This window comes from Ictalurus punctatus, chromosome 1 (genome assembly GCF_001660625.3).
Source record: "Ictalurus punctatus breed USDA103 chromosome 1, Coco_2.0, whole genome shotgun sequence".
NCBI lineage: Eukaryota > Metazoa > Chordata > Actinopteri > Siluriformes > Ictaluridae > Ictalurus > Ictalurus punctatus.
This window is the reverse complement of record NC_030416.2, coordinates 37,936,866-38,081,044: the sequence shown is the minus strand read 5'-3', so window position 1 is coordinate 38,081,044 and position 144,179 is coordinate 37,936,866. Positions and strand designations below refer to the sequence as shown.

General features: G+C 41.6%; 1 protein-coding gene, 2 long non-coding RNA genes and 1 pseudogene across 11 annotated transcripts; 3 read left to right on the top strand and 1 right to left on the bottom strand.

Annotated features, from left to right (window-relative positions):
- Positions 1–24,827: 24,827 nt before the first annotated feature.
- LOC108268894 (NACHT, LRR and PYD domains-containing protein 12) lies at positions 24,828–138,664 on the top strand. Of its 9 annotated transcripts, XM_053684603.1 has the most exons (19): positions 24,828–24,927; positions 25,589–25,670; positions 28,988–29,086; positions 29,466–29,520; positions 30,842–31,046; positions 31,259–33,023; positions 34,929–35,105; positions 37,245–37,418; positions 38,026–38,199; positions 41,441–41,614; positions 43,503–43,676; positions 47,438–47,611; positions 48,951–49,127; positions 88,875–89,048; positions 92,865–93,038; positions 131,012–131,185; positions 135,002–135,175; positions 135,283–135,459; positions 138,132–138,664. In XM_053684603.1, exons 2-19 carry the CDS (start codon positions 25,618–25,620, stop codon positions 138,145–138,147), a joined length of 4,290 nt encoding a protein of 1,429 aa, XP_053540578.1. In that variant the 5' UTR covers positions 24,828–24,927; positions 25,589–25,617; the 3' UTR covers positions 138,148–138,664. The 9 variants fall into 9 exon arrangements, with proteins under 9 accessions (XP_053540578.1, XP_053540583.1, XP_053540590.1 ...); XM_053684608.1 differs by lacking the exon at positions 41,441–41,614; XM_053684615.1 differs by lacking the exon at positions 43,503–43,676.
- On the top strand, positions 53,095–58,133 carry LOC108271179 (uncharacterized). Its single transcript, XR_008397630.1, has 3 exons — positions 53,095–53,185; positions 57,507–57,668; positions 58,016–58,133. It is a non-coding gene; the product is annotated as an uncharacterized LOC108271179 (long non-coding RNA).
- On the bottom strand, positions 58,370–62,074 carry LOC108271244 (uncharacterized). The gene is made up of 3 exons (XR_006983314.2): positions 60,417–62,074; positions 59,581–60,118; positions 58,370–58,992 (listed from the first exon to the last, which is right to left on the bottom strand). It is a non-coding gene; the product is annotated as an uncharacterized LOC108271244 (long non-coding RNA).
- Positions 70,635–130,554, top strand: LOC108270697 (NLR family CARD domain-containing protein 3-like; annotated as a pseudogene).
- Positions 138,665–144,179: the final 5,515 nt, after the last annotated feature.

Below are 144,179 nucleotides of genomic sequence, written 5' to 3'. Positions count from 1 at the left end.
GGATAAAGGACTTTCTGACCAACCGGTTCCAGACAGTGAGACTCGGGCCCCACCTCTCCTCCACTCGCACGTTGAGCACAGGTTCTCCACAGGGCTGTGTGTTGAGCCCCCTCCTGTACTGTCTCTACACATATGACTGTAGACCAGTCTACAACAATAATATTATCATCAAGTTTGCTGACGACACCACAGTGGTCGGACTCATCTCAAAAGGAGAGGAGGCAGCCTACAGAGAGGAAGTCCTAAACTTGGCAGCCTGGTGTTCAAAGAACAACCTGACTCTAAACACCAAGAAAACCAAGGAACTTATTGTAGACTTCAGAAAACACAACACGGAGCTGGCCCCCCTCTTCATCAATGGGGAGTGTGTAGAGAAGGTCCACACCGTCTGGTTTCTTGGCGTCCTTATCTCTGCTAACATCTCCTGGACGGACAACATCACAGCGGTCATCAAGAAGGCTCAAACGCGGCTACACTTCCTGAGGGTTCTCAGGAAGTACAATCTGGACTCCAATCTGCTGCTGATCTTCTACCGCTCGTCCGTCGAGAGCTTGCTGACATACTGTATCACGGTGTGGTATGGTAGCTGCACCGCAGCAGACAGGGAGAGGCTTCTGAGGGTAGTAAGAGCAGCACAGAAGATCATTGGCTGCCCTCTCCCCTCCCTGATGGATATTTATACTTCCCGTTGCCTCAGCAGAGGAAAAACTATCATTAAGGACAGTTCTCACCCTGGCTTCGATCTGTTCAATCTGTTGCCCTCAGGGAGACGTTACAGGTGCATCAAAACAAGGACTAGTAGATTTAAGAATAGTTTCTTCCCAAAAGCTATTACCATGATAAACAAACACATGTACTGAGTCCACAGCATATGTATATATTGTCTCAAACTGTGCATTTCATAGTACCTCCGCCATCCACCCTAATATCTATCTATCGTGCATATATCTTGCATATATTGTATATCTTGTTTATTTATTTTGTTTATTTATCTTATTTATCTATCTGTGTATTATCTGTTTATTCTTCTTGTGTATTGAATGTATATGTTTGCACGGAACAAAAAGGAGTGGCTCTTAATTTCATTGCACATATGTATAGTGACAATAAAAGGCATTCATTCATTCATTCATAGAAATGCCTGGGTTCTGATTTTATGTGTAAATTAAAACCCCTGGTTTCAATTCTATGTGTAAGTGAAATAGCCCTTTTTTGGAACATAAGAGTAAGGTAAATGAGCTCTTTTTTTTAACCCTATGGTAGTGAGATCATAGTCTTCTTGAAACATATGGGTTATTTAGTGTGTAAATACAGTATAAATACTGGAGCTTAAGCTCAGGGTAGGGGGATCACTTCTGAGAATTCTCATCGGTGTGGATCTCGTGTGGTGGAATGGAACAATAAAGCTGGACCCTTGCTTCTTCTCACTCACGGCTGGTGTATTTTTTCTATCTCCAACTGGGCTCAGAGGTAGATGTGAGTATTGGCTTCTAAGTTGAATTTTAGATGTTTTTGGGTAATAGGCTAAATTTGAGCCAACATTTGGCACCCCAGATGGGACTGGGCTAAGATCTATATGTCTGGAATCTCTCCCATGGGACTTCGCTCTCTAAGCAACAGACAGGCCGTGTAGGAAAAGGCATTGCAGACGCCTGATATTTCAAAGCTCTGTTTTAGTGGTCTGTTGCTATGACTGAGAAGCCCCGGGGTGGGAAGAAAGACCAAGTGGGTCTCCAAAAGGACCTTGAGTGAGTGAGAAGAGGTAAGAGAAGTGTAGATTGTAGAAGAATGTACTTATTGTAATTGTATAAGGTTCATAAGACTGTGTAAGGATATGGCATATGTGTTGTGTGAGTGAAAGTCCTGCAATACCGCTGGAGGAAGGTAGAAAAAAGGTAGAAGAAAAAAAGAGAAATACTCCAGGGCTGGGATGGAAAGCAGGTGGAAAATGAGGCCTCAGACCCCAGATACCGGCTACTAGACTAGCAGACTAGTGGCGGCTGCATTGGTGGGGACCCCTAATACCGCTGGAAAAAGATTAGATAAAAGATAGATAGATTAGATTCCAGGGCTGGATAGAGAGGGGAATAAATCCTGGGCCCAGGTCCGGGTCGTGCAATACAGCATGCCCGGTGTATGAATGGAATATGTACTAACAAATGTGTGTGCTTATAATATATGTGCTTTTAATATGAGTGCGGTGTGAGAGCGTGTAAGTTTTGGAGACGGGGAAAATGTATTTCTTAGTGCTCTGAACATGAGCTCCATACCTAAAGAGATATGTGTGTTGGATAAGATTTAGAGAAAAGAAAAAAAAAAATTTTTGGAGAAAGTTGGATATAATTTGTATGACTGTAAGCTTCATGCATACGGAGCTGGTATGGAGGTGCTTTATACGTTGAAAACTTGTGTGTTCCTATCTGTTCTTATCTGTGCAAGCAGGCCTGCCGTCTGTGTGGAAAGAAAAAAAGGAAAAGAAGAAAAATGTGTGTTTTTGTGCACTTCAGATTGAGCTGAGTAACATAGAACAGTGTGAGATTTTTTATTTTTTTTTTAAATTTGTTTTAATGTTTTGAATCTGGTACGGACTTTCTGTGAGTCGGGTGTGACTGTGTATTATAACTTTATCGGTATCAATAACTGCTGTTTTAAAAATTGGGGGAGCATGCAAGAACATTGTAAATATTTTAGGCATCTGTCAGACTGCCCATTGGGTGAATAAGAACTTCTAGACCAGTAATATATAACAAAATTGTTGAGAAATCAGTGAGTCAGTCCATTGGGACCTTTCATTTATATTCCATAAATTATGAAGGTGTTGTTCAGTTAAATGACAAATAATAATACAATTTAATTTTTGTTTAATTACCCAAAATTGGGTAATGTTGAATAGGTAAATATTATGTCTAAGAATATTGTAAACATGTAAGAATTGCCGGATTGGCTGTTGTGTGAGGCTGTGTGAATTACCTAAAGTTAAACTTAAGACTTATAAGAGTAATTGAATCATTTTACTTAATTAATTATTCGTCATAAGTAAATTGAATGTATGTACTCTGAGTGTATGTGAGTCCCTAGGGAGGCTGGCTGGGCCGAGTACGGACGGAAGGGAAAAGCGGGCATAAATCGGTACGAGATAGGCTAAGCAGGCTGGAACAGCAGGACAGGGTAGGAGGAAAACATTTGGCTGTGAGGGATAACTTAGTGGATTTAGGGGGCATGTACAACAGACTCTAAGGGCTGAGAGGTGTGAGACACGGCCAGAGTTATGGCTGAATGTAAGAAAAAGATGAGCCCGATAGAGAGGGTGATGAGCAAACACTGTACAGATGAGAAGGACATTAGGCATTATTGTAAAAAATGGAGTGAGAAGACTAGTGGTGAGTGGAAATGGCCCGAGGAAGGTACTTTTGATGAACAGCTATGCCAGATAATGAAAGGGAGATTAGCTGTATGGAATGAACAGAAAAAAGGCTTGAGAGTGAGGGAGAAATGTGTGAAGACGGAGAAGATAGTGGACTGGTTTGTGGAGGCAGGGAAAGAGGAGAAGGAGAAGGATAGACGGCAGAGAGAACGAGCAGAGGCGGTGATATGGAAGAAAGAAGAAAGGGAAGCAAGCCTAGGAAAAAAGATAAAAGAGGCCATTCAGGAGGAATGGGCCGAGGCCCTGCCCTCATATAATCCTCAGTACCGCCCTCCAGTGAGACCTGTCGGAAGTGCCCCACCTGCCGGGCTCTACATGATGCAAGACCTGGAGGACAGAGAAGATGAATGGAAGGAAACTGAGGTGGACATACAGGGAACATTCACCGGATACCAAAGAATGAGGCATCGCATGCGGGAGGATGGAGAACCTATCAAAATGGAAGAAGGAGCTGCCAAATACGAGGATAGAACCCCGGTCGAGAGCGAAAACCCACGGCTGGACCTCCCACAGGTAGGCAACAAGGAGAGGGACAGGGAACTACAGGAGTATATGAAAAACTGGACTCACACTCCGGGGTGGCCGGAGCACGGGGAGATTCCCCCCAGCACTAGCACCCCGAGGCCAGGGTCATGGCCGATGGTGCACAAGCAAAAAGACAAGAAACTGGGGGAAATACAGGAGCAGGAGGGGCATGGGACCAGGGGCAATCAAGAAGGTCGTAGGAGCGAGAGAGGGCACGAGGGTGGAAATGGAGCACGAGGGGCTCCACATACCACAGGAGGAGGAAAAAGTGAGCCGAGAGACAATGTGGGGTGGGTGGTCCGTATAGAGGGGGATGTGGTGCTCTCCCCATATGCCATCGAGGAGGATAAGCAATTGGAGGGCAGGATTCGACGACTAGAGGACGGAATATCATACGGCGTGGGTAAAATGGATGAATTGAAAAATCTCACAGGTCAAGCGTTCCAAATGGCGACTGCTGTGAAGAATAAGTATGCGCACAAGCCCCGTTTGGGAGAGTCAAAATCAGAGGTCGAGAAGAGCACTGAACCAGTCAGCAGGAAAACATGTGAAAAGCCTGAGTAAGGCCTCAAAAGTCCTAATATATCACCAGCAGAAGAAGAAGCAAGTAAGTTCAGACATTGATCTGGACGAACAAGTGGGGACTGAGAACGAGGGGACTGAAACAGACAACGAAGGAAAAGTTGAACAAGACATCAGTGAGGAGGAGGACTTGGAGGATTTGGAGCTTAGAGGAGCTAGATCACTACGGAGCAGGGCAAGCCTGAAGCCCCCAGTGAGATTTGAACCTGGTATCACAGCGTACTTGGCGCATGCCCGCTCCCAGTCGGAGCCCAGCCTTACTCAGGTTGGGGGGTCACCCCCAGGTCAGATGATGCCCCTCATGGTTAAAGGAAAAGCCCTACATTATGCACCCTGGAGTTTCATGGACCTAACGGGCCTGATCCAACGACTACCCAACATGTGTGTGTTGGCTCGAATTTAGCCTATTACCCAAAAACATTTAAAACTCAACTTAGAAGCCAATACTCACATCTACCTCTGAGCCCAGTTGGAGATAGAAAAAATACACCAGCCGTGAGTGAGAAGAAGCAAGGGTCCAGCTTTATTGTTCCATTCCACCACACGAGATCCACACCAATGAGAATTCTCAGAAGTGATCCCAATATCCTGAGCTTAAGCTCCAGTATTTATACTGTATTTACACACTAGATAACCCATAGGTTTCCAGAAAAGGCCTATTTCACTTACCCATAGAATTGAAACCAGGGGTTTTAATTTACACATAAAATCAGAACCCAGGCATCTCCCACAACCCAGGAAACAAAAACCCAGGGTTTCTAGTTACCTAGGTTGTCAAAAACCAGGATTCTCATTTACCCAGGTTGTCAAAAACCAGGATTTTCTTTTACCTAGGTAGCCAGAAACCAGGATTCTCAATTCCCTAGGTTAAAAAAATGACGTAAGCAAGATGACTAAACAACCGGGAGGGACCTTGGTCTTATCGTTATCTCGAGGGGGGGGGCAGCCACCCTTATAACTGGCTTTCTTCATGGTTCTCTAAAAATTAAGGCTTTCTTTGCGAGACGAGAATCTTCACCATCTGAATCATGAGTAAGTTATATTTTCCTTTTTTTCCTGTATTTCTCATTTATAATTTATTTTCATATTTGCACTATATTTCTTAGTTTATATATATTTATACTACTTGAAAAGCAGTTTACTGTACTTCCAAATTCTTAATATCATTACAGTTCTACTGTCCTGCATATCCTACAATTCTGCTTTTTATAGAGTTTCTCTATTACTATAAGATTCTATTAAAGTTATTCATGTGTGTGTATGAGGAAGAGAGTGTGTGTGTATGTATGTTGTGTCTACCTGCCCGCCCTTGACGGTACGAGTGTGTGTGTGTGTGTGTTTTTAGCACTCCTCAGCTCGTACACTTCTTTCGACTATTTCGACTAATAACCCATAAAGATCTTTAAAGTGTTTTACCAATTTATCCACTTCTGACTAAAACCGCTTCTGTATGTCTAGGTGCCGGTGCCCGTCGTCAGTCCCTTCTCTCACCGTTACTGGACCTGGATCTGGATCTGGACCTCCCTTATGTTTATTTTATGACATTTTTTATCCACAACATGTAAAAGGGGGCAGAAATGGATTACACAGTTTGAGGAAAAAACAGCAGGACAGCACCTGGCGATAGGCGATATCAAAGCCATTCTCTGCCAAACAGTGGGCAAGGGACGGGCTGAAGAAATTTTCGATGGGGCAGAACACAGGGATTTGATAGACGACCCCAAGGCTGATGCCATCCCGTTTGGCCTGTACCGACAAGAAATATGGGATGCTGTGAGGAGTATGTTTCCGGCTAAGATGGACCCTGGGAAGCTCGAAAATATAAAACTGAAAGACGAAGAAAACGTGATAACCTTCTGTGAGGGATTAGCCCAGGGAACGGCAGCGTACAGACCCACAGGAGGCAGAAGAATGTTCACAAACAGTGATTTATTGTTGCAAGGGTGAGGTGAGTGGGTTATAAGGGGATGAGTGCGGGGTTTTGTGGAGGCGTGACAGCCGGCGGAGTCTACTCGTGGCGGAGGCGGGATTCCCGAGACGGGGCGAGGGTTTTCCCGGGCCGGCGTCCTCTGTACGTGTGACTCTCACCACCCGGCTATCTCGTCCACGCTTGCACCTCGGAGTCCGTCTTGACGCTACGATATTCTCTCCTCCCATCCGGCCGGAAGCGCGCCCTTTTATCCTCTTCCGCTCTCGCCTGAGTGGTGGAATTTCCCCGTTGGGTCCGCCAATGGCTGGCCGGTGTCGCGTCAGTCCCGCCCTGCCGTGGCGGTCCTTCCGGCTGGCGGAAAGTTCGGCAGGAAGCTGCCCACGTCGTGCCGGTGCGGCAGTTGGAGAAGGAGCGATTTCCTTCTTGTGTGCGCCGGCTCTCTGCTGATGAAACGGGTGCCAAATGGGACTATTCATTGGCAAGTGTGGGACTGTTCAAACTGCTATTGAAGAAGGCTCTCCCTGGGGAGGTACAGAAGAAGTTAGAGGAAGTGGTGGGGCTCAACGCAATGGAATGGGCTTCATTTCTGGCACATGTGACCCATCACGTGGAGCAACACAGAAAGCTGAAAAAAGAAGCTAAAGATGCCACTGAAACCCTAATGAGCCAACTCTGTAAGGCACAGCTCGGCGAAATGACCAGGACTAAACAGGAAGAGAAGGAACGGAGGAGGGAGCACATTAAAGTAATGGTGCCCCATCCACAAGCGTCAGCCCCAGCACAGGCTGACCCTATGCTGTTGGCCAGTGGATACCAGGCCCACCCACAACAGCAAGTCCCACACATAACTACTATGCTGCACCCTGCCCAGATGGATTACATATATCATATGAGGGCCCCCACGCACCCGGGCATGCCACCTGCCTGGGGGAGGGGACGAGGATACGGATGGGGTCGAGTTTTGCCAAGACCAGATATGGCAACTGAAGGGTGTTGGGGATGCGGTGATCCTAGACACTTCAGGAGAAATTGTCCACGTGTCCCACGACCAACTTGGGGAGACCGCGTGGATAGGGCTGAAAGAAGAGGTCAGGTGCTTGGACCGAGAGCGCCGGAGAGCTATGGTATGCCACCTCGGTGTCAACCGCTACCCCCAGTACCCCAAGGTGGCCCCATGTATGGCCCCTATGGGGAGCCGGGACCCAGCCAGAGTTGATGAGGCCTAGAGAAGCCTGGGGGGAGCTCATGCAGTCCGTCACCACACAGTACCCAGAACAAGAGCCAACTGTTACAGTGACGATCGGAAACACCTTGCAAGCGCCGTTTATGATAGAGACTGGGGCTACATATTCAAGTATAGGGAAAGAAGGTTCACAGCTCCCCCTCACCTGTAAGGCTATTCAAACTATGGGCTTCTCAGGAAAAATACAGACCTTACGATTCACCGAGCCTCAAGAACTAACTCTGGATGGCGTAACAATACAAGCACCCCTGTTATATTCGCCAGGAGCGCCTGTTAACCTACTGGGACGTGATGCCCTGTGTAAGTTGGGAGCTCAGATACAGTGCGAGGCGACTGGTATTTGGGTGACGTTCCCCAAATCAATATCCACACAATTCCTACTGTTGCACGAGCCACCTAGCACCGCCCGTAATGTGAGGATGGTATACTGGCTAGAGATGTCCGATCCAGCTAACTCGGAACTCTGGCACAGATACGCAGAATGGAAACCATGGTTACAGTGCATGCAGCCCGATTGCACAGAAGTGGAGGCCCCTTTTATATTGCACTATTAAAAATGATGACGGTGGACGAGACCAGGAATATGCTCAGCTTTGGGAGGACATGGAACAGGGACAAGTAATGGACATTAAAACCATGGAAATAATAAGCGGCCCACAGGGAGTGGCGGCTATGATAAAGCTCCCAGATAGAATCACTAACTGGTATCAGCTGGAAGGGACAGCGCCCCATGTCACACTCATGGTCACCAAAGGCCTGGAACAGGAAGATGTAGAGCCAATGATAGGGCAGGCAAAAGAAGTAAAAGAGTGGAAGCCAACTACCAATCCATCGTTGCACAAGTCGCCTGATGGAAAGTTTGTGTGAATCTCAGTAACAGCAGTTGATACTGCCGTGGCCACTAGTGTCTGCATATGCACGAGCACGGACCGGAGTGGTTTACAAATGACAGTTAAGGCAGCAAAAGATCAGGACAATGAGAAAATACTGAAAACTATTCCAGAACAGCTATGGACAAAACATCCGACCGACGTAGCATTGGTTAAATCCGCGGAACTAGCTCAGATTAAGGTAAAAGAGAATGCAAGGTTGCCCAACCAGAAACAGTATCCGTTGTTAGTGCAAGCTAGAGAAGGCATACGGCCCACAATACACGGATTGGTAGAGGCCGGAGTACTAATCTCCACGCGAAGTCAGTGCAATACCCCCATTTTTCCAGTTAGAAAACCTGACTCAGAGAAGTGGAGGCTAGTACATGATTTGCGTGCTATTAACCAAATTGTGATACCGGAAACACCAGTAGTGCCAGACCCACACACCCTATTGTCGAACATTCCAGAAGGGACCAAATGGTATACTGTCATAGATTTATGCTCAGCATTTTTTAGCGTGCCACTGCACCCAGACTCACAGCATTTGTTTGCTTTCACATACGAAGGGCAGCAGTACACATACACTAGACTTCCGCAGGGATACTGTGAAAGCCCATCCATATTTAATCAGGTACTGGCTCAAGACCTCTCAGCCCTGGAGTGCCGTAGCACCATCTTGCAATATGTCAACAACCTTTTGATTTGTAGTGCGTCCAAAGAGCAATGCCAGCATGACTCTCTAAAGGTTCTAAGAATGTTGTCCAAAAATGGCCACAAAGTAATTAAAGAAAAGTTGCAATTTTGTAGACAAAAAGTGGAATACCTAGGTCGTGTGCTAGAGGGAGAAAGCCGTACTATAGCGCCAAAGCATGTAGAGGCCATATGCAAGGCCCCACAGCCAACCACCGTGCAACAGATGTTGGCGTTTCTAGGAATGGCGGGGTTCAGTCGCCCATGGATATGAGTTCGCGCTAAGGGTCCAACCATTACGGGATATGATTAAGGCAGCAGACCAATCACAGCCAAATGCCCCCCTCGTCTGGACTCCTGAAGCTCTAGCTGCACTCGCAGATATTAAAATGGCCTTAATGACCGCTCCTGCATTGGCTAACCCAGATTATAGCAAACCCTTTCACCTCTATGTATCCGAAAGAAAGGGGTACGCATCAGCCGTCCTAACTCGGCAGCAACAAGGGATGGGAAAACAGGCCATCGCCTATTACAGCACAGCTCTCGATAACATGGAAAAAGGGATGCCCCCCTGTTATCGGTCTTTGGCAGCGGCCGCATTTGCATATCAGAAAGCGTCCTCAATCACCATGGGGCACCCAGTTACATTATATACGACCCATGCACTGCATGCGCTCCTTATGAGTCAGACCTTTGTGATAACGAACTCCCGTCGAACAGGATATGACTCCATTCTGTCAGTCCCGGAGCTCACCATAGAACGGTGCACCACGGTGAATCCGGCCGATAAACTGGTAACCCCGATAGATGGTGTACCCCATGAGTGCGTAGCGGTATCAGAGATATTTTTGAAAGCGCGTTCAGATTTGGAGAACTGCCCTATTGATAATGCTAAGCATACGTATTTTGTGGACGGTTCCTGTTATCGTACTGATACGGGCAATAAGGCTGGGTTGGCAGTAGTAGAAGCACGACGAAACCCGGCAATGTTTGAGGTAGTGATGAGTGTTCCGCTCCCCCAACCCTGCTCGGCCCAGCTAGCTGAACTACGGGCGTTGACAGCTGCATGTAATTTGGGCCGTAATGAGAGTTGCACTATATATACGGACTCAGCCTATGCTCATGGAGTCTGCCATGTGTTTGGACCAATCTGGGCTCAAAGGGGATTCCAGCGGGCAGATGGGTCCGCTGTGACCCACGGGGAAGCGATTTCAGATTTACTATATGCTATGACATTGCCCACAAAATTAGCTGTAGTGAAATGCAGGGCACATAGGACCGATGACTCCTTTATCACTAAAGGGAACTCACTGGCGGATGAGGCAGCTAAGAAAGCTGCCGTAGGGCCGGGGCAGATGATGACCCTAACTCAGCCTGGGGAAAGTCCGATGCGGCATCCACAGGTAGACAATGTGGCCCACTTGGTGGAGCTGCAGAACACCGCAGGTGTGGCTGAAGTATCGGCGTGGATAAAACGGGGGGCGAGAAAAGAGGCGGGTACTGGATTGTGGCGCAGCATAGAAGGATTGTGTATAGCCCCAGCCTGTTACCTCCCGCTCTTGATCAAAGAAGCCCATGGCTTGGATCATGCCCATAGGACCAAAACTATCCGAAAAATCCGTCAGGAATGGTGGTCCCCAGTATGGCCAGGTGGCCAGTATGGTGGACTATGCGTTGAATAGATGTGAAGTGTGTATCAAGAACAATGTGCGAAAGAACTTCACTGCTCCTTTAGGACATATTCCCCCGCCGACGGGGCCGTTCCGGCATATAATGATGGATTATGTAGACATGGGAGCAGACAACCAGAAAGAAGGGAAGCGCTACATTCTAGTAATAGTAGACCGCTTCAGCAGGTGGGTGGAGGCAGCTGCAACTTCCAAGGAAGATGCGAGGGCCGCGGCTAAATTTTTATGTCGCGAGATCATTCCCCGGTTCGGTATTCCAGATTTTCTGAGTTCGGACAACGGTACCCACTTTGTGAATAACGTCATTGACAATGTGGCATCTGCCTTGGGGATTGATCATAAGCTAGGCTGTGTATATCATCCTCAATCCCAGGGCATGATAGAACGAGTGAACGGTACCCTAGTTAATAAACTGGCAAAAATATGCGAGAGCTCTCGCCTGAACTGGGTACAGGCCTTACCACTGGCATTGATGAAGATGCGTTCTCAGACCAATCGTATGACGCACTTGACTCCTCATGAAATGCTTACTGGGCGCCCAATGCCTATGGCGTTCACCCGAGGTCCATACACAGGGCTGTCTTTGGCACAATTGGAGGACGAAACGCAGGATTATGTGCGAACCCTCACCAAAATCCATAGACATTTGTATTCACAGGTTCGTGAGGCAGTCCATGGAGAGAACGAGGTATGGGAGGACGTGCGCCTAGTGGCACTGGGGGACCAGGTACAACCGTGGTCGCTGCAACCCCCACGGCTGTGAAAGTAGAGGGGAGGAATTACTGGTATCACTTGAACCACTGCAGCAGCGCCAAACCAGGTAAGGGTTTGCAAGACACTACCGACGAACAACCATCGACCTCAAGACTAGTCAGTACAAGGAAGCCCATTGGGGCAGTGGTGTTCACTGATAGTGACAGTGATTCGGGTGATTCAGGACCTTGATGACCCCGCTTTGCCTCTGAGCCTAATCAACTCAGATACGCTACAGTCTCTAGCAGCGCAGTTGAACTTACCTGAGCTTACTCCTGAACTTCAGTCTCCGCATGAATCCTTGCGCACTCCCCTACCACCGATTCCGGAGGGGACCGGTGGGACGAGCTCCACAGAATAGTAGCACGTATGTGAATAGAGTGATTTTTACAGCAGGGCTAATAGCACTCTTTTTACCCAATGTTTAAAAGGAATGCCCTGGATTCCTATCATACGTTACACCCACTAGTGGCTGCTACTTCCCACACAGCCCCCTATCCCCGTATTAGGTATGTTCGATCCTGGACGGCCCCTGGCTCAACTATAGGTTCCTGTAGCTCGATGTGCGCGTTAGCTCTCCTTAGACTCGCCCATGAAGAGTCCCTGATTGGGAGAAGTCCCTATTTGGCCTCATTCACTTTCTCCCCAGCTCGGTCTGTGGAGATTCGCGTAGGACATCTTAGAATTACTGGTAGGGCACGGACGAGTAGGTGCTCCTTCGAGCTGCCCACGATTGGCCCCCTGTGGCTACCGTTCCTTTGCTCGGCTACGGCATGTCCTTACCATGATAGTACAGTGTCACCCTTCACATCCCGGGCTCTCCACCCCCTCCTCATTGCCCCGATGTCAACTCCGATCGCACATAAATTAATGAAATTACAATACTATTCAATCTCTACCGCTAACACCTCGCTCACGGAGGAGCAGAGTAACATGTATATGGCATGGATGGTCCATACTGCTCGATCTGTGACGGATCGCTCGTGTCTCGTATGTCATGATCGTAGCCTCACCCCCCATTTTATGCTGCCTATGGGGAACCTCACGGAATGCCTCACCAACCCCTATTCTGTTGATTTTTTGTGTCCTACTGTGTGCCTCCTTGGGGCCCTTTCTGCTGATTTTGGCCCATCGTGGATGCACAATGCAAGCTCCTCATGCCTGTTTTACCCTGTAACCACCCAAGTGTTGACTTTTGTCCGCGTCCAACCGTCTCTGCCCTCGTTCTTTCCCATCTGCCTCTGCTCCTCTGTTGGCGTATATCCTGTGGGAAGTGTCTGCCCGATGTAATGTCTCCCTGTTCGCTAATGATTTGCAAATTGAGACCCCCTCTGTTTGTGATTCACCCCATGCACCCCCAACGTGACAATTCCCCTACCTGATCTTAGTGGTGGTACTGTTCCCCTTGCGGATGTTTTCTGGTTTTGCGGGGGCCAAGGTGTACGCCAGACTTTGCCTACGGAATGGCAGGGATGCTGCGCCCCAGTTAGGTTGGACGGTAAGACGAGTGTTTTGTTGGTGGCTGACCGACCGTCATCTGGCCGGTCCCGTTCACGCCGCGACGTGGCCCTATGGACTCAGTATGTCCGTGACGCTGGTGCAGCGAACTATTCTGACTGGGCTGCTGATGAGACCATCCATCTTGACTTTGGGGGTACCCCTGTTGGCGTTCCTGCTCGCTACAGAGCCATGGAGGCCGTTGGCAGTGGTGTAGCGTCTATTTTGCTCCCGGCCGTGCAGATCAACCGCAACGTGGCATAGATTAATTACATGTGGTACAATGAGCAACGCTTCATTAACTACTCGCTGAGTGCTCTCGGACTGGTCCATGATCAGCTCCATGCCACTTCCCTCATGGCTGCTCAGAACCGTTTTGTCCTGGACCAGATGCGGGCCCCGGAGGAAGGTGTCTGTACAATGATTGGTCCCGAGTGCTGTACTGCAATCCCTTTGCACACTGGTTCTGAGGGAGCTCTCTCCAAGGTCCTGGGCCAACTCCTTCTCCTTGTGGCTCTGGTGGTCTGCTGTGTGATCCCCTGCACACGGCGGATGGTGATGTCCTCAGCCTCCTTTTCTGGCCAGTATGTTGTTAAGGGTGAGGCGTTACCGCCTCAACGGGGGGTGGTGATTGAGACCATGCGACGGGAGACAATGAGCAGCGACAGACAGGGGTCAATGAGCAGTGACAGCAGCGACACCAGCGAGACCGTCTACGAGAACATGAGACGGGACATGAGCCAGGACTGATGGGAAAGGGGGCGCAAGGACCCGTTTGTACAAGGTAGTGGCAAGGTAATGGGCCTATCCGAGACAAACGGGACCTATTGGTGTTTTCTATGTGTTCATTTGTGTTGCAGATCTACTGAACCCTGAGGGGTGAGAAGAAGATGTGATGATCCATACCCTGGGTGTAAGTGCTAGCCTAACCTCTCCCCAAAGGGTGGTTCTCTGCAGTACGTAAAGTGCTTGAGCCGAAGACAACTGGAATACAGAGGGATACTGCCGATAGAGACTGTTATGTTGCGTGTTATAAAATGCTGTGATATGTGACATGACATGTAATGTGATGTGCAACAAAGTGTGACGCAATCAGGCACAGCAAAGTATAATGGTGCTGCCGAGCACATAGTGCTGGCAGGGTGGGAATTTTTCCTCGTAGGAGGTTTTTTCGCCCACCCCTGACTGCGAAAGACTGGGGTTTGGTTTTTGAGGGGAAGCGAGAATCTGCAGGTCCCGACAAATACAAAACTGTGGGCTGACAGGCCTAGTTGAGAAAGATAGGGAAGTGTAAATCCAATCAAGTAGTTAGTTACTGTAGTGGCCACTCATACGTACGGCAGTAGTAGTAGTAATGAATGATTAGGGGAACTCAGTTAATCACACTTATAATAAATGTAGGCAAACAAACGTATAATCAAGGTAGTTAGATTCAAAATAAGATGTGTATATATAGTTGAAAGGAGAAGTAAGTTAAGGGTTAAGAGTTATGGATAGGTACATCTACACATGTCCGGCGCAAAGTGGATGTAGGGGGGTCCTAAGGCCCATTCTCCAGCTGCCAATCTACTATGAGACCCTGGGGCGCACAACGCTAGCACGTCTCCCACCAGGTCTACAAAACCTCCTCAGCTCCTATTTGGATCAGTGTTGCGTAGAAGTGGTTAATGTAAGGGACCCATTTGAGAACGGGGACGGGCGCAGGGATTATGGCTTCGTTAGAGTAATCCTCCGACAGCCAGCGGGGGACAGCCATGGGGTGCGGCAGAACCAGTTCCTCCACAGATACCCGCTTAATTAAGGTAGTGTATGAGGCTTTATAGCCTCAGAGGGGGGAAATGTTGTGGATAAAAAATGTCATAAAATAAACATAAGGGAGACCTAGCATCCAGCAAAGGGGAGAAGAAGAAAAGACGGGCACCTAGACACATAGAAGCGGGATTAGGCGGACATTGACAAATTGGAATTACACTTTAAAGATCTTTAAGAGCAGTAATAGTCAAAAAAGTCAAAAAGAGGTATACGAGCTGAGCTGAGGATGGTTAATACACACACACACACACACACACACACACACACACACACACACACACACACACGCTCGTACAGTCAAGGGTGGGCAAGTAGACACAACATACACACACACGTGAGTAACTTTAATAATATCTTATAGTAATAGAGAAACTCTATAAAAAAACAGGATAGTAGGATATGCAGGACAGTAGAACTGTAATGATATTAAGAAGTTGGAAGTACAGTAAACCGCTTTTCAAGTAGTATAAATATATATAAATAAGAAATATAGTGCAAATATGAAAATAAATTATAAACTAGAAATACAGGAAAATGTAAACTTACTCATGACTCAAATGGTGAGGGTTCTTGGCTCGCAAGGAAGGCCTTAATTTTAAGAGAACCATGAAGAGAGCCAGTTATAAGGGTGGCTGGGTCAAACTGCCCCCCCCCCCCCTCGAGATAACGATAAGACCAAGGTCCCATTAGATTGTTTAGTCTTCTCCACTTTCTATTCTCTGGGTAAATGAAGAACGAAGTTTCTGATGCCCTGGGTAACTGAAAATTCTGGTTTCTGATCCTCTGAGTAACTAGAAACTCAGGGTTTTTATTTTCTGGGTTATTAGAAATGCCTGGGTTCTGATTTTATGTGTAAATTAAAACCCCTGGTTTCAATTCTATGTGTAAGTGAAATAGCCCTTTTCTGGAACATAAGAGTAAGGTAAATGAGCTCTTTTTTAACCCTATTGGTAGTGAGATCATAGTCTTCTTGAAACATATGGGTTATTTAGTGTGTAAATACAGTATAAATACGGGAGCTTAAGCTCAGGGTATGGGGATCACTTCTGAGAATTCTCATCGGTGTGGATCTCGTGTGGTGGAATGGAACAATAAAGCTGGACCCTTGCTTCTTCTCACTCACGGCTGGTGTATTTTTTCTATCTCCAACTGGTCTCAGAGGTAGATGTGAGTATTGGCTTCTAAGTTGAATTTTAAATGTTTTTGGGTAATAGGCTAAATTTGAGCCAACACTCTCTAAGCGGAGCAAACCACTCTAAACATTGATCTGATATTGCTACATTGTCATGTAATGGGTTTGTTACAGTACTGTCCGGTTTTAATTTAATGGCCTGTATTTCACGTCTAATATTTTCAACCTTATCAATGAAAAATTTCATGAAATCTTCACTGCTATGTAATGATTGAGTGTTTCTCTCTGTAGTGGTTTTATTCCTAGTTAATTTTGCTACTGTGTTGAAAAGGAATCTAGAATTGTTTTTGTTGTCTCCTATTAAGGTGGAGAAATAGATTTTTCTAGCATCGCCAAGAGATTTCCTATATTTCAGTAGGAATGCACCTAAACTCACCTAAACTCATCTGTTGCATCAATTCCCTTCTTGCTTCATCTTCTACCTTCCTGAGATGGTCTCTCGGAGCAATCACATTTTTGGTGAGGGGAATGTCATCTTGTTTGTTCCGGCTTTTTCCCTGTATGATTTGTTGAGTGGTGATAGAAACACTGTTGTTCCAGTTTTTCTCCAGAAGTTCAGAGCTTTTTTGCTTTCTTCTCTGCCACAGCATCTATAAGAGTCTGTCCAATCAGAACCTCCGCAGCTCCTTTAAGATAGAATTGACTGCTGTTGAAGGTTTTCCATATTCATTTTTGCCTGGAATAAACTGTGTAAGACACTTGGAAACATTGACAACAAGCTGAAATTTGAATCTTCAAGATAATTGACAATCTTGTCCATATCTTTAGCTACTAACATGAATCGGCCAAGCTCCCTCATTGTTTGTGCAATGTACTGGTGCTTGGACTTCACATGACCATGTTTTGTAAAAGTGATTCGCCGTATTTCCAAATCAAAGAATCACTCCTGATGTGAAAGGACACATAATCTTGTCTCATGATGTTGATGCTCTGACATCTGAGGAAGCTACTATTGGAAACAGGCATGCAGAATGACTTTGTACTCTCCCTTGTCTAGTTTTTATTTTTTCATCGGTCATACATGACTAATTTGCATGAGGACTGATGTCTCCACAGGTCATTTTTCCTGAACATTCCAAAAGAATATGGGCAAGGCAAATAGTCCTTAACAGAAGCTTTCAGACAGCTGCTTCCATGTCTCTATTTGTCCTCTGCCTTTTTCCAGAACTTTGGTATTGTGTTTAAAATCTCCTTTATTGCGCAGCTGTTCCAAAAGAACGTTTCTTTCATTTTGAACTTAATGGTTACCTGAAGGCATATGCCACATCTTTGACCTCCATATGCATTCTCTCCAAATGCCTCAGTATCTTTAATTGTGATTTGCCACAATAGAGGCAATAATGTCTGTTGCCCCATGCTTGTTTATGGTCTTCCCTTTTTGTACAAGTTTCTAGGGTCATAGTTGATTTTTTGCCTTTTTGTTTTATTTATCTTGAGTTATTTATTTTGTCTTTAAAGAAAAAAACAATAGAAACTAAGAACTTGTTTAAAGATTCTTAGCTGATTTTCATAGTCACTCAAATTTGTCTCTGGACCTTCATGATCGTCACTGGTCAGTTTCTTATGTGATGAACCTTTTTGTCTGGGCTCAAATCTTCCACGTCACTGGATGATGCACTGTGATCTGGATTGTAATCTGGGTCCAATTCTACGCAGCTGGATACATTTCATTTATTCATTTAGCGGACGCTTTTATCCAAAGTGACTTACAAATGAGGAAATACAAGCAAAGTGATATCGAGCGGAGAACAATACAAGTAGTGCTACTGTACAAGATTTATAATTGAGTTATAGAGAAGCAAAGTGCGCAGAATAGAGTTGTAAGAGCCAGAGAAGGTTTTAAAATTTTTATTTTTAAATAATGTGGGGTTGGTATTTTAGGGGTTAGTTAAGTGCTCACTGAAGAGATGGGTCTTGAGCTGTTATTTGAAGATGGTGAGAGATTCTGCGGTCTGGATTGAGGTTGGAAGTTCATTCCACCACTGAGGAACAGTTAGTGTGAAGGTTCTGGAAAGGGACCTTGAAGCATGATGAGTAGGTACTACTAAGCATTGGTCATTAACCGATCGCAGATTGCGCGAGGGAACGTAAGCCTTAACAAGAGTGTTGGGCTAAGGGCGTGCTGTTCCAGACAAGGTCTTGTAGGTGAGCATCAAGGCCTTGAATTTGATAAGGGCGCCTACAGGAAGCCAGTGGAAGGAGATGAAGAGGGGTGTGACATGGGTTCTTTTGGGCTGGTTGAAGACGAGGTGTGCTGCTGCATTTTGAATCATTTGAAGGAGCTTGATGGAGCTGTTGGGAGGCCCGAGAGTAGTGAGTTGCAATAGTCTCGTTTTGAGATCACAAGAACCTGGACTAGTAGCTGTGTAGCCTGTTCAGTGAGATAGTCTCTGATTCTCTTGATGTTATACACAGTGAACCTACAGGACCGTGCAGTTGTTGAGATGTGGTCTGTGAAGGTCAAGCTGTCATCAAAAGTCACCCCAAGGTTCCTGGCTGTCCTGGTTGGCTTGAGTGTGGTTGATTGAGGGATGAGCTGGGATCACGTGAAGCTTAGATTTTGTCAAGTTGAGCGTAAGGTGGTGTTCCCTCGTCGAGACCGAGATGTCCGACAAGCAAGCAGAGATTCGTGCAGAGAAAGATGGATCTTCAGGCTGGAAGGACAAATAGAGCTGAGTGCCATAAGCATAGCAGTGGTATGTGAAGCCATGAGATTCAATCACCTGCCCAAGAGACGTAGTGTAGATAGAAAAGAGCAGTGGACCCAGAACTGATCCCTGGGGAATGCCAGTTGTGAGTTTTTGGGTTTCAGAAATACCTCCCCTCCACAATACCTTGAAGGATCTGTCTGAGAGATAGGATTCCACCCAGCGCAGCACCGTTCCGGTGATGCCCAGGCTGGAGAGAGTTGACAGGAGGATCTGATGATTCACTGTCAAAAGCAGCACAGAGGTGGAATAGGATGAGGACAGATGATGTTGAGGTTGATCTTGCTAGTTGTAAGGCTTCAATAATGGAAACCAGAGCAGTCTCTGTGGAGTGATTGCTCTTGAAGGCAGACTGCTTGGTGTCCAGGAGTTTGTTCTGTGTGAGAAAAGTTGAGACTTGATTTAAAAATAGCTCTTTCAAAGGTTTTGGAAAGAAAGGGGAGGATGGAAACAGGTCTGTAGTTATCATCCGCAGCAGGGTTTAGTGTTTAAGCAATGGGGTAACCCTGGCCTGCTTAAATGAGGTGGGGTATGTGCCAGTAGAGAGGGATGTGTTAAAGATGTGTGGGAGAGATGGACTGAAGAAGGTGAGAAGAGATAGGGTCAAGAGGACAGGTTGCGTGAGACAAGGACAAGAGCGTGATGTGCGAGCAGGTCTGGAGGTTAGGGGTCTGATGCTGTCAAGTGAATATGTTAGAGTGGAACATAGCATGTCAGTTGCGATGTTTAAATCCAGTGAGGAGAGGTGGCTATCAGAGGGAAGTGAGGTGACAAGGGAGGAGAAGTGTGAGGGGGGAAAGGGAGTGAAGATTGTGATGAAAGCAGATAATAGGCTGGAGACAGTGAAGGGGGTGAGGGGAGGGAAATCTGATAATTTTCTTTATCCAGAAAAGTGGATAAAGAAATGGTCAGAGGTATGGAGAGGAGTAATGAGAAGATTGTGTGAGGATGAGGTCAAGCTGTTTGCAGGCTTTGTGGGTTGCTGGTCTGGTGAACTGCTTGAGGTCAAATGTGGGAAGGAGAGCAAGAAAGTCAGCTGCATGTGGCTTGTCTAGATGAATGTTGAAGCCACCAAGGACTACAAGAGATGTTCCATCATCTGGGATGGTGGACTGTAGCGTGTCAAATTCATCGTTGAACTTCCCCAGTTGACCTGGAGGACAGTAAACAACAAATTGCATTTTGGCAGGGTCAGTGACTGTAACAGCATGAAATTTAAAGAAGGTGTAGGAGCAAGAGGGAGAAAGACATGTCAATATCCATGTTTTGGAGAGAAGCAAACCTGTACCACCCCCTCGTCTGTTGGGGCGTAAGGTATGGAAGAAGTTGAAGTTGGAGGCTAGGACAGCGGGTGTGGCAGTGTTCTCAGTATGGATCCAGGTCTCAGTCAGAGCCAGCACATTGATGTTTGAGTGGTTTGCAAAGGCAGGCATGAAATATGCCTTGTTGATTGCAGATTGGCAGTTCCAAAGTCCGATAGAGAATGAGAGGGAATCTGCAGAGGCCACATTCAGAGAGCATAGGTTGTCCAAGTTTCGTACTTTTCTGGGCGTGTGCCATGGAGTGTGCCTGTGGCAAACAACAGGGATAAACTGATGACACATGTTAGTGTGTAAACAGGTAAACAGCTAAAGGAATAAAGGAAGGGAAAAAAGTATACTTGTTAAAAACTCGTAGGTCTTTACACAAGCTCGTCTTCACATGGCAAGGGCTTCACCTGAGTAACTTACCAGTTACTGTTCGCCTGGGTAAATAATTGCTTTTATTCACCCAGGTGACATTTATCTAGATGTAATAAAATACCCTCCAACTGTTCCTGATATCAGTATACCAAAATCTAATCAGTTTATCTTTTAGTCCATATGAACATTTGTGCCAAATGTGTAGAAATTCCCTGAAGCCATTGAGATATTGCATTGAATATATATGGGTGCAGTGAACGTGGAATGGCACTAGGGGCAATGGAGAGCAAAACATGTGTATGCATGGGACATGCACACTGATTAATTTTTTTTTCTCGTTTTAATATTATCTGAGGACCTCTCTAAAACTTGAAGTGAAGCCTATAAATAGCCACTGGAGGCCATTACAGTGTAAACAAAGTGAGGACTGGCCTAAATGTCCTCACTTTATAAAAGCGAAGACATTTTAGCACACACACACATTCCTTTAGTCTCTTAGTCACTATATTTTTCAGGTATTTACAAGTCATTACTATTCATCCAGTCATTCATTCGGCCACTTTTTCAGTCACTCAGTTGTGCTTTGTGTCCAGAGTTCAGTTTTTGGACAGACTGCAAGGCTTGTTAAAGTAATGTATTTATTATTATTTATATGGCTGAAATTTGTTTATTTACCCAATGAACTTTGGGGATTATTTCACCAGTTACTTTCAAATTTTATACAAAGGGTTTTTAAGTTCATTTATTCACATGATTTAACCACTGTTTTTGATATTTTGTGTTTATTTCGGGTTTTTTTTTTTTTTTGTTTGTTTGTTGTTTTTTTTTTTTTTTAAGGCTAAGATTGTATTTTTTGCCCTAATGCCCTAAAAAATGATCATGCTGGAATACTGCATACTGATCATGCTCTGCTTCAGTATGTCACAGTACATGTTGGCGTTCAAGGTTCCCTCAATGAACTGTAGCTCCCCAGTGCTGGCAACACTCATGCAGCCCCAGACCATGACACTCCCACCACCATGCTTGACTGTAGGCAAGACACGCTTGCCTCACCTGGTTGCCGCCACACACGCTTGACACAATCTGAACCAAATAAGTTTATCTTGGTCTCATCAGACCACAGGACATGGTTCCAGTAATCCATGTCCTTAGTCTGCTTGTCTTCAGCAAACTGTTTGCGGGCTTTCTTGTGCATCATCTTTAGAAGAGGTTTCCTTCTGGGACGACAGCCATGCAGACCAATTTGATGCAGTGTGCGGCATATGGTCTGAGCACTGACAGGCTGACCCCCCCACCCCTTCAACCTCTGCAGCAATGCTGACAGCACTCATACGTCTATTTCCCAAGCACAACCCCTGGATATGACGCTGAGCACGTGCACTCAACTTCTTTGGTCGACCATGGCGAGGCCTGTTCTGAGTGGAACCTGTCCTGTTAAACCGCTGTATGGTCTTGGCCACCGTGCTGCAACTCAGTGTCAGGGTCTTGGCAATCTTCTTATAGCCTAGTCCATCTTTATGTAGAGCAACAATTCTTTTTTTCAGATCCTCAGAGAGTTCTTTGCCATGAGATGCCATGTTGAACTTCCAGTGACCAGTATGAGGGAGTGTGAGAGCAATGACACTAAATTTAACACACCTGCTCCCCATTCACACCTGAGACCTTGTAACACTAACAAGTCACATGACACTGGGAAGGTAAAATAGCTATTTGGGTCCAATTTGGACATTTTCACTTAGGGGTGTACTCACTTTAGTTGCCAGCGGTTTAGACATTAATAGCTGTGTGAGTTATTTTGAGGAAACAGCAAATTTTCACTGACAGCATTTTCACACCCCTCTTCTCCTATATCAACCTATAAGAAAAGGCATAAAGTACTATAAGACATGAGAGTATATTTGACAAAATACATGACATTATAAGGTAAAATCATAATATTATTTAACAAAGTAAACCTGTCTCTCTCTCTCTCTCACACACACACACACACACGCACACAGTGATTTAACTGAGCAGAAAATAAATGTTTGTAATGTACATGTGTGTTTAGTTTTAATAGTTTATTGCATGTATTTGTCACACACTGTTGCTGCTGAACGTTTACTGTTCCATGATAAATGTTTGTTTGTGGAATTTAGTCTGATTTTTCTTGTATGGAGTCTAATGTCTGATTCTAATAAACATGTAATCAAGTCTGATAATTCTGCCCTATTCTCCCTCTTTACATGTTTGAGATGTACTACTGATTGGTTCTGAGTATCACACACAGAGGATTATGAGGATAACCTGTTAAATTACAGCGTGTTTAATGGACAATTATAAGAGCTAAAACATTGATATCTTTCTTTCCTCATTTAGTGACAGTTTTCTTTTATTGAGGTTTTTTTTATATACAGTAGGATTTTACTAGAAAAAGTAAAAACTTTATTGTGCATGTAATGTGTGATTCAATAAATAGGATTTGTTTATATGTTCAGGGTTTTTCTGTTTGTTTAATAAAGAATGTTTCACCAATGTGAAGCTGCTGAGATCTCCTTCTACACGGGAAAACTGGACGTCTCTACACATGATCTTCACAACTTCTGCAACATCTTTTCTTCACGGTGCATCCTCCTTCTCCCGCCTCCTTGAAGGCCAGTCCTTCTCTCCTACCTTTATTCCTACACAACATGTTCAGTCTTCCCCTCTTCTGTTTTTCACACGTTTTTCTCCTCTATCATCAGAAGAGATCTTTCAGATCTTGTCATGCAATCCCACCACCTGTCTGCTGGATCCCTTCCACAATGCTCCAGACCACTTCACAGGGCCTCCTGTTCATCTCTTCTATCATTCTGTATTCTACATTCTATATTTTCTATATTCCCATCCAAAAGAAACTCACTCTGGATACCGTAGACATCAGCATCTACCCATCTGTATTTCCTCATTTGTAAGTCTCTTTGGATAAAAGCATCTGATAAATGAATTAATGTAACTGTAAATGTATCATTTCTCTCTTTTATTTTCCACAAATTTACAAATATTCAAAACTGTGTTTGCTTTGTCATTGTGGAGTGTTGTGTGTAGACTGATGAGGAAAAAGAGTTGAATCTATTTTAAGACGAGTCTCAAACATACCAAAATGTGGAAAACCTGAAAGGGTGTGAAAACTTCCCCTATGCACTGTATAATTAACATCTACCCCTTGTCCACTAAGGAAACCCAAGCCATGAACAAATACATTGAGGAGGCTCTGAAGAGGGGGAACATTCTCCCCTCAACATCACCTGCATTAGCCAACTTATTCTTTGTCAAGAAGAAAGAGGAAGGATTACGTCTATGCATAGACTATTGAGGTTTAACAGTTACTCATTCGGAATGGAACGCCAGTGTACTGTGAGAAAGGGTTAATGTTCCCACTCTGATAGTAAATGTTGTTGACGTTATTTGGTATTTCCTCAAAAGGTAAGCGATTCTGTAAAAATAATAATAATAATAGTGTCCAGTTAATAATGTGCAGGACAGTAAGTGATTTATGGGAATTTTGAAGAATGGCAGTGTGTGCGGTGTTGCAGTGCTCGAATGATAGATCAGCTATTTTGGAGGTGTTAACTGAGAGCCCTGTACTGTTGCAGGTTCTGACAACTACAGCATCCTGTGGAGAGAAAGCCACAAGAACACAGTCATCAGTGTACTGTAGATCTAGGATTTGCTCTCTGGACAGCTTTGTGGTCAGTTGAAACCTCCTGGTGTTGAACAGACTCCCATTCATAGTGAAGCTCCTTGTGGAGGAGATGGATGACACACAAGCATAAGATGTTGAAGAGGACGGGTGCCAGGACATACCACTGTTTCACTCATGAGCTGACAGAAAAGAATCACATGACCTCCTGTGATCATGTGATTTATCAAATTTAAACAGAACATTCCAGAAGAACTTCCTGGTAACAGTGTTGATTGATCTGGAGAGGTTGATACCGGCTGTAATGATAGTTGGTGTTGTTCCCAGCACTTTTCTTGAAGTTGCCATGCAGAATTCTTTATTATTCTTAATATATCCTCTAGCTGCTGATATCTGTCCCCACTCCAACACACACACACACACACACACACACACACACAAACCAGTTTTGTTTTAGACATGATAAAAAAAACAGAAAATTCACTCATATGTTAAAACCAAAAACATTGTGTTGTGTTCATGCGTCTGTGTTGTGTGTGTGTGTGTTTATTTACTCCACCTCCTGCTCTAAAAATTATTTTGACTAAACCAGTCAATCCAGTTGGAGTAAAAGTGAAACTCCATTTAGTGACGATTGGACTGTAAAAGGTTCTCAGGAGAAGAACACAGTAAGTATCTAAATCTAAAGCTATAATATGTGAATGTTATGAATCTACACTAGATGAAGAACAGTTCAGTTGATTTTTACTGAAGTTGTAACTTACACAGTTTACTGTAGGACTTGATTTTACTGTAAGTGAACCGTGTGATGATACAGAGTTAGATTTAACACACACATGTTGGACTGGAGTAAATATGTGTCCTGCAGTGTTTCTCTGAATGTTGCACAAAAAAAAGGCAATGACTACAATTGGCACGAACAGTTTTACACTTAAGTCTCCATCAGTGAACAGTGGAGAAGTTCAACAAAAGTAGATTTAATGTTAAAACTGTATGAATTTCCTGGTTACACAACTGCAGTATTTGACCATGTAGTACACAGTTATAGAAGGGTTATAAAGGTTATATTGACACCCAGATGAGGACGGATTCCTTCTGAGTCTGATTCCTCTCAAGGTTTCTTCCTCATATCGTCGCAGGGAGTTTTTCCTCACCACCGTCGCCTCTGGCTGCTCATTAGGGATAAATTCATACATTTAAAATTTATATACTAAATTTATAGATTTCTTTAAAGCTGCTTTTGGACAATGTCCATTGTTAAAAGCGCTATACAAATAAAATTTAATTGAATGTGTGTGTGTGTGTGTGTGTGTGTGTGTGTGTGTGCAGGTCTATAGGTATAATCTGTTGGAGGAGACATGGCCTCCAAAATGAGTGTGTCTGGGGAGCAAGACACAGAGAAAGGCGAGAGGTGAGTGAAGTGTGTGTGTTGTGTCCGTTGCTATTCTGTTAGCTTCAAAAACTACAGAACTTGTAGCTCAGTGACGAAGATTTGAAGATTACTGCACACCACTCACAGTCCTGTATGGTAGACTTGTTCAGCAACATTCCACTGACACAGCCTACTGTCAAGCTTGTGTTTTTCTCTAAAACACACATTCCTAATCAGCAAAAGTTTCTCTTCATGTCTGATCTGCTCCACGTACCTTCGTCATTGTGGACAAAGGGATTCCTTTGCTGGGAGGAGACCTAATGTCTTTGCTACTTATAAATATTGCCAAGAACAGAGTACTGCCTCCTAATACCTCTGTCTCTTCTCCTTCTTCTCCTGTGTATGAATGTACTGCTGCATTCACCTTTGGGTAAAAAACTGTGTGCACCCTGTGAAAATATATACCGCTGTCACACTTGTACATCAGACACTCAACCTAAAGTATGTGCTCACTACTGGTGTGATTGAGTGCACTGATACCTCTGCTTGGGTTTCCCTCATAGTCATAACACAGAAGAACTCTGGCAAAGAGTGTGCATGTGTGTTGATCTACATTAGCCTAAGAAAGCAGTCATCAAAGATGCCTTTCCTCTGCCTCATATGGATGAACTACTGTCCAGATTAAGGGTGTCCTCTCTAACATTGTCTTGACCAACTTCCAAGTGCATGAAATTCACACACATGCCAAAGTCCTTAAACCATCCTACTGTGCTTGAATGCGGCCAGGGTACAGTTTGTTCATTCCAGCAGCACAATCTGCCTTTCTTAGGTCACATTGGTTCATCTGAGGGCCTACTTCCAGAAAAAGAACACATACAGGTCATCGCCAATGACCTGCACCCACTGATTCTATTACATTCTGCTCCTTCTTCTGGCTGCTTTCCAGGTACTCTAAATTCCTGCCACACCATGCTACCGTGGTACAGCCAATCCTCGCATGTCTGAGGCAGATAGAGATGCATTCCAGTGGACTGTCAAAGCACATGCAAGTTTAAAGGCTGTTAAGAAAATGCTTGTGAATAGCCAGAGTCTAGCCTTGTTTGACCACACACTGCACACCATTATATCTACAAGTGCATCTGACTATGTACTGGGTGCCATCAAGTCTCAAGTGGGACCAGATAATGGCAAAAGATCTGTGGCATTCAGTTCCTGTACTCACTCTGCTGTTGAGCACATTTATACTACTATGGCAGACAAAGCCCTTGCGTGCATTTGGGCCATTGAAAAGTGGTGTACATACCTGTGGTCTACATCACCCTTAGGACAGATCACCAGACACTGTCGATGTTGCTGTCCACAAAGGGTGTCAGCCGTGCTGGTCTGTGTGTCAGCAGATGGTCTGTTTGCCTTATGTACTTCAACTATGACATCATCTACTGCCCAGGCTCTTAAAATGCTCCAGCTGATTGCATGTTCTGCTTGCCCCTGCCTGCTACTCTGTCAGCTGACAGTACTGTTGCTCCTGTTCAGGCAGATGATGACAAATCAGAGTATATTGCCCTCCTCTCTACTGCTCATAAGACCTTGTCAGCTATTTGACCTATTACCCTCTTCTATTCTCTGATCTCCATCGCTTACAAATCCCACCACGGGTTGATAAGGACAAAGCAGCAACTCTGTGATCCCAAAGATGGAGGCTCAGGTCCTAAGTAAAATCTGTGCCTGCCAATGGTGCCAGTTGAACATCATCCAGTGCCACTACAACCTGTGTCGCTTCCAGATGGCCCATGGAAGAAGGCTCTCAGGGACATTTTCGGACTCTTTTAAATTTCTACACCAGACTGCAGGTATGCAATAACGATGACTGACTACTCTAACAAATGGCCTGAGGTTGCTTTTACTCAGTACATTACTACTGACTTCAGTCGCCATGGAAACCCTCTGAGAATCGTGACTGATAATAAAGTACAGTTTACTTCTCCACCATTCACCCCTTTCCTGGAGGAAAGACAGATCTGCCACAACTGCTCTTCCCTCAACTACCCAGCTGCCGATGGAGCAGTAGAGCGATTAAACCGAGTGCTTAAGGAAAACATATAATTAACAATACAGCAATGACATTCATGGAAATCAGCTGTGATTGACTTTATTGTAAGTCTACCATGCCACTGTACATGCCACAACTAGTGTCCCCCCCCCACACACACTGCTCCACGGCTGACCTACGTGCACAAAACTAACACTGTTTCCACCTGTCACTAAATCACTGCCAGTGAAGATCACTGAGCAAGCCAACAACATAAAATAAAAGCTTATTCTGATGCCAAAAGTAGTGCTCATCCTCCTTCTTTTCAAAAAGGGAATAAAGTGCGGATGTGAAACCTATTACATTTTCCAAAAGGACACAGGAAGTTCAGTGATCCATTCACAATCAGTCAAAAGTTGGTGAAGGCACATACAAGCTGAGTAATAGTACAACATGGAATACCTTCCACCTCACTGCATTCCCAAATACCTCAACTACACACACTACACATACAACACATACAACTGAGGATAGTGTAACCTCTGACCCTGCTCATTCACCTAGACCAACACAAGATATACACTAGTCTACCTGGCTCAGTGACTATGTTATGTGAACCTCACATGCACTTCCGTTAACTCCACTGCTGTTCACTTGTGATTTTCTGTTGCACTTATTACTTCAGTAAAAAGTCATTGCAAGTATATTGAGTGTGAATGTGTAGGATGATATTGTGTTTTTAATCAGTCAACATTATAGTTTCAGTACTACTTGCATATGTCATGATATTCTGCTGAGACTGTGTAAATGCTTCTTTCAACAAATGGGGAAAGTGTCCTAAATGTTCTCTACTTCCGGGACTCTCTACTCTGCCACACATTGAAGTTGTGTGTTTATTCTTGGAAATAAATATTTACATTTTATTTTTATTTTTTATTTTATGTATTTTGTAACAAAGCCTTTCTCCACCGAACATATAACAGTGTGACTGTGCAAAACATAAATGTTCTCACATTCACCAACACTAAACAGATCAGACTCTGTGAAACCTGATGTGTATCTGTGAAAAGTGAGGACTGAATAGTTCAATAGAGCAGTTTTCTATCAAGACATTTAAAACCAGATGATGATTAGTGACTTTAAGCTGAGGAACATGTCTAAACATGTCTAAGTTGTCCCTGTAGCTGGTTAAAGTTTGTTTCTTCCTTCAAAAAGATTGTATCAGTGTTAACATTGAGTATTGAGTTAACAAGTTTTATATTAGACATTTTAAAATCTACTGATTGTCCACTTCATGTTTTGTGTTTATAAACATCTATATCTTCAGATCAGACTCACCTGAACCCAGTTGTGTGTCCATGAGGAGTGACGGGTCAATAACCCGTCTAATACACTTCAAAGACAGAGACAGTACTACTGATCTGAGGTCAGTGGACTTTAATATTAGTTCAGTGTGTAATCACTCACACTCTCACGTGCTCAAACTCTGGTTTAGAGAATTACATCAGTTCATCACATCTGCTTTCTCAGAGCTGGAGAGTGTGATATTACAGACGTGAAATTAGATAATGACATTTTTACAGCCGTTGATTTCAGTGAGATGAAATGTGATGTGATTATGTAAATTACTCATACTGTGTTTTCATAAATACATTTTTTCAATAAGCAGTAATAATCATTTAGTGAATCTTGAACTGATTATTAGTATGGATAATTAGAAAATATGTCTATTTATTAGTTTGTGTTTTACAGATATGAATATGATTTATAGTCTTTGTTAAATGTAATGTTTTGTATGTTCACAGGCTGCAAAAGGATTCAGATACCACACACAGCAACCTACTGGAGTCTATATTTAAGGTTTGTGGGTATATTTGTGCGTGTTTTTAATATAAAACATGTTACTGTAGTGGTGCAGTTTGAAACGGTCAGGCAGTGAAGATGAGAATTCAGCAAGAGCAGGTCCCAGAGCCTGTAACTAGCTGCTATGTGTTGCTGAGTAAATAAATAAATACATGTATCTCATCTTCTGCCAAATTATTACATTTTGTTATGACTCGTGTCGGTAGGCTGTCCTACCCTGAGGTCCAAATCAAGTCTCGCGTCCCTGAGTTCACGTTCAGGCCTACTGAGCCAAATTACCAAATGCCGCTCACGCCCAGCCAAGCTCTGCTCACGCCACAGTCCACCGACACGCACCGCCCAGCTCCACTCACGCCACGGTCCGCTGACACGCACCGCCCAGCTCCGCTCACGCCACAGTCCGCCGACACGCACCGCCAAGCTCCGCTCACGCCACAGTCCGCCGACACGCACCGCCAAGCTCCGCTCACGCCACAGTCCGTCGACACGCACAGCCAAGCCCTGCTCACGCCACAGTTTGCTGACACGCACAGCCAAGCTCCGCCCATGCCCCAGTCCGCCGACACGGCCAGCCAAGCTCTGCCCATGCCCAAGGTTCACATAGTGACCTCAGAGCCTCAGCCTCCCCGTTCAGCTGAGGTCGTCGCTCAGCCCGCCTGCTCCATGGCAACTAGCGTTCCCCCCTTCTGCTTCGAGGAGACCCACGCTCCTCTCCCTGGCCGCACGGGGGACTTCTCTCGGCCTTCCAGTTCAGCTGGGGACGTCGCGCCGCTTTCATGCTCTGCCGAGGAAATATCTCAGCCTCCCTGTGCCATTGTAGAAGCCGCCCGGCCTCCTGATTTTGCGGGGGACATTTTCTCCAGGGGGCCAGGACCACCAAATGGAGGACGTATAATTTTGGGCGCTCCGGGAGTAGCGCCCTTGGGGGAGGGTTCTGTCACATATCAGGAAGCTCTGGACTCCACTTCCCATCAGCCACTGCACTGCATTACATGTCACATGACCACCTGCACCTGATTCACGTTTTGGTTAATGAGCACTCATGTGTATATATAGCCATTGTCTGCACTGATTCAGTCTTTTGTTGTATTAGACGACCATGTTCCATGTTTTGTTTCATGCCACAGTATTTTGCCTAGTTGTCGTAGTGTCTGTTTTGTTGTTTGTTCATATAATAATTGTTATATATCTGCGATTGCTTCTGAACCCATCCTTGATTCGTGACACACACACTGAACCACAAATCATATTATATCATAGAAAATAGAGAGTAACATTATGAATTCATAATTTTCTCTTATTTTTTATTTCTCATCAGGAGCTGGAGCACAAAGTCATCAGTCTGTTAAAGAATGAGCTGAAGAGATTTAAGAAGCTCCTGAGTCCAGATTACCCAGCATGCTCTGAGAGGGAGGTGGAGGATGAGGAGGATCAGAGCAGTGTCAGAGAGGGAGTGCTGAAGATCACACTGCACTTCCTGAAGAACATGAACCTCACAGATCTCGCTAACACACTGCAGAACAGTAAGAGCTCATGGGGTTATAACATCACTTTAACTTTAGAGGAAGGAAACTGCTCGAAATTTATTAAATACGTCTCATCATAATGATGTGCTTTTATCAACACAATATAATAACAGATCAGCACTGACATTACATATGATACACAGCTATGAAAATATCAATAGTCAACAGAGATGATCATAGAGTTTACATGTTATTCTTCTTTTTATCAGAACTCGTCTCTGTGCACCAGCGAGAACTCAAATCCACACTGAGAGAGAAATGTAAAAGAATTAATGAAGGAATCTCACAGCCTGGAAGTTCAGCACTTCTGAATGAGATCTACACAGATCTCTACATCACAGAGGGGTGGAGTGGAGACGTCAATAATGAACATGAGGTGAGACAGATTGAGACAGCGTCCAGGAGACCAGCAGCACAGGAGACACCCATCAAATGTAATGATCTCTTTAAAGACAAGTCCATCAGAAGAGTGCTGACTAAAGGAGTTGCTGGAATTGGAAAAACAGTCTCTGTGCAGAAGTTCATTCTGGACTGGACTGAAGGAAAAGCAAATCAGGACGTCTTCTTCATGTTTCCACTTCCCTTTAGAGAGCTGAATCTGATGAAGCAGGAACATCTCAGTCTGATGGATCTTCTTCATCACTTTTTCCCAGAAATAAAAGAATTGCGATTAATAGACTGTGAGATCAACAAAGTCCTGTTCATCTTTGATGGTCTGGATGAGTGTCGACTTCCTCTAAATTTCCAGAAGAATGAGAGACTGTGTGATGTGACAGAGTCAGCCTCAGTGGATGTGCTGCTGACGAACCTCATCAAGGGGAATCTGCTTCCCTCTGCTCTCCTCTGGATAACCTCTCGACCAGGAGCAGCCAATCAGATCCCTCCTGAGTGTGTAGACCAGGTAACAGTGGTACGAGGGTTCAGTGATCTTCAGAAAGAGGAGTACTTCAGGAAGAGGATTAGTGATCAGAGCCTGGCCAATAAAATCATCTCACACATGAAGTCTTCAAGAAGCCTCTACATCATGTGCCACATCCCAGTCTTCTGCTGGATCTCAGCCACTGTTCTAGAGAGAATGTTGGGTGAAGCAGAGCGTGGAGAGATCCCCAAGACTCTGACTCAAATGTTCACACACTTCCTGATCTTTCAGATCAAACACAAGGACCAAATGTACCATCAGAAATGTTGCCCTGATCCTCAGCAGACCAGAGCGAGTATCCTGGCACTGGGAAAACTGGCTTTCCAACAGCTGGAGAAAGGAAACCTGATCTTCTATGAGGAAGACCTGAGAGAGTGTGGCATTGATGTGAGAGAAGTGTCAGTGTACTCAGGAGTGTGTACACAAATCTTCAGAGAGGAGTTTGAGCTTCACCTGGGGAAGGTGTTCAGCTTTGTACATCTGAGTGTTCAGGAGTTTCTGGCTGCTTTATACGCATTTCTCTCCTTCATCAACAAAAAGACTGCAAAACAACAAACCTGGTCTGATCTTTTCACCAAGTCAGACATGTCTGATTTCCTGAGGAGTGCAGTGGACAAGGCCTTACAGAGTGAGAATGGACACCTGGACCTGTTCCTCCGCTTCGTTCTGGGTCTCTCACTGGAGTCCAATCAGACTCTCTTAAGAGACCTACTGCCCCAGACTGGAAGCAGCTCTCACAGCAAACAGGAAACAGTCGAGTACATCAAGAAGAAGATCAGGGAGAATCCATCTCCAGAGAACTCCATCAATCTGTTCCACTGTCTGAATGAACTGAATGATCATTCTCTAGTGCAGGAAGTCCAACATTACCTGAACAGAAGAGATTCCTGGTGTGTCGGTGAAGACAGACTCTCTCCTGCTCAGTGGTCAGCTCTGGTGTTTGTGTTGCTGACCTCAGAAGAGGATCTGGATGAGTTTGTTTTGAGGAATTATCAGATATCAGATGAATGTGTTTTGGGAATGATGCCAGTATTGAAAGCAGCAAGAAAGGCAGAGTGAGTAATTTTTATTCATAAATGTATTACAGGTTTTGCTGAAATAAATGATACTTCAATAATTAGAATAAAGCTCATCAATAATTACTCTAATTATCTCACTATCATTCTGTATGTAAGGAGAATGAAGGAGAACAACTTTATATAAGCAGCAAATTTCCCCATAATTTAAAAAATAAATTTTCTTTGCTTTAAGGAATGAAATACCTAATATTATGAGGGAAATTAAGTTTGTATCGAGACCAGTCTTGAGACCACACGCCAATGGTCTCTGTCTTTTTTGTTATATTTTCGTTTAAAGGTTTTTATTTTCTAAACGAGTAAACTCTGTTATTTCCCTCACACATCTTCCCTAACCCCTAATGTAATGATATAAAGTAGGCTCATAGTGCAGCACTTGCTAGAAGAATGGGCAATGCTTATTATGTCCTATGTACTTATTTGTACACATTGATAATACTAAAGTCGATGGGATATTTTAGTTACTTCAAGAGAAATTTCATGTCCGGTTAGGAAGATACTACAACAACCAAATTAACACATCTGATTGTCTGGTCTCGGTCCTGACATAGACTCGTTTGGCTCTGGTCCTGGTCTTAAAGGGAAGTTGTTTACAGTATATGATGAATGTGGCCATGCGTGAGCACATCAGTTGAGAATGTGTGGTATTCATCAACGCCCATTGTGTACAGCTGTATGTACACGTGATAAATACAAATATTCTTGTGCGTACAGGCCGCTCTTATGCACAGTTTAGAACTTGTACTTGTACACACTTTGATAAATGAGACCCTTAGTCTCTAATGGTTATTAACAGCCTTTATAAAAACCCACCACCTTTTACATGTGTACTGCTATGTGCCACATTACCACCTTCTATGATTGTCAGAAAATTATACAGTGTGCCATCATATGTCTCGTTTTTTTAAAAATGAGAATGTTTGCAGAATGTTTCTAGGTATTTTTGGGCCATCTTGCATGCACAGTGTGTTTGCACCGGCTGTCCCAACCCCAGAACATAACATAATCACCCCAGGCTGAACAGTTTCCAGTCAAATGCTGCTCATTTTTTCTCCAAACATACCTTTAGTGATTGTGGCCACACAGTTCCATTTTTACTTCATCAGTCCACAGCAACATGTTTCCAAAATGTCACTGGCTTCTCTCAATAGTTTTACACACACCAGACATTCATGTTTGAGGTTGCAGGTACGGTTTCATTCTGCTTCCTCCATGCAGATCATATTTATAGAAGAAATTCTCAAGAGAGCAACCCTGGAGAGTAGATCAGTGCAGCACCACTCCTTTCTCAGCTTCTTCTTCCTGCAGGTCCTTAGTCTTATTTGTGGGTTTTATTTTAGTTCCTTTCTGTAGCATACAGGGAGCTCACAGATCTTCTTATCTGCCATTTCTTAATAACATTTTGGATATCATTTTATAAACTTCTTTTGACATCAATTACATTTATTTTGAGATCCTCATTGGATCAGAGGAGTCCGTGGTTGTTGAGTGTTAGCAGAATGTTTGAACAGTCAGAGAATTTCTTACACGCTGAAATTGTTATATTCTTGACCTGCCTAGGGATAGGGTCAGGGTCAGTTAAGGCCCATTGAGTTAATTAAGTTCTGAAACTTTACAACTGGAAGGGTATCTAAACTTTTGCTCATTTGCATTGCTAAATATATTAAATATAAAGCAACTGTTTATTATCATTTGTTGATAAATGTCTTTTTTTAATGTTGACTTTGTTGCATTGTTATGAATATTTCTTTTCACTTCAAAAATGAACAAAATATGTAAATTGCTAACTTTAGAATTCTAATTAAAATTATTTTAAGTATTAAGTTAAAGAAAACAAAAATATTTTTGTGATTAAGAAGTGCTCTGATATAATTTCTCTCCCAGTCTGTCTCCGTGTAATCTCAAAGAGGATGCCTGTAGACCTCTGTCCTCAGTTCTCAGCTCACCCTCCTCCAGTCTGAGAGAACTGGACCTGAAATGTAATTATACCCTGCGGGATTCAGGATTGAAGCTGCTCTCTCCTGGACTGGAGAGTCCACACTGTACACTGGAGATACTGAAGTAAGATCACTTTAAATGTAATTTTTTAAGCTCCAGTACCAAACTTTGTTTTGTTTAAAACTGAATAAAAGTCAATGATTGCGCAAGTACATTAAAAAATCAGTGTTTAATACTGTCTGCTTACATCACTGCGATTCTCAAAGGAAATCTTATAATAATGATTTATAGTTTGAGCTGTCAGGTCAGATTTCCCAGGAAACGGCGGTTTGATGTTATTCCTATTTGCCTGGTTACGTCACATCCATAAACGGAAAGAAGAATAGCTGGCCACTATTTTGTGTGTGTGGGTGCTAAGGATGATGGAGTGTCTGTAGCTTGGTATTACAACACTTGCTTAGGATTTAAAATTGTCATCTAGATGGCTGCTTTAATCTGGACATTTCTAAACGTCAATCATCGTTGACAATAAAAAAAAGAAGTTCTTGTTGAGACGTCAGCTTCTGTGCAAGTCTCCCTGTGTCTGTGTGGGTTTTCTCCAGGTTCTCTGGTTGGATTTGATAAGATAAATGGCCCTTATGTGTGAATGGGTGTGTGAATGTATGTGAATGGTGCAGTGTGATGGACTGGCATCTCCTTCAGGTTACATTCCCACACCTTGGGTTAGGCTCCAGATCCACCACGACTCTATTCAGAGTAAAGTAATTACTGAAAGAAACTGAGCGAATATGCAGAATCTCACCAGCCAAGATACTGAATCTGTGGAGAAGATAAAAAATTCAACTAGAAAACAATAAAGAAAACAAACTTACAGCCAAATTACCTCCACAAGGACCCTTGTTACGATTTGAGAATAGAGGGTTGCAATTCATAAGAAGAGAGAAAGTGAAAGTACACCAGAAAGATTGCGCCCACGGCATGACTATAAATAGGCATGATGTTACTCAAGCTTCAGATACTGGTAATCTGCGAGGACGCTTCCCACAGTGTTTACCTCACGCAATGTGGAGTTCCCTTTGAAAGGGAACAAACTTACAGCCAAATTAACTCCAGAAGTTCTTGGCAATCTGCTGACATGAATCCAACTGAAAACCTATGGATGGTTTTGAAATTGCAAGTCCATCAGCAGGACTGTTGTGACCTGGAGGAATTAATGACTGCACTAATCTAATTGCTTACTGTATAACCCCTGGCAAACATGAGTCACCACACTTTTTTTTACTTCGTAGCAAATAAATAAATCACAGATATGACACACAACCATTTTGTTTAATAACTGAACATACTAGCTTTGTGAGACATACCTCAAACAAGTTAAATGAAATAATTTTAATTATTGGCATATTTTTTTCAAGTACAAGAAAAAATTGTGGAGTCATCAACAAACAAAATTACAGTTAGTATTTTGTTGCTCCGCCTCGGCTTTTATGTCGACCTGAATTCTGAGGTGTGGACTTCACTAATGAAAAACAATATTCTTCATCAAGCTGGTTCCAATTTTTTCTAATAGTGGTTGACAGATCAGCTTTGCAGGGTGGAGTCTTGTAATTTTTTTTAAATCTCCACCATAAATTTTCAATTGGATTGAGATCTGGACTGTCTGCTGATTGAGTTGACCTGCCTTTCCTGAAGAAAAGCCTGAACTCTCTCTGCTCTGTGGCAAGATGCATTATCATTCTGAAAAATGACTTCTTCATCACCAAACCTATTTTCTATCGATGGAATGAGAAATGTTTGAGGTATGTCTTGTGAAGCCCGAATGTAGAGCTATTAAACAAAAATCTTAGATTTTTTTTTTTTTTTTTTTTTTTAGATCATATCTGTGATTTATTTATTTGCTAGGAAGTAAAAACCCAGGTGAACATCCTCTAAGTGAGGTGATTCCGTCATTTTTGCCAGGGCTTGTAGATGTTTTAAAGCTGTAATTGCCAACAACAACTTTGTAGCAAAGTACTAATGCTGTTCATTTGTGGTGTCTTTTTTGCCTATCAGTTATCATCTTATTAATGCTTACTATTTGTTCCTATTTATAAGTACAAAGTTAAGACATCTTGTGTATAAGTGGATATATCCACTGGAATTATATTAAATAACAAAACCAAAAGTGCTGAATACTTATTTCCCTGCAATGTAAATACACAGAAAATTGCTGTACACACATTCAGGCATCAGTGTTCTGATATATCATCATTTCTCTCCCAGTCTGCGTGAGTGTATGCTCACAGAGGAAAGCTGTAGAGTTCTGTCCTCAGTTCTCAGATCAAACTCCTCCAGACTGAGAGAACTGGACCTGAGTGAGAATAAACTGCAGGATTCAGGAGTGACGCTGCTCTCTGCTGGACTGGAGAATCCACACTGTACACTGGAGATACTGAGGTCAGATCATCACTCTCACATTGTGTTTATTTTATTGTCACTATTATAGTATAAACCTAATAATATTAAAATGTAGTTCAACAAGTCTGATGTATAACAAGGGGCTGACAGATATGGGGAGACAAATGTAAAATATTCCGCTCTGACTTTTTTGAACATTTGTGCTGTTTTACACTGACACTGAAAACTGTTATTTGACATGAGTCACTACTTAAATGTAACAGAAAGGCCTCAACTGTTCAAAAAAAGTCAGAGAGAAAAGAATAATCAACTTTTTACATTTGTGCCCCATAGACACAATATTATATAACATTTTTAACATTTAACATTTTAAAAATGTAACATTGTAATTGGGGGGAAAAACTGGTATTGAACTGTGGGTCCGAGTGTAAATGTTCTCCAAAAACAGTTTCCCCAAAGCTGCTAAAACACACTGAATAAAAGTCTGTGCTATAAATAAAGATACCTGCTGCTTCAGACTGGATTATTACCTTCTTCCTCTTATCTTTCTTACGAACATGTAGACATGTGATATCTGTCTGTATGTGTGTGTAACACACACACACACACATGTCAGTGTTCTGATGTATCATCATTTCTCTCCCAGGCTGTGTCGGTGTGACCTCACAGAGGAAAGCTGTAGAGTTCTGTCCTCAGTTCTCAGATCAAACTCCTCCAGACTGAGAGAACTGGACCTGAGTTACAATAACCTGCAGGATTCAGGAGTGACGCTGCTCTCTGCTGGACTGGAGAATCCACACTGTACACTGGAGACACTGAGGTACACACACACACACACACACACACACACACACACACTCACACACACTCACACACACACACACACACACACTGTACACTGGAGACACTGAGGTCAGATCATCACTTTCACATTGTGTTTATTTTATTGTCACTATTATAGTATAAACCTAATAATATTAAAATGTAAATCAACAAGTCTGATGTATAACAAGGGGCTGACAGATATGGGGAGACAAATGTAAAATATTCTTTTCTCTGTGACTTTTTTGAACATTTGAGGCTGTTCTGTTACATTTAGATAGTGACTCGTATCAAATACATTTCAGTTTAAATGTTCAATATAAAGCTAATTATTTACTCAAAATATATAATCTAAATATGAAAGTTTAAATCTTAAATCTAACCATAAATGTTAAACTAAATAGTAAGTATAAATGTTAAATGTTAATGAAATGAAAATTTGGTAGTCTGAGAGTAATCACTGTCACGCGGCAATGCCTACGTGCTCTGAGAATGTGGAAATGTCCCTGGTTTGTAGCCTTGGGTCACACTTATGGGGTGTCTCCTTATTGCAAGACAGTAATGACAGACACCTCTTTCCTGGGCTGGGGTGCGGTCTTAGACTGCTGTCCAGCTCATGGTCTCTGGAGTGGCCCTCCTCTTGAGTGGCATATAAATCGCCTAGAAATGTGGATCGTGTTTCTAGCACTGAGATTCTTTCTTCCTCAATTGAGATGTCACCATGTATTTACAGACAACACAGTGGTGGTCTCATATATCAACCACCATGGTGGACTATGTTCATGCCCCCTCTTCAGGCAGGCACAACCAATTCTTATCTGGGCAGAGGGAAAGTTTTTGTCACTGATTGCAATGTACATTCTGTGCAAATGGAATGTGGGGGCAGACATCCTGTTGAGGCAGGGGCTGAGGCCCAGGGATTGGTGACTCCATCCACAAGTGGTGGAGTCCATATGGCGGAGGTTTGGCCAAGCAGAAGTGAATGTGTTTGCCTCCAAGGAGACAACACACTGCCCACTGTGGTTTGCACTCACTTCTCCGACACCATTAGGGCTGGATGCCATGGCGCACATGAGGCCAAGGTCATATCCATATGCTTTTCCCCCAATTGCTCTGCTCCCACAAGTTCTAGCGAGAGTTCGCCAAAATTGTCTACGTCTGCTTTTAATTAGCACCTTATTAGCCAGCTCGAATATGGTTCTCAGAGACAATATCCCTGCTAAACAGCAATCCTTCAGAGATTCCCATCTTCAGGGATCTACTGTCTCAAGCCTGAGGGCTGATTTATCACCCTTGGTCAGAACTATGGAAACTGGCTCTGGCCCCTGAGGGGCACCAGATCATAGATTCTGATCTCACAACTGAGGTTGTAGAGACCATGTTGAATGCCAGAATGCCATCCATGATGATGATATTGTATGGGCTCAAGTGGCAACTTTTTGTCTCGTGGTGTGAGGAACGTCAGCTAGACCCAGCAAACTGTGCAATAGCTGGAGTTCTTACAAAGACGTTTCTCAGTAGGGTTGGCTCCTCCTACAATCAGGGTCTATGTGGCTGCCATTTCAGCCAGCCATGCCCCTATTGATGGAGCCTATGTGGGGCAACCTCCTCTAACTTTAATTTTTATGCGTAGTGTCAGATGGCTGAGGCCCATCTGCAGGCCATGCATACCTTCCTGGAACCTTTCTGTGCTCCTGGAAAGTCTGTCAGGTGCTGCATTTGAGCCCTTAGAGTCAGCCTCTGAGAAGCTTCTGACTCTGAAGGTAGCTCTTCTGCTGGCCCTGACATCTATCAAGCGAGTAGGAGATCTACAAACTCTCTGTTGCCCCTTCCTGCCTTGACTTTACCCCTGGATTAGCCAAGGCCTTCCTGTACCCAGTCGGATTATGTTCCTAAAGTGCCTACACCTGCCTCCCAGCCAGTAGTGTTGCAGACTTTCTGCCCTCCTCCATCCCTCATACCGGAACAAGAGAAATTGCACCAACTGCGTCCAGTAAGGGCTCTCTGTACTTAGGTCCACAGCTCTGGCCATTGGCATAAGTCAGAGCAGCTGCTGGTCTGCTTTGGAGGCCACAGTAGAATTGATGCTGTGTTGAAGCAGTGCATCTTTAATTGAATAGTGGAAGCAATCTCTATCTCTTATGAGGTGCGCAGTCTCGCTACGCCTCTGGGCATAAGGGCTCATTCCACTAGGGAGGTCACCTCTTCGAAAGCTTTGTCCAAAGGGGTATCCTTACAGGATGTGTGTGCTGTGGCAGGGTGGTCTACGCCGCACACATCCATTCGATTATACAGCCTGGATATACATTCCGACCCAGGCTCGAGTGTCTTGCAGTGACCCTCGGGCTCAGATCTTTTTGAACAGGCCATAGCCTCGGAAAGATGGAGTGGATATTCTTGTTCCCATAGTGTTATGTATGTTAGGGGCAGTGGAGGCTTGGTGGTTAAGGCTCTGGGTTACTGATCGGAAGGTCGGGGGTTCAAGCCCCAGCACTGCCAAGCTTCCACTGTTGGGCCCTTGAGCAAGGCCATTAACCCTCTCTGCTTCAAGGGGTACTGTATCATGGCTGACCCTGCGCTCTGACCCAAACTTCCTAACAAGCTGGGGTATGCGAAGAAAATAATTTCACTGTGCATATGTATATGTGACCAATAAAGACTCATTATAATTATCCTTATCATTATGCTAAATGCAACATCGAAGTTCCTTTTGAAAGGGAATGTCTGGGTTACGCATGTAACCCTGTTCCCTGAGAAGGTAACAAGACATTGCATAGCTTTGTCATACTGGGGCAGGCCTGTGATTTGCGTCTTCGCGTCAGGTAATAGAGGCTGACAGTGCGGATCACAGGCATCATTTATATATCACGCAAAGTGCTAAATTGCCATGTCATCTGATCATGGCAGGCCTATAAATAGGCATGATTTTACACTAGCTTTAGATACTGGTTATGCGTGAGGGCGCTTCCCACAGCATTCAGCTAACGCAACGTGGAGTCCCCTTCTCAGGGAACAGGGTTACATGCGTAACCAAGCTGATTTTAAATCTGTTATTCACATCCCTAATTAATTATCACTAAGTTTATATTTAACATTTACATTTAACCATTTCATTTAATATTTAGGTTTAACATTTAGATTTATATTTAAATTTATTTACACTGAAACTGAAAACTAACACTGGAAACAAAGACATACACACATGTCACTTTTCTGATAGATCATCATTTCTCTCTCAGGCTGCGTGGGTGTAATCTCACAGAGGAAAGCTGTAGAGTTCTGTCCTCAGTTCTCAGATCAAACTCCTCCAGACTGAGAGAACTGGACCTGAGTTACAATAACCTGCTCGATTCAGGAGTGACGCTGCTCTCTGCTGGACTGGAGAATCCACACTGTACACTGGAGATACTGAGGTCAGATCATCACTTTCACATTTTGTTCATTTTATTGTCACTATTATAGTATAAACCTAATAATATTAAAATGTAAATCAACAAGTCTGATGTATAACAAGGGTCTGACAGATATGGGGAGACAAATGTAAAAATATTCTTTTCTCTCTGACTTTTTTGAACATTTGAGATCGTTCTGTTACATTTAGATAGAGACTCGTATCAAATACATTTCAGTGTAAATGTTCAATATAAAGACAATTGTTAAATCTAAATATTATGCTAATTGCCCCCGTGTCTCAGAGTGTGATTCATTGGGAGATCATGGTGCAGTAGGGTTGCCAGGTTTACACTATACTGTGTTGGGTTTGGAACAAGGCAGTCGGTGTAAAGAGCAAGTCCACAGGTGGCAGGGTTTTTTGTTTGGGTTCAGGAGACTTGTTTGGAACCTGAAAATCCTCTCTGTTCTGAAGTTACAGATGTACAGATGTAGAAAAGTAGGTACACAGCACATTAGCGGTAGCTACACTGCCTACCTGACTAGCTACTGCTACAGCTGCTACTTTTACATTGACCTACTTCTGTATTTCTGTATGTCTGTAATTTCATAGCAGAGACTAATTTCAGGATTTCCTGTTTTGTGATGACATCATGGTCCCAAATAAGTATCCTGAATCAATAGTTGCAGTAAAACATAAATGAGCAGCTGTTCAGGATCACTGTAGTATCCACCACAGTATAGTTGTAGATCTCTGGGTCAACTTCTCAAGTGATAGGGATTTACACCACTTGAAACATGTGTAGCACTAGCACAGCTAGATAAATATATAAATGTCCTCTCACATTCAACTGCTTTTATTTCCAGAAAATTTCTTAACATGTGTAAATATTTGTATTAACATAAAAACATTCAACAACTGAGACATAAACTGAAGAAGTTTCACAGATGTTTGAGGAACAGAAATGGAATAATGAGTCCCTGAATAAAGTGGAGGTCGATATCAGAAGGAACAGTCAGTATCTGATGTTCTCCAGCTGCTTTAAGTTATACAGAGCATCTCATCCTCATGGACTGCACCAGATCGGTCAGTTCTTGCTGTGAGATGTTCCTCCACTCTTCCACCAAGGCATCTGCAAGTTCTCCATCACGTCTGGGGGACACATGCTTACATGTAATTTTCCACTGCGAGGATGATCATCTGTCCTTCCTGTCTCCCTGTAGCACCATCTCAGGTGTCTTACATTACAGACATTAGAGTGTATTGATCTGAACACATCTGCAGTCCTCATGTCTCCTAGCAGCAGGTCTATGGCATGTTCATGCAGGAGAGCAGGAACCCTAGACATCTTTCTTCTGTGTTTTTCACAGTCAGTAGAAAGGTCTCTTTAGTGTCCTAATTATCACCAAGTTTAAATTTAACCATTTCATTTAATATTTAGGTTTAACATTTATATTTATATTTAAATTGAAACTGAAAACTGTGTCACTACTTTGACATGAGTCACTACTTAAATGTAACAGAACGGCCTCAATTGTTTTTACATTTGTTCCCAATAGACACAATATTATATAACATTTTGTTTACCATTTAACATTTTAAAAATGTAACATTGTAATTGGGGGGAAAAATCGGTATTGAACTGTGGGTCCGAGTGTAAATGTTCTCCAAAAACACTTTCCCCCAAAGCTGCTAAAACACACTGAATAAAAGTCTGTGCTATAAATAAAGATACCTGCTGCTTCAGACTGGATTATTACCTTCTTCCTCTTATCTTTCTTACGAACATGTAGACATGTGATATCTGTCTGTATGTGTGTGTAAGGCGTACACACACACACACACACACACACACACACACACACACACACACACATCAGTGTTCTGATATATCATCATTTCTCTCTCAGGCTGTGTCGGTGTAATCTCACAGAGGAAAGCTGTAGAGTTCTGTCCTCAGTTCTCAGATCAAACTCCTCCAGACTGAGAGAACTGGACCTGAGTTACAATAACCTGCAGGATTCAGGAGTGAAGCTGCTCTCTGCTGGACTAGAGAATCCACACTGTACACTGGAGACACTGAGGTACACACACACACACACACACACACACACACACACACACACACACACACACACACACACACACACACACACACACACACACACACACACACACACTGTACACTGGAGATACTGAGGTCAGACCATCACTCTCACATTGTGTTTATTTTATTGTCACTATTATAGTACAAACCTAATAATATTAAAATGTAGATCAACAAGTCTGATGTATAACAAGGGTCTGACAGATATGGGGAGACAAATGTAAAAATATTCTTTTCTCTCTGACTTTTTTGAACATTTGAGGCAGTTCTGTTACATTTAGATAGAGACTCGTATCAAATACACTTCAGTGTAAATGTTAAATATAAATTTAAATTTTGAATCTAAATATATAATCTAAAATATTAAATATAAAGCTTAACTATAAATGTTAAAACTAAATAGTAAATATCAATGTTAATCTCATGTAATGGAGTTGAGGATGGATGCAAATGCAGATAAAAGCTTTATTAAAGAGAAGCAGGCAGACAAATCCAAATCATGAATCAAAAGCATGGTCCAAAAACAGGCAGAAGGTCAGGCAATCGGCAAACGGACATAAACTAGGCAAGGCAACACACAAAATGAGAAACTAGAAGCAAAATCAAAAACCATGAACCAGAACAGGTTGAACAAAGGCTTGGCATGGTGAATACACTCAATACTGCACAAAGACTAGTGTGAGATTGGATGCAGGTGTGCGTGATTAGAATAAAAGTGAGTGTTCTGGGAATTGCGGTCCATGGCGACCATGTTTGCAGGCCGCAGTGCAGGATGGAAAATGTAGTCACTGGTTTGCTGTGATATGACAGTTAAATGTTAATGAAATTAATCTCTCGTTCATATACTAATTGTAATGAGCTCATCTCTAGGTGGGGTTTAACCCTTTCTTCCTAAAAACAAACCAATCTCCTTCCCCACAATTAATTATTTATGTCTATATGAGACCTTAGATTTGTGCTGCATGTGCAGTTAGTTGATTTTTTTTTTTTTAAAGGTTTTATGAGGACAGAATTTTTACTCTGTACAAAGTTTCACTTTCTACCTTAATGACTTTCTGGCTTTCATCCCAGCTCGATACTCAAAAGTGTTGTCCAAGCCTCAGTGTTGCCTTAATTAGAAGAGCGGTTTCGGCCGTACAGAAAAATGTCTAAATGCTGATTTACTGCTGCGCAGAGATACAGAAAAACACAAGACTCTTTTAACTCAGTACACACCTAGAATGTAGTCTGATTTACGGCTTTAGATTATGCTTCTAAGTATTGATTACACATCTTGATCATGCTTGATATCTCATATTGATTATTAGATTGCGCTTTATTAATATATTCTATAACATTTACAAATTTCATTTAATATTTAGGTTTAACATTTATATTAATATTTAAATTTAAATTGACACTGAAACTGAAAACTGTAATTTGACACGAGTCACTACTTAAATGTAACAGAACGGCCTTGATTATTCAAAAAAGTCAGAGAGAAAAGAAAAATCAACTTTTTACATTTGTGCCCCATAGACACAATATTATATAACATTTTTTACCATTTAACATTTTAAAAATGTAACATTGTAATTGGGGGAAAATTTGGTGTTGAACTGTGGGTCCGAGTGTAAATGTTCTCCAAAAACACTTTCCCCATGTTACAAACCCGGTCTAGGTCGGGCCGCAACATACAATAAGATGAAAAAAAAAAGAAAAGGGTTGGCGTGACCAAAATTCTGTTTACTTTGGTTTTTATTCTCCAAACGAAGCACCATATATATATATATATATATATATACACACACATATACATACATATATATATATATATATATATACACACAGTATCTCACAAAAGTGAGTACACCCCTCACATGTTTGTAAATATTTGATGATATCTTTTCATGTGACAACACTGAAGAAATGACACTGTGCTACAGTGTAAAGTAGTGAGTGTACAGCTTGTGTAACAGTGTAAATTTGCTGTCCCCTCAAAATAACTCAACACACAGCCATTAATGTCTAAACCGCTGGCAACAAAAGTGAGTACACCCCTAAGTGAAAATGTCCAAATTGGGCCCAATTAGCCATTTTCCCTCCCCGGTGTCATGTGACTTGTTAGTGTTACAAGGTCTCAGGTGTAAATGGGGAGCAGGTGTGTTAAACTTGGTGTCATCGCTCTCTCACTCCCTCATACTGGTCACTGGAAGTTCAACATGGCACCTCATGGCAAAGAACTCTCTGAGGATCTGAAATAAAGAATTGTTGTATTGTATATGAAAAACACAAGAAATAAACACCAGGGAGACCAAGGATAAGTAGTAAGTAACTTTATTGGGAATTCACTGGATTCTATATTTGAGAGCTGGGGGGAACCCGCATCTCCAGAGGGGGTGCGAAGAACCTCGGGTAGCATAGTGATGTCCGCAGTGAGATGCGCAAGCTGATAGCGAGTGTTCAGATCTGAATCCAGCCCCTCCAGTAAAGGAGATAAGGTAAAGTGACGGGCACTTAGAACACATAGAAGAGAATGAAATGTATTAGGCGGTGATATTGATGAGTTGGACTCATACTTAAAGATTAAGATTAACTTTAAGATTAATTCATTATTCACAATGAAATCTAGGAACTGGGGAGTACAGACAGAGAGGCACGTGCAGACACACACACACACAGAGGCCTATGCAGCCACACACACACGGAAGGAATGCAGAATATTATACGGATAATAAAAGGAGTATAAGGATTATAAGGATATTATAAGGATAATAAAAGGAGTATAAGGATATTATAAGGGTAGTATAAGGTATAGAGTATAGTAAAGGGGGTAAACTATTGGCAAGCATTATAAACAGAAAATGTAGAACAAAATATGAAAGAAACCACATTAGAAAACAGAAAATGCAGAACAAAATATGAAAGAAACTTACTCATATTGTGTGTGAAGGTGTGGAGAATCCTCTGCTGACGGTAGACCAGTCAGGACTGACACTGACAGGTTATTTTCTAAGGACAAAATGTGACAGGTCCATTATATTATATGGTTATTGGAGCTGGGCTACACCTACTAGATAACTGTCCTTGGAACGGCGAAGGCCTCAAGATAACTGTCTATGAGATCAGCAGACTCAGTGGGAACAAGGTTTCTCAAAATTGTTGATTCGCGTACGTAATGGTATTCTGGGAATGCTATGTCTAAACATATTGATGTTTGGGTTTAGAAAACTGTATAAATAAGGGAGTGTTAGATCGCAAATAGTCATACACAGGCGAAAAGCACTTCTCTCTATACACAACGCAATGGCACTGATCTGCCCTGGGATGGAGACTGACGAGGCTTAAGTACACTTCCGGAAACGTGCAGGCAACCAGTCCTGTCTCACAAGGCGGAGCAGGCGTGGACAAGACATGATCATCGAGTAGCAAGCAAACCGGAACGTACGCATGCAGTAGGTGGGGCCTAGAGAAGGGGGAGGAGACAAAAGAAACCCATCCCACCACCGACATAGACACACAAATAGCACATAGAGCAAACAGAAATACATTGTATAACGTTACACCCAAAGCTGCTAAAACACACTGAATAAAAGTCTGTGCTATAAATAAAGATATCTGCTGCTTCAGACTGGATTATTACCTTCTTCCTCTTATCTTTCTTACGAACATGTAGACATGTCATATCTGTCTGTATGTGTGTAAGGTGTGTATACACACACATGTCACTGTTCTGATATATCATCATTTCTCTCCCAGGCTGTATGGGTGTAATCTCACAGAGGAAAGCTGTAGAGTTCTGTCCTCAGTTCTCAGATCAAACTCCTCCAGACTGAGAGAACTGGACCTGAGTGAGAATAAACTGCAGGATTCAGGAGTGATGCTGCTCTCTGCTGGACTGGAGAATCCACACTGTACACTGGAGATACTGAGGTCAGATCATCACACACACACACTGTACACTGGAGATACTGAGGTCAGATCATCACACACACACTGTGTTTATTTTATTGTCACTTAGGCATGGGCCGGTATGAGATTTTGACGGTATGATAACCTTAAGTAAATATATCACTGCTTCACAGTATTGTGGTATTATGATTAGAGCTCTAAATGTATTATTTTTAAATGACTGGGTATAAAACTAAATCTTTTTTCCACTGAACACAATATATTTTGTTTTTAAGCAACATATGGAATATTTGGAACAGTAGTAAACATGTACAGCTGCAATTAAAATTATTCACCCCCCAGTGCAAATCAGGTTTATTGTAAAAATGTACAGACTTTAAGCTGTTTGCGATGAACAAATCAAACAAGAGTAATTGAAATAGTTCAACACAACAAATGCTTTAAGTGGTTTCCCCAAATTCAACTGAAAATGCAACTTATAATGACTTCTTCAGAAATTATTCAACCCCTTCATGGCGACTATCATTAGTACTTAGTAGAGCACCTGTTATGACCTGCTGCATAGGAGACGCAGAGCTTCAGGCAGCATTCCTGAGGAATCTTCTCCCATTCCTCCAACAATGGCCTCCAGTTCAGTAATATTCTTAGGTTTGTGTGCTGCATCCTCCTTCTTCAAATCCCACCAGAGATCGTCTATGGGATTCAAGTCAAGTGACTGTGACGTCCCTGTAGAATCTTCCAGGACTTCTTCTGCAACCAAGCCTTGGTGGAATTTGAGGTATGCTTGGGATCATTGTCCTCAGCGCCTGTTACACCAAGTCTTGCTGCAGGTCTTTTGCAGTCACTCGAGGGTTTGTCACAACCTGCCTTCTCACAAATCTGCTTGCAGCTGTTGATAGCTTCCTTTTTCTGCCCCGCCCAGGTTTTTCATAATTTTCTGCCCCAAGCCAGTTCAGGTATTTCATGTGTTCCAGCTCAAGCACACCTGGTGCAGCTAATGAAGCCCTTGATTAGTTTATATCAGGTGTGTTTGAGACAACACCTGTTTTGCATATTTGTGCTGTTGTGAGGGATTCTCTTCAGGGGGTGAATAATTTTGAGACTGGAGAAATCATTATAAGTTGCATTTTTAGTTGAATTTGGGGAAACCGCTTGAAGTATCCATTGTGTTGAACCATTTCAGTCGCTTTTGTGTGATTTGTTCATTACAAACAGCTGAAAGTCTGTAATTTTGACAATAAACCTGATTTGCACTGGGAGTTGAATAGTTCTGTATGCGAGTATGCGTGCGCGTGTGTGTGTGTTCGTGTGTGTGTGTGTTAGTGTGTAGGTTGATCTATAATTGTTGATCTCTCTACAGGCTGGAACACTGCAGTATTACAGGTGAAGGTTGTGCTGCTCTGGTTTCTGCTCTGAGGTCAAACCCCTCATCACACGTGAGAGAACTGAATCTGAAATACAATAATCCAGGAGAATCAGGAGTGAAGCTGCTCTCTGATCTACTGAAGGATCCACACTGTACACTGGAGACACTACAGTGAGTTACTGACAGAAACACACACACACACACACACACACACACACACACACACACACACACACACACACATACTAGTAATGTAATGTGACTTAGTGTGTTTAGACAGATAGGACAGACTTTTGACATTTTATTTGAATAGAACTTTTATCATGGACACTGTCACAAAGCCGCTTTACAGAAATCCGGATCTAGCTTTAGATTTAAATCTCTAATGAGCAAGTCAGAGGTGACAGTGGAGAGGAAACACTTCCTGAGACCATATGAGGAGAAGAACCCTTGAGAGGAACCAGACTCAAAAGGGAACTCTTCCTGTTCTGGGTGACACGGGATAGTGTGATTATAAATCATTCCTCTTCTACAGTTATAGAGTCGAGCAGTTCTGATTTCAGTAGAGTTTTAGCTTTAAGTCTATAGTATCAAAGTGAAGTTCTCCACTGTATGATGAATGAGCGCTGAGTGTAAACTGTCTTTAGTAAGTCTAATCATTAGGATGTCCAAGTGAGAACATCCACAGTCAGCTTTAGGATGTCCATGTGGCACCGTCCATAGCAATCTCACGCCAAACTTTAGGCTAGTCATGTGGGCCGACCTCAACAGCAGCAAGTGATTCTCAGCTGAAGGAATCAGTTTAATATCCTTTCTGAAATATTTCCATCAGGATTTATAATAAATAAATCACAGGATTTTATTTACTTTTACTGTTTGTATCGTTCAAATCCTTCAAATCAGATTGTCTTGGTTCTACACACACACACACACACACACACACACACACACACACACACACACACACACACACACACACACACACACACTCACTCATTCTCTCTCTCTCTCTCTTTCTCTCTCTCTCTTTCACACACACACTCACACACACACGCACTCACTCACACACACACAGTGTTTACACTGATTTTTCTTTTGAGGAGTCTGATAATTGATTCTGATAAATCTGATGAATATCTGATCATTTTACTCTTTTCCACTTCTTCACAGGTTCTGGACATTTTCATTCTGATCTCCAATTCTCAACCTCAGATGATTATGGATTACATTAACCTGTACAAATAAACATTACTAAGTGTTGTGAAGAACATGCACTCACCGTCCACTTTATTAGGAACACCTGTACACCTGCACATTCATGCAGTTATCTAATCAGCCAATCATGTGGCAGCAGCACAATGCATAAACCCATGCAGATGCAGGTCAAGACCTTCAGTTAATGTTCACATCAAACATCAGAATGGAGGAAAAGTCTGATCTCTGTGACTTTAACCATGGCATGGTTGATGGTACCAGATGGGTTGGTTTGAGTATTTCAGAAACTGCTGATCTCCTGGGATTTTCACACTGAACACCCGCTCACAGGATGTTTTTTTCACCATTCTGTATAGAGACTGTTGTGTGTATTTGGCTGATTGGATAATTGCATAAATGAGCAGGTGTACAGGTGTTCCTATTAAAGTGGACGGTGACTGTATGTGACTATTACTATTTTAAAAGGATAATGATAATGGGTAAGATTTTGCTTGTACAATGCTTTGTTGTGGTTCATTAGATGATGAAATGTCAGGACTGTAAATATGAAGCAGCTGAGATAAATAAACTAAACCTACATATTAGATTGTTTATGAGTAATCCAGTATAATGTAGCTTAAACACACAAACTGAACAGTAATGACACTTCTACTATTACATTTGTTTATCAGCAATAAATAAACTCTTGTTGTACCTGCAGTATAGTGTGTAATTAAATCAAACACACACTTTGTTTATGTTCATGTTGTGATTAAAACACATTTGACTTGTACTATCTTATATGTTACAAAATGTATGTAATATTTGATCTTTTTCCTCAATAAATAAATGACTATGACTAATAAATAATATTTTTGTTTCCTTTGGTTCTCTTTATCTATTTTTAGCACTTCTGAAAATCAGATGGTATTTTAGGTCATATTTATAAAGAAATATAGAAAACTCTCACAAACTTTCTAGCACCACTGTATATAACTGATGATAGTATCACCAGTAGATTTGGTGGTGTGTGCGCTGCTGAGGAGGGACATTCATACAGTCAGACATACAGTACGTCACAATCACTGTACACACATTACTTTATTACAGAGGAAAAATACCTGAAGCTGGAAATCTAAATTCCGTCTAAATGAGTCAAATCATTTGGCTCATCTCACCAGTAAGAGTCGACTCTTTCGGCTCCCTTAACAGTTTTTTGTTAAACTGTGGAGAAGATCTGATGTATGTAACGAAAGCAACAATGAATGTCACTGTGACCCTTACTAGGATAAAGTACTTACAGAAGATGATTAATGAACTGAACAGATGTCAAAATGAGGTTTCTATGGTAACATTTTGATTAAATGACACTGCAAGAGTAACAGTCTTACCCAAATCTACCAACAAGTAGAAGTCAATGGCACCACAGAGCCACCACAGAGCCGATCCCACCAAAGAGCCGACTCCACCAAAGAGCCGACTCCACCAAGGAGTCGACCCCACCAAGGAGCCGACCCCACCAAAGAGCCGACCCCACCAAGGAGCCGACCCCACCAAAGAGCCGAGTCGACCAAAGAGCCGACTCAATTAAAGAGCTAACTATCTAATTACAGCTTAATCAAAAAGCTGACTCATTTAGTGAGTCAATTTCAGACTGTGTGTGTGTGTGTGTGTGTGTGTGTGTGTGTGTGTGTGTGTGTGCGTGTGTGTGTGTGTGTGTTAGTTACATACGTGTTGGTTCTGTCTGAACAGCGAGCGTGCCTCCTGTGTGATGTACTTCCTCTCGTTCTCTGTATAATGTGAGAGGGTTGACTGAGCCTGCCAGCTGCGAGCGATCCGGAGAACACGCCGGTACAGGGCCAGAACCTCCACACGCCTCAACGCCATCACCATCAGCTTCTACAGAGAGGAGAGAGATAAACACACACACACACACACACACACACACACACACACACACACACACACACACACAGACACAGACATAACTCTAGAAAAGGGAATAAAACAGGAGACAATGATATAGGATTTTTTTCTACCAAAGCCAGCTGGCTTCTAGAAGTAGAATAATGCCAAGCCTTTCATGCCATGGTTACTGCACTCTTCATTGTGATGATATAGAATATAAAATCAAGGAGAACGACATGTTCTATGAACACAGCACCATCTTCAGGCTACAGACGGAAACTACACTGATTCGTATGGACCAGTGAAATTTTTGCCTATCTAGTGCTATTAACTTTGTAAAGCACAGCCCTAAAATATACAAGAGCTCCATGTCTCCATCTTTGGTTGGGTTTTTTTCTCTCAAAATTTCACACTGAAACACAGTGATTATCTCGATTCATTGTATTTGTGTAGCGCTTTTAACAACAGACATAATCACAAACTGTCCTTACAGAAATCCAGACATAGATTTATATCCATAATGAACAACTCACAGGCAACAAATCTGGGTCTTTTATCCCAGCAAGGTTGGGTTATTATATACATATATGCACGATTTTATTTTATTGTTAAGTGCTTTTTCTGTACATTAATTAGTTTATTACAAATTTAAAATAAAAATTTTAAACAACTTAAAAATAATTACAACACTATTTATGTTTTATTTAATTCAAAATCTATTTGATTGATACAATTATGCATGAAATGTATATATATATATATATATATATATATATATATATATATATATATATATATATATATATATATATATATATATATATATATATATATATATATATTACAGCGTAACATCCAGCCCATACATTTCCCCTCCAGACCACCAGAGGGCACAATTCAGAATTCCCGAGTTTCCCTAAAATTCTGACACGCTGCTTAATTTACTCTACTAACTTCCTGTTTGGTCTGCATAAAAAGCACATGGACCTTTATCTCAGTGTGAAGATTTACAGTTTGTGAGTCGGTTTGTGTATATAAAAATACTAACACAGTTTCTTCTGCTGTACTTCATCATCTGCTCGCTTCAATGCTGCTCTTCTACCTGCAAGTTTCAGAACATATCACAGGTGATTATATTCACAAAACCATCTTCCACTACATCATCCACACACAGGTTTAGAAGAAAGGTGCTGATATAGAAGAATCAAAGTGCTCTCACCCAGGCCTATCCATCAGTTTCCTTCTTCTCTGAGAATTTATTAGGGAATACACATTTCTGAAAAACGAGACTGTTGTTGATTTAAGACAGTGCATACTCTGGATTGTATTGTAAGAGGGGTTAAGGAGAACTTGTCGAGATCCAATCTCTAAACGGGTTTGAATAATGCAGGCGTACACACTTAATCTCACAGTATGAATGAAGACTAATTAAGATGCCCTCATTCCCTGTGCTGTGTGCACACTGCTGTACTGCTACCGGTCATTTGTCAGGACACATCAGATTTAATCATCATGACAGAAACCTATCCCTCCACCATACATTACTAAACACAAGCAGGTTTAGGAGATACAGTAGATTAATGATGTCCACATTTTAACAAAATGCCAAGAACTTATAGAAATCTCCCCAAATACACACCTGGAACAGAAATGTACTGACATTCAAATGTTTGTAGATGCACCAGGTCTTACACAGATGGAGTTGTCATGAGGTAAACCTGCTTCTTGTCTTCTGATCTTTTTGTTCTCTCAGGTAAAAGAGTGGGTAGTTTTCTCTTTAGAGAAATAAGGGTTTCATATATGCTCCTGTTCACTGGGTTTCTGTGAGCATTCTGCTGTGATTCTAATGTTAACTGCAAAGACTTGCCTTCATGTCATTTACTGAACACCGTGACCTGTACAAAAATCCTCTGTTTGCTTCATCCTCTACCTTTTGGAGGTGCTCTTATGAGTTTATTTCTGTTCTTTCTAATATATTTGCATTTTGGTTGTCATCATGAGTATTTCTGAATGCCTGATCATCGTGTGATAATGGCTTTTATTCAAGGTCGATACGGTGAACTATGGTTCTGTATTACTGCTGGACTCCTCACAAATGGAGACGACCTCAAGTCATCCACAGTCCATATAAATCTGTAATAGTGTTTGTTTCTAATGACATTCTAAATAATTAGCTTTTTATTAATTATATATTTTTATTGCATATGGAAGTTGTGTATAATATTGTAAATGTAATTCTATAACCTCAGCGTTTCCTTCCTGTGAAATCTGTCGTCTGGGTGCAGAGGTAGAGACTGCAGGTCTGCAGTGATCGCCAGGTCCATAGATTGGTATTCACTCACTCATTGGACTAAATAGTCTCTCTTTCAACAATTAAAATTTGGGAAGGAGAGGACAGACTGCAGCAATGGATCCGTTCCTAAAATGGATTTAAGCCAGCTGCCTCTCTGCATGCTCTGTGCTTCACCTCGTTCCAGAATTCCATGATGTCTGTCACCTCAAGAACTGGATAGTTCTCCACCACTGAATAATTTTGTCAGTTGTGGCAGGGCAGTGTCCCATAAAGCTTGTAAGTTTTGACATGTCTACATAGCGCTTGTTCTACAGTATTTTCTACACAGTGAACAGAGACATGCTGCAACATGATATCTGGCTCTCAACTCATTTGTGAAGGATTAGATCCTGTTTACCTCAGAGAAGAGACTCAACTCTGTAGCTTTAGCCTCAAATAAGTAGCCTAGGTATGTGTGGCTTGGGGCTGAGTGTGGACTTGATGATTCACTGAACATGGAATAGTTTGTTCTGCATGGAATATGGAATATTTGCCATATAATAGTTCACTTGTTTTGGTGAAGTCCTCCAGTTGGTCCAGGTTCTGTAGACAATATGTGCCACACACATTGGTGATGTGCAAATGCAAATGCCTCATAGACAGTCTTGTATGCATTTTGGAGAGCTAGTGAACCTGTAGTAGGCTTCTCTCACAAGGTTCTCAACTCAATGTGGAATTGTCTTTGGAAAGAGAACTCCCTGTTAGCTTTAGGGAATGACACTGCATGTGGACAAGACTATTTAATCCATGATGTACATGCCATTCTGAACCCCTGGCAAGACAGAGGCATTATCCTCCACAGTGCTTACTAGATTATCTTTTAAAAAAGCCAATCAGTCTAGGAAATCCAGATCTGCTCTGGCTATTAAACGTGCATTCCCATATTCCAACTCAATCAGGCTTAGAAATATATTCAATATATTCCTCCTATCTGTCATGAAGCTTCATGACAAACTGGAAATCAGTAGTGGAATCAATGTGGATATTGGGCTACACGGAAACCTTTTTTTAGTATCAGAAGGATCCAGGCAACCACCAAGCACTTAGCAGGGCAGATTTGAGTTGTAATATGTTGATTATTTCAGAGGAACTGCAAACCATCCTTGCCATGGCAGTGAAGGCCTACAGCAGACTGGGCTTGTCAGTCAACACTACCAAGCCTGAGGTGATATGCCAATGTAGGTCCGGCACCGCATCCACTTCACCATAGAACATCAGCCACTGACAATATTTTCATCTTTTAAAAACCTGTGCAGCATGCTATCTGAGAGCTGCAACTTCAACCAGGAAATCCTGAACCAGATAAAACAAGGCTGTGCAGCTTTTGGCAAACTCTGACAAAAGTTCTTTTCAAAACAAGCACCTCCATCTGCACACAAATTTACATCTATAAATCCACCTGTATCACCACTTTCCTATACATCTGTGACGCCTGGGACACCTACAGCTGCCACCTAAGGATGCTGAAATTCTTCCATATAAGATGCCTTTCAGCAAATCTTGGGGATCACAATCTTGGTGTGATTTGTGTACCACATTCTGAAGTGGTTGAGGACAAACTGCAAGTGCATGAAGGCCACCATCACTGAACAACGACTGCGATGGCTTGGGCATGGTGTTAGGTTGCCTCCAGATCGCTTGCAATGGCAAGTCTTGTATGGACAACTTCATCTGGGCCACCAGTCTGCAGGGAGTCAAAGAAGTGGTACAAAGACCAGCTAAAAACATCACTGAGGAAATGGCTGTTTTATTTTGAGAACAAGGATCTTCACAACATGTTTGCTGGAAGTGTATCATGGCAATCAGATTTCTGAGGACCCCAGAAAGAGTTGTTGATGCTCATCAGGGTGGAAGAGGTTACAAAACCATCTCTAAAGAGTTTGGACTCCACCAATCCACAGTCAGATAGATTGTGTACAAATGGAGGAAATTTAAGACAGTTATTAGACAGTTATTTAAGACGGGAGTGGTGAACCAACAAAGATCACTCCAAGAGCAAGATGTGTAATTAGTACACAAGGTCACAAAGGAGCCAGGGTAACATCTAAGCAATTAATGGCCTCTCTCACATTTGCTAATGTTAATGTTCTTGAGTCCATCATCAGGAACACTGAACAATGGTGTGCAAGGCAGGATTGTAAGGAGAAACCACTGCTCTCCAAAAAGAACATTTCTGCCTGTCTGCAGTTTGCTAAAGATCATGTGGACACGACAGAAGGCTACTGGAACAATATTTTGTGGATGGATGAGACCGCAATTTTGTTGTTTAAATGAAAAGGGATATAGTTGGAGAAATGATGGAATGCATTGTTTTCCTAAGAACCTTATCCCATCTGTGAAACATGGTGGTGTAGTATCATGGTTTGGGCCAAAGGAAAATATCAGGACATCTGTCCATGATCTGAGACTGAAGAGAAAGTGGGTCATGCAGCAAGACCACGATCCTAAACACGAGTCGTTCTACCAAAGAACAGTTAAAGAAGAATAAAGTTAATGTTTTGGAATGGCCGCGTCAAAGTCCTGACCTTAATCCAATAGAAATGTTGTGGAAGAACCTGAAGCAAGCAGTTCATGTGAGGAAACCCACCAACATCCCAGTGTTGAAGCCGTTCTGTACTGAGGAACGGGATAAAACTCCTCCAAGCCGATGTGCAGGACTGATCAACAGTTACTCCAAACGTTTATCTGCAGTTATTACTGCACAAGGAGTCACACCACATACTGAAAGCACAGGTGCACATACTTTTACCATTGTGACTGTGTCCTAGGCATCTGCCACAGCAGCTGATGTAGAAAGGGCATTCACACTACCTGCAACTCCTCAGCTGATACTCCTTGGTATGTATGGAAGCATATATTTTTTCTTTTTATGATTATATAAGACACCAGGGTGTTTTTCTGGATTACAGTAGAAGTGCTAAGTGATTCTTTGCAACAATATTGAGAGAAAAGTTCATGATCAACATATTAAAATGCATTTCTTGTGTCAAAAGAACAGGGCTCATCTTTAGATGAGTAAAATGATTTCAGTTTCCTTTGCATTTATTTGCAGTGTGGCAAAGGCATATTAATGCATTTTTTTATGTCACTGCTGACATGGTGTTTACTTTGTAAAGTTTCAGGTGAAACACCAGGAAGTGTATTCACCACTGGATGATCAGCCTTGTTGGCACATCATTTGTGAGATCATCCAGCCAACTTCTCTGTCTGGGCTTTTCTACATCCTACATTTTCAATCTTCAGTACCAGGATGCATGTGCACTGGAATTCATTCAAAGGTTAGACGCGTACATCCTTCAGCTGTTACTATGTGATGTGAGCATTTGAGGACATTGTGTTGCTCACGTTTAATTTTACTGGTCACGTACCAACTGTCCAAAAGATCTGATGGCTGGAGCTTGTTAAAGATCTCCTGACACTAATCAGGGCAGAGCAAACTACCACTTTCTCTGAACCATGTTTCTATATGGATTTACAGGAGACAGTGTGTAACTCCTAAAAAGATGCTAAAATGTAATATAACCTACACCTAACATAGTAAAGGGCAGTGTTCTTGATACAAGAATAGACTTTGCCGTTTATATTATCTCAGTGAATAAACTTTCCTTCCACACTAATTTTTCAGGCTGTTCATCGGGATAAATCCAGAGATAGGCACCACGGCTGGACGAGGCAAGAAAAAGATCACGTCCGTAAACGCTTGTGTCTCCAGACTACTGAAGAAACTGATGGACATTGACTGGGACTTTTATATAAATCAGTGAACCCAGTCATTCACACAGGTGCACGCACACATTCCTGTACATCTATCAAGGTGAGGACAGAGTAATTTCCCTTCAAAGTGAGGACCACCATTTCTGCTTCAATTTCAGTGTCCATGGCTCCAGTTTTTACCTCAGTTTCTTAAAAAAACAAGGGAAAGAGGAAGCATTTTATCAGCAGAGTGAGGGCATTTTCATGTGGGCGCTATTGTGTTAATTTCTCACTGGATTATTTTAACTACCTTTTTTTTTTTTTTTTTAATATTATTTTTTGCTTGCATTTATTCTTTGCTATCTTTTTATTTTAGTGTGGACAAATAATGCAAGTTACAGTTTGAGCTTCATAAACAGATTACCTAAACATTTATGACCATCAGACTACTGTATTGAAGTACATGTAGTGTTCTGTGCAATTATTGATCTAATTAGAAGATCAATATAGCAATATACACCATTGTCCAGCAACTTCTAACAAAGCTGCAAAAGATGCCACTTTCAGTGACCAGTTCTACATTTATTTTAGTTTGAGAACCGAGACACCTTCGGCTTCAAAGAATTGTTTTAGGTGCTTGTCAGCTCTTATCTTATAGACCAGGAAAATAATAGATTGTTAATAATGTCAGATTAATAGGTCAAATTGATGAAAATAAATGCTCAGTTACAACTAAAAAGAGGTGTGTGTGTGTGTGTGTGTGTGTGTGTGTGTGTGTACACCTCTAAATATATTAAACAATATCAGTAAATATTAAAACTTGAATTGCCATGTACTTCCCCGAGTGTTTGTGTACTGCACTCCTCCCCGCTTCACTCCATGGTCTCCTCACATTCACCTTGGCAGTGTCTACAAATGACAATGTAGATTGTGTAACATTGAAAATATAGACCAAAAAGTAGATTTCTTAAACAGCTGTTGTGTGTCCACAGACTGTATCTAAATGTAGGACTGCGATATTTCAAGTCATTTCATGTTTGTGCCAAAGATATTCAGTATGCACCAGAGTTAATTCATTAATTATTAATCACTGTGATAATCCCTGAATAGTAGGGATGTAAGAATGTATTCTCTATCATGGTTCAAAAATACACTGTACTGGATCGTGTGATGAGTGTATCGTTACACCCCTACTGAATCAAATAACTGTTCCAATAATCATTACAACCATCAGTTATCAAAATAATTTAGTTTCAGTTCTATTGCTGAGTGACCGCTGGTTTCCCCCTCGGGATTTACTTTCTCCACTACTCACAATCCTGTAGTTTTGGCTTGCTTACTCAGAGCTGTCTCTGATTCATAAGTGTAATTCATGCCGTTTTAGAGATTTTCATATTACTTTCAAGTCAGTTTTATTTGTATAGCACTTTATTTACTTATGATAAGAAATTCATTGGTGCTACTCACTGCTCTTTTGTATAGATTTATGGAACTTACCCTTATGGAGCGTTCCCACTCCTGGTCTGTTTTCCTCTTTTTTTTTCGGTGTGGACCTCTTAACCAGGCTTGCTCCTGGGCAGTGATCTGGAACAGACGAGCATTACTAACTGTTAGTTAATGAATTATACCGCTGTATACTTTCCAAAGAAAGGACCTTTCTATAGATATAATGCAACGTGGAAGTAAGCTATTTTCTGAATGTGTGAGATTTCCAAATCATTAGCCACTATAGGTAAAAAACTAGGCTAGAATAATAATAAATTGTAGTAAATGGTAAAACTATTCGCACTATAAACCAGTGTTTATGATTTAGAATAATACATTAAATACTATGATGGTAAACACCAGTTTGCAATATCAAGCAGCATAAAGGTCTGTTTTTGTGAAACTAAAACAGCTGGAAGTGAATGACACCAGAAGCCTCGCACACTCACGTTTTATGCCACGCCACTCATACGTTAAAAATAATGTGAAGAGTAAAGTAAGTCTTGCCTTTTTAGTCTTTTTTTGTGGTTGAAGAGCTCAGAACATCCATCTGTAGAACAAGAACAAATGAAAAGTGACTCCTCTTCCTCCTAATCAATTCTATGTTGTAGTATTGAGGTCATGGTAGTAGTTTTATATTGGACTCAATTTTACTGAGACGTGATTTTTAATAGGCCACAGTGTTTTAAATGTAAAATGTATATCTTTAAACCCTTATCCACCTCTCTTTTCTTGTTTTGTGTCTATGGGACACTCACAGACCCAGTGACTAATCCACCGGCAATTTCAAACAAAGATATGACTACACAAGACAACTGCATTGGTGATAATACAGAGTGCACACATACCACAGACAGAAGGATCAAGAGTGCTGAGGTTCTTCCCCCTTAAGGTCTCCGTGCCTCGCTCCATTGCAAACAGAAGCTTACTTATCTTGGCGATTTGAAAGGTTTTGTCGGTCTGTCTGTAAAAGTCACAGTGAACTGATGTCGTGCCCCATAAACCTTGCAACTTGCTCCAGGTCTTGTTCACTAAGGTCCAAGAGTTGGCAGAGTGTGAAAACCTGTTTTCTTCATTTAGTTGACCTTAGGAGATCAGCGTTTTCTGCTTTGCTTTCTTCTGCATATTTTCTCAGACGGTCACATCCACGTATGTTCGTCATCACACCAGGTCTTGCAAAGAGAGATATTATCAGCAGGTAAATCAGTTTCTTCTCTTCTTTGAACCAACAAATCAATTGACTCCTTCATTCTCTCAGTCAAGAAAACTGGAACCTTCTTTCCTCGTTTCCCCCCTGATTTCTATGCAGGTTAATAGCTTGCTTAGCTCCTTTTCTAATGGTGACAAGGTTTCATAAACGTCCTCATTAATGTCACTTGTGCTTGCTTTCCTGTAGGTCTCAAGAGTCAAGCGTGATGCTTCCCCTTCACGCCGCTTGTTGAAGATAATGCCCTGTGCCAGAACAGTCTCGTTTATTGTCTTGTATGCACCTAAACTCATCTGTTGCATCAGTTCCCTTCTTGCTTCATCTTCTACCTTCCTGAGATGGTCTCTCAGAGCAGTCACACTTTTGGTGAGGGGAATGTCATCTTTGTTCCAGCTTTTTTCCTGTATGATTTGGTGAGTGGTGATAGAAACACTGTTGTTCCAGTTTTTCTCCAGAAGTTCAGAGCTTTTTTGCTTTCTTCTCTGCCACATCATTTATAAGAGTCTGTCCAATCAGAACTTCCACAGCCCCGTTAAGACAGAATCCAATTTTGACTGCTGTTGAAGGTTTTCCATATTCATTTTTGCCTGGACTAAACTGTGTAAGACACTTGGCAACATTGACAACAAGCTGAAATTTTAATCTTCAAGATAATTGACAATCTTGTCCATATCTTTAGCTACTAACATGAATCAGCCAAGCTCCCTCATTGTTTGTGCAATGTACTGGTGCTTGGACTTCACATGACCATGTTTTGTAAAAGTGATTCGCTGTATTTCCAAATCAAGGAATCACTCCTGATGTGAAAGGACACATAATCTTGTCTCATGATGTTGATCCTCTGACATCTGAGGAAGCTACTATTGGAAGCAGGCATGCAGCAGCACGACTTTGTACTCTCCCTTATCTAGTTTTTATTTTTTCATCGGGCACACATGACTTCTTAGATTTGCACGAGGACTGATGTCTCCACAGGTCATTTTTCCTGAACATTCCAAAAGAATATGGGCAAGGCAAGTAATCCTTAACAGAAGCTTTATCAGATGGCTGCTTCCATGTCACTATTTGTCCTCTGACTTTTTCCAGAACTTTGGTATTGTGTTTAAAATCTTCTTTATTGCACAGCTGTTCTAAAAGAACCTTTCTTTCATTTTGAACTTAATGGTTACCTGAAGGCATATGCCACATCTTTGACCTCCATATGCTTTCTCTCCAAATGCTTCAATATCTTTAATTGTGATTTGCCACAATAGAGGCAATAATGTCTTTTGTCCCATGCTCGTTTATGGTCTTCCCTTTTTGTACAAATTTCTACGGTCACAGTTGATTTTTTTTTTTTTTTTTTTTTTTTTTTTTTTTTTGCCTTTTTGTTTTATTTATCTTGAGTTATTTATTGTGTCTTTTAAACAAGTTCTTACTTTCTTTCCTTTCTTTTTTAAAAAAAAAAAAAAAAAAAAAAAGATTCTTAGCTGATTTTCATAGTCACTCAAATTTGTCTCTGGACCTTCAAGATCTTCACTGGTCAGTTTCTTATGCGATGAACCTTTTTGTCTGGGCTCAAATCTTCCACGTCACTGGATGATGCACTGTGATCTGGATTGTAATCTGGGTCCAATTCTACGCAGCTGGATACATTTACATTTATTCATTTAGCATACGCTTTTATCCAAAGTGACTTACAAATGAGGAAATATAAGAAAAGTGATATCGAGGGGAGAACAATACAAATAGTGCTACTGTACAAGATTTATAATTGAGTTATAGAGAAGCAAAGTGTAGAGTTGTAAGAGCCAGAGAAGGTTTTAAAATGTTTATTTTTAAATAATGTGGGGTTGGTATTTTAGGGGTTAGTTAAGTGCTCACTGAAAAGGTGGGTCTTGAGCTGTTTTTTGAAGATGGTGAGAGATTCTGAGAGATGGTGGATTGAGGTTGGAAGTTCATTCCACCACTGCAGAACAGTTAGTGTGAAGGTTCTGGAAAGGGACCTTGAACCATGCTGAGTAGGTACTACTAAGCATCGGTCATAAACCGATCGCAGATTGCGTGAGGGAATGTAAGCCTTAAGAAGAGTGTTGAGGTAAGGGCGTGCTGTTCCAGGCAAGGTCTTATAGGTGAGCATCAAGGCCTTGAATTTGATAAGGGCGCCTACAGGAAGCCAGTGGAAGGAGATGAAGAGGGGTGTGACATAGGTTCTTTTGGGCTGGTTGAAGACGAGGTGTGCTGCTGCATTCTGAATCATTTGAAGGGGCTTGATGGAGCTGTTGGGACGCCTGAGAGTAGTGAGTTGCAATAGTCTCATTTTGAGATCACAAGAACCTGGACTAGTAGCTGTGTAGCCTGTTCAGTGAGAGTGTCTGATTCTCTTGATGTTATACACAATGAACCTACAGGACCGTGCAGTTGTTGAGATGTGGTCTGTGAAGGTCAAGCTGTCATCAAAAGTAACCCAAGGTTCCTGGCCGTCCTGGTTGGCTTGAGTGTGGTTGATTGAGGGATGAGCTGGGATCACGTGAAGCTCAGATTTTGTCAAGTTGAGCGTAAGGTGGTGTTCCCTCGTCCAGACCGAGATGTCCGACAAGCAAGCAGAGATTCGTGCAGAGACGGTTGGATCATCAGGCTGGAAGGACAAATAGAGCTGAGTGCCATAAGCATAGCAGTGGTATGTGAAGCCATGAGATTCAATCACCTGCCCAAGAGATGTAGTGTAGACAGAAAAGAGCAGTGGACCCAGAACTGATCCCTGGGGAATGCCAGTTGTGAGTTTTTGGGTTTCAGAAATACCTCCCCTCCACAATACCTTGAAGGATCTGTCTGAGAGATAGGATTCCACCCAGCGCAGCACCGTTCTGGTGATGCCCAGGCTGGAGAGAGTTGACAGGAGGATCTGATGATTCAGTGTCGAAAGCAGCACAGAGGTGGAATAGGATGAGGACAGATGATCTTGAGGTTGATCTTGCTAGTTGTAAGGCTTCAGTGACGGAAACCAGAGCAGTCTCTGTGGAGTGATTGCTCTTGAAGGCAGACTGCTTGGTGTCCAGGAGGTTGTTCTGTGTGAGAAAAGTTGAGAGTTGATTAAAAACAGCTCTTTCAAAGGTTTTGGAAAGAAAAAGGAGGATGGAAACAGGTCTGTAGTTATCAACCGCAGCAAGGTTTAGTGTTTAAGCAGTGGGGTAACCTGGGTCTGCTTAAATGAGGTGGGGTATGTGCCAGTAGAGAGGGATGTGTTAAAGATGTGTGGGAGAGATGGACTGAAGAAGGTGAGAAGGGATAGGGTCAAGAGGCCAGGTTGTGGGATGGCTAGAGAGGAGGAGTCAGTCTCTGAGAGAAGAAAGAAGGAGTTACATGGAGGAGGAGTGGGTCTATGCATGTCTGGGGTTGAGAACTGGTTCCTGATTGATGTAACCTTGTTGGAAAAGAAAGTGGCAAAGTCATGTGCAGTGAGAGAGGTAGAGGAAGGGGGAGGAGGGGGACAGAGAAAAGAAAGTTTTGAAGAGAGTGCAGGTGTTTGGAGAACTGCCAATCTTCTCTTGGTGGAATTTGGCTTTAGCAGTGGAGATGCTGTGGGGAAAAAGAGGCGAGAAGTGTTTGGTAATTGGTTAGGTCAGTCAGATCGTTAGATTTACGCCATTTCCTTTCAGATGCTCTTAGTTTGGCCCGGTTGTTACACAGAGCTTCTGAGAGCCAAGGACAAGAGCGTGATGTGCGAGCAGGTCTGGAGGTTAGGGGTCCGATTCTGTCAAGTGAATATGTTAGAGTGGAACATAGCATGTCAGTTGCGATGTTTAAATCCAGTGAGGAGAGGTGGCTATCAGAGGGAAGTGAGGTGACAAGGGAGGAGAAGTGTGAGGGGGGAAAGGGAGTGAAGATTGTGATGAAAGCAGATAGTAGGGTGGAGACAGTGAAGGGGGTGAGGGGAGATAAATAGAAAACTGGATAAAGAAATGGTCAGAGGTGTGGAGAGGAGTAAGGAGAAGATTGTGAGTGGATGAGGTCAAGCTGTTTGCAGGCTTTGTGGGTTGCTGGTGTGGTGAATTGTTTGAGGTCAAATGTGGGAAGGAGAGCAAGAAAGTCAGCTGCATTTGGCTTGTCTAAATGAATGTTGAAGTCACCAAGGACTACAAGAGGAGTTCCATCATCCAGGATGGTGGACAGTAGCATGTCAAATTCATCGTTGAACTTCCCCAGTTGACCTGGAGGACAGTAAACAACAAATTGCATTTTGGCAGGGTCAGTGACTGTAACAGCATGAAATTTAAAGAAGGTGTAGGAGCAAGAGGGAGAAAGACATGTCAATATCCATGTTTTGGAGAGAAGCAAACCTGTACCACCCCCTCGTCTGTTGGGGCATGAGGTATGGGAAGTTGAAGTTGGAGGCTAGGGCAGCGGGTGTGGCAGTGTTCTCAGTATGGATCCAGGTCTCAGTCAGAGCCAGCACATTGATGTTTGAGTGGTTTGCAAAGGCAGGCATGAAATATGCGTTGCTGATTGCAGATTGGCAGTTCCAAAGTCCGATAGAGAATGAGAGGGAATCTGCAGAGGCCACATTCAGAGAGCATAGGTTGTCCAAGTTTCGTAATTTTCTGGGAGTGTGCCACAGAGTGTGCCTGTGGCAAACAACAGGGATAAACTGATGACACATGTTAGTGTGTAAACAGGTAAACAGCAAAAGGAATAAAGGAAGGGAAAAAAAGTATACTTGTTAAAAACTCGCAGGTCTTTACACAAGCTTGTCTTCACGTGGCAAGGGCTTCACGTGAGTAACTTACCAGTTACTGTTCGCCTGGGTAAATAATTGCTTTTATTCACCCAGGTGACATTTGTCTAGATGTAATAAAATTCCCTCCAACTGTTCCTGATATCAATATACCAAAATCTAATCAGTTTATCTTTTAGTCCATGTGAACATTTGTGCCAAATGTGAAAAAATTCCCTGAAGACATTGAGATATTGCATTGAATATATATGGGTGCAGTGAACATGGAATGGCACTAGGGGCAATGGAGAGCAAAACATGTGTATGCATGGACATGCACACTGATTAATTTTTTTTTCTCGTTTTAATATTATCTGAGGACCTCTCTAAAACTTGGAGATTAGCCTATAAATAGTCACTGGAGGCCATTACAGTGTAAACAAAGTGAGGACTGGCCTAAATGTCCTCACTTTATAAAAAAGCGAGGACATTTTAGCACACACACATTCCTTTAGTCTCTTAGTCACTATATTTTTCAGGTATTTACAAGTCATTACTATTCATCCAGTCATTCATTCGGCCACTTTTTCAGTCAGTCACTCAGTTGTTCTTTGTGTCCAGAGTTGAGATTTTGGACAGACTGCAAGGCTTGTTAAAGTAATGTATTTATTATTATTTACATGGCTGAAATTTGTTTATTTACCACAATGAACTTTGGGGATTATTTCACCAGTTACTTTCAAATTTTGTACAAAGGGTTTTTAAGTTCATTTATTCACATGATTTAACCACTGTTTTTGATATTTTGTGTTTATTTCGGGGTTTTTTTTTTGTTGTTGTTTTTTTTTTTAAGGCTAAGATTGCATTTTTTGCCCTAATGCCCTAAAAAAAATTATCATGCTGGAATACTGCATACTGATCATGCTCTGCTTCAGTATGTCACAGTACATGTTGGCATTCATGGTTCCCTCAGTGAACTGTAGCTCCCCAGTGCCGGCAGCACTCATGCAGCCCCAGACCATGACACTCCCACCACCATGCTTGACTGTAGGCAAGACACACTTGTCTTTGTACTCCTCACCTGGTTGCTGCCACACACGCTTGACACCATCTGAACCAAATAAGTTTATCTTGGTCTCATCAGACCACAGGACATGGTTCCAGTAATCCATGTCCTTAGTCCGCTTGTCTTCAGCAAAGTGTTTGTGGGCTTCCTTGTGCATCATCTTTAGAAGAGGCTTCCTTCTGGGACGACAGCCATGCAGACCAGTTTGATGCGGTGTGCGATGTATGGTCTGAGCACTGACAGGCTGACCCCCCCACACCTTCAACCTCTGCAGCAATGCTGGCAGCACTCATACGTCTATTTCCCAAGGACAACCTCTGGATATGACGCTGAGCACGTGCACTCAACTTCTTTGGTGGACCATGGCGAGGCCTGTTCTGAGTGGAACCTGTCCTGTTAAACCGCTGTATGGTCTTGGCCACCGTGCTGCAGCTCAGTGTCAGGGTCTTGGCAATCTTCTTATAGCCTAGGCCATCTTTATGTAGAGCAAAAATTCTTTTTTTCAGATCCTCAGAGAGTTCTTTGCTATGAGGTGCCATGTTGAACTTCCAGTGACCAGTATGAGGGAGTGTGAGAGCAATGACACTAAATTTAACACACCTGCTCCCCATTCACTCCTGAGACCTTGTAACACTAACAAGTCGCCAGCGGTTTAGACATTAATAGCTGTGTGAGTTATTTTGAGGAGACAGCAAATTTACACTGACAGCATTTTCACACTTCGATTCAATTCAACTTTATTTGTATAGCGCTTTTTACAATAGACATTGTCTCAAAGCAGCTTTACAGAAATATCAACATGGTAAACAGATATTAAAGGTGCGAATTTATCCCAACTGAGCGAGCCGCTGAGTGGCGACGGTGGCGAGGAAAAACTCCCTAAGATGTTTTAAGAGGAAGAAACCTTGAGAGGAACCCGACTCAGAAGGGAACCCATCCTCATCTGGGGAACAACAGATATTGTGAAAAAGTTCATTATGGATTTATATGAAGTCTGTATGGCGTTAGGAGCAGCCGTAGTCCCAGCAATCTGGAATTAGAGAAGATTTGAGCTCCATCCAGAGGCAGAAAGGATCTGGATCTCTAGTATCTCCATAAATTCGTGTGGGGCTCGGCGAAGGGAGAGAGGGAGAAAAAAGATTATTATGACTGCGAAGTAGTAGAACAGAATCTAGTCAGGGTAGGCTTGAGTAAACAAATACGTTTTAAGCCTAGACTTAAACACTGAGACTGTGTCTGAGTCCCGAACACTAACAGGAAGACTGTTCCATAACTGTGGGGCTCTATAAGAGAAAGCTCTTCCCCCTGCTGTAGCCTTCACTATTCCAGGTACCGTCAAATAGCCTGCATCTTTTGACCTAAGTAGGCGTGGCGGATCATATAAAACCAAAAGGTCGCTTAGATATTGTGGCGCGAGACCATTTAGTGCTTTATAGGTTAATAAAAGTATTTTATAATTAATGCGAGATTTTACTGGGAGCCAATGGAGTATTGATAATATCGGTGTGATATGGTCGTATCTTCTAGTTCTAGTTAGGACTCTAGCAGCTGCATTCTGGACTAACTGGAGCTTATTTATATTCCTTATATATTATTTATATTCCTTACACACCCCTCTTCTCCTATGTCAACCTATAAGAAAAGGCATAAAGTACTATAAGACATATAAGAGTATATTTTACAAAATACAAGACATTATAAGGTAAAATCATAATATTTAACAAAGTAAACCTGTCTCTCACTCACTCACACACACACACACACACACACACACACACACACACACACACACACACACACACAGACGCACACAGTGATTTAATTGAGCAGAAAATAAATGTTTGTAATGTACATGTGTGTTCAGTTTTAATAGTTTATTGCATGTATTTGTCACACACTGTTGCTGCTGAACGTTTACTGTTCCATGATAAAGGTTTGATTGTTGAATTTAGTCTGATATTTCTTGTATGGAGTCTGATGTCTGATTCTAATAAACATGTAATCAAGTCTGATAATTCTGCCCTATTCTCCCTCTTTACAGGTTTGAGATGTACTACTGATTGGTTCTGAGTATCACACACAGAGGATTATGAGGATAATCTGTTAGATTACAGCGTGCTTAATGGACAATTATAAGAGCTAAAACATTATCTTTTCTCATTTAGTGACAGTTTTCTTTTATAGATTTTTTTTATATACAGTAGGATTTTACTAGAAAAAGTAAAAACTTTATTGTGTATGTAATGTGTGATTCAATAAATAGGATTTGTTTATATGTTCAGCGTTTTTTCTGTTTATGTGTAATAAAGAATGTTTCACCAATGTGAAGCTGCTGAGATCTCCTCCTACACGGGAAAACTGGATGTCTCTACACATGATCTTCACAACTTCTGCAACATCTTTTCTTCACGGTGCATCCTCCTTCTCCCGCCTCCTTGAAGGTCCTTCTCTCCTACCTTTATTCCTACACAACATGTTCAGTCTTCCCCTCTTCTGTCTTTCACACGTTTTTCTCCTCTATCAACAGAAGAGATCTTTCAGATCTTGTCATGCAATCCCACCACCTGTCTGCTGGATCCATTCCACAATGCTCCAGACCACTTCACAGGGCCTCCTCCTGTTCATCTCTTCTATCATTCTGTATTCTACATTCTATATTTTCTATATTCCCAACCAAAAGAAACCCACTCTGGATACCTTAGACATCAGCATCTACCCATCTGTATTTCCTCATTTGTAAGTCTCTTTGGATAAAAGCATCTGATAAATGAATTAATGTAACTGTAAATGTATCATTTCTCTCTTTTATTTTCCACAAATTTACAAATATTCAAAACTGTGTTTGCTTTGTCATTGTGGAGTGTTGTGTGTAGACTGATGAGGAAAAAGAGTTTAATCTATTTTAAGACGAGTCTCAAACATACCAAAATTTGGAAAACCTGAAAGGGTGTGAAAACTTTCCCTATGCACTGTATAATTAACATCTACCCCTTGTCCACTAAGGAAACCCAAGCCATGAACAAATACATTGAGGAGGCTCTGAAATGGGGGAACATTCTCCCCTCAACATCACCTGCATTAGCCAACTTATTCTTTGTCAAGAAGAAAGAGGGAGGATTACGGCTATGCAAAGACTATTGAGGTTTAACAGTTACTCATTCGGAATGGAACGCCAGTGTACTGTGAGAAAGGGTTAATGTTCCCACTCTGATAGTAAACGTAGTTGACGTTACTTGGTATTTCCTCAAAAGGTAAGCGATTCTGTAAAAATAATAATAATAATAGTGTCCAGTTAATAATGTGCAGGACAGTAAGTGATTTATGGGTAATTTTGAAGAATGGCAGTGTGTGTGGTGTTCCAGTGCTCGAATGATAGATCAGCTATTTTGGAGGTGGTAACCGAGAGCCCTGTACTGTTGCAGGTTCTGATAACTACAGCATCCTGTGGAGAGAAAGCCACAAGAACACAGTCATCAGTGTACTGTAGATCTAGGATTTGCTCTCTGGACAGCTTTGTGGTCAGTTGAAACCTCCTGGTGTTGAACAGACTCCCATTCATAGTGAAGCTCCTTGTGGAGGAGATGGATGACACACAAGCATAAGATGTTGAAGAGGACGGGTGCCAGGACATACCACTGTTTCACTCATGAGCTGACAGAAAAGAGTCACATGACCTCCTGTGATCATGTGATTTATCAAATTTAAACAGAACATTCCAAAAGAACTTCCTGGTAACAGTGTTGATTGATCTGGAGAGGTTGATACCGGCTGTAATGATAGTTGGTGTTGTTCCCAGCACTTTTCCTGAAGTTGCCATGCAGAATTCTTTATTATTGTTAATATATCCTCTAGCTGCTGATATCTGTCCCCACTCCAACACACACACACACAAACACACAAACCAGTTTTGTTTTAGACATGATAAAAAAAAACAGAAAATTCACTCATATGTTAAAACCAAAAACATTGTGTTGTGTTCATGCGTGTGTGTGTGTGTGTGTGTGTGTGTGTGTGTGTGTGTGTGTGTGTGTGTGTGTTTATTTACTCCACCTCCTGCTTTAAAAATTATTTTGACTAAACCAGTCAATCCAGTTTAAGTAAAAGTGAAACTGCATTTAGTGACGATTGGACTGTAAAAGGTTCTCAGGAGAAGAACACAGTAAGTATCTAAATCTAAAGCTATAATATGTGAATGTTATGAATCTACACTAGATGAAGAACAGTTCAGTTGATTTGTACTGAAGTTGTAACTTACACAGTTTACTGTAGGACTTGATTTTACTGTAAGTGAACCGTGTGAAGATACAGAGTTAGATTTAACACACACATGTTGGACTGGAGTAAATATGTGTCCTGCAGTGTTTCTCTGAATGTTGCACAAAAAAAAAGGCAATGACTACAATTGGCACGAACAGTTTTACACTTAAGTCTCCATCAGTGAACAGTGGAGAAGTTCAACAAAAGTAGATTTAATGTTAAAACTGTATGAATTTCCTGGTTACACAACTGCAGTATTTGACCATGTAGTACACAGTTATAGAAGGGTTATAAGGTTATATTGACACCCAGATGAGGACGGGTTCCTTCTGAGTCTGATTCCTCTCAAGGTTTCTTCCTCATATCGTCTCAGGGAGTTTTTCCTCACCACCGTCGCCTCTGGCTGCTCATTAGGGATAAATTCATACATTTAACATCTATATCCTGAATTTATAGATTTCTTTAAAGCTGCTTTTGGACAATGTCCATTGTTAAAAGCACTATAAAATAAAATTTAATTGAATGTGTGTGTGTGTGTGTGTGTGTGTGTGTGTGTGTGTGTGTGCAGGTCTATAGGTATAATCTGTTGGAGGAGACATGGCCTCCAAAATGAGTGTGTCTGGGGAGCAAGACACAGAGAAAGGCGAGAGGTGAGTGAAGTGTGTGTGTTGTGTCCGTTGCTATTCTGTTAGCTTCAAAAACTACAGAACTTGTAGCTTAGTGACGAAGATTTGAAGATTACTGCACACCACTCACAGTCCTGTATGGTAGACTTGTTCAGCAACATTCCACTGACACAGTCTACTGTCAAGCTTGTGTCTTTCTCTAAAACACACATTCCTAATCAGCAAAAGTTTCTCTTCATGTCTGATCTGCTCCACGTACCTTCGTCATTGTGGACAAAGGGATTCCTTTGCTGGGAGGAGACCTAATGTCTTTGCTACTTATAAATATTGCCAAGAACAGAGTACTGCCTCCTAATACCTCTGTCTCTTCTCCTTCTTCTCCTGTGTATGAATGTACTGCTGCATTCACCTTTGGGTAAAAAACTGTGTGCACCCTGTGAAAATGTATACCGCTGTCACACTTGTACATCAGACACCCAACCTAAAGTATGTGCTCACTACTGGTGTGATTGAGTGCACTGATACCTCTGCTTGGGTTTCCCTCATAGTCATAACACAGAAGAACTCTGGCAAAGAGTGTGCATGTGTGTTGATCTACATTAGCCTAAGAAAGCAGTCATCAAAGATGCCTTTCCTCTGCCTCATATGGATGAACTACTGTCCAGATTAAGGGTGTCCTCTCTAACATTGTCTTGACCAACTTCCAAGTGCATGAAATTCACACACATGCCAAAGTCCTTAAACCATCCTACTGTGCTTGAATGCGGCCAGGGTACAGTTTGTTCATTCCAGCAGCACAATCTGCCTTTCTTAGGTCACATTGGTTCATCTGAGGGCCTACTTCCAGAAAAAGAACACATACAGGTCATCGCCAATGACCTGCACCCACTGATTCTATTACATTCTGCTCCTTCTTCTGGCTGCTTTCCAGGTACTCTAAATTCCTGCCACACCATGCTACCGTGGTACAGCCAATCCTCGCATGTCTGAGGCAGATAGAGATGCATTCCAGTGGACTGTCAAAGCACATGCAAGTTTAAAGGCTGTTAAGAAAATGCTTGTGAATAGCCAGAGTCTAGCCTTGTTTGACCACACACTGCACACCATTATATCTACAAGTGCATCTGACTATGTACTGGGTGCCATCAAGTCTCAAGTGGGACCAGATAATGGCAAAAGATCTGTGGCATTCAGTTCCTGTACTCACTCTGCTGTTGAGCACATTTATACTACTATGGCAGACAAAGCCCTTGCGTGCATTTGGGCCATTGAAAAGTGGTGTACATACCTGTGGTCTACATCACCCTTAGGACAGATCACCAGACACTGTCGATGTTGCTGTCCACAAAGGGTGTCAGCCGTGCTGGTCTGTGTGTCAGCAGATGGTCTGTTTGCCTTATGTACTTCAACTATGACATCATCTACTGCCCAGGCTCTTAAAATGCTCCAGCTGATTGCATGTTCTGCTTGCCCCTGCCTGCTACTCTGTCAGCTGACAGTACTGTTGCTCCTGTTCAGGCAGATGATGACAAATCAGAGTATATTGCCCTCCTCTCTACTGCTCATAAGACCTTGTCAGCTATTTGACCTATTACCCTCTTCTATTCTCTGATCTCCATCGCTTACAAATCCCACCACGGGTTGATAAGGACAAAGCAGCAACTCTGTGATCCCAAAGATGGAGGCTCAGGTCCTAAGTAAAATCTGTGCCTGCCAATGGTGCCAGTTGAACATCATCCAGTGCCACTACAACCTGTGTCGCTTCCAGATGGCCCATGGAAGAAGGCTCTCAGGGACATTTTCGGACTACTACACCAGACCGCAGGTATGCAATAACGATGACTGACTACTCTAACAAATGGCCTGAGGTTGCTTTTACTCAGTACATTACTACTGACTTCAGTCGCCATGGAAACCCTCTGAGAATCGTGACTGATAATAAAGTACAGTTTACTTCTCCACCATTCACCCCTTTCCTGGAGGAAAGACAGATCTGCCACAACTGCTCTTCCCTCAACTACCTTGCTGCCAGTGGAGCAGTAGAGCGATTAAACCGAGTGCTTAAGGAAAACATATAATTAACAATACAGCAATGACAGTCATGGAAATCAGCTGTGATTGACTTTATTGTAAGTCTACCATGCCACTGTACATGCCACAACTAGTGCCCCCCCCCCCCCCCCCCCCCCCCCATTACATTTTCCAAAAGGACACAGGAAGTTCAGTGATCCATTCACAATCAGTCAAAAGTTGGTGAAGACACATACAAGCTGAGTAATGGTACAACATGGAATACCTTCCACCTCACTGGATTCCCAAATACCTCAACTACACACACTACACATACAACACATACAGCTGAGGATAGTGTAACCTCTGACCCTGCTCATTCACCTAGACCAACACAAGATATACACTAGTCTACCTGGCTCAGTGACTACGTTATGTGAACCTTACATGCACTACCGTTAACTCCACTGCTGTTCACTTGTGATTTTCTATTGCACTTATTACTTCAGTATAAAGTTATTGCAAGTATACTGAGTGTGAATGTGTAGGATGATATTGTGTTTTTAATCAGTCAACATTATAGTTTCAGTACTACTTGCATATGTCATGATATTCTGCTGAGACCATATAAATGCTTCTTTCAACAAATGGGGAAAGTGTCCTAAATGTTCTGTACTTCTGGGGCTCTCTACTCTGCCACAGAGTTAAGTTGTGTGTTTATTCTTGGAAATAAATATTTACATTTTATTTTTATTTTTTATTTTATGTATTTTGTAACAAAGCCTTTCTCCACTGAACATATAACAGTGTGACTCTGTGCAAAACATAAATGTTCTCACATTCTCCAACACTAAACAGATCAGACTCTGTGAAACCTGATGTGTATCTGTGAAAAGTGAGGACTGAATAGTTCAATAGAGCAGTTTTCTATCAAGACATTTAAAACCAGCTGATGATTAGTGACTTTAAGCTGAGGAACATGTCTAAGTTGTCCCTGTAGCTGGTTAAAGTTTGTTTCTTCCTTCAAAATGATTGTATCAGTGTTAACATTGAGTATTGAATTAACAAGTTTTACATTAGACATTTTAAAATCTACTGATTGTCCACTTCATGTTTTGTGTTTATAAACATCTATATCTTCAGATCAGACTCACCTGAACCCAGTTGTGTGTCCATGAGGAGTGACAGGTCAATGGACCATCCAAGAGAATTCAGAGACAGAGACAGTACTACTGATCTGAGGTCAGTGGAGTTTAATATTGGTTCAGTGTGTAATCACTCACACTCTCACGTGCTCAAACTCTGGTTTAGAGAATTACATCAGTTCATCACATCTGCTTTCTCAGAGCTGGAGAGTGTGATATTACAGACGTGAAATGAAATAATGACATTTTTACAGCCGTAGATTTCAGTGAGATGAAATGTGATGTGATTATGTAAATTACTGATACTGTATTTTCATAAATACATTTTTTCAATAAGCAGTAATAATCATTTAGTGAATCTTGAACTGATGATTAGTATGGATAATTAGAAAATATGTCTATTTAATAGTTTGTGTTTTACAGATATGAATATGATTTATAGTCTTTGTTAAATGTAATGTTTTGTATGTTCACAGGCTGCAAAAGGATTCAGATACCACACACAGCAACCTACTGGAGTCTATATTTAAGGTTTGTGGGTATATTTGTGTGTGTTTTTAATATAAAACATGTTACTTTAGTGGTGCAGTTTGAAACGGTCAGGCAGTGAAGATGAGAATTCAGCAAGAGCAGGTCCCAGAGTCTGTAACTAGCTGCTATGTGTTGCTGAGTAAATAAATAAATACATGTATCTCATCTTCTGCCAAATTATTACATTTTGTTATGACTCGTGTCGGTAGGCTGTCCTACCCTGAGGTCCAAATCAAGTCTCGCGTCCCTGAGTTCACGTTCAGGCCTACTGACCCAAATGACCAAATACCGCTCACGCCCAGCCAAGCTCTGCTCACGCCACAGTCCACCGACACGCACAGCCAAGCCCCGCTCACGCCACAGTTTGCTGACACGCACAGCCAAGCTCTGCCCATGCCCCAGTCCGCCGACACAGCCAGCCAAGTTCTGCCCATGCCCAAGGTTCACATAGTGACCTCAGAGCCTCAGCCTCCCCGTTCAGCTGAGGTCGTCGCTCAGCCCGCCTGCTCCATGGCAACTAGCGTTCCCCCCTTCTGCTTCGAGGAGACCCACGCTCCTCTCCCTGGCCGCACGGGGGACTTCTCTCGGCCTTCCAGTTCAGCTGGGGACGTCGCGCCGCTTTCATGCTCTGCCGAGGAAATATCTCAGCCTCCCTGTGCCATTGTAGAAGCCGCCCGGCCTCCTGATTTTGCGGGGGACATTTTCTCCAGGGGGCCAGGACCACCAGATGGAGGACGTATAATTTTGGGCGCTCCGGGAGTAGCGCCCTTGGGGGAGGGTTCTGTCACATATCAGGAAGCTCTGGACTCCACTTCCCATCAGCCACTGCACTGCATTACATGTCACATGACCACCTGCACCTGATTCACGTTTTGGTTAATGAGCACTCATGTGTATATATAGCCATTGTCTGCACTGATTCACTGTCTTTCGTTGTATTAGACGACCATGTTCCATGTTTTGTTTCATGCCACAGTATTTTGCCTAGTTGTCGTAGTGTCTGTTTTGTTGTTTGTTCATATAATAATTGTTATATATCTGCGATTGCTTCCGAACCCATCCTTGATTCGTGACACACACACTGAACCACAAATCATATTATATCATAGAAAATAGAGAGTAACATTATGAATTCACAATTTTCTCTTATTTTTTATTTCTCATCAGGAGCTGGAGCACAAAGTCATCAGTCTGTTAAAGAATGAGCTGAAGAGATTTAAGAAGCTCCTGAGTCCAGATTACCCAGCATGCTCTGAGAGGGAGGTGGAGGAGGAGGAGGATCAGAGCAGTGTCAGAGAGGGAGTGCTGAAGATCACACTGCACTTCCTGAAGAACATGAACCTCACAGATCTCGCTAACACGCTGCAGAACAGTAAGAGCTCATGGGGTTATAACATCACTTTAACTTTAGAGGAAGGAAACTGCTCGAAATTTATTAAACACGTCTCATCATAATGATGTGCTTTTATCAGCACAATATAATAACAGATCAGTACTGACATTACATATGATACACAGCTATGAAAATATCAATAGTCAACAGAGATGATCATAGAGTTTACATTTTATTCTTCTTTTTATCAGAACTCGTCTCTGTGCACCAGCGAAAACTCAAATCCACACTGAGAGAGAAATGTAAAAGAATTAATGAAGGAATCTCACAGCCTGGAAGTTCAACACTTCTGAATGAGATCTACACAGATCTCTACATCACAGAGGGGTGGAGTGGAGACGTCAATAATGAACATGAGGTGAGACAGATTGAGACAGCGTCCAGGAGACCAGCAGCACAGGAGACACCCATCAAATGTAATGATCTCTTTAAAGACAAGTCCATCAGAAGAGTGCTGACTAAAGGAGTTGCTGGAATTGGAAAAACAGTCTCTGTGCAGAAGTTCATTCTGGACTGGACTGAAGGAAAAGCAAATCAGGACGTCTTCTTCATGTTTCCACTTCCCTTTAGAGAGCTGAATCTGATGAAGCAGGAACATCTCAGTCTGATGGATCTTCTTCATCACTTTTTCCCAGAAATAAAAGAATTGCGATTAATAGACTGTGAGATCAACAAAGTCCTGTTCATCTTTGATGGTCTGGATGAGTGTCGACTTCCTCTAAATTTCCAGAAGAATGAGAGACTGTGTGATGTGACAGAGTCAGCCTCAGTGGATGTGCTGCTGACGAACCTCATCAAGGGGAATCTGCTTCCCTCTGCTCTCCTCTGGATAACCTCTCGACCAGGAGCAGCCAATCAGATCCCTCCTGAGTGTGTAGACCAGGTAACAGTGGTACGAGGGTTCAGTGATCCTCAGAAAGAGGAGTACTTCAGGAAGAAGATCAGTGATCAGAGCCTGGCCAATAAAATCATCTCACACATGAAGTCTTCAAGAAGCCTCCACATCATGTGCCACATCCCAGTCTTCTGCTGGATCTCAGCCACTGTTCTAGAGAGAATGTTGGGTGAAGCAGAGCGTGGAGAGATTCCCAAGACTCTGACTCAAATGTTCACACACTTCCTGATCTTTCAGATCAAACACAAGGACCAAATGTACCATCAGAAATGTGGCCCTGATCCTCAGCAGACCAGAGAGAGTATCCTGGCACTGGGAAAACTGGCTTTCCAACAGCTGGAGAAAGGAAACTTGATCTTCTATGAGGAAGACCTGAGAGAGTGTGGCATTGATGTGAGAGAAGTGTCAGTGTACTCAGGAGTGTGTACCCAAATCTTCAGAGAGGAGTTTGGGCTTCACCTGGGGAAGGTGTTCAGCTTTGTACATCTGAGTGTTCAGGAGTTTCTGGCTGCTTTATACGCATTTCTCTCCTTCATCAACAAAAAGATTACAAAACAACAAACCTGGTCTGATCTTTTCACCAAGTCAAACATGTCTGATTTCCTGAGGAGTGCAGTGGACAAGGCCTTACAGAGTGAGAACGGACACCTGGACCTGTTCCTCCGCTTCCTTCTGGGTCTCTCACTGGAGTCCAATCAGACTCTCTTACAAGACCTACTGCCCCAGACAGGAAGCAGCTCTCACAGCAAACAGGAAACAGTCGAGTACATCAAGAAGAAGATCAGGGAGAATCCATCTCCAGAGAACTCCATCAATCTGTTCCACTGTCTGAATGAACTGAATGATCATTCTCTAGTGCAGGAAGTCCAACATTACCTGAACAGAGGAGATTCCTGGTGTGTCGGTGAAGACAGACTCTCTCCTGCTCAGTGGTCAGCTCTGGTGTTTGTGTTGCTGACCTCAGAAGAGGATCTGGATGTGTTTGTTTTGAGGAATTATCAGATATCAGATGAATGTGTTCTGGGAATGATGCCAGTATTGAAAGCAGCAAGAAAGGCAGAGTGAGTAATTTTTATTCATAAATGTATTACAGGTTTTGCTGAAACAAATGATACTACGATGATTAGAATAAAGCTCATCAATAATTACTCTAATTATCTCACTATCATTCTGTATGTAAGGAGAATGAAGGAGAACAACTTTATATAAGCAGCAAATTTCCCCATAATTTAAAAAATAAATTTTCTTTGCTTTAAGGAATGAAATACCTAATATTATGAGGGAAATTAAGTTTGTATCGAGACCAGTCTTGAGACCACACGCCAATGGTCTCTGTCTTTTTTGTTATATTTTCGTTTAAAGGTTGTTGTTTTTTTCTAAACGAGTAAACTCTGTTATTTACTGTTATTTATTTACTCACACATCCTCCCTAACCCCTAATGTAATGATATTTAGTAAGATTGTAGTGCAACACTTGTTAGAAGAATGGGCAATGCTTATCATGTCCTATGTTGTTATCTGTACACATTGATAATACTAAAGTCGATGGGATATTTTAGTTACTTCAAGAGAAATTTCATGTCCGGTTAGGAAGATACTACAACCACCAAATTAACACATCTGATTGTCTGGTCTCGGTCCTGACATAAACTCATTTGGCTCTGGTCCTGGTCTTAAAGGGAAGTTGTTTACAGTATATGATGACTGTGGCCCTGCATGAGCACATCAGTTGAGAATGTGTGGTATTCATCAACGCCCGTTGTGTACAGCTGTATGTACACGTGATAAATAAAAATATTCTTGTGCGTACAGGCCGATCTTATGCACAGTTTAGAACTTGTATTTGTACACACTTTGATAAATGAGATCTTTGGTCTCTAATTGTTAATTACAGCCTTTATAAAAACCCACCACTTTTTACATTTGTACTGCTATGTGCCACATTACCACCTTCAACGATTGTCAGAAAATTATACAGTGTGCCATCATATGTCTCGTTTCTTTAAAAATGAGAATGTTTACAGAATGTTTCTAGGTATTTTTGGGCCATCTTGCATGCACAGTGTGTTTGCACCGGCTGTCCCAACCCCAGAACATAACATAATCACCCCAGGCTGAACAGTTGCCAGTCAAATGCTGCTCATTTTTTCTCCAAACATACCTTTAGTGATTGTGGCCACACAGTTCCATTTTTACTTCATCAGTCCACAGCAACATGTTTCCAAAATGTCACTGGCTTCTCTCAATAGTTTTACACACACCAGACATTCATGTTTGAGGTTGCAGGTACAGTTTCATTCTGCTTCCTCCATGCAGATCATATTTATAGAAGCAACTCTCAAGAGAGCAACCCTGGAGAGTAGATCAGTGCAGCACCACTCCTTTCTCAGCTTCTTCTTCCTGCAGGTCCTTAGTCTTATTTGTGGGTTTTATTTTAGTTCCTTTCTGTAGCATACAGGGAGCTCACAGATCTTCTTATCTGCCATTTCTTAATAACATTTTGGATATCATTTTATAAACTTCTTTTGACATCAATTACATTTATTTTGAGATCCTCATTGGATCAGAGGAGTCCGTGGTTGTTGAGTGTTAGCAGAATGTTTGAACAGTCAGGGAATTTCTTACCCTCTGAAACGGTTATATTCTTGACCTGCCTAGGGATAGGGTCAGGGTCAGTTAAGGCCCATTGAGTTAATTAAGTTCTGAAACTTTACAACTGGAAGGGTATCTAAACTTTTGCTCATTTGCATTGCTAAATATATTAAATATAAAGCAACTGTTTATTATCATTTGTTGATAACTGTCTTTTTTTAATGTTGACTTTGTTGCATTGTTATGAATATTTCTTTTCACTTCAAAAATGAACAAAATATGTAAATTGCTAACTTTAGAATTCTAATTAAAATTATTTTAAGTATTAAGTTAAAGAAAACAAAAATATTTTTGTGATTAAGAAGTGCTCTGATATAATTTCTCTCCCAGTCTGTCTCCGTGTAATCTCAAAGAGGATGCCTGTAGACCTCTGTCCTCAGTTCTCAGCTCACCCTCCTCCAGTCTGAGAGAACTGGACCTGAAATGTAATTATACCCTGCGGGATTCAGGATTGAAGCTGCTCTCTCCTGGACTGGAGAGTCCACACTGTACACTGGAGATACTGAAGTAAGATCACTTTAAATGTAATTTTTTAAGCTCCAGTACCAAACTTTGTTTTGTTTAAAACTGAATAAAAGTCAATGATTGCGCAAGTACATTAAAAAATCAGTGTTTAATACTGTCTGCTTACATCACTGCGATTCTCAAAGATAAGCTTATAATAATGATTTATAGTTTGAGCTGTCAGGTCGGATTTCACAGTAAATGGTGGTTTGATGTTATTCCTATTTGCCTGGTTACGTCACATCCATAAACGGAAAGAAGAATAGCTGGCCACTATTTTGTGTGTGTGGGTGCTAAGGATGATGGAGTGTCTGTAGCTTGGTATTACAACACTTGCTTAGGATTTAAAATTGTCATCTAGATGGCTGCTTTAATCTGGACATTTCTAAACGTCAATCATCGTTGACAATAAAAAAAAGAAGTTCTTGTTGAGACGTCAGCTTCTGTGCAAGTCTCCCTGTGTCTGTGTGGGTTTTCTCCAGGTTCTCTGGTTGGATTTGATAAGATAAATGGCCCTTATGTGTGAATGGGTGTGTGAATGTATGTGAATGGTGCAGTGTGATGGACTGGCATCTCCTTCAGGTTACATTCCCACACCTTGGGTTAGGCTCCAGATCCACCACGACTCTATTCAGAGTAAAGTAGTTACTGAAAGAAACTGAGGGAGTGACAGTGCAGACTCTCACCAGCCAAGATAGTGAATCTGTGGAGAAGATTAAAATTTCAACTAGAAAACAATAAAGAAAACAAACTCACAGCCAAATTACCTCCACAAGGACCCTTGTTACGATTTGAGAATAGAGGGTTGCAATTCATAAGAAGAGAGAAAGTGAAAGTACACCAGAAAGATTGCGCCCACGGCATGACTATAAATAGGCATGATGTTACTCAAGCTTCAGATACTGGTAATCCGCGAGTACGCTTCCCACAGTGTTTACCTCACGCAATGTGGAACAAACTTACAGCCAAATTAACTGCAGAAGTTCTTGGCGATCTCCTGACATGAATCCAACTGAAAACCTATGGATGGTTTTGAAATTGCAAGTCCATCAGCAGGACTGTTGTGACCTGGAGGAATTAATGACTGCACTAATCTAATTGCTTACTGTATAACCCCTGGCAAACATGAGTCACCACACTTTTTTTTACTTCGTAGCAAATAAATAAATCACAGATATGACACACAACCTTTTTGTTTAATAGCTGAACTACTAGTTTTGTGAGACATACCTCAAACAAGTTAAATGAAATAATTTTAATTATTGGCATATTTTTTTCAAGTTCAAGTACAAGAAAAAATTGTGGAGTCATCAACAAACAAAATTACAGTTAGTATTTTGTTGCTCCGCCTCGGCTTTTATGTCGACCTGAATTCTGAGGTGTGGACTTCACTAATGAAAAACAATATTCTTCATCAAGCTGGTTCAAAATGTTTCTAATAGCAGTTGACAGACCAGCTTTGCAGGATGGAGCCTTGTAATTTTTTTTAAATCTCCACCATAAATTTTCAATTGGATTGAGATCTGGACTGTCTGCTGATTGAGTTGACCTGCCTTTCCTGAAGAAAAGCCTGAACTCTCTCTGCTCAGTGGCAAGATGCATTATCATTCTGAAAAATGACTTCTTCATCACCAATCCTATTTTCTATCGATGGAATGAGAAATGTTTGAGGTATGTCTTGTGAAGCCCGAATGTAGAGCTATTAAACAAAAATCTTAGATTTTTTTTTTTTTTTTTTTAGATCATATCTGTGATTTATTTATTTGCTAGGAAGTAAAAACCCAGGTGAACATCCTCTAAGTGAGGTGATTCCGTCATTTTTGCCAGGGCTTGTAGATGTTTTAAAGCTGTAATTGCCAACAATAACTTTGTAGCAAAGTACTAATGCTGTTCATTTGTGGTGTCTTTTTTTGCCTATCAGTTATCATCTTATTAATGCTTACTATTTGTTCCTATTTATAAGTACAAAGTTAAGACATCTTGTGTATAAGTGGATATATGCACTGGAATTATATTAAATAACAAAACCAAAAGTGCTGAATACTTATTTCCCTGCAATGTAAATACACAGAAAATTGCTGTACACACATTCAGGCATCAGTGTTCTGATATATCATCATTTCTCTCCCAGTCTGCGTGAGTGTATGCTCACAGAGGAAAGCTGTAGAGTTCTGTCCTCAGTTCTCAGATCAAACTCCTCCAGACTGAGAGAACTGGACCTGAGTGAGAATAAACTGCAGGATTTAGGAGTGACGCTGCTCTCTGCTGGACTGGAGGATCCACACTGTACACTGGAGATACTGAGGTCAGATCATCACTTTCACATTGTGTTTATTTTATTGTCACTATTATAGTATAAACCTAATAATATTAAAATGTAGATCAACAAGTCTGATGTATAACAAGGGGCTGACAGATATGGGGAGACAAATGTAAAATATTCCGCTCTGACTTTTTTGAACATTTGTGCTGTTTTACACTGACACTGAAAACTGTTATTTGACATGAGTCACTACTTAATTGTAACAGAACGGCTTCAACTGTTCAAAAAAAGTCAGAGAGAAAAGAATAATCAACTTTTTACATTTGTGCCCCATAGACACAATAGTATATAACATTTTTAACATTTAACATTTTAAAAATGTAACATTGTAATTGGGGGAAAAACTGGTATTGAACTGTGGGTCCGAGTGTAAATGTTCTCCAAAAACAGTTTCCCCAAAGCTGCTAAAACACACTGAATAAAAGTCTGTGCTATAAATAAAGATACCTGCTGCTTCAGACTGGATTATTACCTTCTTCCTCTTATCTTTCTTACAAACATGTAGACATGTGATATCTGTCTGTATGTGTGTGTAACACACACACACACATGTCAGTGTTCTGATATATCATCATTTCTCTCCCAGGCTGTGTCGGTGTGACCTCACAGAGGAAAGCTGTAGAGTTCTGTCCTCAGTTCTCAGATCAAACTCCTCCAGACTGAGAGAACTGGACCTGAGTTACAATAACCTGCAGGATTCAGGAGTGACGCTGCTCTCTGCTGGACTGGAGAATCCACACTGTACACTGGAGATACTGAGGTCAGATCATCACTTTCACATTGTGTTTATTTTATTGTCACTATTATAGTATAAACCTAATAATATTAAAATGTAAATCAACAAGTCTGATGTATAACAAGGGGCTGACAGATATGGGGAGACAAATGTAAAATATTCTTTTCTCTGTGACTTTTTTGAACATTTGAGGCTGTTCTGTTACATTTAGATAGTGACTCGTATCAAATACATTTCAGTTTAAATGTTCAATATAAAGCTAATTATTTACTCAAAATATATAATCTAAATATGAAAGTTTAAATCTTAAATCTAACCATAAATGTTAAATATAAATGTTAAACTAAATAGTAAGTATAAATGTTAAATGTTAATGAAATGAAAATTTGGTAGTCTGAGAGTAATCACTGTCACGCGGCAATGCCTACGTGCTCTGAGAATGTGGAAATGTCCCCGGTTTGTAGCCTTGGGTCACACTTATGGGGTGTCTCCTTATTGCAAGACAGTAATGACAGACACCTCTTTCCTGGGCTGGGGTGCGGTCTTAGACTGCTGTCCAGCTCATGGTCTCTGGAGTGGCCCTCCTCTTGAGTGGCATATAAATCGCCTAGAAATGCGGATCGTGTTTCTAGCACTGAGATTCTTTCTTCCTCAATTGAGATGTCACCATGTATTTACAGACAACACAGTGGTGGTCTCATATATCAACCACCATGGTGGACTATGTTCATGCCCCCTCTTCAGGCAGGCACAACCAATTCTTATCTGGGCAGAGGGAAAGTTTTTGTCACTGATTGCAATGTACATTCTGTGCAAATGGAATGTGGGGGCAGACATCCTGTTGAGGCAGGGGCTGAGGCCCAGGGATTGGTGACTCCATCCACAAGTGGTGGAGTCCATATGGTGGAGGTTTGACCAAGCGGAAGTGAATGTGTTTGCCTCCAAGGAGACAACACACTGCCCACTGTGGTTCGCACTCACTTCTCCGACACCATTGGGGCTGGATGCCATGGCGCACATGAGGCCAAGGTCATATCCATATGCTTTTCCCCCAATTGCTCTGCTCCCACAAGTTCTAGCGAGAGTTCGCCAAAATTGTCTACGTCTGCTTTTAATTAGCACCTTATTAGCCAGCTCGAATATGGTTCTCAGAGACAATATCCCTGCTAAACAGCAATCCTTCAGAGATTCCCATCTTCAGGGATCTACTGTCTCAAGCCTGAGGGCTGATTTATCACCCTTGGTCAGAACTATGGAAACTGGCTCTGGCCCCTGAGGGGCACCAGATCATAGATTCTGATCTCACAACTGAGGTTGTAGAGACCATGTTGAATGCCAGAATGCCATCCATGATGATGATATTGTATGGGCTCAAGTGGCAACTTTTTGTCTCGTGGTGTGAGGAACGTCAGCTAGACCCAGCAAACTGTGCAATAGCTGGAGTTCTTACAAAGACGTTTCTCAGTAGGGTTGGCTCCTCCTACAATCAGGGTCTATGTGGCTGCCATTTCAGCCAGCCATGCCCCTATTGATGGAGCCTATGTGGGGCAACCTCCTCTAACTTTAATTTTTATGCGTAGTGTCAGATGGCTGAGGCCCATCTGCAGGCCATGCATACCTTCCTGGAACCTTTCTGTGCTCCTGGAAAGTCTGTCAGGTGCTGCATTTGAGCCCTTAGAGTCAGCCTCTGAGAAGCTTCTGACTCTGAAGGTAGCTCTTCTGCTGGCCCTGACATCTATCAAGCGAGTAGGAGATCTACAAACTCTCTGTTGCCCCTTCCTGCCTTGACTTTACCCCTGGATTAGCCAAGGCCTTCCTGTACCCAGTCGGATTATGTTCCTAAAGTGCCTACACCTGCCTCCCAGCCAGTAGTGTTGCAGACTTTCTGCCCTCCTCCATCCCTCATACCGGAACAAGAGAAATTGCACCAACTGCGTCCAGTAAGGGCTCTCTGTACTTAGGTCCACAGCTCTGGCCATTGGCATAAGTCAGAGCAGCTGCTGGTCTGCTTTGGAGGCCACAGTAGAATTGATGCTGTGTTGAAGCAGTGCATCTTTAATTGAATAGTGGAAGCAATCTCTATCTCTTATGAGGTGCGCAGTCTCGCTACGCCTCTGGGCATAAGGGCTCATTCCACTAGGGAGGTCACCTCTTCGAAAGCTTTGTCCAAAGGGGTATCCTTACAGGATGTGTGTGCTGTGGCAGGGTGGTCTACGCCGCACACATCCATTCGATTATACAGCCTGGATATACATTCCGACCCAGGCTCGAGTGTCTTGCAGTGACCCTCGGGCTCAGATCTTTTTGAACAGGCCATAGCCTCGGAAAGATGGAGTGGATATTCTTGTTCCCATAGTGTTATGTATGTTAGGGGCAGTGGAGGCTTGGTGGTTAAGGCTCTGGGTTACTGATCAGAAGGTCGGGGGTTCAAGCCCCAGCACTGCCAAGCTTCCACTGTTGGGCCCTTGAGCAAGGCCATTAACCCTCTCTGCTTCAAGGGGTACTGTATCATGGCTGACCCTGCGCTCTGACCCAAACTTCCTAACAAGCTGGGGTATGCGAAGAAAATAATTTCACTGTGCATACAGTATGTATATGTGACCAATAAAGTCTCATTATAATTATCCTTATCATTATGCTAAATGCAACATCGAAGTTCCTTTTGAAAGGGAATGTCTGGGTTACGCATGTAACCCTGTTCCCTGAGAAGGTAACAAGACATTGCATAGCTTTGTCATACTGGGGCAGGCCTGTGATTTGCGTCTTCGCGTCAGGTAATAGAGGCTGACAGTGCGGATCACAGGCATCATTTATATATCACGCAAAGTGCTAAATTGCCATGTCATCTGATCATGGCAGGCCTATAAATAGGCATGATTTTACACTAGCTTTAGATACTGGTTATGCGTGAGGGCGCTTCCCACAGCATTCAGCTAACGCAACGTGGAGTCCCCTTCTCAGGGAACAGGGTTACATGCGTAACCAAGCTGATTTTTTAAATCTGTTATTCACATCCCTAATTAATTATCACTAAGTTTATATTTAACATTTACATTTAACCATTTCATTTAATATTTAGGTTTAACATTTAGATTTATATTTAAATTTATTTACACTGAAACTGAAAACTAACACTGGAAACAAAGACATACACACATGTCACTTTTCTGATAGATCATCATTTCTCTCTCAGGCTGCGTGGGTGTAATCTCACAGAGGAAAGCTGTAGAGTTCTGTCCTCAGTTCTCAGATCAAACTCCTCCAGACTGAGAGAACTGGACCTGAGTATTAATGAACTGCAGGATTCAGGAGTGACGCTGCTCTCTGCTGGACTGGAGAATCCACACTGTACACTGGAGATACTGAGGTCAGATCATCACTTTCACATTTTGTTCATTTTATTGTCACTATTATAGTATAAACCTAATAATATTAAAATGTAAATCAACAAGTCTGATGTATAACAAGGGTCTGACAGATATGGGGAGACAAATGTAAAAATATTCTTTTCTCTCTGACTTTTTTGAACATTTGAGATCGTTCTGTTACATTTAGATAGAGACTCGTATCAAATACACTTCAGTGTTAAATATAAAGCTAATTGTTAAATCTAAATATTATGCTAATTGTCCCCATGTCTCAGAGTGTGATTCATTGGGAGATCATGGTGCAGTAGGGTTGCCAGGTTTACACTATACTGTGTTGGGTTTGGAACAAGGCAGTCGGTGTAAAGAGCAAGTCCACAGGTGGCAGGGTTTTTTGTTTGGGTTCAGGAGACTTGTTTGGAACCTGAAAATCCTCTCTGTTCTGAAGTTACAGATGTACAGATGTAGAAAAGTAGGTACACAGCACATTAGCGGTAGCTACACTGCCTACCTGACTAGCTACTGCTACAGCTGCTACTTTTACATTGACCTACTTCTGTATTTCTGTATGTCTGTAATTTCATAGCAGAGACTAATTTCAGGATTTCCTGTTTTGTGATGACATCATGGTCCCAAATAAGTATCCTGAATCAATAGTTGCAGTAAGACAGAAATTAGCAGCTGTTCAGGATCACTGTAGTGTCCACCACAGTATAGTTGTAGATCTCTGGGTCAACTTCTCAAGTGATGGGGATTTATACCACTTGAAACATGTGTAGCACTAGCACAGCTAGATAAATATATAAATGTCCTCTCACATTCAACTGCTTTTATTTCCAGAAAATTTCTTAACATGTGTAAATATTTGTATTAACATAAAAACATTCAACAACTGAGACATAAACTGAAGAAGTTTCACAGATGTTTGAGGAACAGAAATGGAATAATGAGTCCCTGAATAAAGTGGAGGTCGATATCAGAAGGAACAGTCAGTATCTGATGTTCTCCAGCTGCTTTAAGTTATACAGAGCATCTCATCCTCATGGACTGCACCAGATCGGTCAGTTCTTGCTGTGAGATGTTCCTCCACACTTCCACCAAGGCATCTGCAAGTTCTCCATCACATCTGGGGGACACATGCTTACATGTAATTTTCCACTGCGAGGACGATCATCTGTCCTTCCTGTCTCCCTGTAGCACCATCTCAGGTGTCTTACATTACAGACATTAGAGTGTATTGATCTGAACACATCTGCAGTCCTCATGTCTCCTAGCAGCAGGTCTATGGCATGTTCATGCAGGAGAGCAGGAACCCTAGACATCTTTCTTCTGGTGTTTTTCACAGTCAGTAGAAAGGTCTCTTTAGTGTCCTAATTATCACCAAGTTTAAATTTAACCATTTCATTTAATATTTAGGTTTTTAACATTTATATTTATATTTAAATTGAAACTGAAAACTATGTCACTACTTTGACATGAGTCACTACTTAAATGTAACAGAACGGCCTCAATTGTTTTTACATTTGTTCCCAATAGACACAATATTATATAACATTTTGTTTACCATTTAACATTTTAAAAATGTAACATTGTAATTGGGGGGAAAAATCGGTATTGAACTGTGGGTCCGAGTGTAAATGTTCTCCAAAAACACTTTCCCCCAAAGCTGCTAAAACACACTGAATAAAAGTCTGTGCTATAAATAAAGATACCTGCTGTTTCAGACTGAATTATTACCTTCTTCCTCTTATCTTTCTTACGAACATGTAGACATGTGATATCTGTCTGTATGTGTGTGTAAGGCGTACACACACACACACACACACACACACACACACACACACACACACACACACACACACACATATATCAGTGTTCTGATATATCATCATTTCTCTCACAGGCTGTGTGGGTGTAATCTCACAGAGGAAAGCTGTAGAGTTCTGTCCTCAGTTCTCAGATCAAACTCCTCCAGACTGAGAGAACTGGACCTGAGTTACAATAACCTGCAGGATTCAGGAGTGAAGCTGCTCTCTGCTGGACTGGAGAATCCACACTGTACACTGGAGACACTGAGGTACACACACACACACACACACACACACACACACACACACACAATCACACACTGTACACTGGAGATACTGAGGTCAGACCATCACTCTCACATTGTGTTTATTTTATTGTCACTATTATAGTACAAACCTAATAATATTAAAATGTAGATCAACAAGTCTGATGTATAACAAGGGGCTGACAGATATGGGGAGACAAATGTAAAAATATTCTTTTCTCTCTGACTTTTTTGAACATTTGAGGCAGTTCTGTTACATTTAGATAGAGACTCGTATCAAATACACTTCAGTGTAAATGTTAAATATAAATTTAAATTTTGAATCTAAATATATAATCTAAAATATTAAATATAAAGCTTAACTATAAATGTTAAAACTAAATAGTAAATATCAATGTTAATCTCATGTAATGGAGTTGAGGATGGATGCAAATGCAGATAAAAGCTTTATTAAAGAGAAGCAGGCAGACAAATCCAAATCATGAATCAAAAGCATGGTCCAAAAACAGGCAGAAGGTCAGGCAATCGGCAAACGGACATAAACTACGCAAGGCAACACACAAAAGGAGAAACTAGAAGCAAAATCAAAAACCATGAACCAGAACACGTTGAACAAAGGTTTGGCATGGTGAATACACTCAATACTGCACAAAGTGTGAGATTGGATGCAGGTGTGCGTGATTAGAATAAAAGTGAGTGTTCTGGGAATTGCGGTCCATGGCGACCATGTTTGCAGGCTGCAGTGCAGGATGGGAAATGTAGTCACTGGTTTGCTGTGATATGACAGTTAAATGAAATTAAATAAATCTCTCATTCATATACTAATTGTAACGAGCTCATCTCTAGGTGGGGTTTAACCCTTCCTTCCTAAAAACAAACCAATCTCCTTCCCCACAATTAATTATTTATGTCTATATGAGATCTTAGATTTGTGCTGCATGTGCAGTTAGTTGATTTAAAAAAAAAAGGTTTTATGAGGACAGAATTTTTACTCTGTACAAAGTTTCACTTTCTACCTTAATGAGTTTCTGGCTTTCATCCCAGCTCGATACTCAAAAGTGTCGTCCAAGCCTCAGTGTTGCCTTAACTAGAAGAGCGGTTTTGGCCGTACAGAAAATGTCTAAACGCTGATTTACTGCTGTGCAGAGATACAGAAAAACACAAGACTCTTCTAACTCAGTACACACCTAGAATGTAGTCTGATTTACGGCTTTAGATTATGCTTCTAAGTATTGATTACACATATTGATCATGCTTGATATCTCATATTGATTATTAGATTGTGCTTTATTAATATATTCTATAACATTTAACCATTTCATTTAATATTTAGGTTTAACATTTATATTTATATTTAAATGTAAATTGACACTGAAACTGAAAACTGTTATTTGACATGAGTCACTACTTAAATGTAACAAAATGTCCTCGATTGTTCAAAAAAAAGTCAGAGAGAAAAGAATAATCAACTTTTTACATTTGTTCCCAATAGACACAATATTATATAACATTTTGTTTACCATTTAACATTTTAAAAATGTAACATTGTAATTGTGGGAAAATTTGGTGTTGAACTGTGGGTCCGAGTGTAAATGTTCTCCAAAAACACTTTTCCCATGTTACAAACCCGGTCTAGTTCAGGCCGCAACATACAATAAAATAAAAAAAAAGGAAAGGGTTGGCGTGACCAAAATTGCATTTACTTTGTTTTTATTCTCCAAATGAAGCACCTTATATATATATATATATATATATATATATATATATATATATATATATATATATATATATATATATATATATATATATATATATATATATATATATATATATTTATATTTATTATTTTTTCTCTATTGAAGTATCTCACAAAAGTGAGTGCACCCCTCACATTTTTGTAAATATTTGATGATAACTTTCATGTGACAACACTGGAGAAATGACACTTTCCTACAATGTAAAGTAGTGAGTGTACAGCTTGTGTAACAGTGTAAATTTGTTGTTCCCTCAAAATAACTCAACACACAGCCATTAATGTCTAAACTGCTGGCAACAAAAGTGAGTACACCCCTAAGTGAAAATGTCCAAATTGGGCCCAATTAGCCATTTTCCCTCCCTGGTATCATGTGACTTAGAGTTAGAGTTACAAGGTCTCAGGTGTGATTGGGGAGCAGGTGTGTTAAATTTGGTGTCATCACTCTCACACTCCCTCATACTGGTCACTGGAAGTTCAACATGGTACCTCATGGCAAAGAACTCTCTGAGGATCTGAAAAAAAGAATTGTTGTATTGTATATGAAAAACACAAGAAATAAACACGAGGGAGACCAAGGATAAGTAGTAAGTAACTTTATTGGGAATTCAGTGGATTCTATATTTGAGAGGCCGGGGGAACCCGTATCTCCAGAGGGGGTGCGAAGAACCTCGAGTAGCATAGTGATGTCCGCAGTGAGATGCGCAAGCTGATAGCGAGTGTTCAGATCTGAATCCAGCCCCTCCAGTAAAGGAGATAAGGTAAAGTGACGGGCACCTAGAACACATAGAAGAGAATGAAATGTATTAGGCGGTGATATTGATGAGTTGGACTCATACTTAAAGATTAAGTTTAACTTTAAGATTAATTCATTATTCACAATGAAATCTAGGAACTGGGGAGTACAGACAGAGAGGCACGTGCAGACACACACACACACACACACACACACAGAGGCCTATGCAGCCATACACACACGGAAGGAATGCAGAATATTATACGGATAATAAAAGGAGTATAAGGATTATAAGGATATTATAAGGATAATAAAAGGAGTATAAGGATTATAAGGATAGTATAAGGATAATAAAAGGAGTATAAGGATTATAAGGATAGTATAAGGTATAGAGTATAGTAAAGGGGGTAAACTATTTGCAAGCATTATAAACAGAAAATGTATAACAAAATATGAAAGAAACCACATTAGAAAACAGAAAATGCAGAACAAAATATGAAAGAAACTTACTCATATTGTGTGTGAAGGTGTGGAGAATCCTCTGCTCACGGTAGACCAGTCAGGACTGACACTGACAGGTTAGTATTTAAGGACAAAATGTGACAGGTCCATTATATTATATGGGTATTGGAGCTGGGCTACACCTACTAGATAACTGTCCCTGGAACGGCAAAGGCCTCAAGATAACTGTCTATGAGATCAGCAGACTCAGTGGGAACAAGGTTTCTCAAAATTGTTGATTCGCATACGTAATGGTATTCTGGGAATGCTATGTCTAAACATATTGATGTTTGGGTTTAGAAAACTGTATAAATAAGGGAGTGTTAGATCGCAAATAGTCATACACAGGCAAAAAGCACTTCTCTCTATACACAACGCAATGGCACTGATCTGCCCTGGGATGGAGACTGACGAGGCTTGAGTACACTTCCGGAAATGTGCAGGCAATCAGTCCTGTCTCACAAGGCGGAGCAGGCGTGGACAAGACATGATCATCGAGTAGCAAGCAATCCGGAACGTACGCATGCAGTAGGTGGGGCCTAGAGAAGGGGGAGGAGACAAAAGAAACCCATCCCACCACCGACATAGACACACAAATAGCACATAGAGCAAACAGAAATACATTGTATAACGTTACACCCAAAGCTGCTAAAACACACTGAATAAAAGTCTGTGCTATAAATAAAGATACCTGCTGCTTCAGACTGGATTATTACCTTCTTCCTCTTATCTTTCTTACGAACATGTAGACATGTGATATCTGTCTGTATGTGTGTAAGGTGTGTACACACACACATGTCACTGTTCTGATATATCATTTCTCTCCCAGGCTGTATGGGTGTAATCTCACAGAGGGAAGCTGTAGAGTTCTGTCCTCAGTTCTCAGATCAAACTCCTCCAGACTGAGAGAACTGGACCTGAGTGAGAATAAACTGCAGGATTCAGGAGTGACGCTGCTCTCTGCTGGACTGGAGGATCCACACTGTACACTGGAGATACTGAGGTACACACACACACACACACACACACACACACACACACACACACACACACACACACACACACACACACACACACACACACACACACACACACACACACACACACACACACACTGTACACTGGAGATACTGAGGTCAGATCATCACACACACACTGTGTTTATTTTATTGTCACTTAGGCATGGGCCGGTATGAGATTTTGACGGTATGATAACCTTAAGTAAATATATCACTGCTTCACAGTATTGTGGTATTATGATTAGAGCTCTAAATGTATTATTTTTAAATGACTGGGTATAAAACTAAAATTTTTTCCACTGAACACAATATATTTTGTTTTTAAGCAACATAAGGAATATTTGGAACAGTAGTAAACATGTACAGCTGCAATTAAAATTATTCACCCCCCAGTGCAAATCAGGTTTATTGTAAAAATGTACAGACTTTAAGCTGTTTGCGATGAACAAATCAAACAAGAGTAATTGAAATAGTTCAACACAACAAATGCTTTAAGTGGTTTCCCCAAATTCAACTGAAAATGCAACTTATAATGACTTCTTCAGAAATTATTCAACCCCTTCATGGCGAGCATCATTAGTACTTAGTAGAGCACCTGTTATGACCTGCTGCATACGAGACGCAGAGCTTCAGGCAGCATTCCTGAGGAATCTTCTCCCGTTCCTCCAACAATGGCCTCCAGTTCAGTAATATTCTTAGGTTTGTGTGCTTCAACCCCCTTCTTCAAATCCCACCAGAGATCGTCTATGGGATTCAAGTCAAGTGACTGTGATGTCCCTGTAGAATCTTCCAGGACTTCTTCTGTAACCAATCCTTGGTGGAATTTGAGGTATGCTTGGGATCATTGTCCTCAGTGCCTGTTACACCAGGTCTTGCTGCAGGTCTTTTGCAGTCACTCGAGGGTTTGTGACAACCTGCCTTCTCACAAATCAGCTTGCAGCTGTTGATAGCTTCCTTTTTCTTCCCCACCCAGGTTTTTCATAATTTTCTACCCCTAGCCAGTTCAGGTATTTCACGTGTTCAAGCTCAAGCACGCCTGGTGCAGCTAATGAAGCCCTTGATTAGTTTATATCAGGTGTGTTTGAGACAACACCTGTTTTGCATATTTGTGCTCTTGTGAGGGATTCTCTTCAGGGGGTGAATAATTTTGAGACTGGAGGAATCATTATAAGTTGCATTTTTAGTTGAATTTGGGGAAACCACTTGAAGTATCCATTGTGTTGAACCATTTCAGTCGCTTTTGTGTGATTTGTTCATTACAAACAGCTGAAAGTCTGTAATTTTGACAATAAACCTGATTTGCACTGGGAGTTGAATAGTTCTGTATGCGAGTATGCATGTGCGTGTGTGTTCGTGTGTGTGTGTGTTAGTGTGTAGGTTGATCTATAATTGTTGATCTCTCTACAGGCTGGAACACTGCAGTATTACAGGTGAAGGTTGTGCTGCTCTGGTTTCAGCTCTGAGGTCAAACCCCTCATCACACCTGAGAGAACTGAATCTGTACTACAATAATCCAGGAGAATCAGGAGTGAAGCTGCTCTCTGATCTACTGAAGGATCCACACTGTACACTGGAGACACTAGAGTGAGTTACTGACAGAAACACACACACACACACACACACACACACACACACACACACACACACACACACACACACACACACACACATACTAGTAATGTAATGTGACTTAGTGTGTTTAGACAGACAGGACAGACTTTTTACATTTTATTTGAATAGAACTTTTATCATGGACACTGTCACAAAGCAGCTTTACAGAAATCTGGATCTAGCTTTAGATTTAAATCCCTAATGAGCAAGTCAGAGGTGATAGTGGAGAGGAAACACTTCCTGAGACCATATGAGGAGAAGAACCCTTGAGAGGAACCAGACTCAAAAGGGAACTCTTCCTGTTCTGGGTGACACGGGATAGTGTGATTATAAATCATTCCTCTTCTACAGTTATAGAGTCGAGCAGTTCTGATTTCAGTAGAGTTTTAGCTTTAAGTCTATAGTATCAAAGTGAAGTTCTCCACTGTATGATGAATGAGCGCTGAGTGTAAACTGTCTTTAGTAAGTCTAATCATTAGGATGTCCAAGTGAGAACATCCACAGTCAGCTTTAGGATGTCCATGTGGCACCGTCCATAGCAATCTCACGCCAAACTTTAGGCTAGTCATGTGGGCCGACCTCAACAGCAGCAAGTGATTCTCAGCTGAAGGAATCAGTTTAATATCCTTTCTGAATTATTTCCATCAGGATTTTTATTATTTACTTTTACTGTTTGTATCGTTCAAATCCTTCAAATCAGATTGTCTTGGTTCTACACACACACACACACACACACACACACACACACACACACACTCACTCATTCTCTCTCTCTCCCTCTTTCTCTCTCTCTCTTTCACACACACACTCACACACACACAGTGTTTACACTGATTTTTCTTTTGAGGAGTCTGATCATTGATTCTGATAAATCTGATGAATATCTGATCATTTTACTCTTTTCCACTTCTTCACAGGTTCTGGACATTTTCATTCTGATCTCCAATTCTCAACCTCAGATGATTATGGATTACATTAACCTGTACAAATAAACATTACAAAGTGTTGTGAAGAACATGCACTCACCGTCCACTTTATTAGGAACACCTGTACACCTGCACATTCATGCAGTTATCTAATCAGCCAATCACGTGGCAGCAGCACAATGCATAAACCCATGCAGATGCAGGTCAAGACCTTCAGTTAATGTTCACATCAAACATCAGAATGGAGGAAAAGTCTGATCTCTGTGACTTTAACCGTGGCATGGTTGTTGGTACCAGATGGGTTGGTTTGAGTATTTCAGAATCTGCTGATCTCCTGGGATTTTCACACTGAACACCCGCTCACAGGATGTGTTTTTTCACCATTCTGTATAGAGACTGTTGTGTGTATTTGGCTGATTGGATAATTGCATAAATGAGCAGGTGTACAGGTGTTCCTATTAAAGTGGACGGTGAGTGTATGTGACTATTACTATTTTAAAAGGATAATGATAATGGGTAAGATTTTGCTTGTAAAATGCTTTGTTGTGGTTCATTAGATGATGAAATGTCAGGACTGTAAATATGAAGCAGCTGAGATAAATAAACTAAACCTACATATTAGATTGTTTATGAGTAATCCAGTATAATGTAGCTTAAACACACAAACTGAACAGTAATGACACTTCTACTATTACATTTGTTTATCAGCAATAAATAAACTCTTGTTGTACCTGCAGTATAGTGTGTAATTAAATCAAACACACACTTTGTTTATGTTCATGTTGTGATTAAAACACATTTGACTTGTACTATCTTATATGTTATAAAATGTATGTAATATTTGATCTTTTTCCTCAATAAATAAACGACTATGACTAATAAATAATATTTTTGTTTCCTTTGGTTCTCTTTATCTATTTTTAGCACTTCTGAAAATCAGATGGTATTTTAGGTCATATTTATAAAGAAATATAGAAAATTCTCACAAACTTTCAGGCACCACTGTATATAACTGATGATAGTATCACCAGTAGATTTGGTGGTGTGTGCGCTGCTGAGGAGGGACATTCATACAGTCAGACATACAGTACGTCACAATCACTGTACACACATTACTTTATTACAGAGGAAAAATACCTGAAGCTGGAAATCAAAATTCCGTCTAAATGAGTCAAATCATTTGGCTCATCTCACCAGTAAGAGTCGACTCTTTCGGCTCCCTTAACAGTTTTTTGTTAAACTGTGGAGAAGATCTGATGTATGTAACGAAAGCAACATTGAATGTCACTGTGACCCTGACTAGGATAAAGTACTTACAGAAGATGATTAATGAACTGAACAGATGTCAAAATGAGGTTTCTATGGTAACATTTTGATTAAATGACACTGCAAGAGTAACAGTCTTACCCAAATCTACCAACAAGTAGAAGTCAATGGCACCACAGAGCCACCACAGAGCCGATCCCACCAAAGAGCCGACTCCACCAAGGAGTCGACCCCACCAAGGAGCCGACCCCACCAAAGAGCCGACCCCACCAAGGAGCCGACCCCACCAAAGAGCCGAGTCGACCAAAGAGCCGAGTCGACCAAAGAGCCGACTCAATTAAAGAGCTAACTATCTAATTACAGCTTAATCAAAAAGCTGACTCATTTAGTGAGTCAATTTCAGACTGTGTGTGTGTGTGTGTGTGTGTGCGTGTGTGTGTGTGTGTGTTAGTTACATACGTGTTGGTTCTGTCTGAACAGCGAGCGTGCCTCCTGTGTGATGTACTTCCTCTCGTTCTCTGTATAATGTGAGAGGGTTGACTGAGCCTGCCAGCTGCGAGCGATCCGGAGAACACGCCGGTACAGGGCCAGAACCTCCACACGCCTCAACGCCATCACCATCAGCTTCTACAGAGAGGAGAGAGAGAAATACACACACACACACACATACACACACACACACACACACACACACACACACACACACACACACACACACACACACACACACACACACACAGATAACTCTAGAAAAGGAAATAAAAGAGGAGACAATGATATAGGATTTTTTTCTACCAAAGCCAGCTGGCTTCTAGAAGTAGAATAATGCCAAGCCTTTCATGCCATGGTTACTGCACTCTTCATTGTGATGATATAGAATATAAAATCAAGGAGAACGACATGTTCTATGAACACAGCACCATCTTCAGGCTACAGACGGAAACTACACTGATTCGTATGGACCAGTGAAATTTTTGCCTATCTAGTGCTATTAACTTTGTAAAGCACAGCCCTAAAATATACAAGAGCTCCATGTCTCCATCTTTGGTTGGGTTTTTTTCTCTCAAAATTTCACACTGAAACACAGTGATTATCTCGATTCATTGTATTTGTGTAGCGCTTTTAACAACAGACATAATCACAAACTGTCCTTACAGAAATCCAGATATAGATTTATATCCATAATGAACAACTCACAGGCAACAAATCTGGGTCTTTTATCCCAGCAAGGTTGGGTTATTATATACATATATGCACGATTTTATTTTATTGTTAAGTGCTTTTTCTGTACATTAATTAGTTTATTACAAATTTAAAATAAAAATTTTAAACAACTTAAAAATAATTACAACACTATTTATGTTTTATTTAATTCAAAATCTATTTGATTGATACAATTATGCATGAAATGTATATATATATATATATATATATATATATATATATATATATATATATATATATATATATATATATATATATATATATATTACAGGTAACATCCAGCCCATACATTTCCCCTCCAGACCACCAGAGGGCACAATTCAGAATTCCCGAGTTTCTCTAAAATTCTGACACGCTGCTTAATTTACTCTACTAACTTCCTGTTTGGTCTGCATAAAAAGCACATGGACCTTTATCTCAGTGTGAAGATTTACAGTTTGTGAGTCGGTTTGTGTACATAAAAATACTAACACAGTTTCTTCTGCTGTACTTCATCATCTGCTCGCTTCAATGCTGCTCTTCTACCTGCAAGTTTCAGAACATATCACAGGTGATTATATTCACAAAACCATCTTCCACTACATCATCCACACACAGGTTTAGAAGAAAGGTGCTGATATAGAAGAATCAAAGTGCTCTCACCCAGGCCTATCCATCAGTTTCCTTCTTCTCTGAGAATTTATTAGGGAATACACATTTCTGAAAAACGAGACTGTTGTTGATTTAAGACAGTGCATACTCTGGATTGTATTGTAAGAGGGGTTAAGGAGAACTTGTCGAGATCCAATCTCTAAACGGGTTTGAATAATGCAGGCGTACACACTTAATCTCACAGTATGAATGAAGACTAATTAAGATGCCCTCATTCCCTGTGCTGTGTGCACACTGCTGTACTGCTACCGGTCATTTGTCAGGACACATCAGATTTAATCATCATGACAGAAACCTATCCCTCCACCATACATTACTAAACACAAGCAGGTTTAGGAGATACAGTAGATTAATGATGTCCACATTTTAACAAAATGCCAAGAACTTATAGAAATCTCCCCAAATACACACCTGGAACAGAAATGTACTGACATTCAAATGTTTGTAGATGCACCAGGTCTTGCACAGATGGAGTTGTCATGAGGTAAACCTGCTTCTTGTCTTCTGATCTTTTTGTTCTCTCAGGTAAAAGAGTGGGTAGTTTTCTCTTTAGAGAAATAAGGGTTTCATATATGCTCCTGTTCACTGGGTTTCTGTGAGCATTCTGCTGTGATTCTAATGTTAACTGCAAAGACTTGCCTTCATGTCATTTACTGAACACCGTGACCTGTACAAAAATCCTCTGTTTTCTTCATCCTCTACCTTTTGGAGGTGCTCTTATGAGTTTATTTCTGTTCTTTCTAATATATTTGCATTTTGGTTGTCATCATGAGTATTTCTGAATGCCTGATCATCGTGTGATAATGGCTTTTATTCAAGGTCGATACGGTGAACTATGGTTCTGTATTACAGCTGGACTCCTCACAAATGGAGACGACCTCAAGTCATCCACAGTCCATATAAATCTGTAATAGTGTTTGTTTCTAATGACATTCTAAATAATTAGCTTTTTATTAATTATATATTTTTATTGCATATGGAAGTTGTGTATAATATTGTAAATGTAATTCTATAACCTCAGCGTTTCCTTCCTGTGAAATCTGTCGTCTGGGTGCAGAGGTAGAGACTGCAGGTCTGCAGTGATCGCCAGTTCCATAGATTGGTATTCACTCACTCATTGGACTGAATAGTCTCTCTATTTCAACAATTAAAATTTGGGAAGGAGAGGACAGACTGCAGCAATGGATCCGTTCCTAAAATGGATTTAAGCCAGCTGCCTCTCTGCATGCTCTGTGCTTCACCTTGTTCCAGAATTCCATGATGTCTGTCACCTCAAGAACTGGATAGTTCTCCACCACTGAATAATTTTGTCAGTTGTGGCAGGGCAGTGTCCCATAAAGCTTGTAAGTTTTGACATGTCTACATAGCGCTTGTTCTACAGTATTTTCTACACAGTGAACAGAGACATGCTGCAACATGATATCTGGATCTCAACTCATTTGTGAAGGATTAGATCCTGTTTACCTCAGAGAAGAGACTCAACTCTGTAGCTTTAGCCTCAAATAAGTAGCCTAGGTATGTGTGGCTTGGGGCTGAGTGTGGACTTGATGATTCACTGAACATGGAATAGTTTGTTCTGCATGGAATATGGAATATTTGCCATATAATAGTTCACTTGTTTTGGTGAGGTCCTCCAGTTGGTCCAGGTACTGTAGACAGTATGTGCCGCACACATTGGTGATGTGCAAACGCAAATGCCTCATAGACAGTCTTGTATGCATTTTGGAGAGCTAGTGAACCTGCAGTAGGCTTCTCTCACAAGGTTCTCAACTCAATGTGGAATTGTCTTTGGAAAGAGAACTCCCTGTTAGCTTTAGGGAATGACACTGCATGTGGACAAGACTATTTAATCCATGATGTACATGCCATTCTGAACCCCTGGCATGACGGAAGCATTATCCTCCACAGTGCTTACTAGGTTATCTTTTTAAAAAGCCAATCAGTCTAGGAAATCCAGATCTGCTCTGGCTATTAAACGTGCATCCCCATATTCCAACTTAATCAAGCTTAGAACTATATTCAATATATTCCATCTATATATTCAATATATTCCTCCTATGTGTCATGAAGCTTCATGACAAACTGGAAAGCAGTCGTGGAATCAATGTGGACGTTGGGCTAAACGGAAACCTTTTTCAGTATTAGAAGGATCCAGGCAACCACCAAGGGCTTATTGCAATATGTTGATGATTTCAGAGGAACTGCAAACCATCCTTGCATTGGCAGTGAAGGCCTACAGCAGACTGGGCTTGTCAGTCAACACTACCAAGCCTGAGCTGATATGCCAATGTAGGTCCGGCACCGCATCCACTTCACCATAGAACATCAGCCACTCACAATAGTTTCATCTTTTAAAAACCTGTGCAGCATTCTATCTGAGAGCTGCAACTTCAACCACGAAATCCTGAACCGGATTAAACAAGGCTGTGCAGCTTTTGGCAAACTCTGACAAAAGCTCTTTTCAAAACAAGCACCTCCATCTGCACACAAATTTACATCTATAAATCCATCTGTATTACCACACTCCTATACATCTGTGACTCCTGGGACACCTGATGCTGATGCTGAAATGCTTCCATATAAGATGCCCTTCAGCGAATCTTGGGATCACAATCTTGGTGTGATTTGTGTACCACATTCTGAAGTGGTTGTGAGGACAAATTGCAAGAGCATGAAGGCCACCATCACTGAACAACGACTGCGATGGCTTGGGCATGGTGTTAGGTTGCCTCCAGATCACTTGCAATGGCAAGTCTTGTATGGACAACTTCATCTGGGCCACCTGTCTGCAGGGAGTCAGAGAAGTGGTACAAAGACCAGCTAAAAACATCACTGAGGAAATGGCTGTTTTATTTTGAGAACAAGGATCTTCAGAACATGTTTGTGGAAGTGTATCATGGCAATCAGATTTCTGAGGACCCCAGAAAGAGTTGTTGATGCTCATCAGGGTGGAAGAGGTTACAAAACCATCTCTAAAGCGTTTGGACTCCACCAATCCACAGTCAGATATATTGTGTACAAATGGAGGAATTTTAAGACAGTTATTACCCTCCCAGGAGTGGTGAACCAACAAAGATCACTCCAAGAGCAAGACGTGTAATTAGTACACAAGGTCACAAAGGAGCCAGGATAACATCTAAGCAATTAATGGCCTTTCTCACATTTGCTAATGTTAATGTTCTTGAGTCCATCATCAGGAACACTGAACAATTGTGTGCAAGGTAGGATTGTAAGGAGAAACCACTGCTCTCCAAAAAGAACATTTCTGCCTGTCTGCAGTTTGTTAAAGATCATGTGGACATGACAGAAGGCTACTGGAACAACATTTTGTGGATGGATTTAAATGAGAAGGGATATAGTTGGAGAAAGGAAAACAATGCATTCCATCATAAGAACCTTATCCCATCTGTGAAACATGGTGGTGTAGTATCATGGTTTGTGCCAAAGGAAACTATCAGGACATCTGTCCATGATCTGAGACTGAAGAGAAAGTGGGTCATGCAGCAAGACAATGATCCTAAACACACTTTGGTCGTTCTACCAAAGAATGGTTAAAGAAGAATAAAGTTAATGTTTTTGGAACGGCCGCGTCAAAGTCCTGACCTTAATCCAGTAGAAATGTTGTGGAAGAATCTGAAGCAAGCAGTTCATGTGAGGAAAGCCACCAACATCCCAGAGTTGAAGCTGTTCTGTACTGAGGAACGGGATAAAACTCCTCCGAGACGATGTTCAGGACTGATCAACAGTTACCCCAAATGTTTATCTGCAGTTATTACTGCACAAGGGGGGTCACACCACATACTGAATGCACAGGTGCACATACTTTTACCATTGTGACTGTGTCCTAGGCATCTGCCACAGCAGCTGATGTAGAAAGGGCATTCACACTACCTGCAACTCCTCGGCTGATACTCCTTGGTATGTATAGAAGCATATTTTTTTTCTTTTTATGATTATATAAGACACCAGGGTGTTTTTCTGGATTACAGTAGAAGTGCTAAGTGATTCTTTGCAACAATATTGAGAGAAAAGTTCATGATCAACATATTAAATTTTTTGTGTCAAAAGAACGGGGCTCATCTTTAGATGAGTAAAATGATTTCAGTTTCCACTGCATTTATTTGCAGTGTGGCAAAGGCATATTAATGCTTTTTTTATGTCACTGCTGACATGGTGTTTACTTTGTAAAGTTTCAGGTGAAACACCAGGAAGTGTATTCACCACTGGATGATCAGCCTTGTTGGCACATCATTTGTGAGATCATCCAGCCAACTTCTCTGTCTGGGCTTTTCTACTTCCTACATTTTCAATCTTCAGTACCAGGACTGCATGTGCACTGGAATTCATTCAAAGGTTAGACGTGTACATCCTTCAGCTGTTACTATGTGACGTGAGCATTTGAGGACATTGTGTTGCTCACGTTTAATTTTACTGGTCACATACTAACTGTCCAAAAGATCTGATGGCTGGAGCTTGTTAAAGATCTCCTGGCACTAACCAGGGCAGCGCAAACTACCACTTTCTCTGAACCATGTTTCTATATGGATTTATAGGAGACCGTGTGTAACTCCCTAAAAAGATGCTAAAATGTAATATTACCCCTCACCTAACATAGTAAAGGGCAGTGTTCTTGATACAAGAATAGACTTTGAAATTTATATTATCTCAGTGAGTAAACTTTCCTTCACACTAATTTTTCAGGCTGTTCATCGGGATAAATCCAGAGATAGGCACCACGGCTGGACGAGGCAAGAAAAAGATCACATCCGTAAACCCTTGTGTCTCCAGACTACTGAAGAAACTGATGGACATTGAGTGGGACTTTTATATAAATCAGTGAACCCAGTCATTCACACACAGGTGCGCGCACACATTCCTGCACATCTATCAAGGTGAGGACAGAGTAATTTCCCTTCAAAGTGAGGACCACCATTTCTGCTTCAATTTCAGTGTCCATGGCTCCAGTTTTTACCTCAGTTTCTTAAAAAAACAAGGGAAAGAGGAAGCATTTTATCAGCAGAGTGAGGACATTTTCATGTGGGCGCTATTGTGTTAATTTCTCACTGGATTATTTTAACTACCTTTTTTTTTAAATTATTTTTTGCTTGCATTTATTCTTTGCTATTTTTTATTTTAGTGTGGACAAATAATGCAAGTTACAGTTTGAGGTTCATAAGCAGATTACCTAAACATTTATGACCATCAGACTACTGTATTGAAGTACATGTAGTGTTCTGTGCAATTATTGATCTAATTAGAAGATCAATATAGCAATATACACCATTGTCCAGGAACTTCCAACAAAGCTGCAAAAGATGCCACTTTCAGTGACCAGTTCTACATTTATTTTAGTTTGAGAACTGAGACACCTTGGGCTTCAAAGAATTGTTTTAGGTGCTTGTCAACTCTTATCTTAAAGACCAGGAAAATCATAGATTGTTAATAATGTCAGATTAATAGCCCTAATTTATGAAAATAAATGCTCAGTTACAACTAAAAAGAGGTGTGTGTGTGTGTGTGTGTGTGTGTGTGTGTGTACCTCTAAATATATTGAACAATAGCAGTAAATATTAAAACTTGAATTATAATGTTAAACCCCAAAATACTAAAACTGAGAGAGTGATCAAAACCAAAAGGTGAACAGAACAATTAGAACACGATGTTAAACCTTCAAAATGCAAGTTTTCGTGACTCGGATCTCCGGTTTCGAGCCACAATTGTGTTGTACACAAAGTTCTTGACATCCTTCCATGATCTTTGACTCAGGGCTTTCTCTTCTATACACTGAATGCAGTGGCCTTTTCCAGGAACTCTGTGCTCTGCCATTCACTTCCCCGAGTGTTTGTGTACTGCACTCCTCCCCGCTTCTCCATGGTCTCCTCACATTCACCTTGGCAGTGTCTACAAATGACAATGTAGATTGTGTAACTTTGAAAATATAGACCAAAAAGTAGATTTCTTAAACAGCTATTGCGTGTCCACAGACTGTATCTAAATGTAGGACTGCGATATTTCAAGTCATTTCATGTTTGTGCCAAAGATATTCAGTATGCACCAGAGTTAATTCATTAATTATTAATCACTGCGATAATCCCTGAATAGTAGGGATGTAAGAATGTATTCTCTATCATGGTTCAAAAATACACTGTACTGAATCGTGAGATGAGTGTATCGTTACACCCCTACTGAATCAAATAACTGTTCCAATAATCATTACAACCATCAGTTATCTAATAATCATTACATTCATCAGTTTCAGTCCTATTGCCGAGTGACCGCTGGCTTCCCCCTCGGGATTTACTTTCTCCACTACTCACAATCCTGTAGTTTTGGCTTGCTTAGTCAGAACTGTCTCTGATTCATAAGTGTAATTCATGCCGTTATAGAGATTTTCATATTACTTTCAAGTCAGTTTTATTCGTATAGCACTTTATTTACTTATGATAAGAATAGTCATTGGTGCTACTCACTGCTCTTTTGTATAGATTTATGGAACTTACCTTTATGGAGCGTTCCCACTCCTGGTCTGTTTTCCTCTTTTCTTTTTTGGTGTGGGCCTCTTAACCAGGCTTGCTCCTGGGCAGTGATCTGGAACAGACGAGCATTACTAACTGTTAGTTAATGAATTATACTGGTGTGTAAATGACCTTTCCATAGATTTAATGCATCGTGGAAGTAAGCTATTTTCTGTGAATGTGCAAGACTTCCAAATCATTAGCCATTATACGTAAATAACTAGGCTAGAAGAATAATAAATTGCAGTAAATGGTAAAACTTTTTGCACTACAAACCAGTGATTGATTAGAATAATACATTAAATACTATGATGGTAAACACCAGTTTGCAATATCAAGCAGCATAAAGGTCTGTTTTTGTGAAACTAAAATAGCTGGAAGTGAATGACACCAGAAGCCTCGCACACTCAGGTTTTATGCCATGCCACTCGTGCCCTAAAAATAATGTGAAGAGTAAAGTAAATCTTGCCTTTTTAAAGTCTTTTTCTCTTTTGGTGGTTCAAGAGCTCAGAACATCCATCTGTAGAACAAGAACAAACTAAAAGTGACTCCTCTTCCTCCTAATCAATTCTATGTTGTAGTATTGAGGTCATAGTAGTAGTTTTATATTGGACTCTATTTTACTGAGACAAGATTTTTAATAGCCCAAAGTTTACAAGTGTTTATACAGACAAGTTAAAATGTAAAATATATAACTTTAAACCCTTATCCACCTCTCTTCCTCATTTCTTGTTTCATCTCTGTGGGACACTCTCAAAAGATGTGGGACTTTGACCTATAAAGGATAACAACAATCAAATATTAGTGCTCGATTGTAGAAAAGTCATAAATATGTAGACTAGTTTTGATTAAAAGAACTCCATAAGTATAGTAATGTACAGTAAATAATAATTTTTATCTACTGCTGTGCAAATGTTAAGGGTTTTCTCTTAAAAATGACCCCAGTGGCTAAAAATCCACCGGCAATTTCAAACAAAGATATGACTACACAAGACAACTGCATTGGTGATAATACAGGGTGCACACATACCACAGACAGAAGGATCAAGCATGCTGAGGTTCTTCCCTCTTAAGGTCTCTGTGCCTTGCTCCATTGCAAACAGAAGCTTACTTATCTTGGCAATTTGAAATGTTTTGTCGGTCTGTCTGTAAAAGTCACGGTGAACTGATGTCCTGCCCCATAAACCTTGCAACTTGCTCCAGGTCTTGTTCACTAAGGTCCAAGAGTTGGCAGAGTGTGGCAACCTGTTTTCTTCATTTAGTTGACCTTAGGAGTTCAGGGTTTTCTGCTTTGCTTTCTTCTGCATATTTTCTCAGACGGTCACATCCACGTATGTTCGTCATCACACCAGGTCTCGCAAAGAGAGATATTTTCAGCAGGTACACCAGCTTCTTCTCTTCTTTGAACTAACAAATCAATTGACTCCTTCATTCTCTCAGTGAAGAAAACTGGAACCTTCTTTCCTCGTGTCCCCACCCCCAATTTCTATGCGGGTTAATAGCTTGTTTAGCTCCTTTTCTAATGGTGACAAGGTTTCATAAATGTCCTCATTAATGTCACTTGTGCTTGCTTTCCTGTAGGTCTCAAGAGTCAAGTGTGATGCTTCCCCTTCAAGCTGCTTGTTGAAGATAATGACCTGTGCCAGGACAGTCTTGTTTATTGTCTTGCACCTAAACTCATCTGTTGCATCAATTCCCTTCTTGCTTCATCTTCTACCTTCCTGAGATGGTCTCTCAGAGCAATCACATTGTTGGTGAGGGGAATGTCATCTTGTTTATTCCAGCTTTTTCCCCTGTATGGTTTGGTGAGTGGTGATAGAAACACTGTTCCTCCAGTTTTTCTCCAGAAGTTCAGAACTTTTTTGCTTTCTTCTCTGCCACAGCATCTATAAGAGTCTGTCCAGTCAGGACCTCCACAGCCCCGTTAAGACAGAATCCAATTTTGACTGCTGTTGAAGGTTTTCCATATTAATTTTTGCCTGGATTAAACGGTCACTTGGCAACATTGACAACAAGCTGAAATTTTGATGGTGCACACACATCAAGATAATTAACCATCTTTTCCATACCTTGAGCTACTAAGATGAATCGGCCAAGCTCCCTCATTGTTTGTGCAATGTACTGGTGCTTGGACTTCACAAGACCATGTTTTGTAAAAGTGATTTGCCATATTTGCAAATCAAAGAATCACTCCTGATGTGAAAGGACGCATCATCTTGTCTCATGATGTTGATCCTCTGACATCTGAGGAAGCTGCTATTGGAAGCAGGCATGCAGCACGACTTTGTATTCTCATCTAGTTTTTATTTTTTCATCGGTCACACATGACTTCTTAGTTTTGCACGAGGACTGATGTCTCCACGTCATTTTTTTTCTGAACATTCCAAAACAATATGGACAAGGCAAATAATCCTTAACAGAAGCTTTATCAGACAGCTGCTTCCAGGTCACTATTTGTCCTCTGCCGTTTTCCAGAACTCTGGTATTGTGTTTAAAATCTCCTTTATTGCGCAGCTGTTCCAAAAGAACCTTTCTTTCATTTTGATCTTAATGGTTACCTGAAGGCCTTTGACCTCCATATGCTTTCTCTCCAAATGCCTCAATATCTTTAATTGTGATTTGCCCCAGTAGAGACAGGGTCATTGTTGATTCGCCTTTATTTGTTTTGTTTATCTGAGTTGTTTATTGCATCTTTACATAAGTTCCAAGTTTATTTTGTTTTTTAAAAAGATTCTGTGCTGATTTTCATAGTCACTCAAATTTGTGTCTGGAACTTCAAGATCTTCACTGGTCAGTTTTATATGCGATGAACCCTTTGTCTGGGCTCAAATCTTCCATGTCACTGATTGATGATGTGATCTGGCTTGTAATCTGGGTCCAATTCTGTGCAGCTGGATACATTTACATTTATTCATTTAGCATACGCTTTTATCCAAAGTGACTTACAAATGAGGAAATACAAGCAAAGTGATATCAAGTGGAGAACAATACAAGTAGTGCTACTGTACAAGATTTATAATTGCATTATTGAGAAGAATCTGTCTGAGAGATAGGATTCCACCCAGCGCAGAACCGTTCCAGTGATGCCCAGGCTGGAGAGAGTTGCCAGGAGGATCTGATGGTTCAGAGTGTCAAAAGCAGCACAGAGGTGGAGTAGGATGAGGACAGATGATCTTGAGGTTGCTCTTGCTAGTCATAAGGCTTCAGTGACGGAAACCAGAGCAGTCTCCGTGGAGTGAAGGCAGACTGCTTGGTGTCCAGGAGGTTGTTCTGTCTGAGAAAATTGGATGATTGATTAAAAACTGCTCTTTCAAGGGTTTTGGAAAGAAAAGGGAGGAGGGGAAAAAGGTCTGTAGTTGTCAACTGCAGCAACGTTAAATGAGGTTTTTTTTTTTTAAGCAGTGGAGTAACCCGGGCCTGCTTAAATGAGGTAAGGTATGTGCCAGTAGAGAGGGATGTGTTAAAGATGTGTGTGAGTGCAGGTAATAGTGTGGGAGAGATGGACTGAGGAAGGTGAGAAAGGATAGGGTCAAGAGGACAGGTTGTGGGATTGTTAGAGAGGGATTTTGAGACATCAGTCTCTGAGAGAGGAGAGAAGGAAGTCAGTTGGGAGTTACATGGAGGAGGAGCTGGTCTATGCAGGTCTGGGGTTGAGAACTGGTTCCTGATTGATGTAACCTTGTTGGAAAAGAAAGTGGCAAAGTCATGTGCCATGAGAGAGGAAGGGGGAGGAGGGGGACATGGAAGAGAAGAAAAGGTTTGGAAGAGAGTGTGGGTGTTGGGAGAACTGCCAATCTTCTCTTGGTAGTATGTGGCTTTAGCAGAGCAGATGTCAGGAAAAAGAGGTGAGAAGTGTTTGGTAATTGGTTAGGTCAGTCAGATCGTTAGATTTATGCCATTTCCTTTCAGCTGCTCTTAGTTTGACCCAGTTGTTACTCAGAGCTTCTGAGAGCCAAGGGCAAGAGGGTGATGTGCGAGCAGGTCTGGAGGTTAGGGGTCTGATGCTGTCAAGTGAATGTTAGAGTGGAACATAGCATGTCAGTTGCGATGTTTAAATCCAGTGAGGAGAGGAGGCTATCAGAGGGGAGTGAGGTTGTGACAACAGAGAAGTGTCGGGGGGGGGAAAGGGAGCGACGATTTCGACGAAAGAAGATAGTTGGGTAGAGACAGTGAAGGGGGTGAGGGGAGAGAAATAGAAAGCTGGATAAAGAAATGGTCAGAGCTGTGGAGAGGAGTAATGAGAAGATTGTGTGTGGTGCAGTTACAGTATCTCACAAAAGTGAGTACACCCTGCAAAGAATTTAGTCAGCAGTGGGAAGAACATAGACATTCAGGAGGCTGCTTTGGTTGAACACGTAAGGAATTTTTATTTACAAAAGTCTGTGAGTGTGTGTGTGTGTGTGTATATGCGTGTGTGCACAAGGGTGACCGTGAGATTAAGTGCTCAGTCGTCGCGGGGCTGCCGGCATTGTGCTGGGGTTTTCCCGAGTGGCGGGGCACCTCATGGAAAAGAACTCTCTGAGGATCTGAAAAAAAGAATTGTTGTTCTACATAAAGATGGCCTAGGCTATAAGCAGATTGCCAAGACCCTGACACTGAGCTGCAGCACGGTGGCCAAGACCATACAGCGGTTTAACAGGACAGGTTCCACTCAGAACAGGCCTCGCCACGGTCGACAAAAGAATTTGAATGCATGTGCTCAGTGTCATATCCAGGGGTTGTCTTTGGGAAATATATGTACGAGTGCTGCCAGCATTGCTGCAGAGGTTGAAGGGGTGGGGGGTGAGCCTGTCAATGCTCAGACCATATGCCGCACACTGCTTCAAATTGGTCTGCATGACTGTCGTCCCAGAAGGAAGCCTCTTCTAAAGATGATGCACAAGAAAGCCCGCAAACAGTTTGCTGAAGACAAGCAGACTAAGGACATGGATTACTGGAACCATGTCCTGTGGTCTGATGAGTCCAAGATAAACTTATTTGGTTCAGATGGTATCAAGCGTGTGTGGTGGCAACCAGGTGAGGAGTACAAAGACAAGTGTTTCTTGCCTACAGTTAAGCATGGTGGTGGGAGTATCTGGGGCTGCATGCACTGGGGAGCTACAGTTCATTGAGGGAACCATGAATGCCAACATGTACTGTGACATACTGAAGCAGAGCATGATCCCCTCCCTTCGGAGACTGGGCTGCAGGGCAGTATTCCAGCATGATAACGACCCCAAACACACCTCCAAGACGACCACTGCCTGGCTAAAGGTGCTAAGGGTGAAGGTGAAGGACTGGACCCTATTGCGCATCTGTGGCGCATCCTCAAACGGAAGGTGGAGGAGCACAACATCTCTAACATCCACCAGCTACGTGATGTCATCATGGAGGAGTGGAAGAGGACCCCAGTGGCAACCTGTGAAGCTCTGGTGAACTCAGATTGTTAATAATGTCAGATTAATAGCCCTAATTGATGAAAAATAAATGCTCAGTTACAACTAAAAAGAGGTGTGTGTGTGTGTGTGTGTGTGTGTGTGTGTGTGTGTGTGTGTGTGTGTGTGTGTGTGTGTGTGTGTGTGTGTGTGTAGACCTCTAAATATATTAAACAATATCAGTAAATATTAAAACTTGAATTATAATGTTAAACCCGAAAATACTAAAACCAAGAGAGTGATCAAAACCAAAAGGTGAACAGAACAATTAGAACACAAGATGTTAAACCTTCAAAATGCAAGTTTTCGTGACTCAGATCTCTGGTTTCGAGCCACAATTGTGTTGTACACAGTTCTTGACATCCTTCCATGATCTTTGACTCAGGGCTTTCTCTTCTATACCCTGAATGCAGTGGCCTTTTCCAGGAACTCTGTGCTCTGCCATGTACTTCCCCAAGTGTTTGTGTACTGCATTCCTCCCCGCTTCACTCCATGGTCTCCTCACATTCACCTTGGGAGTGTCTACAAATGACAATGTAGATTGTAATGTAGTGGGGACGAGGTACGGGAGGATGTACGTCAAGTGGCACCCGGGGATAAAGTACACATTCATACGTTCAAGAGGAAGAGCCCCTCGGGGCACGTCGGGAAGGACCCTTCACTGTGATCGCTGCAACAGCCACGGCTGTGAAAGTTATGGGGAGAGATCATTGGTATCAGAAGAACCAATGCGTCGGCGCCGGAGCAGGTACGGGACGGCGCAGACCAGCAACCCCAGGCCCTGCCAATACAGGGCAGCCCACTGAGACGGAGGTGTTAACCGACAGGGATAGTGATTCGGATGCATCATCTATGGGCCCGGCCTACGGCACTCGAGCCCAGGCTAAGTGGAGAAGATTGTGTGTGGTGCAGTTACTCTACCTATGAGGATGCAGTCGAGCTGTTTGCCAGCTTTGCGAGTTGCTGAGTTGCTGAGAGCAAGAATGTCAGGTGCATGTGGCTTGTCTAGATGAATGTTGAAGTCACCAAGGACCACAAGAGGAGTTCCATCATCTGGGATGGTGGACAGTAGCATGTCAAATTAATCGTTGAACTTCCCCAGTTGACCTGGAGGACGGTAAACAACAAAGTGCATTTTGGCAGGGTCGGTGACTGTAACAGCATGAAATTCAAAGGAACTGTAGTTGCAAGAGGGAGAAAGAATACGTAAATTTCCATGTTTTGGAGAGAAGCAAACCTGTACCACCCCGTCGTCTGTTGGGGCACGAGGTATGGAAGAAGTTGAATTTGAAGGCTAGGGCAGCAGGTGTGGCATTGTTCTCAGTATGGATCTGGGTCTCAGTCAGAGCCAGCACATTGATGTTTGAGTGGTTTGCAAAGGCTGGAATGAAATCTGCCTTGTTGACGGCAGATTGGCAGTTCCAAAGTCCGATAGAGAACGAGAGGGAATCTGCAGAGAGCGCAAGTTGTCAAAGTTTCATACTTTTCTGCGAGTGTGCCGCAGAATGCGCCTGTGGCAAACAGGGATAAACTGATGCATGTTAGTGTGTAAACAGTGAGATGAATAAAGGGAGAAAAAAGTATACTTGGCAGCACAAGTGGTGTCTTGTCGGTGTCCTTGCTCGGTGGATTCGCGCAGGTAGACTCACAGGTCTTTACACGAGCTCAGTCTTCACATGACAAAGGCTTCACGTGAGGGCTGATGCTTCTGCCTCAGCATTTATTAGTTCTTAATTACTGTGGTGGGGTACTTCACAGCTGAGCACGCCTTTTTAATTAGATGGATGGATGGATGGATGGATGATTTATTGGTCATCAAAGAGGAAATTTGTTTCCACGGTGGGTGCATACAAAAACATAACATCATACATATAAACCATCATAAACAATCACAGGCATAGAGGGGAGAAGGGGACAAGGAGAAAAACATCAGTATCATCATACAACAAATGCATCTGGCATCACAATGGCTGAGGACCCATGTGTTTAACGCTCGTATAGCCATAGGAACAAAACTCCTACCATAGCTGGCCTTTCTGCACATGGGTAATCAATACCTGTGGCCAGAAGGAAGGGGGGTTGAAATATTGATAAAGAGGGTGGTTTGGGTCATTAAAAAATTTTATGTGCCTTCTGGAGCATATATGAACTGACACAGTCCGATAAATTTGGGGTGGGAATACCGATAATTTTTCTCGCTAAATTGGTTATTTTCAAAAGTTTGTTCTTATTGGTTACTGTTAGCATATGGAAAAAACAAATGGCACCATACATAAGAACCGGTTCAATAATACTTCGGCGTAGAAGAAGAAGCAGACTAGGCTGAACAGACAGATATTTAAGTTTACGGATAACTGAGTCTCTGTTGACAGCACTTGGAAATACCTAGGGTGTGCTGATTGAAGTTGAGATGTTTATCCAATGTAATGCCCAGATATCTGAAATGCTCTACACTTTCAACCATCTCTCCGTTAATGGTAATACTGGAAGGATGGGTAAGTGTTTTGGAAGAGCTCAAAACCAGTTCCTTACTCTTTTTGATATTAAGGTGGAGAAAATTATCACACTATGTACTAAAATGTGCTATGGAGCATTGATGGTCCAAAAAAAGAATCATGGTCCAAAAAAAGAATCAATGTCCTTATTAAACAATGCCACAATGGCGGTATTGTCTGCATATTTAAGGTAATGAGTGGTGGTGACTGGACTCTGACAGTCATTTGTATAGAGAATATAAAGAAGTGGACTAAGTACACACCCCTGGGGGGCACCAGTGTTGAGAAAAATAATGGGCGATAATGCATTGTTCACCTTTACCACTTGTGGTCTATTAGAAAGGAAATTATAAATACAGTGTACTAGTGGTGATGGGACTTGCAGACACTGTAGTTTTCTGATTACCCGATGACGCTGAATGTTAACGGCGGAGCTAAAGTCAATGAAAAGAAGTCTGGCATAGTTTCCAGGAATATCCAGGTGTTGAAGTAGACAGTGCAAGAGACAAGCCACTGCATCCTCTGTACCTCTCTTCTGTTTATATGCAAATTGGAGGCAATCCAAAAAGGGTGAAACATATGGAAGCATGTTTTCAACCATTTTTTCAAAGCATTTCATTATGATTGAAGTTAATGATACCGGCCTGTAGTGATTTAACTCTGCTGGATATGGTTTTATGGGAACAGGAATAACAGCTGATGTCTTCCATGTGACTGGTATTGTTGAAGTACAAAGTGATCGAGGAAAAAGAGAATGAAGAATGGGGGTTAATTCCAGAGCGCAGGTTTATCAAGACCCGACCTGGAATTCCATCTGACCAGGGAGCCTTATTCAGTTTGCACTTAATAAGCTGGAAATAGACATCTGCTTAGTTAGAAGGCACTCATAATCAAACTCTTGAAGGCAAAGAATCCAAAAGTCTATCACACTCTGCTGAAAAATCAGAGGTATCAATATGGGCATAGAAATTAAGATTAGCAGCAAAGGTGGTGGGATCTGGTGCAGAGACAGTCTGTTTAATGGCTTGTCCAGTAAGAGACCTGACTCGCTGAAAAGCCTGTTTAGTGTTCATATTTGCAAAGTCCTGCTCCAATTTGTTTTTTATACTTCTTTTAAGCCTTGAATATTTTAGTTTTGATGTCCTGGTGTATGATTTTGAGACCAGCAAAGTCCTTTTGCTTAAAGGCAAGTTTTCTCTTCTGGAAAAGAGATTTTAGAGAGGAGTTGATCCAAGGTTTTGAATTTGGGTATGTTCTGGTAGACTTTACCAGTATCAAGGAATTCATACAGAATTTAACGTAATCAGTAATAACAGAAGTCTGCTCATCAAGCTCTCCCTCAAAGACTTCCCAGTCTGTACACGCAAAACAGCCTTGAAGGCGTGCAATAGCATCCTCCGACCATTGAGGGGCGCTGTGTATTACCGGCCTGTGTTGTTTCAGCCATTGTTTGTAAACAGGAAGTAAATGGATAACATTATGATCTGCTGATCCTAGCGGTGGGAGAGCTCTAGCTTATAGGCTTCCGGGATATTACTGTAACATAAATCTATAGTTTTATTAAATCTTGTTGGTACATCTACATATTGATTGAAGGCTGGCAATGCGTAATCAAGCCGACAGCTGTTGAAGTCTCCAAGAAGTAGTACTGGAGCATCCAGGTATTTTTTGAGCATAGTTCTGTGCATTATGCACCATCTGCTCGGCCGCTGCCTTGACATTAGCGCTTGGTAGAACATAAACACAGCTAAGCACAACAGTCGAGAACTCCCTGGGGAGGTAAAAGGCACGGGCGGACAGGGTGAGCAGCTCCAGGTCTGGATTACAAGATTTCCCGTGTACTTTGATGTTAGTACACCATCGCGAGTTAATGTACATACACACACCACCTCCACGCTCTTTCCCCGAATTTCTGGTTCTGCCTGCCCAAAAGATCTCAAAACCGTCCAGGCTGACCTCGGTATCTGGGACAGACTTATCCAGCCAGGACTCCAAAGCGAGAACACCTGCCTCCCTGAATGATACATCTGTGAGACATTTCGCGTGCAATAAGTCCATTTTGTTTTTCAGTGAACAAACGTTTGGAAGGACGATTGAGGGGTAGTGGAGGTTTAAAAGGACACCTTCTAAGTCTGCAACACACCCCTCCTCACCTTCCTCTTTTCCTCTTTAAGCCAGTTGTTAGTGTTATATCCAGTGGAATGGCGATAGATGGGTTCATTTGGCAGTGGAGAGTTACGAAGGAGTAGAAGTTCTTCCCGTGAGTAAGCGAGTCCATTCCCCGCTCTGAGATCATTTAATTGAATACTCCAAGCAGCGCAGTCGCTAACAATCCCTGTAGTTATAGAAATGATCCAAATTCAACTTGTCCAGTTGTTAGCAAAACAGTGTAGTCGCGTGAACAAGCGACTACCTACCGAAGCTGAATATGAATATCTGAATTGGCTTTAATCTAGCAATGTGTATACAGCTCATAGCAACAAGGAAGCTCAGTTACAGCTTCTGTCTGACAATCCTTGCTAAAACTAGTTTCAACTAAAATCCATTAGAAACACTTTACTGTTCGCCTGGGTAAATAATTGCTTTTATTCACCCAGGCGACATTTGTCTAGATGTAATGAAATTCCCTCCAGCTGTTCCTGATATCAATATACCAAAATCTAATCAGTTCATCATTGATTCCAAGTGAACATTTGTGACTAATTTGAAGAAATTCCCTGAAGTCATTCTTGAGATATTCTATAGATTATATAAATATAATCTATATGGGCGCAGTGAATGTGGAATGACACTAGGGGCAATGGAGAGCAAATCATGTGTATGCATGGGACTTGCACACACCGATTTAATTTTTTTTTTTTCCCTCATTTTACCATTTATCTGCGGACCTGTCTAAAACTTGGAGATTAGCCTATAAATAGCCACTGGAGGCCATTACAGTGTAAATGAAGTGAGGACTGGCCTAAATGCCCTCACTTTGTTTATTAAAAAAAAAAAAAAAAAGGCTTCACTCCAAAGGTTAAATACTCACACTGGTCCTCACACACATACACTAACACACACATTCGTTTAGTCTCTTATTCAAACTATATTTTTCAGGTATTTACAAGTCATTCCTATTCATCCAGTCATTCACTCGGCCACTTTTTCAGTCAGTCACTCAGTAGTTCTTTGTGTCCAGAGTTCAATTTTTGGACAGACTGCAAGGCTTGTTAAAGTAATGCATTTATGTATTTATTATTATTTATATGGCTGAAATTTGTTTATTTACCACAATGAACTTTGGAGATTATTTTACCAGTTACCTTCAAATTTTGTACAAAGGGCTTGTAAGTTCATTTATTCACATGATTTAACCACTGTTTCCGATAATTTGTGTGTATTTCTAGGGTGTTTTTTTTTTTTTTTTTTTTTTTTTTTTTTTTTTTAAATGGCTAAGATGGTATTTTTTTTTGCCCTGAATGTGCTTCGGGCTTTTGTTTGTTTTTCAAAAAATCTTTTCCTGAAGCTTAATAAAGAGAGCTTTTTGGAAAAACACTTTATAGCTGTATTATTTGTGTTAAATAGTTTAAGTTACTATTTTAAATGCTACATTTACTGTATACACTGTTTTAAAGATTGTATTTTTATAGCAAGACTGCTAAGGGGTAATTTATCAAATCACACGGTGTAGGAAAGTTTTTTAAAAATGTGTCCTTTTTGCTAGCAGTCCATTACTCAGTAACTTACACAGTAGCATGTTATATTTTATACTGTAGTTTACAGTAAAATCCTGTAAATATAATTTGTGAAAAATTGCAAATAAACATTAGCTGCTGATGCTTTTGTCAGTATTTTACTGTAAATGTATAAGATGACAGCTTATGCTGTATTTGCAAAAACATTATCCACCTGTACATTTCAGCAACAGCAAGACAGTCAATTTTACAGTAATTTGCTGGCAACCGTGCTGTCAGTTCTTTACTGTTTTTAAAAGGAACATGTTTACCAGTGAATATACTGAAAATAGTCAAACGTATCTCATTAATTTAATCTAATAATTTCCTATTATACGATTACAGTAAATGAGATGCGCTGTCACTATTGCACCTGATTCTAGACATCTGTTTTACTCATTTCAAACCTATTCTTGTTCTATTGGAAGATAACTTTTCTATTTATCTTAAGCATTTATAGGTCATTTTATGTATTTTTTCTAGTAAGATTGAAAATTATCTGCTAATAGAATAAAAAAAACCTTGAAGCTTAAAGAGTAAAAACATCTGAACAATCTTGTATTTGATTTATAATAATCTCATAATAAACAAAAGCACAAGCAATTTTTTTAAAAAGATATTTTCACTGTCAAAGATATGTGAAATAAAATTGTTAATTTTTTTTTTTTTTTTTTTTTTTTTTTGTAAAATTGTAATTCTACAGCATACAAAGACATTATATACAGTTGTGTTCTACCAACCTCATGGTAAAAGGTCAGGGAAGATGTCACAAACCGGAATGTAATGAAGGTTAGGACGGATACGAGTGCTGTTAAAGACGTTTATTGAGAGAGAGAGAGAGAGGCAGACAAATCCAAAACGGTAATCCAAAGCATGGTCTAATAACAGGCAAGAGGTCAGGAGATGCACAAACAGGTATAAATGGGGCAAGGCTAGAATCAGAGATGAGAAACGAGGTCAACGATATGAATCAAAACAAGAAACAAATGACAATCTCTTGGTAATGAGATGAACTCTACTACGCAAAGAGACACGGGGGGTTTAAATGACTAATGTAATCATGGGTTAAACACGGATAGCTGAAAACAATGATGTCCCATTCGGAAAACAACCAATGACTAAGCGGGGTGGAGACAGAACATAACCATAACAAGAGCATATGTCTGACACAAATTATACTGTACAAACACACACAGACACAGTATATATACAGTTGTGACGGAGTGGACTGACAGCCCATCGCTATTTAAAGGAACTGAAGTATTCAGCATTTGTACAATCTCAGTCCCTGTACCCCATTACAGCTAAAGCTGCACTTCTGAATGTGAGGTCAGTGTCTTTTAGATACAGAGGAGCTGACTGCCATTTTTAATTCTGTATGTTTGGATATTATGAATGTATGGATGTTCCTTCACTCAGAATTAAAAGACCTAAACCTTATTCGCAGCCATGGTATAACAGTGAAATGCATGCTCTTAGACAGGCCTGTAGGAAAGCTGAACGCAGATGGAAAAGAGACAAATTGCAGATTTCCTATGAAATATTGAGGATACTCTTAGTAAATACCAGTGTGCAGTTAAAGCTGCTAGAACAAAATTTTTCCCGATTTAATAAGTAGAACTGCTCACTGCCCCAAAGTTTTGTTTAGCACAATAAACACTGTGCTAAACCCGGTTACAGCACCTCTCACGGATTCTACTTCAAATTCCTGTGAGGATTTCTTGAACTTTTTTGTAAGGACGATTGAGTTGATTAGAGAAGACATTGTGCCTTCTAACATTGTTCAAGCAGCTCCCACGCCAAGTTCTTGTATATTTGATGGGTTTGATCTTGTCTCTCTTCAAGTCCTAGCAGGCATAGTTAATCGCAGGAAATTATCATCCCATTGGATCCTAATCCTCCTCGATATTTAAAAGATCTGTTTGAAACCATGGGCCCTAGTATACTATCTATTGTGAATAGTTCTTTAGTTAATGGTGTTGTTCCACCTTGTCTTAAACAGTGTTTTCTTCCTTAATTCAATTTTCATCCAATTCCTAAACTACCATTTTTACCCCAAGTTTTAGAGAATAACCCCCTTTTAATCAGAGAATGATGTTCTGGATAAATTCCAATCTGGATTTAGAGCTGGTCACAGTACGGAGACCGCTCTGGTAAAAGTTGTGACTGATAGCGGTAGATTCTGGGACGGCGGTTATCTTAATTATGTTGGATCTCAGTGCCGCATTGTTGATCATTCAATTCTCTTAGAAGGTCTGGAGTGTGAGGTAGGCATTTGTGGGACAGCTCTAAAATGGTTTTATTCATATCTATAGGACAGAACATTCTCTGTTAATTTTGCAAACACTTCATCCTCTGTAGTTCCCTTAAAATATGGTCTTCCTCAAGGATCTATTCTGGGCCCTACGTTGTTTTCATTTGCCTGCTGGGATCCATCTGTCGTCACTATGACATGTCACATCATATGTATGCAGATGACACACAGTTATATTTACCACTTAAAGCTGGAAATGAGCAGTCTTTGAAGACCATATTGGTCTGTCTGAATGAGATCAACGTCTGGCTGTCTAATCATTTTCTTCAGCTTAATGAGAGAAAATCTGTCATTAATGAAAGATGACAGAAAATCTGTCATTTGCTGGACCAATAATATTTGGTCCACCAAAAGTTAAAGAGAAGATAGCCAGTACTATTGCTTCCCTAGGAATAACAGTGAAAGACAGCGTGAGGAATCTGGGTGTTATAATGGACTCGTCCCTCAGCTTTGAAAAACAGATAAAATCCTTTGTAAAAAGTAGTTTTTAACAACTTGGACTGTTTTCTAGGTAACCTTTCTTACTTTTAAAGATGTGGAGATCACAAAAATCACAAAAATACTCTGCTCTCATGGATATCAAACAATTGCAAAGAAAACACAGGTTTATAAAAAATATATCTTTGTTAAATATAGGTGTGTAATAATTATTGGCATCTTTTTAGTCAGTACTTTGTGCTAGCTCCCTTTGCCAAGATAACAGCTCTGAGTCTTGGAGAATACGTAGCGAAGGATCTGAGAGCGTTCCTCCATACAGAATCTCTCCAGATCCTTCACATTTCAGGTCCACACTGGTGGAGTCTCCTCTTCAGTTCACCCCACAGGTGTTCTATGGGGTTCGGGTCAGGGGACTGGGATGGTCATGGCAGGATCTTGATTTTGTGGTCAGTAAACCATTTCTGTGTTGATTTTGATGATGTTTTGGATCATTGTCCTGCTGGAAGATCCAACCACGGCCCATTTGAAGCTTTCTGTCAGAGGCAGTCAGGTTTTCATTTAATATCTGTTGATATTTGATAGAGTCCATGATGCCATCTATCCTAACAAAATGTCCAGGTCCTCTGGCAGAAAAACAGCCCAAAACATTAAAGATCCACCTCCATATTTAACCGTGGCCATGAGGAACTTTTCCATACGGCTACCTCTCTGTGTGCTCCAAAACCACCTCTGTGTTTATTACCAAAAAGCTCTATTCTGGTTTCATCTGACCGTAGAACCCGATCCCATTTGAAGTTCCAGTAGTGTCTGCACACTGAAGACGCTCGAGTTTCTTTTTGGATGAGAGTAGAGGCTTTTTTCTTGAACCCCTTCCAAACAGCTTGTGGTGATGTCGGTGACTTCAGATTGTAGTTTTGGAACTTCTGCAGTTCTCCAGCTGTGATCTTTGGAGATGTTTTATCCACTCGAACCGTCCTCTTCACAGTGCGTTGAGACGATATAGACACGCGTCCAATTCCAGGTCGATTCATAACATTTCCAGTGGACTGGAACTTCTTAATTATTGCCCTGATGGTGGAAATGGGCATTTTCAACGCTTGTGCTATTTTCTTATAGACACGCCCCATTGTGTGAAGCTCAACAACCTTTTGCCGCACGTCACAGCTACATTCCTCGCTCTTACCCATTGTTATGAATGACTAAGGGAATTTCCTGTTCCTAATCACCCAGGCGTGCTAAACATGTAAAATATCAATGGTAATATACTTCAAACATATTTCATGGGTGCCAATAATTGTTGCACACCTATATTTTACACAAATATTTAAGTTGGATAAACCTGTGTTTGCAGTTGTTAAATATCCATGAGAGCAGAGAATTTTGTGAATTCTTTTTAAACAAAAGATCAAAAGAAACATTAAAGACAATTTTCACAGCCGTCTTTGCTCGTATTTACCAAGGGTGCCGATATTAATGGAGGACACTGTAAATATAAGCAGTTAAAGCATATGAGTGGAAAAGAATGTGAAGAGTAATTATCTGCTGTGATTATTTTATTATTTTATAGTTATTACAGACTCTTTCTGTCAAAATGTCTGATTGATCGATGACCCTTCATGTTCCCGCTTTTTGACAGTTCTGTAGGTTCTGTAAATTCTTGACTTCTGGTAACCCTGTTGATCTCTGTGTGTGTGTGTGTGTGTGTGTGTGTGTGTGTGTGTGTGAGAGAGAGAGAGAGAGAGAGAGAGAGATAGGGGCATGTGTTTCCTGGGGGGTAATAAGTTCTCCTGTGTGGTGGTATGTTAATGATGCCCTGCAGCCCACAGCTCTATAGAAATAAACTCCTCCCATATAAACACAGCTGCAGTCACTCGTAGAAAAACATCACCTGGGAACTGAGAGCTGTGTGTCACAGAGAGCTGAGAGACGAGAGACAGCACTCAGGTATACACATGCTCAGGTAAGAACTATTTATATGTTATTACTACTGCGTCAGAAAGAAATAAAACTGAAGATGTGCACTGGCTGTATCTCATTTTTAAACCCTGTTATGATGGTGAAAAGTTTAAACTGCTGAAAGTGTAAAGTTAAACTTGAACAGCAGGTAAATACAAACTTTTTACATATCTTTTCATGTAACAACACTGAAGAAATGACACTGTGGTACAGTGTAAAGTAGTGAGTGTACAGCTTGTGTAACAGTGTAAATTTGCTGTTCCCTCAAAATAACTCAACACACAGATATTAATGTTTAAACCGCTGGCAACAAAAGTGAGTACACCCCTAAGTGAAAATGTACAAATTAGGCCCAAAGTGTCAATATTTTGTGCGGCCACCATTATTTTCCAGCACTGCCTTAACCCTCTTGGGCATGGAGTTCACCAGAGCTTCACAGGTTCCACTGGAGTCCTCTTCCACTCCTCCATGATAAAATCACGGAGCTGGTGGATGTTCGAGACCTTGTGCTCCTCCACCTTCAGTTTGAGGATGTCCCACAGAGGCTGAATAGGGTTTAGGTCTGGAGACATGCTTGGCCAGTCCATCAGCTTCACCCTCAGCTTCTTTAGCAAGGCAGTGGTCGTCTTGGAGGTGTGTTTGGGGTCATTATCATGCTGGAATACTGCCCTGTGGCCATCGGCAATCGTCTTGGTAATCTTCTTATAGCCTAGGCCATCTTTATGTAGGGCAACAATTCTTTTTTTCAGATCCTCAGAGAGTTCTTTGCCATGAGGTGCCATGTTGAACTTCCAGTGACCAGTATGAGGGAGTGTGAGAGCGATGACACCAAATTTAACACACCTGCTCCCCATTCACACCTGAGACCTTGTAACACTAACAAGTCGCATGACACCGGGGAGAGAAAATGGCTAATTGGGCCCAATTTGGACATTTTCACTTAGGGGTGTACCAATATAACTGCTATGTCCATATTCGGTATACGCTGATCTGCTGAATACTAAGTTATAACATGTTTACATTTATACCATTTTTACATTATATTGTTACTCCTTGGCACCTATCTTTGCACTACCTGTTATATCAGACACTTCCACACTGAAATTGTGTACTCTTCGGCAGTACACTGTCACTTACTGTACCTATTGTCCTGTTTTAGTAGTTACTGTACTGTCCTGTGTTGTTTGCACACATTTGCATGTGCACTTTAATTCATTATTAACATTAATCTTTTTTTCTCATCATCTCCTGATTCATTTACAAATTTGATTTTTATTCTTGAATATTAAAGATGAAAAAAATGTATGTTTCTAATAGGAAATAATGAGTGTAAATCAGTTGTATTAGGACCATTTACACAGGAAATTTTCACTTTTTAAAAGTTCAGGAAATAATGTTCATATCCTACTTGTGCTTCTGAGTGTGTGTAAATTTACACAAATACAATCCAACAAAACTCCATACATTTAAACAACTACAACCAGTCATTTAATTAAGATGAAAAGCTGCTGTATAAAAAGAGGACGGGTGGTGTATAACTCTGTCCTGTTTTGCCCTGGCATCCTCTTTTAATCCTGTGCTACACTTTATTAGCGAGAGCACTACGCGACTGATAAGTCACTGATCTGACGTGTTTCAAGCTGCAGTGTGCCGTATAATCACTAGTATCCTTATGGAGATTGATTTACAAACTTAATGACTTTAAAATATTGTGACCTGGTTTTTAGACTTTTATCTAAAAATGTTCAAAATGCATTCTTATTTCTGAATTTGTCAAAGAAATTAGCTGAATTAACTCTGTAATGTGAATATAGATTTGGTGCTCAGTTTGTTTAAATTGTATATAAGCATGAACAATTACTATTAAAATTATATTTCATTACAAATATATTCCTATATTAGCTACAGAGTTAGTCAATTTTATGCAACCAGCTGGTTACAGACAGTTCCTCAGTTCGGTGTTTGGCCCACTCTATTTTCTTAAAGAAGGTGTTCAATAAGAAGGTAAGTCAGTAAGTCATTAGTGAATAATCAAAGGTTAATATATTTTTTAAGTTGCCTCCTTGATGGAGCAAAGAATTTCCTAGCATAGCAGTTAGCTAAGTAGCTTGGCTAAGTTATCAGGTATTTATCATTAATATAAAGTACCATTTACATAATATCTCAACAAACTTTACTCTGGTGGTTACAGACCTGCTCCCTGTATTTTTTGAAACTTTATTGGTGATTTGTTATTTTCAAACAATGGACTTGTAAATAAAGTTATGTCTATTACTGTCATTATTGTAACTAGAACTGAATGTGAAAGATGATGTTTAGTTTAGTGATTTAAAAAGCATATTCAAAACAACAGATGTTGAAACCAAAGTGCTGTGCAAGAAATATAAAAGAGAATTAAAACAAATTAAGAGTAAAGAAAAACCAAAGAAAAGACCAATGAAAAATTTACACCATCAATTAAAACATAAAGAATATGAATAAGTCTTCAAAGAGGATTTAAACACAAACGGAAGGGGAAGATCTAATGTGAAGAGGAAGATTGTTCCAAATCCCAGGAGCAGCCACGGAGAAAGCCCAGTCACCTTTAGCCTTAAAACATGAACAAGGAACTGAGAGTGGTAATTGATTAGATTATTGAAGGGGTTTTGAAGCAGTGTACGAGGTGAGATCACAAATATACTGTGGAGCAAGTCCATGCAAAGTTTTAAAAACAAAAAGCTAAATTTTAAAATCAACACGGAGCTTGACCAGTAAGCAGTGAAGAGAAGTGAGTACAGGTGTAATGTGCTCATGTTTTTTACTGCCAGTCAGTAATCTGGCTGCTGTATTTTGTACCAATTGCAAACGATCAGTAGTTGTTCTAGGCAAACCCAGATAGAGCGAATTAATAGTCCAACCTAGATGTTATAAATGCAATAATAACAGTGTCCAGGTCCTCCTTGGAGAGCATCATCTTGATTTTAGCAACAGATCTTAACAGAAAGAAACTGCTTTTTACCACAGCACTAATCTGCTTATCACAACACAGTGTGGAGTCAAAAAAAAAAAAATTACTGTCACTTACACCTCTACTTTGTGCACTTTGCTTATTCTGGAACTCAATTAATGGATCTTGTATGGTAGCACTACCTGTAATGTTCTCTGCTTGATATATCGCTTTGCTTTTATTTTCTCATTTGTAAGTCACTTTGGATAAAAGCGTCCGCTAAATTAATAAATGTAATGTAAGATTTTTGATTCAGTCATGCACATTACAAGAGAGAGGACCAAGCTGACTGACCATGTCAGAGGACAGAGCTGATGGACCAAAGACGATTATTTTGGTTTTATCGTTGTTTAACTGTAAAAAGCTCTGACACAGAGGCGATCCTAGAGGAGAAGAACTATGAGATGGTATATTAAACTGAATAACCTCAATTTTATGAGTAAAATGAGTTAAAACTGATCACACAGGTTAGCAGAAATCTCAAATGGAACACTGGAAGAGGGATTAGAAAGGCATTGATTGTACAAAAAAGGACCTTTTGGCCTTTGTGCATTTTGTGCATTTTGTGCATTTGACATCACGGCCAACCAAGTTCTGCTCATGCCAGAGTCTGCTGACCAAGTTCTGCCTTCTTGTTCCGCTGAGGACGTCAGTTTCAGTATTTAGGGAAACTACTTGAAGCATTTGTTGTGTTGATCTATTTTAGGTGCTTTTGTTTGATTTGTTCATTGCAAACAGCTGAAAGTCTGTAAATTTTGACAATAAAACTGATTTGCAATGGGGGTTGAATAATTTTGATTGCAACTGTAAATAAGGTACATCATTACACCGACATCAAAGCAGTGACAAATGCCAACTGACCCCCTGAATTGTGGGCCCAAATATCATTTAAGTATCTGGGTATTTAGGGACAGATGGCCAAAGAATCTGTAGACAGATCTCCTGCACAATTGCTGTGTGTAGTTTCATTTCCAGGTAAACATCTCTAATTCTCTTGCTTTTGTTTTATGTGATGTTTATATATTATTGATTACTGCTTGTTATCTTTTGAATTAGATTAAGAATTATTGAAATTACCTGATTAATAAATTGTTACATTTGAATTCATTCTGGCATGATTGGATGAATTTTAATATCTCTTAGAATCATTCATAATTGGAGTCAGATAAAGTAAAAAGAGGATCTTATTTAATGTTGAGAGATTATTCATTTAAATGTTGATATATCACATAAAGGAAAGACAGTAAGTGCCATTAAAAAAAAAAATTCCCCTCAATTTCGGGGTTATATATCTCTGGTGGGGGACGAGATACAAAGCTGAAATTTTCACACAAATACATCCTCTATAGTAGCATTCTGGTGTAAAAAAAATTAGTTTGAGATTCCACTGGTTACAGAGCTAGGGCTAGTAGAAATCTGGGGAAAATCCTACTTTATTCATGCGTTTTGAGAAATGATCAGATGTAATATAAACATAACAAATAATAAAAATGAACAGTATTTTACGGTAATTATGTTTATGATGACATACAGTAACTTATGCTTGTCAATGAGGTCTAAAATGTTACTACATTTGATATCAGCAGCAGTGAAGCATGATCTATCACAGGGTTCTTCACATCTACAGTTTAGCTCCAACCTCCAAACTCACCTGCCTGTAATTTTCTAGTAATCCTGAAGACCTTGGTTAGCTTGTTCAGGTGTGTTTGATTAGGATTGGAGCTAAACTCTGTGTGTGTCTTGACACCACCTCCTGCACATGTTTGACTTTATAACATTTAACCTGTGCATCTGTGTGTGTGTATTTTATGGGTATTTTTGTGTGTATGTGTCTATAGTGTTTATAATTAGAGATGTGAATGTTGAGTGTTTATGTCCCTATGTTGTGTGTGTGTGTGTGTGTGTGTGTATAAATGAACAAATTACATATTTACTGTCACAAAATACTGTATGTAGACACATAAAACCATATGCTGTAGATATAAACTGAAAGTATTTGCGATCATGCACGAACATGTTCATTATGTCTGTGTGTGTTTGTATGTGTTTTTGAGTTGGTATTTAAGAAAAAAAAGAAGAAATTGTGTGTGTGTGTGTGTGTGTGTGTGTGTGTGTGTGTGTCCTGCACTTCCTCCTGTGGACGAAACCAGTTGCAGTTTAAATAAAAGTGAAACTGCATTTTGTGAAGAAAGGAAGGTAAACATTCACAGGAGAAAATGTGTAATGTAATTTTATGACAACAGGGCTGTAAAACGTTTTTAGGGAGAAGAACACAGTAAGTATCTAAATCTAAAGCTATAATATGTGAATGTTATGAATCTACACTAGATGAAGAACAGTTCAGTTGATTTTTACTGAAGTTGTAACTTACACAGTTTACTGTAGGACTTGATTTTACTGTAAGTGAACCGTGTGATGATACAGAGTTAGATTTAACACACACATGTTGGACTGGAGTAAGACATTAAACCACCAAATCACTGTTACTGTGTGTGTGTGTGTGTGTAGGTTGACAGGTGTAATCTATAGGAAGAGACATGACCTCCAAAATGAGTGTGTCTATGGAACGGGACAGAAAGAAAGATGAGAGGTGAGTGAAGGGTGTGACTCGGTGAAAAACAGAACTGTTCTCACATTCACCAACACTAAACAGATCAGACTCTGATGTGTATCTGTGAAAAGTGACTAGTGAAGAGTTTAATTCAGCAGCTTTGTCTCGAGATGTTCAAAACCAGCTGATGATTAGTGACATTAAGCTACTGAGCAACACGTCTAACCCCAAGTCCCTGTAGCTGGATAAAGTATGAAGGGTAAAGAATCGTATCAGTGTTAATAAGGAATATCATCAGATTTTAACTACAGGTTCATTATTCAGTATTGCTACAGAACAGTGATAATGATGCAGTGGTTGTGTGTGTTTAGTCTGATTCAGGGTAAGAGATCAGACTCACCTGAACCCAGCTGTGTGTCCATGAAGAGTGACAGGTCATTGGATCATCCAGTACACTTCAGAGACACAGACTGTGCTACTGATCTGAGGTGAGTACAGTGTAATGTATGAGTGCAGTGTTTTATCTCTCACACTCTCACATGATCAAACATCTCTCAAATATCTGTGTATTCACTGGTTTGTGTTTGTAGTTATGAATATGATTTATAGTCCTTGTTCAACTTTTAACACCTGCTTTGTTTGTTCATAGACTGCAGAAGAATAAATCAAAATTCACTGAGAAGAGTCATTTGGAGGACGTATTCAAGGTGTGTGCGAGTGTATGTGAGTGTATGTGAGTGTATGTGAGTGTATGTGAGTGTGTGAATGAGTGTGTGAATGAGTGTGTGAATGAGTGTGTGTGTGTGTGCTAATCCCGGCAGTGTAATGAATATCTCTATCTGTGTGCTGCAGAGATGTGAGTAATCATTACACCTGTTCCACTCTCACTGCAATGTGACAGAACAAAATACTGAGCAACACTAAGAGAGAACACGAGTGTATTGTGTTTTCCTCATTGGTTTCAAACACACAGAGATGTTCCATCACTCACCTTCATTTATTTACTCGTCTACGTCCTCAGCTGAAACCAGTTTGTCTGGATGCCACCTATTGAATCGGCCTGGAATACACTATTCTAATCCCAAAGCTGTATTTGGTGCAGAACTTTTTTTATTACATCTGCGTGTAGAATCTTTATGATTAATCAGACAAAATGTAGTTTTATATTCGGTAATGAACACACACTCGTGTGACATTATAGTGTTTTTGTATTTTTTTCTTCCTGTTTCTAATCAGGAGCTGGAGCACAAAGTCATCAGTCTGATAAAGAATGAGCTGAAGAGATTTAAGAAGCTCCTGAGTCCAGATTACCCAGCATGCTCTGAGAGGGAGGTGGAGGATGAGGAGGATCAGAGCAGTGTCAGAGAGGGAGTGCTGAAGATCACACTGCACTTCCTGAAGAACATGAACCTCACAGATCTCGCTAACACACTGCAGAACAGTAAGAGCTCATGGGGTTATAACATCACTTTAACTTTAGAGGAAGGAAACTGCTCGAAATTTATTAAACACGTCTCATCATAATGATGTGCTTTTATCAACACAATATAATAACAGATCAGTACTGACATTACATATGATACACAGCTATGAAAATATCAATAGTCAACAGAGATGATCATAGAGTTTACATTTTATTCTTCTTTTTATCAGAACTCGTCTCTGTGCACCAGCGAGAACTCAAATCCAGACTGAGAGAGAAATGTAAAAGAATTAATGAAGGAATCTCACAGCCTGGAAGTTCAGCACTTCTGAATGAGATCTACACAGATCTCTACATCACAGAGGGGTGGAGTGGAGACGTCAATAATGAACATGAGGTGAGACAGATTGAGACAGCGTCCAGGAGACCAGCAGCACAGGAGACACCCATCAAATGTAATGATCTCTTTAAAGACAAGTCCATCAGAAGAGTGCTGACTAAAGGAGTTGCTGGAATTGGAAAAACAGTCTCTGTGCAGAAGGTCATTCTGGACTGGACTGAAGGAAAAGCAAATCAGGACGTCTTCTTCATGTTTCCACTTCCCTTTAGAGAGCTGAACCTGATGAAGCAGAAACATCTCAGTCTGATGGATCTTCTTCATCACTTTTTCCCAGAAATAAAAGAATTACGATTAATAGACTGTGAGATCAACAAAGTCCTGTTCATCTTTGATGGTCTGGATGAGTGTCGACTTCCTCTAAATTTCCAGAAGAATGAGAGACTGTGTGATGTGACAGAGTCAGTCTCAGTGGATGTGCTGCTGACGAACCTCATCAAGGGGAATCTGCTTCCCTCTGCTCTCCTCTGGATAACCTCTCGACCAGGAGCAGCCCATCAGATCCCTCCTGAGTGTGTAGACCAGGTGACAGAGGTACGAGGGTTCAGTGATCCTCAGAAAGAGGAGTACTTCAGGAAGAGGATCAGTGATCAGAGCCTGGCCAATAAAATCATCTCACACATGAAGTCTTCCAGAAGCCTCTACATCATGTGTCACATCCCAGTCTTCTGCTGGATCTCAGCCACTGTTCTAGAGAGAATGTTGGGTGAAGCAGAGCGTGGAGAGATCCCCAAGACTCTGACTCAAATGTTCACACACTTCCTGATCTTTCAGATCAAACACAAGGACCAAAAGTACCATCAGAAATGTGACCCTGATCCTCAGCAGACCAGAGAGAGTATCCTGGCACTGGGAAAACTGGCTTTCCAACAGCTGGAGAAAGGAAACTTGATCTTCTATGAGGAAGACCTGAGAGAGTGTGGCATTGATGTGAGAGAAGTGTCAGTGTACTAAGGAGTGTGTACCCAAATCTTCAGAGAGGAGTTTGGGCTTCACCTGGGGAAGGTGTTCAGCTTTGTACATCTGAGTGTTCAGGAGTTTCTGGCTGCTTTATACACATTTCTCTCCTTCATCAACAAAAAGATTGCAAAACAACAAACCTGGTCTGGTTTTTTCACCAAGTCAGACATGTCTGATTTCCTCAGGAGTGAAGTGGACAAGGCCTTACAGAGTGAGAATGGACACCTGGACCTGTTCCTCCGCTTCCTTCTGGGTCGCTCCCTGGAGTCCAATCAGACTCTCTTACGAGACCTGCTGCCCCAGACAGGAAGCAGCTCTCACAGCAAACAGGAAACAGTCGAGTACATCAAGAAGAAGATCAGGGAGAATCCATCTCCAGAGAAATCCATCAATCTGTTCCACTGTCTGAATGAACTGAATGATCATTCTCTAGTGCAGGAAGTCCAACATTACCTGAACAGAGGAGGTAACAGTCGTCTCAGTGGAGTCAGACTCTCTCCTGCTCAGTGGTCAGCTCTGGTGTTTGTGTTGCTGAACTCAGAAGAGGATCTGGATGTGTTTAACTTGATGAAATATCAACCATCAGATGAATGTCTTCTGAATCTGCTGCCAGTGGTCAAAGTCTCCAGAAAATCTGTGTAGGTATCTTTTATTCTTAATTTATTAGTGCAGTGTTTATTATTTTAATATAACACTAATGGTACTGATTAGAGTAATTACTGACGATCATTATTCAGTCAGTTCACTCTTAATCTGTATGTAAAGAGAATGAGGAGCGTATTGAAGAGAACATTATTACATACAGTAGAATTTTATTTTTGTTTATGTTTAATACATTTTCTTTACATACAGATTAAGAGTGAACTGACTGAATGATGCTCGTCAGTAATTACTCTAATCAGATAATTACTCTAATCTCTTCCTCTCTCTCATTTGTGAATCTCTCTCTGACTGCATGTGTGCAGATGGCAGAAGTCACAATGTTTTTAACATAAATAAATAAATAAATAAACACATTTTTAAAAAAGAAAATATCAATATTGAAAGTATTGACAGCATTGTTCCTTCCAATCCTCGATGTCAGTGTTCTGATGTATCATAATTTCTCTCCTAGGCTGTGTGTGTGTGATCTCACAGAGGAAAGCTGTAGAGTTCTGTCCTCAGTTCTCAGATCAAACTCCTCCAGACTGAGAGAACTGGACCTGAGTTACAATAACCTGCAGGATTCAGGAGTGACGCTGCTCTCTGCTGGACTGGAGGATCCACACTGTACACTGGAGACACTGAGGTCAGATCATCACTTTCACACTGTGTTTATTTTATTGTCACTATTATAGTATAAACCTAATAATATTAAAATGTAGATCAACAAGTCTGATGTATAACAAGGGGCTGACAGATATGGGGAGACAAATGTAAAAATATTCTTTTCTCTCTGACTTTTTTGAACATTTGAGAATGTTCTGTTACATTTAGACAGAGACTCGTATCAAATACACTTCAGTGTAAATGTTCAATATAAAACTAATTGTTAAATATAAATATTAAATGTAAATGTTAAATCTTAATACATAAGCTAAATATTAAATATGAATATAAATCTTAAATCTAAACATAATCTCAAATCTAAATACATAATCAAAATAATAAAACTAAATAGTAAGTATAAATGTTAAATGTTAATGAAATAAATCAGAGTGTGCTTCATTGGACATGATGAACATGGTGCAGTAGGGTTGCCAGGTTTACACTATACTGTGTTGGGTTTGGAACAAGGCAGTCGGTGTAAAGAGCAAGTTCACAGGTGGCAGGGTTTTTTGTTTGGGTTCAGGAGACTTGTTTGGGACCTGAATATCCTCTCTGTTATGAAATTACAGATGTAGAAAAGTAGGTACACAGCACATTAGCGGTAGCTACACTGCCTACCTGACTAGCTAGTGCTACAGCTGCTACTTTTACATTGACCTACTTCTGTATTTCTGTATGTCTGTAATTTCATAGCAGAGACTAATTTCAGGATTTCCTGTTTTGTGATGACATCACGGTCCCAAATAAGCATCCTGAATCAATAGTTGCAGTAAAACATCTGCAGCTGTTCAGGATCACTGTAGTGTCCACCACAGTATAGTTGTAGATCTCTGAGTCTCCTTCTCAAGTGATGGGGATTTACACCACTTGAAACGTGTGTATCACTAGCACAGGTAGATAAATATATAAACTCATCTCACTTTCAACTGAATTCAAAAAGAGAAAACATCCTCTCATTGAACTTTTATTTCCAACAAATTTCTTAACATGTGTAAATATTTGTATTAACATAAAAACATTCAACAATTGAGACATAAACTGAAGAAGTTTCACAGATGTTTGAGGAACAGAAATGGAATAATGAGTCCCTGAATAAAGTGGAGGTGGATATCAGAAGGAACAATCAGTATCTGATGTTCTCCAGCTGCTTTAAGCTCTACAGAGCATCTCATCCTCATGGACTGCACCAGATTGGTCAGTTCTTGCTGTGAGATGTTCCTCCACTCTTCCACCAAGGCATCTGCGAGTTCTCCATCACGTCTGGAGGGACACATGCTTACATGTAATTTTCCACTGCGAGGACGATCATCTGTCCTTCCTGTCTCCCTGTAGCACGTCTCAGGCGTCTTACATTACAGACATTACAGTTTATTGCTCTGAACACATCTGCAGTCCTCATGCCTCCCTGCAGCAGGTCTATGGCATGTTCATGCAGGTGAGCAGGAACCCTAGACATCTTTCTACTGGTGTTTTTCACAGTCAGTAGAAATGTCTCTTTAGTGTCGTAATTATCACAAAATTTAAATTTAACATTTACATTTAACCATTTCATTTAATATTTAGCTTTAACATTTAAATTTATTTTTTCCCTTTTTTTTATTTCAGCTCAAACAAAATCTCCAGTTTCATTCCTACTGAACCTTCCTGCTGAACATTTCTGCTGAACATTTCTGCTGAACATTTCTGCTGAACAAACCAAGTAACACACCGCCGCAATCATTCAGTTTTTTTTCTTTTTATACTAACAAAGGAAAACAAAATTAAAAGTACAAACACCAAAAACAATGAACAAAAACTTATGGCCAAGATGACAGGGAGCCATGGCATTTATCACACTCGTCCTCTACGTCTGGATATATTACAGAAAGTCTCGACTTGGACAGATGGTCTCTGTGTAAAACTTTGAACTGGATAAGTCCAAGACGAGCACAAAATGTGGTAGACTGTACCCTCCCTATAGCATGTTCCCAATACTCCTCACTTATCTGTACTCCTAACGCCGTTTCCCACGCATTCCTAATTTTGGTGCTCTCCTCACTGCGTAGCACCAGAATAAAATATAAATCCTAGAAATCATTCCTCTCTGATGTGGATTGTTTGAAAACAAGCTTTCCCAAGCCTGTTCAGGAGGCGCAGAGGGGAAATCAGGAAAACATCTAGAAACGAAATTCCGAATTTGAAAATACCAAAAGAGATGCGTCACAGGGAGGTCATAAGTAGATGACAGATTGGCAAAGCTATCAAACACACCATCGGCACACAGATTTCTAACTTGTTTAATACCCTTGTCATCCCACACTGAAAATGTGGAGTCCAAACACGATGGAGGAAATAGATGGTTGTTGACTAAAGGACCCAAATAGAATGCATCTACAAATTTAAATTGATACCAAGTCTTAAGTGTGTTGAGGACAACTTGATTATCAGTATATAGGGAGAGTTTTGTAGGTAGAGAGGAATAAAGTAAAGCAGGTAAAGAGGATTCCCTACAAGAAGATAGTTCCAATTTAGACGAAGAAGATCCAGGAGATTTAACCCTGTAGCAGAGTTTATGGATGTGCACAGCCCAGTAACAGAATTGAAAATTGGGTAATGCAAGTCCTCCACTGTCTACATCCCTGCAATAAATATTTACTAATCCTTGGTGGCTTCCCTCCCCAAATAAATGTACTAATTATCTTATCCAATGAGTCGAAGAATGATTTTGGCAGAGAAAGAGGCACTTGCTGGAACAAGAAAAGAAACTTCGGTAATATATTCATTTTGACAAAATTGATCCTGCCAATTAGAGAAAGGGGAAGGTTACCCCAACTTTGAATGTTAGATTTAACCTTTGAGATAAGGGGAGTGAAGTTAGCTGATAAAAGATTAGATAAAGAACGTGTCACGTTGATACCTACGTATTTAAACCCTGACTGACTAAATTGAAAAAGTAGATCTGACTGTTGGAGAGAAAATGCTGCAGTATTGATGGGAAAACAGTCGCTTTTCTCCAAATTTAATTTATAACCAGAGACAACACCGAAGGACTCCAGAACACCTAGGACAGCAGGCATAGAGGCAATAGGATCGGTTACATACAATAACAAATCATCAGCATATAGCAACAATTTGTATTCTACTCCGTATTTAACTATTCCTTTAAACAAGGGAGAAGATCTTAATGTGATAGACACAGGCTCGATAGCGACAGCAAAAAGCAGAGGGGATAAACGACAGCCTTGGCGACACCCTCGTCTGAGAGCAAAATAATCCGAATAAATATCGTTTGTCTGAACCCTGGCTTTAGGGGATGAGTAAAGGAGGCTAATCCAAGAAATAAACATTTATATATAAATTTACACTGAAACTGAAAACTGTTATTTGACATGAGTCACTACTTAAATGTAACAGAACGGCCTCAATTGTTCCAAAAAAAAGTCAGAGAGAAAAGAATAATCAACTTTTTACATTTGTGCCCCATAGACACAATATTATATAACATTTTGTTTACCATTTAACATTTTAAAAATGTAACATTGTAATTGGGGGGAAAAACTGGTATTGAACTGTGGGTCCGAGTGTAAATGTTCTCCAAAAACACTTTCCCCAAAGCTGCTAAAACACACTGAATAAAAGTCTGTGCTATAAATAAAGATACCTGCTGCTTCAGACTAGATTATTACCTTCTTCCTCTTATCTTTCTTACGAACACGTAAACCTGACACACACACACACACACACACACACACACACACACACACACACACACACATTCAGCTGTCAGTGTTCTGATATATCATCATTTCTCTACCAGACTGCGTTGGTGTGATCTCACAGAGGAAAGCTGTAGAGTTCTGTCCTCAGTTCTCAGATCAAACTCCTCCAGACTGAGAGAACTGGACCTGAGTGACAATAAACTGCAGGATTCAGGAGTGAAGCTGCTCTCTGCTGGACTGGAGGATCCACACTGTACACTGGAGATACTGAGGTCAGATCATCACACACAGACACACACACGTGTGTGTGTGTGTGTGTGTGTGTGTGTGTGTGTGTGTTTGTATGTAGAGAGATCTATAATTATTGATCTCTTGACAGGCTGGAACACTGCAGTATTACAGGTGAAGGTTGTGCGGCTCTGGTTTCAGCTCTGAGGTCAAACACCTCATCACACCTGAGAGAACTGAATCTGAAACACAATAATCCAGGAGAATCAGGAGAGAAGCTGCTCTCTGATCTACTGAAGGATCCACACTGTAAACTGGAGAAAGTAGAGTGAGTTATTGGCAGAAAAAAACACACACACACACACACACACAAGTTATCTTCTCGCCTGGCGAGAAGCAATGGCTATGGTTACTGTTGTCCCGTTTTTTTGGCCGAGCATGACAGTGGGCGCAGCGTCTTGTGGCCATGGGATGCTGGGGACTTGAGAATGTAACTCAGTTTGTGGAACTATTCATGATGGTGTTCGGCAGATCAGAATCCTGGGCCATCCTGGAGGATCCAGAAATAAACCTGACTTGCCATTCAGCACCTATTATGGGTGACCTCCTTCCCAAAGCTCCTGCCTATGACCAATTATGTGGTCTTGTCTGTAGAGCTCCAGTCAGAGGTCAACATGGCAACCTCCTCAAAAGAGTTCCAGCATGAGACCTATGAGGTGGTCTCATCTGCTGAGTTCCAACTGTAGGTCAACGTAGCAACCTCATCTCCAGAGCTCCAGCATAAAGTCAAGTAACTGCTAGAGGTCAGCGAGGTGACCTCTTAAGCGAAGTTCCTATCCGAGGTCGAAGAGACGACCTCCCAATCCAAGTTCATGTACAAGGTCGAAGTGATAGCCTCTCACGCCAAGTTCCTGTCTTAGGTTGAAGAGACGGCCTCCCAAGACACGTTCCTGTCTGAGGTCGACAAGGCGATCTCTCACACCAAGTTTCTGTCCGAGGTCAAACAGACGGCCTCCCAAGCCAAGTTTCTGTCCGAGGTCAAACAGACGGCCTCCCAAGCCAAGTATTTGTCAGAGGTCGAACAGATGGCCTCCCAAGCCAAGTTTCTATCCCAGATCGAGGAGACGGCCAACCCAACCTCTGCTTACACCAAGTTCCTGTCCCAAGTCGAAGAGACGGCCAACCCAAGCTCTGCCCACGCCAAGTTCCTGTCCCAGGTCAAAGAGACGACCAAACCAAGCTCTACTCATGCCAAGTTCCTGTCCCAGGTCAAAGAGACGGCCAACCCAAGCTCTGCTCAAGTCAAGTTTCTGTCCCCGGTCTGAAACTGACTTCATGACCAACCAGGTTCTGCTCACATCTGAAACAGATGTCACAACCAACCAAGTTCTGCTCATGCCCGAGTCTGCTGACATGAACAATCAAGTCCTCACACCTGAAACCAACGTCACGACCAACCAGGTTCTGCTCATGTATGAAACAGACGGTAAACAACAAGAAAGTGCATTTTGGCAGGTTCTGCTCATGCCCAAGTCTGCTGACATGAACAGTGAAGTCCTCACGCCTGAAACCGACGTCATGACCAACCAAGTTATGCTCACGCCAGAGTCTGTTGACAAGGCCAATCACGTCTTCATGCCTGAAACCGACATCACGTCTAACCAAGTTATGCTCACGCCAGATTCTGTTCACACGACCAACCAAGTGCTCCCTATGCCTGAAACCGACATCACGACCAACCAGGTTCTGCTCATGCCTGAAGCCGAGGTCACGACCAGCCAAGTTCTGCTCATGCTTAAAGCTGACGTTATGATCAACCAGGTTCTGTTCGCTCATGAAGCCGATGTCAGGATGAACCAAGTTCTGATCATGCCCGAGCCTGCTGACACAGACAGCCAAGTTTTTCTCACGCCTCAGTCTGCAGACACGGACAACCAAGTTCTGATCAAGCCCAAGTCTGCTGTAACGGACAACCAAGTCTGCTCATGTCCAAGTCTGCTAACATGAATAACCAAGTCCTAACGCCTGAAACCGACATTACGACCAACCGAGTTATGCTCACGCCAGAGTCTGTTGACACGACCAACCAAGTCCTCATGCCTGAAACTGACGTCACGACAAACCAGGTTCTGCTCACACCTGAAATCAGCGTCACGACTAGCCAAGTTATGCTCATGCCAGAATTTGTTGATACGACCAACCAGGTTCTGCTCATGCCTGAAGCCGACGTCATTACCAGCCAGGTTTTGCTCATGCTTATAGCCGACGTCACGACCAACCAGTGTCTGCTTATGCCTGAAGCTCAGTATAAAGAGACTGTTTTCTACAATGTCTTTGTGAAGTATTAATTTTACCACTGTAAATTTGACCACTGGTGAAATTTCCTGAGACCATATGAGAAGAAACCTTGAGAGGAACCAGACTCAAAAGGGAACTCTTCCTGTTCTGGGTGACACGGGATATTGTGATTATAAATCATTCCTCTTCTATAGTTCTAGAGTCAAGCAGTTCTGATTTCAGTAGAGTTTTTGCTTTAAGTCTATAGTATCAAAGTGAAGTTCTCCACTGTATGATGAATGAGCACTGAGTGTAAACTGTCTTTAGAAAGTCTAATCATTAGGATGTCCAAGTGAGAACATCCACAGTCAGCTTTAGGTTGTCCATGTGACACCGTCCATAGCAATCTCACGCCAAACTTTACGCTAGTCATGTGGGCCGACCTCAACAGCAGCAAGTGATTCTCCGCTGAAGGAATCAGTATAATATCCTTTCTGAAATATTTGCATCAGGATTTTTATTGTTATTTACTTTTACTGTTTGTATCGTTCAAATCCTTCAAATCAGATTGTCTTGGTTCCACATACACCCCCACACACACATACACACCCACACACACACACACACAGTTTACACTGATTTTTCTTGTGAGGAGTCTGATAATTGTTTCTGATAAATCTGATGAATATTTGATCATTTTACTCTTTTTCCACTTCTTTACAGGTTCTGGCCAGTTTAATTCTGATCTCCAATTCTCAACCTCTTCAGTTAATGTTCACATCAAACATCAGAATGGAGGAAAAGTCTGATCTCTGTGACTTTAACCGTGGCATGGTTGTTGGTAGCAGATGGGTTTGTTTGAGTATTTCAGAAACTGCTGATCTCCTGGGATTTTCACACTGAACACCCGCTCACAGGATGTGTTTTTTCACCATTCTGTATAGAGACTGTTGTGTGTATTTGGCTGATTGGATAATTGCATAAATGAGCAGGTGTACAGGTGTTCCTATTAAAGTGGACGGTGAGTGTATGTGACTATTACTATTTTAAAAGGATAATGATAATGGGTAAGATTTTGCTTCTACAATGCTTTGTTGTGGTTCATTAGATGATGAAATGTCAGGACTGTAAATATGAAGCAGCTGAGATAAATAAACTAAACCTACATATTAGATTGTTTGAGTAATCCAGTATAATGTAGCTTAAACACACACACTGAACAGTAATGAAACTTCTATTACATCTGTTTATCAGCAATAAATAAACTTATTGTATCTCCTGTGTGTGTGTGTGTGTGTGTGTGTGTGTGTGTGTGTGTGTGTAAGTGATAAACATAAGGTTAGGGTTACTTTTCTGAAGTGATCAGTTCTCAATACTTGGACAGATGGTCAGGAGAATGTTTTCTATTAGTAAGAGTAAGTGTGAATGTGGGTGACAGTCATGAGGAAGAGGGCAGCTTTAATCTTTAATCTTCTTTAATCACTAATCCACAGCTAGGAGAGTTTAAACTGACTGTGAAAAAGTCTCTACACATCTGTACATGACCTGTGTAAAGGTGTCTCACCTACAGGAACTGTGTGGGATGGTCTCAGTAAGGTTATTTATTTCACTTACACCCACCAGGCTTGTGAGATTGTCTGCAATATGCCATGGTCCGGTCATGCCCCCTGACTATTGAGGACTGATGATAGTATCACCGGTAGCTTTGGTGGTGTGTAGGCTGCAGCTAGTTTGTGTGTGTTGCCAAGGAGGGAAAAGGTCACATGATCAGACATACAGTACTTCACAAGTGTTGTATACACATTATCGAAAAAATACTGGAAGCTGCCGCTTAATTTAATGAAGATTTTGTAAAACTCAATCTTTGATATTAATGACTTGCAAGAAAGTGATCCAAAAACCAATCCATAAATTGACCAACCAAGAACAGTTAGTGTGTGTCTGTGGTAGTGTCACAGCACGGTCCGATCAGAACTCAAATTCCCAAGATGCAACGCTCACTTCTCAGGCACGCATGCGCTCACCATCCCCGGAGTTCTGATCAGACACACCTGGCACCAATCACACACACACACACACACACACACACTAGTACTTAGGAAGGACATCCACCCGGGATCTGCGCGAAGTATACGCTCCGTAACTTAGTTTGCTGCGTTACCAAGCTCTTCTAGTTCATTGTTTCTTATGATCTTCAACCCTCGCTTCCCGTCTCGACTACGTTATCTGGATATCCCCATTTGGATTGTTCGCCCGATCGCTCGACCTTTGCTGACTCTACGACTACGCTTCCGGAACTTCCCGACTACTCAGTTCACTCGCCTCCCGCGCCTGCTTCCGTACCATCTCAAGGTTCGTAACAGAATACTTCGCCGATTAATGGAGGCAGCGGGAGATCGCTGGCCGCACGCCATCGAGGGACATGGCCGGATGCTTAGCGAACATGACCAACAGCTCGCCTACCTGACTGAGCAGGTAGCTCATTTAAATCTAGCTGCGCAGCCTGCTACGGTGCCGACCCCATGCTTCCCTCCCACTCCAGCGCCGGAGAAGTATGATGGAGATCCCGCACGCTGCCGGGGCTTTTTACTCCAGTGCTCCCTGTTTTTTTCCACGTACCCAGACATGACTGAGAATCAGAAGATCATCCATTTCATGGAACTTTTAACCAGGAAAGCTCTCCTCTGGGCTACCGCGGAATGGGAACAGGAAGGGAACAGCATCAGCACATATGAGCAGCTGACGTCACGCTTCCGCACGGTATTCGATCACTCTCCAGATGGCCGGGAGACTGGGGAGGAGTTATTGTCCATGGCGCAGGGATCACGGAGTGTGGCGGATTACACCCTCGAATTTCGCACTGTCGCCGCCCGGAGCGGATGGAATCAACCCGCTCTCAAAGCCATGTTCCGCCGGGGATTAAATGCTGACATCCTAACGGAGCTGGCGTGCCGCGATGACCTTTTGACCCTCGACTCACTCATCAGCGTAGCTATCCGCCTGGATCGTCTACTACGTAGCGTCTACTACGCTGCCCCGGAGGTGGTGAGGTGGAAGCACCAACACCTGAGCACTCTAGTGAACCCATGCAGCTGGCACAGACTCGGGTGAGCACGCAGGAACGAGAACGACGGCGCCGTGAACACCGTTGTTTCTACTGTGGTGAGAGGGGCCACTTCGTGCCGCAATGCCCTCTCAAACAGGGCTCCACCCGAGGGGAAGCCAAAACTGCCAGACCACTTCAGTCAGGGGTGAGTCCCGAACCCATTACCCAGCACTGTATTCAGTCTGCCTTCGTATTGCCCGTTATCATGGGTTATTCAAGGGTTTCTTGTGTTTTAGAAGCACTGATCGACTCGGGAGCGGCGGGGAATTTCATTAGCCAAGAGACCGTACACCAATATAATATCCCCGTTCGTCCTCTCTGCACCCCCCGCCGTGTCCAAGCCATTGATGGGGCCCCCATAGGAGATGGCATAATCACCCACTGCACCGAACCTGTTAACCTCCGAACCAGCGCCCTTCATCAGGAGACGATCACGTTCCATGTCATAGTGACGGCTCGACACCCCGTGGTACTCGGTCTCCCTTGGCTCGAACATCACAATCCCCAAATTTCGTGGGACCAAAGGGAGATCACACGCTGGTCAGCGCACTGCATGTCTCACTGCCTTCAAGTCCCGGTGATCTCCGTAGCATCCACCTCCATTGAAAGCCCAGATAAGGCAGCTCACGTTCCGATCCCCAGTGTCTACCACGACCTCATGGAGGTATTCAGTAGGAAGAAAGCGAGCGGACTACCTCCCCACCGTGATTACGACTGCGCTATTGATTTGCTCCCAGGCACTACACCACCACAAGGGAGGGTCTACCCGCTAACGATCACTGAGCAAAAGGCCATGGAAGAGTACATTCAGGAGGCGTTGCACCAAGGATATATACGACCATCCACTTCTCCCGCATCCGCGGGATTTTTCTTCGTGGAGAAGAGGGGAGGAGGTTTACAACCGTGCATCAACTACCGAGGACTAAACCAATGTTGCGTCAAGTACCGCTACCCACTCCCTCTAGTACCAGCCGCTCTGGAACAATTACGCACGGCCACCATTTTCACGAAACTGGACTTGCGCAGTGCATACAACCTGGTCCGGATCCGCGAGGGAGATGAATGGAAGACTGGATTCAGCACAACCTCAGGCCACTACGAGTACCAGGTCATGCCGTATGGGCTCTCGAACGCCCCCTCGGTCTTCCAATGTTTAATTAACGATGTGTTACGTGACATGCTGGGACGCCATGTGATCGCCTACATCGACGACATACTGATATACTCTAACTCCCGGGAAGACCATGTTCACCACGTTCGCCAAGTGCTACAGCGACTGCTCCATCACCAGCTATATGTGAAAGCTGAGAAGTGTGAATTCCATAAAACCACCATCACGTTTCTGGGCTACGTCATGAGCGCCGAGGGAATCTCCATGGACCAAGAAAAGGTCCAGGCGGTCGTAAGCTGGCCCACACCCACGACCATCGAGGAACTACAGAGGTTTCTGGGATTTGCAAACTTCTACCGGAGATTTATCAGGAATTTCAGTGTCGTCGCCAACCCCCTCACATCCCTGCTAAAGGGGAGACCCAAGCGTCTGGCATGGAATCCAACTGCCCAATCTGCCTTCGACAAGCTCAAGAAGGCCTTCACCACTGCACCGCTCATCAAACATCCAGACCGTTTATAGTGGAGGTGGACGCATCAGAAACTGGGGTAGGAGCCATTCTGTCCCAACGATTTGGAGAAAAACCAAAACTTCACCCGGTGGCCTTCTTCTCGCGAAAGCTTTCCCCAGCCGAGAGAAACTACGATGTGGGGAATCGGGAACTCTTGGCAGTTAAGTTAGCGCTGGAAGAGTGGAGACACTGGTTAGAGGGGGCTACTCATCCATTTGTCATCTTCACGGACCATAAGAACCTGGAGTACCTTCGCACGGCAAAGCGACTCACACCCCGCCAGGCCCGATGGGCCCTATTTTTCACTAGATTTCAATTCACGTTATCCTACAGACCCGGGTCCAAGAACACAAAGGCGGATGCCCTGTCCCGTCTTGATCAGACAGAACGGATCGACGAGCAGGAGGAATACATCATTCATCCCTCATGTGTTATCAGTGCGCTAGAGTGGGAGCTGGACGTGGAACTAGAGCAGATTCCCCAGTCCCAAGTTCCTGTAAAGTGTCCTCCCGACAGACTCTTTGTACCTGAAGAGTACCGCCAAGAACTCATCATCTGGGCTCACACGGTACTCGGTACGGGGCATCCTGGGACACAACGCACCCACCATCTCCTGGAAGAGAAATACTGGTGGCCCAACATGATAGGAGACATACACAAGGTGGTGAAGTCCTGTTCATCGTGCGCACAGAGTAAAGTACCTCGGACCCTCCCCGCCGGGAGGCTCAAGCCTTTACCTATCCCCGAACGCCCATGGTCACACATATCTGTAGATTTCGTAACAGACCTGCCTAGATCCCAAGGAGATACCACTATTCTAGTCGCAGTGGACCGGTTCTCCAAGTCCGTACGCTTCATTCCCTTACCCGCTCTCCCCACTGCATTCAGGACAGCTGAAGTGCTATTCCAGCATGTGTTCAGGTATTACGGCATTCCGGAGGAGATTGTCAGTGACAGGGGCCTGCAGTTCACCTCCAGAGTGTGGTCCAGTTTCATGACCAAGCTGGGAGTAACAGTGAATCTCACCTCCGGGTATCACCCACAAGCCAATGGGAAAGCCGAACGAGTCAATCAGGAACTGGGACGATTCCTCCGCACCTTTTGTGCCAACAACCCAGAGGACTGGAGCAAGTTCTTGCCATGGGCTGAGTATGCCCAGAACTCACTACGTCATTCGGCCACCAATCTCACCCCCTTCCAGTGCGTGCTCGGTTACCAACCCCCTCTGTTCCCGTGGAACGCAACCCCCACCGCAGCTCCGGCCGTTGACCACTGGTTCAAACGTAGTGAGCGTGTCTGGGCTGACACCCATCGACGCCTGAAGGAGATGACAGAGACGTATAAACACAAGGCAGATCGCCGCCGCAAAGAACACCCTAACTACCAACCAGGCGACCGGGTATGGTTGTCCACAAGAGACTTGAGACAGGCCCACGGTTGTAAAAAAACTAGCGCCAAGGTATACCGGACCATTCAAGATCCTAAAGCGGGTCAATGAGGTCACCTACCGTCTGGAACTGCCACGGCACAGCCGCATCTCCCCTTCATTCCACGTATCACGTCTCAAACCTGTTGTTAACGGTCCTCTAGCCACCGAAGTACCAGCTGAGACTCCTCCGAATCCTCTGGAGATTGATGGACAACCGGCTTACTGCGTCAAAAACATCCTCAAATCTAGACGCAGGAGGGGCAAGCTGGAGTATTTGGTCGAGTGGGAGGGTTACGGACCGGAGGAACAGTACTGGGTGCCCAAACAGGATATACTGGATCCACAGCTCACCAAGGACTTTCACGTCACTCATCCTCATCTCCCAGGTCCACGATCCCGGGGGAGGCCAAGAAAGAACTCGGCTCCCGGAGTGAGCCCTTTGGGGGGGGGGGGGGGGGTTCTGTCACAGCGCGGTCCGATCAGAACTCAAATTCCCAAGATGCAACGCTCACTTCTCAGGCACGCATGCGCTCACCATCCCCGGAGTTCTGATCAGACACACCTGGCACCAATCACACACACACACACACACACACACACACTAGTACTTAGGA

Bases quoted from the DNA above. Each gene is read 5' to 3' on its own strand.
- LOC108268894 (XM_053684603.1), top strand. From the start codon at position 25,618: ATGGCCTCCAAAATGAGTGTGTCTGGGGAGCAAGACACAGAGAAAGGC. The intron at 41,615-43,502 runs GTCAGATCATCA...TTTCTCTCTCAG, and splicing joins TGTACACTGGAGATACTGAG to GCTGTGTCGGTGTAATCTCA. The intron at 89,049-92,864 runs GTACACACACAC...TTTCTCTCCCAG, and splicing joins TGTACACTGGAGACACTGAG to GCTGTATGGGTGTAATCTCA.